The sequence below is a fragment of the Eptatretus burgeri genome, chromosome 17 (assembly GCF_056783735.1).
Source record: "Eptatretus burgeri isolate ZD-2024b chromosome 17, Ebu_testis_v1, whole genome shotgun sequence".
Classification (NCBI taxonomy): Eukaryota; Metazoa; Chordata; class Myxini; order Myxiniformes; family Myxinidae; genus Eptatretus; species Eptatretus burgeri.
In genome coordinates this window covers 18,488,922-18,633,100 of record NC_140977.1, presented here as the reverse complement: position 1 = coordinate 18,633,100, position 144,179 = coordinate 18,488,922, and the positions used below count along the sequence as shown (strand labels likewise).

Below are 144,179 nucleotides of genomic sequence, written 5' to 3'. Positions count from 1 at the left end.
TACATGCCGGGGGCGCACTCATATTTACAGTACATCTTACCTTAACTTACAAATTTTACACTAAACCATGGCCCAGGATCATTGACTCTGCAAAAAGAAAGCAGTTAGCAGGGAGCCAGGCTGCCCGCATGCAGTCTCTGGCTCAAAACAATGCAGGTGACAGGGAACGTGGCTGGCTGCTCACACGCAGTCCAAGGCCTTCCCTTTTGAACTGAACGCAGTGAACCACAACGGTGCATGGGCCGCACAACGCAGTCTCCGTGCCAGCTCAAGTGGCACACGCAATGAGCACAACGAATGGATGCATGAACACAAACACGGTGCACGGGCCGCCACTGCAGGCCCGTGTTGTAGCTGCCAACAGGGCAGTTCTTGCAGCTTGCAAACTGTTGCTTTCAGATCCTGGCGCACATGGAAACGAACAGGGGGGGGCAAGCAAAAATTGAACGGGGCTGGTGAACATGGGCAGTGGGCATGGCATGGCAAAGGCAGCAGGCAAACAAAGCCGGCAGAAGAAGGCCGCTGCAGGCAAACACAGCCGGCAGATGAACTGGCCGGCACAGGCCTTGACGCAAACACGGCCAGCCGATGGCACAGGCCTTGCAGCAAAACAACAGCTGCCGATGAAGTTGGCCGGCCTCCGCCTTGAAGCAAAACACGGCCAGCCGATGAAGTTGGCCAGCTCTTGCCGTTCAGTGGAGGTTGGTGGAGGGAGTGCGGTGGTGCTGGCCACTTGGAGGGCGGGCTCGGACCTACCTACCTGTCTCCCTCCCAACCTATCGCCTTTGCCTGTCACTGTACATACCCACTCCCTTAATTTGTCAAACCCCAATTTAGCCCCAACTTAATTTTTTTGTTGTTTTTATTTTTACTTCCCCTCTATAAATCGTCCCCTAACCCCCTTTATCGTCCTTGTTCAGCTAACCTATCCTGTCACCTAGCCTACTCCCAACCCCTACGTTCCCTTCCCGGAGGGGAATAAGGGAGAGCTAACGTCCTGTGTCGAGGCCCAACGAAGCCTCAGAATGGCCTCCCCAGAGTTCGGCGATCTTAACACCAAGTGGGTCCAGCGGCCCACAACGACAGCGAGGGGATGGATGGTGCGGAGGGGTACATCTCCTAATCTACCCTAACCATTTAACTGTTAAACTACCCCGGGGCTTTCAACAAGCGCCTCTCGCTTAAACTATTGGTTCTAACAACCCAGATTCCCGTCGCCTGTGTTGGTGTCCTCACAATTTCGGGCCTTGCCCCCCCCCATTTTCTCTCCGTGCCCTCACACGGTCTCATGGCTGGGACACGTGGCTCCCTTTGGCAGGCACGACCCTCTGCCGAATCTCCCGCTATGGCACCCCCGGGCACTACACTGCCTCCGAGCCTACCAGCTCCCTAACACCGGGGAGTGCCCCCCATGGCACCTCCCCTGAAACGCGCACACGTGGCAGGCCGGCTCTCCCGGGCCCCTTTCCGAGGGTCGCCCGTGCCCACAACACTGCGCACGCGGCTAATGGCGCGCGGGGCCCCCGCACCAAGCAGGCGCACCCGTGCCCACTACTCTATCAGGGCCCCCCCTGGGCCCGTGGCCTACCGCGGCCGACTAGCCTGGTGCCCGGGGTACCCACTCAGCGATACTCACCTTTCGCAGCCACGCTCCCAAGCCCGTCAACAGGGCTCCTGCACCCCTCCAAATGGGTCTCGAGCCTACTTTCCCACCAACAGCAAAACGACCTCCATTTTTCAATTTGACTAACCCAGCTAACTCACTTTACTCTGACCCCGGGGTCCCTTGGGCGGGAGTCACTCCTCCCCCCAATCACTCATCGCACCATGCATTCCCCATTCGCTCCACACACACAGACCCGCTGGCCACACTCACTCAACATGTACACGTACTCACCTCACAACTCACCAACACACACACCGCTGAACTCTGCCATCCTTCTAACTACATCCCCTAACTAACTCGTGCTCCCACGTCGTCCCTTAAACTATAGCACGTTCCTTTTTGACCTACGTAGCTAAGCTACGTCCCCTCTACACATTCACTGTCTGTCACTGTCTCCAAATCAATCATTTTATTTCCCAACCTAAAGCTCACTAAATCCCTCTACCTAATCCATTCCACGGACTCCATGAGGACTTACCCCTGCCCCATGAAGTCGGTCTAACTAAGCTAACCCTTCCCCCTAACTAGTTTCCATCCTGTGCCCCGGGTCAAGGGGGTCTTCCACCCCTTGCCCAGGAATCCTGTGTACCCGAAAGTGAGGCTTGCCTTTTTTTTTTTTTTTTCCATGCGCAGCACCTGCGCGGCAACTCAGAGCTCGCGCACCCTACACCCGCCCGTGACGTCATGCAGCTGCACGTGTTCCTCGTCCCTCCTTGGACGGCACCATCCGGCAGAGATACCCCTCCTGCCGGATTCCAACCACACGTGCAGCCATGACGTCACCGTGCGCAAAAAAAAAACACAAGCCCCACGTCTCGAGGGGTTCCCCACGCGAACACATGTGCTTTGCCCGTTGGAGCTTAACACACACGATCGCGTGGAGAACCCGTCCGGTCCAAATCCGTTTACCTGCCTAAACTTTGTCCGTCCGCGGGATCGGCAAATCCACCGCGTGCGTTTCCGGACTGGGACTTCACTCTCGCAAGCGAGCACGTGGCGGTCTCGTGCGTTGCACAGCACGAACCGCGTGCTCACTGCTGGGTGAACCCGGCACGGTCCACGAAATAGCTACAGCCGCTACTCGGCTTTCTCTCCTCTGTCGCCGTCTCCGTCGCCATTCAACCCACGCATACCTGCGTGTTACGACGCACACAGTCCACACCATCACATTCACACGGGGAGACGCGGCTGCGTGCTCCCGCATGCCAACCGACATCTCCCTCACATACCGCTCTCTCACACACACGGTCTCCCTGGCACACAGCGACCTTGCACACGGCCGTTCACTCACGCGTGCGGGGGCACTCACCCGCGGTGCCTCACTCGCACTCCGTGCCTCATCCACACACGCGGGGGCACTCAACCGCGGTGCCTCATCCACACACGGTGCCTCACCCACACACGCGGGGGCACCCACCCGCGGTGCCTCATCCATACACACGGCGACACTCACACACGCGGTCTCTTCCACACACGGTGCCTCACCCACACACGCGGGGGCACTAACCCGCGGTGCCTCACTCACACTCCGTGCCTCACCCACACACGCGGGGGCACTCACCCGCGGTGCCTCACTCATACAGGCCGTTTCACTCACACCCACGGCCTCTTCCACACACGGTCCCTCACCCACACACGCGGGGGCACTCACCCGCGGTGCCTCACCCACGCACGGCGTGCTGGGAAGCACGTACTCCGGCACCATCGCCACCACACCACTCACACACGGGGTCGCTTCCACACACGGGGACGCACTCACGCCTTGCACCACACACACAGGGACAACCACACTGGGGATTCGTGTCCCCACAAGGGTCTCCGGGGCCTCTATACCCCCCAAGCTCTCCGTGCACCTGTCCACAGCACTCGTCCCCTCAACCTCGCAGAACACGACCGAACTCACCTGGTCGTGACTCGCCTCAAGGGGGCATACTCCCTCCCCTCGTTCCTGGAGGAGGCCATCCAGGTGCTCGCACTGGGTCTCTACCCAGTCCGCCAGCTCACCCCCATTATCCTCCACTACCTCTGTGTGTGTGTGTGCGTCACTTACCCCGTCCAATTCACCCTCTGTCTCCCGTGTCTCTGCCAACTCTTCACCCTTTACCTCCCTTGTCTCAACTATTATTTCCTTTGTCACGGCCTTCATGCCCGCCTGCAGGCATCGGCCCATGTTCTGCGTCTCACCCCGCAGCTTTTTAGTTTCTTCCTTCATGTTTGCTTCCACTCCATTTATTTGCTTGTTCATTTCGTTTCTCATTTCATTCGTGTTTGTATCCATCTTTTCGTTCATGCCTTTCATTCCGTTTTTCATTTCATTTGTGTATGTATCCATCTTTTCGTTCATGCCTTTCATTCCGTTTTTCATTTCATTTGTGTATGTATCCATCTTTTCGTTCATTTGCTTGATCATGTTCGCTGTCATTTCCTCATACATTTTTGCAAGCATGGTGAATAGCTGGGCCATGTCGGGTGCGCTTGGGTGAGCCGTTTCGGCAGGGGTTGGGGAAGGGTTTTGGTGGAGAGGGGGGGGAGGTGTCATACACCGCGGCCGCTGCCGCACCCACCTCGGGCCCTGGGTTCAGTTGGGCGAGTCCGTGTTCCTGCACAATCAACATTTCCTGCTCGGGGACTCCATCCTGGACCATGGATTCTACATTACTACACATATACATTTCTAATACCCCCGGCTCCCGCTCGCCTTGAGACGCCATCTTGCTTCTCGTGAAGGGTTAATTTAGCTCGCTCGTAATTTGGAGGGAATCGGGGGTCGCTTCTCTCACCCCTGGACCGATTCCCGTGAATTTAGCCGGAGACAGGAGAGCCTGTTTTCCTGTTCTCCGTTACCAGTGCCGTGAGGAGGGCGATGAATTTGTATCCCACTCCTGACACCAGTGTTGCGGTTTTCGCGCCCGCCGGCGTGCTGACGGCCACGTAACTCGAATCGCGGCACGTCGCCCACCGGACGGACAATCCAGTCGTGACCCTCTCGGACTAACGCCGGAACCAGTCACGGGTGGACCTTCGGTCTCACCGCGATCGAGCCAATCAGCCCCCCGCGTGGGACAGGGTTGCTCGCCAAATTCGACCTACCTAAGTACCCACGCGGACGGGACACCGGGCGATCGCACCTCGCCGGAGGTCGACTTCGCACACGGGCCACTTAAGCGACCCGTTCCGTACTATCAGAATAACCGAGCGGTGTTATCGTCGACCTCGACGGTTCGATTAATTATCGGGCGTATTCAGCCCACTACCAACCCTTTACGTGAAGCAAGATGAGGGTTCAATGGGGGAAAAGACGAAGCGAAGCGGGAGAATAGTTCAACAATAAAGCACATTTATTCGCGGCACACGGGAAGCACACAAATACAATTCCACCAAATGCACACAAAAAAAAGAAAACACAATTCCATTTACACAAAAAGCAAATATAAAAGCGAAAACAATGCAGAGCTAATACCGACTACCGAGCACACGGCAACACTTATACAATTCTACTTCACAGACGGCGCCGACAACACATACCCAAAACCAAGGAAAGAATACCCTCAAGAATGAGGCGGGCCTGAGGCCGAGACCGGGTCGGGCCTACCCGTCTGGTGATGAGACGCGGAGCGGCGATGGCCCCGCAACCCGCGGGCCTCGTGGACGGTGTCTGGTAGGGGGTGGGAACGGGGCCCCCTTGGTCGCACTATCTCAGCGCGGGGGGAAACAGGAGGGGGTTGCTGATGCTCGGGGTATAGAGGATCTTTATTATCCCTGGTGTGCGTCTCCACCTCGGCCAGGTCGCGCTGCCGGCCTCCCTCGGGCGTGCAGCTCCTGGCACCGACGCGAGCACCCCCTCGTCCGGCTCTCTTCAGCTTCTCCAGCCACTGCAGGCTTCGGGCTCCAGACTTCCACACTCGTCCCCTCCGTTCCGACTCCTTCTCGTTCTCGTTCTCCTTCTCTCCGTTCCGACTCCTTCTCGTTCTCGTTCTCTTTTTCTCCGTTCCGACTCCTTCTCGTTCTCGTTCTCTTTTTCTGACTGACGAACACCGTCCTTTTATCCCCCCGCAATCTCGCCTTTGACCCCCTCCCTTTGACCTTTCACCTCGCTCCCCATTGGCCCGAGAAAAAGTGGGCGTGAAGGCTTTTGATCCACAAATTTGCATATATCGATCGCCCTGGGGGCGAGGCCACCCGCCCCTCGCTCACCGATTGGACGGCAAAAAGTGGGCGTGTGTCGTTTTTGATCCGTTTTTGAAGCACAAAATCCGTGATTTTGTACACGCTGTTCGACGCGCGTTCTGCATGAGTCCAACACCGGTACCCACAGCGGGGCAAGAACGGTGGCGATGCTACGGTTGCGAGGTGTGACGGGAAGGTCGTGGCGGTTGTGGTGAAGCGGCGTTGTGGTTGGTGGTTGATGTTGTGGCTGTGATCATGGCGGTTGGTCCAAAATAAAGATAGTAAAAGAAAAACGGCTATCCTGAAGAGTCGCAGCACGTATAAATGACATGTATTCCCACTAGACAACGGGTTTGGGCCTAACTACACATGCACTTACCGAGATACCTCACCTAAGGGACCTGAATGGTGGTTTGCGAATCTGGTAACCACAACAATATGTAGACAGATTCCCCATTTCACTAACTTTCAGGTAATAGATAAGGAACCCACTTTTAAGAACATCTGATGCCACTACAACATTCCTATGGAACATGTCCATGGGAATTCAGTTCAAGTTCATCAGACTGGCAAGTAGTGCTGGGTCACCTGCATTAATGATTTCAAGAAAGACCATTTGTATCATGAGATAGTTTGAACTCTGTAAGAAAGTTAATTTTCTTTTGAAATTCATCAAGTATATTTACACAGGAAAGAGGAAGACGAATCACAAATCCAAAAATTTCAAATGTTCAGCAACAGACGCATGGAAAGGATTGTGGGGTTCTAACATTTGCCTGGACACCGAAATGCTCCTCAGATCCCAAAACTTCTTTGTACACCTGCATACCCAGAAACCCTCAAATATCTTCTTGAAACAAACCAAAACATCCCTCAGGGATCTGCACATCATGGCCTATTGTGCGTCCAAGTACGTTTTCATCTGTCTATGTCACTGCTATAAATTACAAACAACAATGGCCCTTGTGATTTGTGAGGTACTCCATTCCTTATAACTTCTCAGTCTGATGTCCTCCCACGAGCAACCATCCTATTCTTACTTCCCCCAAGCCAGTTCTTGCTCCATTTAGCCACAATACTGAAGACTCTGCCAGATCAAACCCCGACTAACAGCCTATTATTTGGCAATTTATGAAATGCCTTCCGGAAGTCTAGGTATGCTACACCCACTGCTCTTGCTTCACCTACCCAATGAGCAATTGTCTTAGAGAATTCCAAGAATTATTAAAACGTGATTTTCCTTAAGCAAATCAATACCGGCTGTCTTAAATTAACTTGCAATGAGGCTCATCTGCTCCAATACCTTCCCCATGATGCAGAAATGTCAACTGTTCTCCAACGTTTCCATTGAGCCCCAACACAAGGATAAGTTATCCAAGAAACTTTGACACAGGAGACAACATGGCTCATCATGCATCTGCGATATCAACCCCACATTAATTCAATCTATTGACATCATTTCACTGAGAGGAACGGGTAGGAAAACAGCACAGAGACAAGAGTATGGTTAATAATGTGTTATATATTTCTAACATAGTGATTATGGGTTGGCAGGATCACCGAGAGTTAGGGGTCCCGATCCGGTCCGTTGCTTGGAGGCAACATAATGCCCACCAGACTCTCAGATATTTCCCAGGGCCGCTCTTGAAAATACAGTGGTACCTAACCGAACAGCTCATTCGCAACTGGAAGTACGCAATCTGCTGTACATTTTATTCTGATCTCCAGAAAAATTTGATCATGGGGAAAACAACACGAAAACTACACCGACACTCGGTAGGGGAGAGCGCATACCTCCACCAGGCCGATTCGTTTAAGTTTTTTATACCATTGATAGGCTGGATCTAGATTCGGACCTTAACCAAAAATCGAATCGGCTTGTTCTTATCACCTAACCAACTCATCCACCTAGTTTTGTCACCACAACTCATCCACAACTTTTTGAGATATCATGCCGTACATAGTTTTTGGTCCCATCTCTCAATGGTGAAGAATCACTAAAAATTCTCGTGTCCGGATCCAGATTTGAATATTCACCAAAATCTAATCAATTCTTCCTTGTCAAGCACCCAAATTCACAACCAAATTTCTCCCGAATCCATGCACAACTTTTTGAGATATCTTGCACACAAACAAACAAACAAACAAATGACAAAGATGTCATGCATGGCATGATACTTGCGAAATCCATCAAACAAATTTGACCTTAAAAATAATTGGTGGTTGAATTCAAATTTCAAGTCAATCGGATCAAAAATGATGATTTTCGAAATATGGCCTATGGTTGACCATTTGACCTTTAGTCCTCCAAAATAATTGGTGGTTGAATTCAATGACCTGAAATGTTAATCCTGTTCAGATTTCAAGTAAACTGGATAAAAATTGACAATTTTAGAAATGTGACAAAGTTGTTCACATTTGGTTGGCCTATGTTGACCTTTTGACCTCAAACCATTAGGCTTCTTGCTTATGATGAACTCTACCATGTGGTGAAGTTTCGTGAAGATCGGTTTAAATTTTTGACCTGAAGGTGATTGACATTACAAACAAACAGACAGAATAAGACCAACCAATACACTTTTTATTTACAAACACCAACTGAAAGTGCGTGTGCTTAATTTGTCATGGACATGCAAGTGTGGTGAAGAGAAGCAACACAGAACGCCATTCAAGCACAACCCACAAGAGGATTGAAAGTGAGTACCCTCCAAAAAGTAACTAGTGGAAGGTAAAAGTTAGAGAATTGAAGCCAGGCCTGATCTCCCAACAATCTCTTTTTGAGAAACATGTCAGGAAGTCGAAAGCTGCGACGATTGCTTCGTTTAAGATCATGCATACATTTGCAAAGAAGAATAATCCCTCCGAAGAGGGTGACGTAATTAAGGAAGCTCTGCTGGCAGCTTCCAAAACATTATTCCAAGATTTCAAAAAAAAGTTGGAAATTGTGTCTGCCATGAAAGATGTTCAGCTATCCAGAAACTCAGTTATAAGAACAGAAGCAAGGTTGAAAAATGTCACCTGTATACTTCAGCAGGATTTGATGCATTGTGAATTTTTTTAGCAAACGAGTTGACGAATCAAGAGATGTGTGTTGCATGGCTTGGTTGTGCATTTTTGTCACGGCTGATTTTGAGGACTGTTTTTGCTGCAAGTTGTACCACTAACTGAACTAAGATAGACATACAGACACGTGGTGACGAAAGGTATCGGGCTCATAAGCATTCCTTACAAAAGATCGGTGCCCCACTGCAAAAACCTGTGACAACTAGAGGGCTGCGATCGGAGATCGCTGATGGCTCCCGGTACAGCCAACTCGTCATATTAGCCAATTGGTAGCACTTCAAACTCTCAAAAAAAGTTGTTGTTTTTTTCTTCCAAAATGCAGGGCACCACGGACAACTACACAAAACACTTAATAATGCCTCCCTCCAGGAACCTTAATTTTTTTTTTAATGGAAAATTAAATAAACAAAAAAAAATAACAGGGAAATTAAATGTTTGAAAATGAAATTAAATAATTAAAAATTTGAAAAATAATGACAACTGAAAAACAACGAACTAAAAAAACTAAAATTTGGAGGGGGGATGGGGAATTGAAAGTTCGAAAGAATTAATTGTTTCAAAAAAAAAAAATGAAAATTAATTCTTCAAAAAGCAGGACATCACAGACAAGAAGACTTCCCTGCAGGAACCATAATTAAGCCTTCCTCTCGAGGATAGGGGAGGATTATAGCTATTGTATGGTGGGTTTGATCCTGGAATTAACACCCCCGATATTTAATGGTACCGCAAAGTTTCTTCGACCCTTAGGAGTACGAAACCACCGTTATTATTTTTAGCTTTTTGAAAAATTATTCAGGTAAGGTATTAGCATCGTGCGGTGTCCGTCAGTCATGTATGTGTCCATTTGTATGTAAACACTCGGATATTCTTCTCCAAAACTACACACACGATTTCGATGAAACTTGACCACATCCTTCATCACCTACGATGCTAAAACGAACACTCCTATTTTCACCTCACTTTAGGGAACTTCTGAGGATCAAGGCCGCCGGATGCCTTACAAATCCCTTTGAAATTGCATATCAAGTAGGTCAATTTAAAGGTCAAAGATCATTACGATTACAGGATCGATACTTTTGACTGATTCTAAAAAAAAAAATAAAAAAAAGCATTCACCCGATTTCGATGTAACCTGGTCGGAATCATCACGCATGGTGCTTTCACAAGTTCGTTCAAACCATCAGCTAATTTAAATATTTTGTGGGTCATCCACACCTACCAGTGGTTCCCTGGTTCTACAAGGTGAGCACAGAGGCATTGGCGCCATTTTGATTTTTGTTGCCCCTCCGACAAGGTCAGAGATGGGGCACATTAAAATAAGCTCCGTCCGACTAACCCATCATCTGTCCATGTACTTTTGTGTGCACGATATTTCAAAAACCATTGAACATTTCGCTTGTATATTGCAGATATATATTAACTCATGTCATTATCTCAACTTGATAAGATCATGGCTGTAATTGGCTGAATTATATTGCCATGTCAACCATCTCAGGAACATCACCGTCATGCCGAAGAAAAAAAAAAAAAAAAAAACATGGAGTCTGGAACACTGACGCTAAACATTACCTCGATGTGTTTCGACTTATGAGTAACTTACAAGTAACGTGTGTCGACGTGTGTCAACGATCGCGTAACGTTCCTACAACTTATGGCCAGCGTATGCGGAACATGCGAGTCATACGTAGAAAAATTTTGAGCATGTTAAAATTTGTCGACGAGCTCGGCGTACTACGACGTATCCCAGTGTGCTTCAGCGTGCTCTTAACGTATACAAAACTTACCCATAACATATTCGACGTGTGCCAGCTTTTTAGACAAATTTTTCATACGTCGGCATACGCTGGCTTAATCGTCAAGGTGTGGCAGCGGCTAAAGGAAGTCGAATTTACGGTGTATGTGCCAATACACCACAAAACAGTCATGTTTGGGTTGACAATATTTTCAGTTTTCAAAGCCTTACTCTGACATTTGTAAAAGCGCATATTTTTAATGGAGAAAAAAAAAATAGGGAGGCCCATGTGTGATTATTTTTCATATGCGCTTATAATCAAGCATATGCTTATTATCCAGTTTCGACTGTATGTGAGGTTGACATAAAAAATAATTTTGACCTTGACTTAATTTTTAAGATCATGAGCCAATTATATACATTTTAACATTTTTCACCAAAACTCGACTCAGGGTTGTCGGATCGGAACAGAAATACCCTCACTAGACACCACAGTAACATGTATTTATGCTTAATTTACATCATTACCCTCCGAGTTAAAAGTCAAGGTCGACTGGAGGTCTGAAAAAGAATATCATGTTACTTTTTGTCGTCATCACTTAATTTTGCCAATGCAGAATCTCAAAGGACCGCTCGTCCTTCCAATATGTTCTTCCATCGAAACAGTGTCCCTGCATTCAAGTTGTGCACCTGGTATTTCATTTGTGTCCTCGACCTACTTTGTTCGTATTGTGACCCAATGAACAAAAAACACCTTTTTATCACAACTTGAAATAATTTTTCCTCTGATTTTCATGTTGTTGAGTTTTATGGACAGATTGGAGATGGAGAAACATTTTATTAATTTAAACTCTATCCCGAAATGAACGAAGGTCGAGGTTCATATGCAGCGGAGGCGTCGGGGCCAATGCAACCCATGCAATTACACGGACCTCCGAGGAAACAAGGGTCCCCACATGATCGTGGTACAGAATCTTTCGAGATGGGCCTCAGAAGGTGGTGGTTTTGATAGTGGTTATGTTGGATCTCAATATGCTGACAGAATACATCAACTTGTGAGTGGTGTTAAACACAGCACAAGACAAACACTGCAACTCAAGGACAAAAATGTCACGTAATGAATGGGGGATGGGGGAGGGCTGGGTGGGGTGAGGGGTGGGGGTGGGGTGAGGGGTGGGGGTGAAGGTCAGGGGTGGGGGTGAAGGTCAGGGGTGGGGGTGAGGGGATGGGGTATGGAGTGGGGTGGGGTGGTAAGGGGTGGGGTGGGGTGTGGGTGAGGGGTGGGGTTGGGTGTGGGTGAGGGGTGGGGTTGGGTGTGGGTGAGGGGGTGGGTTGGGTGTGGGTGAGGGGTGGGGTTGGGTGTGGGTGAGGGGTGGGGTTGGGTGTGGGTGAGGGGTGGGGTTGGGTGTGGGTGAGGGGTGAGGTTGGGTGTGGGTGAGGGGTGGGGTTGGGTGTGGGTGAGGGTCAGGGGTGGGGTGGTGAGGGTCAGCGGGTGGGGTGGTGAGGGTCAGCGGGTGGGGTGGTGAGGGTCAGCGGGTGGGGTGAGGGTCAGGGGGTGGGGGTGAGGGTCAGGGGGTGGGGTGAGGGGTGAGGGTGACGGGGTGGGGGCAAACAAAGTGGATACAGTCCACGCTTTACCTTCTCACACGATTAAGTCCCCCGGCGAGTTAGGTTGAGATTGTTTAATTAACGACCCATTCCATCGGCCACAGACGTGCAGAAGATACACACAGCCACCAAAACGCGTATTTCAGTGAGACGACAGGGCCCCAGTGTGTCGTACGGGATCTCCAAATGACTACATCCGTTACTGGTCACGTGGTGGTCCGAAAAACATGGACGGCGCGGGTCACGTCACGTGGTACCCCTTGGTGATTGAAGACATCTCGTGAAGAAACATGTTATAATCTGTACCATTCGTTTAGTATTACTCACGAAGATGCTTAAAAATAACTAGAAACCTGCACAACATTTCCTCCACTCACAACTCGCTTTGGAAAATGTTTCTTTCGCTGTTCATGTTCCGGGAAAACGGATCCTCGCCGGACTCTTCTTCTTCTCTACTGCATTTTACAGTATATTCCATCTCTGGAATCCCTCTCGATCGTTATCTCATCCCCACTGACATGTATCACCAGAACATTTCTTCAAGCCGAGAATGTCACTGAAAATCATTCTCCACAAAAATATCCGACGGTGAAAAAAAGAATTGAGGGAAAAGGAGGTCTGACAAGCCAAGCTAGAAGATACACCCAGGTTGGGATTTTCAGGGTCAGGGTGCAGAAAGGTTGTTGTTGTTGTTTATTGTTACCCGTCTCGGGGTGTCCCCAGCTCAACGCTGTCCGTCATTCTCGGGATGTGTTCAGTCACCAAGTCATCCGATCCTCATCAACAGCTTTGAACGCACTGCTTAAGCCACTTGGCGAGCACTCGACAACCAACTTGGAAACTGAACACGTCCCTCCTGTTGAAATCCGACAAACCAAGTGATAAATGTGGGGAGAGGAAGAGTTTACAGAAATTAACTTTAATCGGGTGGGTGAGGAGAAGGAAAGTAAGAGTGTGAGGAGGAGAAGGAAAGGAAGAGTGTGAGGAGAAGAAGGGAAGGAAGAGTGTGAGGAGGAGAAGGAAAGGAAGAGTGTGAGGAGGAGAAGGAAAGGAAGAGTGTGAGGAGGAGAAGGAAAGGAAGAGTGTGAGGAGGAGAAGGAAAGGAAGAGTGTGAGGAGGAGAAGGAAAGGGAGAGTATGAGGAGAAGGAAAGGGAGAGTGTGAGGAGGAGAAGGGAAGGGAGAGTATGAGGAGGAGAAGGGAAGGGAGAGTGTGAGGAGGAGAAGGGAAGGGAGAGTATGAGGAGAAGGAAAGGGAGAGTGTGAGGAGGAGAAGGGAAGGGAGAGTATGAGGAAGAGAAGGAAAGGGAGAGTGTGAGGAGGAGAAGGGAAGGGAGAGTATGAGGAGAAGGAAAGGGAGAGTGTGAGGAGGAGAAGGGAAGGGAGAGTATGAGGAGGAGAAGGGAAGGGAGAGTATGAGGAAGAGAAGGAAAGGGAGAGTGTGAGGAGGAGAAGGGAAGCGAGAGTGTGAGGAGGAGAATGAAAGGGAGAGTGTGAGGAGAAGGAAAGGAAGAGTGTGAGGAGGAGAAGGGAAGGGAGAGTATGAGGAGAAGGAAAGGGAGAGTGTGAGGAGGAGAAGGGAAGGGAGAGTATGAGGAGGAGAAGGGAAGGGAGAGTATGAGGAAGAGAAGGAAAGGGAGAGTGTGAGGAGGAGAAGGGAAGGGAGAGTGTGAGGAGGAGAATGAAAGGGAGAGTGTGAGGAGGAGAAGGAAAGGAAGAGTGTGAGGAGGAGAAGGAAAGGAAGTGTGAGGAGGAGAAGGAAAGGAAGAGTGTGAGGAGGAGAAGGAAAGGAAGAGTGTGAGGAGGAGAAGGAAAGGAAGTGTGAGGAGGAGAAGGAAAGGAAGAGTGTGAGGAGGAGAAGGAAAGAAGAGTGTGAGGAGGAGAATGAAAGGGAGAGTGTGAGGAGGAGAAGGGAAGGAAGAGTGTGAGGAGGAGAAGGAAAGAAAGAGTGTGAGGAGGAGAAGGAAAGGAAGAGTGTGAGGAGGAGAAGGAAAGGGAGAGTATGAGGAGAAGGAAAGGGAGAGTGTGAGGAGGAGAAGGGAAGGGAGAGTATGAGGAGGAGAAGGGAAGGGAGAGTATGAGGAGGAGAAGGAAAGGGAGAGTGTGAGGAGGAGAAGGGAAGGGAGAGTATGAGGAGAAGGGAGAGTATGAGGAGGAGAAGGAAAGGGAGAGTGTGAGGAGGAGAAGGGAAGGGAGAGTGTGAGGAGGAGAATGAAAGGGAGAGTGTGAGGAGGAGAAGGGAAGGAAGAGTGTGAGGAGGAGAAGGAAAGGGAGAGTATGAGGAGGAGAAGGGAAGGGAGAGTGTGAGGAGGAGAAGGAAAGGGAGAGTATGAGGAGAAGGGAGAGGGTGAGGAGGAGAATGAAATGGAGAGGGTGAGGAGAAGGGAAGGGAGAGGGTGAGGAGGAGAATGAAAGGGAGAGGGTGAGGAGGAGAAGGAAATGGAGAGTGTGAGGAGGAGATTGGAAGGGAGAGTGTGAGGGAAAGAAGCGAATGAGATCGGGAGTGGTAGTGGGGCAACTTAGCATAACAATTGTGCATTTTGTGAGGAAAGCACCAAATTTGGCACACTAGTAGCCGATTATATTATGAACAGGTTTGGATATTGGGCCTCTCAAAAATTTTTAGGGCGGTGGAAAATGGCTGCCACAGCCATCAGCGGCTGAATTTGAGATGGCCCAATATCCAAATCTGTTCATAATATAATCGGCTACTAGTGTGCCAAATTTGGTGCTTTCCTCACAAAATGCACAATTGTTATGCTATATTTAACTAAGTTGCCCCACTATGGCAGAGAGTTGGAATGAGAGAGTTGTGGAGTGTTACAAACACGTGACTAGACCATCGAGACCAAGACATTAAATCAAAACAAAATATAAGCACAAGAAGACGCAGGTACCAATGGATAAAACAGTACAGGCACCAATGGATAAAACAGTACAGGTACCAATGGATACAACAGTACAGGTACCAATGGATAAAACAGTACAGGTACCAATGGATAAAACAGTACAGGTACCAATGGATAAAACAGTACAGGTACCAATGGATAAAACAGTGCAGGTACCAATCGATAAAACAGTACAGGTACCAATGGATAAAACAGTGCAGGTACCAATCGATAAAACAGTACAGGTACCAATGGATAAAACAGTACAGGAACCAGTGAATAAAACAGCACAGGTACCAATGGATAAAACAGCACAGGTACCAATGGATAAAACAGTACAGGTACCAATGGATAAAACAGCACAGGTACCAATGGATAAAACAGCACAGGTACCAATGGCTAAAACAGTACAGGTACCAATGGATAAAACAGCACAGGTACCAATGGCTAAAACAGTACAGGTACCAATGGATATAACAGTACAGGTACCAATGGATAAAACAGTACAGGTACCAATGGATACAACAGTACAGGTACCAATGGATAAAACAGTACAGGTACCAATGGATAAAACAGTACAGGTACCAATGGATAAAACAGTACAGGTACCAATGGATAAAACAGTGCAGGTACCAATCGATAAAACAGTACAGGTACCAATGGATAAAACAGTGCAGGTACCAATCGATAAAACAGTACAGGTACCAATGGATAAAACAGTACAGGAACCAGTGAATAAAACAGCACAGGTACCAATGGATAAAACAGCACAGGTACCAATGGATAAAACAGTACAGGGACCAATGGATAAAACAGCACAGGTACCAATGGATAAAACAGCACAGGTACCAATGGCTAAAACAGTACAGGTACCAATGGATAAAACAGCACAGGTACCAATGGCTAAAACAGTACAGGTACCAATGGATATAACAGTACAGGTATGACCATTTTTACAGCCATTTTTCCCTGCTGTGCAGGGGTTTGGCTTTTTGTGAGGCAATGTTTTATGGCCGGATACCCTTCCTGACGCCAACCCTGGTCGCCTCTTACGACACACAGGGATATGGTACACCTATTCTAACCGGGGCATACACCGGGACCAGTACACTGGAACTCATTTAGCTGACCTTGGAAGGATGACAGGCTGAGTCAACCCCCTGGTGTTAATTCAGCAGCCAACGGGGCTTGAACTCAGGACACTGGGATCCCAAGCCGCCACCCTCACCACTAAGCCAACACCAGGCTCCAACAGTACAGGTACCAATGGATAAAACAGCACAGGTACCAATGGCTAAAACAGTACAGGTATCAATGGATAAAACAGTACAGGTACCAATGGATATAACAGTACAGGTACCAATCGATAAAACAGCGCAGGAACCAACGATAAAACAGCACAGGTAACAATCGAGAAAACAGCGCAGGTACCAATGGATAAAACAGTACAGGTACCAATGGATAAAACAGTACAGGTACCAATCGAGAAAACAGTACAGGTACCAATGGATAAAACAGTACAGGTACCAATGGATAAAACAGTACAGGTACCAATGGATAAAACAGTACAGGTACCAATGGATAAAACAGTGCAGGTACCAATCGATAAAACAGTACCGGTACCAATCGATAAAACAGTACAGGTACCAATGGATAAAACAGTACAGGTACCAATGGATAAAACAGTACAGGTACCAATCGAGAAAACAGCGCAGGTACCAATGGATAAAACAGTACAGCAACCAATGGATAAAACAGTACAGGGACCAATGGATAAAACAGTACAGATACCAATCAATAAAACAGCGCAAGAACCAACGATAAAACAGCGCAGGTACCAATGGATATAACAGTACAGGTACCAATGGATAAAACAGTACAGGTACCAATGGATAAAACAGTACAGGTAGCAATGGATAAAACAGTGCAGGTACCAATCGATAAAACAGTACAGGTACCAATCGATAAAACAGTACAGGTACCAATGGATAAAACAGTACAGGTACCAATGGATAAAACAGAACAGGTACCAATGGATAAAATAGTACAGGTACCAATGGATAAAACAGCACAGATACCAATCGATAAAACAGTACAGGTACCAATCGAGAAAACAGCGCAGGTACCAATGGATAAAACAGTACAGGTACCAATGGATAAAACAGTGCAGGTACCAATGGATAAAACAGTACAGGTACCAATGGATATAACAGTACAGGTACCAATGGATAAAACAGTACAGGTACCAATCGATAAAACAGTACAGGTATCAATCGATAAAACAGTACATGTAACAATGGATAAAACAGTACAGGTACCAATGGATATAACAGTACAGGTACCAATGGATAAAACAGTACAGGTACCAATGGATATAACAGTACAGGTACCAATGGATAAAACAGTACAGGTACCAATGGATAAAACAGTACAGGTACCAATCGATAAAACAGTACAGGTACCAATCGACAAAACAGTACAGGTACCAATCGATAAAACAGTACAGGTACCAATCGATAAAACAGTTGAGGTACCAATCAATAAAACAGTACCGGTACCAATCGATAAAACAGTACAGGTACCAATGGATAAAACAGTACAGGTACCAATGGATAAAACAGTACAGGTACCAATGGATAAAACAGTACAGGTACCAATGGATAAAACAGTACAGGTACCAATGGATAAAACAGAACAGGTACCAATGGATAAAACAGTACAGGTACCAATGGATAAAACAGTACAGATACCAATCGATAAAACAGCGCAGGAACCAATGATAAAACAGCGCAGGTACTAATCGAGAAAACAGCGCAGGTACCAATGGATAAAACAGTACAGGTACCAATGGATAAAACAGTACAGGTACCAATCGAGAAAACAGTACAGGTACCAATGGATAAAACAGTACAGGTACCAATGGATAAAACAGTACAGGTACCAATGGATAAAACAGTACAGGTACCAATGGATAAAACAGTGCAGGTACCAATCGATAAAACAGTACCGGTACCAATCGATAAAACAGTACAGGTACCAATGGATAAAACAGTACAGGTACCAATGGATAAAACAGTACAGGTACCAATGGATAAAACAGTACAGGTACCAATCGAGAAAACAGCGCAGGTACCAATGGATAAAACAGTACAGCTACCAATGGATAAAACAGTACAGGTACCGATGGATAAAACAGTACAGGTACCAATGGATAAAACAGTACAGATACCAATCAATAAAACAGCGCAAGAACCAACGATAAAACAGCGCAGGTACCAATGGATATAACAGTACAGGTACCAATGGATAAAACAGTACAGGTAGCAATGGATAAAACAGTGCAGGTACCAATCGATAAAACAGTACAGGTACCAATCGATAAAACAGTACAGGTACCAATGGATAAAACAGTACAGGTACCAATGGATAAAACAGAACAGGTACCAATGGATAAAATAGTACAGGTACCAATGGATAAAACAGCACAGATACCAATCGATAAAACAGTACAGGTACCAATCGACAAAACAGTACAGGTACCAATCGAGAAAACAGCGCAGGTACCAATGGATAAAACAGTACAGGTACCAATGGATAAAACAGTACAGGTACCAATGGATAAAACAGTACAGGTACCAATGGATAAAACAGTACAGGTACCAATCGATAAAACAGTACCGGTACCAATCGATAAAACAGTACAGGTACCAATGGATATAACAGTACAGGTACCAATGGATAAAACAGTACAGGTACCAATGGATAAAACAGTACAGGTACCAATCGAGAAAACAGCGCAGGTACCAATGGATAAAACAGTACAGCTACCAATGGATAAAACAGTACAGGTACCAATGGATAAAACAGTACAGGTACCAATGGATATAACAGTACAGGTACCAATGGATAAAACAGTACAGGTACCAATGGATAAAACAGTACAGGTACCAATGGATAAAACAGTACAGATACCAATCAATAAAACAGCGCAAGAACCAACGATAAAACAGCGCAGGTACCAATGGATATAACAGTACAGGTACCAATGGATAAAACAGTACAGGTAGCAATGGATAAAACAGTGCAGGTACCAATCGATAAAACAGTACAGGTACCAATCGATAAAACAGTACAGGTACCAATGGATAAAACAGTACAGGTACCAATGGATAAAACAGAACAGGTACCAATGGATAAAATAGTACAGGTACCAATGGATAAAACAGCACAGATACCAATCGATAAAACAGTACAGGTACCAATCGACAAAACAGTACAGGTACCAATCGAGAAAACAGCGCAGGTACCAATGGATAAAACAGTACAGGTACCAATGGATAAAACAGTACAGGTACCAATGGATAAAACAGTACAGGTACCAATGGATAAAACAGTACAGGTACCAATCGAGAAAACAGCGCAGGTACCAATGGATAAAACAGTACAGGTACCAATGGATATAACAGTACAGGTACCAATGGATAAAACAGTACAGGTACCAATCGATAAAACAGTACATGTAACAATGGATAAAACAGTACAGGTACCAATGGATATAACAGTACAGGTACCAATGGATAAAACAGTACAGGTACCAATGGATATAACAGTACAGGTACCAATGGATAAAACAGTACAGGTACCAATGGATAAAACAGTACAGGTACCAATCGATAAAACAGTACAGGTACCAATCGACAAAACAGTACAGGTACCAATCGATAAAACAGTACAGGTACCAATCGATAAAACAGTTGAGGTACCAATCAATAAAACAGCGCAGGTCCCAATGGATAAAACAGTACAGGTACCAATGGATAAAACAGTGCAGGTACCAATGGATAAAACAGTACAGGTACCAGTGGATAAAACAGTACAGTTACCAATGGATAAAACAGTGCAGTTACCAATGGATAAAACAGTACAGGTACCAATGGATAAAACAGTACAGGTACCAATGGATAAAACAGTACAGGTACCAATGGATAAAACAGAACAGGTACCAATGGATAAAACAGTACAGGTACCAATGGATAAAACAGTACAGATACCAATCGATAAAACAGCGCAGGAACCAATGATAAAACAGCGCAGGTACTAATCGATAAAACAGCGCAGGTACCAATGGATATAACAGTACAGGTACCAATAGATAAAACAGTACAGGTACCAATGGATAAAACAGTACAGATACCAATCGATAAAACAGCGCAGGAACCAACGATAAAACAGCGCAGGTACCAATCGAGAAAACAGCGCAGGTACCAATGGATAAAACAGTACAGGTACCAATGGATATAACAGTACAGGTACCAATGGATAAAACAGTACAGGTACCAATGGATATAACAGTACAGGTACCAATGGATAAAACAGTACAGGTACCAATCGATAAAACAGTACAGGTACCAATGGATAAAACAGTACAGGTATCAATTGATAAAACAGTACAGGTACCAATGGATAAAACAGTACAGGTATCAATCGATAAAACAGTACAGGTAACAATGGATAAAACAGTACAGGTACCAATGGATATAACAGTACAGGTACCAGTGGATAAAACAGTACAGGTACCAATGGATAAAACAGTACAGGTACCAATCGACAAAACAGTACAGGTACCAATCGACAAAACAGTACAGGTACCAATCGATAAAACAGTACAGGTACCAATCAATAAAACAGCACAGGTACCAATGGATAAAACAGTACAGTTACCAATGGATAAAACAGTGCAGGTACCAATGGATAAAACAGTACAGGTACCAGTGGATAAAACAGAACAGGTACCAATGGATATAACAGTACAGGTACCAATGGATAAAACAGTACAGATACCAATCGATAAAACAGCGCAGGAACCAACGATAAAACAGCGCAGGTACTAATCGAGAAAACAGCGCAGGTACCAATGGATAAAACAGTACAGGTACCAATGGATATAACAGTACAGGTACCAATGGATAAAACAGTACAGGTACCAATGGATAAAACAGAACAGGTACCAATGAATAAAATAGTACAGGTACCAATGGATAAAACAGCACAGATACCAATCTATAAAACAGTACAGGTACCAATCGACAAAACAGTACAGGTACCAATCGAGAAAACAGCGCAGGTACCAATGGATAAAACAGTACAGGTACCAATGGATAAAACAGTACAGGTACCAATGGATATAACAGTACAGGTACCAATGGATAAAACAGTACAGGTACCAATGGATAAAACAGTACAGGTACCAATCGATAAAACAGTACAGGTACCAATCGATAAAACAGTACAGGTACCAATCGATAAAACAGTACAGGTACCAATGGATAAAACAGTACAGTTACCAATGGATAAAACAGTGCAGGTACCAATCAATAAAACAGCGCAGGTACCAATGGATAAAACAGTACAGTTACCAATGGATAAAACAGTGCAGCTACCAATGGATAAAACAGTACAGGTACCAGTGGATAAAACAGTACAGGTACCAATGGATAAAACAGTACAGGTACCAATGGATAAAACAGTACAGGTACCGATGGTTAAAACAGTACAGGTACCAATGGATAAAACAGAACAGGTACCAATGGATATAACAGTACAGGTACCAATGGATAAAACAGTACAGATACCAATCGATAAAACAGCGCAGGAACCAATGATAAAACAGCGCAGGTACTAATCGATAAAACAGCGCAGGTACCAATGGATATAACAGTACAGGTACCAATGGATATAACAGTACAGGTACCAATGGATAAAACAGTACAGGTACCAATGGATATAACAGTACAGGTACCAATGGATAAAACAGTACAGGTACCAATCGAGAAAACAGCGCAGGTACCAATGGATAAAACAGTACAGGTACCAATGGATATAACAGTACAGGTACCAATGGATAAAACAGTACAGGTACCAATGCATATAACAGTACAGGTACCAATGGATAAAACAGTACAGGTACCAATCATTAAAACAGTACAGGTATCAATCGATAAAACAGTACAGGTAACAATGGATAAAACAGTACAGGTACCAATAGATAAAACAGTACAGGTACCAATGGATAAAACTGTACAGATACCAATCGATAAAACAGCGCAGGAACCAACGATAAAACAGCGCAGGTACCAATCGAGAAAACAGCGCAGGTACCAATGGATAAAACAGTACAGGTACCAATGGATATAACAGTACAGGTACCAATGGATAAAACAGTACAGGTACCAATGGATAAAACAGTACAGGTACCAATCGACAAAACAGTACAGGTACCAATCGACAAAACAGTACAGGTACCAATCGATAAAACAGTACAGGTACCAATCAATAAAACAGCACAGGTACCAATGGATAAAACAGTACAGGTACCAATGGATAAAACAGTACAGGTACCAATCAATAAAACAGCACAGGTACCAATGGATAAAACAGTACAGGTACCAATGGATAAAACAGAACAGGTACCAATGGATATAACAGTACAGGTACCAATGGATAAAACAGTACAGATACCAATCGATAAAACAGCGCAGGAACCAACGATAAAACAGCGCAGGTACTAATCGAGAAAACAGCGCAGGTACCAATGGATAAAACAGTACAGGTACCAATGGATATAACAGTACAGGTACCAATGGATAAAACAGTACAGGTACCAATGGATAAAACAGTACAGGTACCAATGGATAAAACAGTGCAGGTACCAATCGATAAAACAGTACAGGTACCAATGGATAAAACAGTACAGGTACCAATGGATAAAACAGCACAGGTACCAATGGATAAAACAGCACAGGTACCAATGGCTAAAACAGTACAGGTACCAATGGATAAAACAGCACAGGTACCAATGGATATAACAGTACAGGTATGACCATTTTTACAGCCATTTTTCCCTGCTGTGCAGGGGTTTGGCTTTTTGTGAGGCAATGTTTTATGGCCGGATGCCCTTCCTGACGCCAACCCTGGTCGCCTCTTACGACACACAGGGATATGGTACACCTATTCTAACCGGGGCATACACCGGGACCAGTACACTGGAACTCATTTAGCTGACCTTGGAAGGATGACAGGCTGAGTCAACCCCCTGGTGTTAATTCAGCAGCCAACGGGGCTTGAACTCAGGACACTGGGATCCCAAGCCGCCACCCTCACCACTAAGCCAACACCAGGCTCCAACAGTACAGGTACCAATGGATAAAACAGCACAGGTACCAATGGCTAAAACAGTACAGGTATCAATGGATAAAACAGTACAGGTACCAATGGATATAACAGTACAGGTACCAATCGATAAAACAGTACAGGTACCAATGGATAAAACAGTACAGGTACCAATCGATAAAACAGTACAGGTACCAATCGACAAAACAGTACAGGTACCAATCGATAAAACAGTACAGGTACCAATCGATAAAACAGTTGAGGTACCAATCAATAAAACAGCGCAGGTCCCAATGGATAAAACAGTACAGGTACCAATGGATAAAACAGTGCAGTTACCAATGGATAAAACAGTACAGGTACCAATGGATAAAACAGTACAGGTACCAATGGATAAAACAGTACAGGTACCAATGGATAAAACAGAACAGGTACCAATGGATAAAACAGTACAGGTACCAATGGATAAAACAGTACAGATACCAATCGATAAAACAGCGCAGGAACCAATGATAAAACAGCGCAGGTACTAATCGATAAAACAGCGCAGGTACCAATGGATATAACAGTACAGGTACCAATAGATAAAACAGTACAGGTACCAATGGATAAAACAGTACAGATACCAATCGATAAAACAGCGCAGGAACCAACGATAAAACAGCGCAGGTACCAATCGAGAAAACAGCGCAGGTACCAATGGATAAAACAGTACAGGTACCAATGGATATAACAGTACAGGTACCAATGGATAAAACAGTACAGGTACCAATGGATATAACAGTACAGGTACCAATGGATAAAACAGTACAGGTACCAATCGATAAAACAGTACAGGTACCAATGGATAAAACAGTACAGGTATCAATTGATAAAACAGTACAGGTACCAATGGATAAAACAGTACAGGTATCAATCGATAAAACAGTACAGGTAACAATGGATAAAACAGTACAGGTACCAATGGATATAACAGTACAGGTACCAGTGGATAAAACAGTACAGGTACCAATGGATAAAACAGTACAGGTACCAATCGACAAAACAGTACAGGTACCAATCGACAAAACAGTACAGGTACCAATCGATAAAACAGTACAGGTACCAATCAATAAAACAGCACAGGTACCAATGGATAAAACAGTACAGTTACCAATGGATAAAACAGTGCAGGTACCAATGGATAAAACAGTACAGGTACCAGTGGATAAAACAGAACAGGTACCAATGGATATAACAGTACAGGTACCAATGGATAAAACAGTACAGATACCAATCGATAAAACAGCGCAGGAACCAACGATAAAACAGCGCAGGTACTAATCGAGAAAACAGCGCAGGTACCAATGGATAAAACAGTACAGGTACCAATGGATATAACAGTACAGGTACCAATGGATAAAACAGTACAGGTACCAATGGATAAAACAGAACAGGTACCAATGAATAAAATAGTACAGGTACCAATGGATAAAACAGCACAGATACCAATCTATAAAACAGTACAGGTACCAATCGACAAAACAGTACAGGTACCAATCGAGAAAACAGCGCAGGTACCAATGGATAAAACAGTACAGGTACCAATGGATAAAACAGTACAGGTACCAATGGATATAACAGTACAGGTACCAATGGATAAAACAGTACAGGTACCAATGGATAAAACAGTACAGGTACCAATCGATAAAACAGTACAGGTACCAATCGATAAAACAGTACAGGTACCAATCGATAAAACAGTACAGGTACCAATGGATAAAACAGTACAGTTACCAATGGATAAAACAGTGCAGGTACCAATCAATAAAACAGCGCAGGTACCAATGGATAAAACAGTACAGTTACCAATGGATAAAACAGTGCAGCTACCAATGGATAAAACAGTACAGGTACCAGTGGATAAAACAGTACAGGTACCAATGGATAAAACAGTACAGGTACCAATGGATAAAACAGTACAGGTACCGATGGTTAAAACAGTACAGGTACCAATGGATAAAACAGAACAGGTACCAATGGATATAACAGTACAGGTACCAATGGATAAAACAGTACAGATACCAATCGATAAAACAGCGCAGGAACCAATGATAAAACAGCGCAGGTACTAATCGATAAAACAGCGCAGGTACCAATGGATATAACAGTACAGGTACCAATAGATAAAACAGTACAGGTACCAATGGATAAAACAGTACAGATACCAATCGATAAAACAGCGCAGGAACCAACGATAAAACAGCGCAGGTACCAATCGAGAAAACAGCGCAGGTACCAATGGATAAAACAGTACAGGTACCAATGGATATAACAGTACAGGTACCAATGGATAAAACAGTACAGGTACCAATGGATATAACAGTACAGGTACCAATGGATAAAACAGTACAGGTACCAATCGATAAAACAGTACAGGTATCAATCGATAAAACAGTACAGGTAACAATGGATAAAACAGTACAGGTACCAATAGATAAAACAGTACAGGTACCAATGGATAAAACTGTACAGATACCAATCGATAAAACAGCGCAGGAACCAACGATAAAACAGCGCAGGTACCAATCGAGAAAACAGCGCAGGTACCAATGGATAAAACAGTACAGGTACCAATGGATATAACAGTACAGGTACCAATGGATAAAACAGTACAGGTACCAATGGATAAAACAGTACAGGTACCAATCGACAAAACAGTACAGGTACCAATCGACAAAACAGTACAGGTACCAATCGATAAAACAGTACAGGTACCAATCAATAAAACAGCACAGGTACCAATGGATAAAACAGTACAGGTACCAATGGATAAAACAGTACAGGTACCAATCAATAAAACAGCACAGGTACCAATGGATAAAACAGTACAGGTACCAATGGATAAAACAGAACAGGTACCAATGGATATAACAGTACAGGTACCAATGGATAAAACAGTACAGATACCAATCGATAAAACAGCGCAGGAACCAACGATAAAACAGCGCAGGTACTAATCGAGAAAACAGCGCAGGTACCAATGGATAAAACAGTACAGGTACCAATGGATATAACAGTACAGGTACCAATGGATAAAACAGTACAGGTACCAATCGATAAAACAGTACAGGTACCAATGGATAAAACAGTACAGGTACCAATGGATAAAACAGAACAGGTACCAATGAATAAAATAGTACAGGTAAAAATGGATAAAACAGAACAGGTACCAATGAATAAAATAGTACAGGTAAAAATGGATAAAACAGCACAGATACCAATCTATAAAACAGTACAGGTACCAATCGAGAAAACAGCGCAGGTACCAATGGATAAAACAGTACAGGTACCAATGGATAAAACAGTACAGGTACCAAAAGATATAACAGTACAGGTACCAATGGATAAAACAGTACAGGTACCAATGGATAAAACAGTACAGGTACCAATCGATAAAACAGTACAGGTACCAATCGATAAAACAGTACAGGTACCAATCGATAAAACAGTACAGGTACCAATGGATAAAACAGAACAGGTACCAATGGATAAAACAGTGCAGGTACCAATGGATAAAACAGTACAGATACCAATCGATAAAACAGCGCAGGAACCAACGATAAAACAGCGCAGGTACCAATCGAGAAAACAGCGCAGGTACCAATGGATAAAACAGTACAGGTACCAATGGATATAACAGTATAGGTACCAATGGATAAAACAGTACAGGTACCAATGGATAAAACAGTAAGGTACCAATGGATAAAACAGTGCAGGTACCAATCGATAAAACAGTACAGGTACCAATCGATAAAACAGTACAGGTACCAATGGATAAAACAGTACAGGTACCAATGGATAAAACAGAACAGGTACCAATGAATAAAATAGTACAGGTACCAATGGATAAAACAGCACAGATACCAATCGATAAAACAGTACAGGTACCAATCGACAAAACAGTACAGGTACCAATCGAGAAAACAGCGCAGGTACCAATGGATAAAACAGTACAGGTACCAATGGATAAAACAGTACAGGTACCAATGGATAAAACAGTACAGGTACCAATGGATAAAACAGTACAGGTACCAATGGATAAAACAGTGCAGGTACCAATCGATAAAACAGTACAGGTACCAATCGATAAAACAGTACAGGTACCAATGGATAAAACAGTACAGGTACCAATGGATAAAACAGAACAGGTACCAATGAATAAAATAGTACAGGTACTAATGGATAAAACAGCACAGATACCAATCGATAAAACAGTACAGGTACCAATCGACAAAACAGTACAGGTACCAATGGAGAAAACAGCGCAGGTACCAATGGATAAAACAGTACAGGTACCAATGGATAAAACAGTACAGGTACCAATGGATATAACAGTACAGGTACCAATGGATAAAACAGTACAGGTACCAATCGATAAAACAGTACAGGTACCAATCGATAAAACAGTACAGGTACCAATGGATAAAACAGTACAGGTACCAATGGATAAAACAGAACAGGTACCAATGGATAAAACAGTACAGGTACCAATGGATAAAACAGTGCAGGTACCAATGGATAAAACAGTACAGGTACCAATGGATAAAACAGAACAGGTACCAATGGATATAACAGTACAGGTACCAATGGATAAAACAGTACAGGTACCAATGGATAAAACAGTACAGGTACTAATGGATAAAACAGCGCAGGTACCAATGGATAAAACAGTACAGGTACCAATCGAGAAAACAGCGCAGGTACCAATGGATAAAACAGTACAGGTACCAATGGATAAAACAGTACAGGTACCAATGGATAAAACAGCACAGGTACCAATGGATAAAACAGTACAGGTACCAATGGATAAAACAGCACAGGTACCAATGGATAAAACAGTACAGGTACCAATGGATAAAACAGCACAGGTACCAATGGATAAAACAGCACAGGTACCAATGGATAAAACAGTACAGAATGATTGCCTTGGCTTTGGAAGTTATTCTCTTGGAGCAAAAAGGAAATCAGTACACAAAGAAAACCAGAACCAGAAGTTCAAATGAGCATATGATATCTTCCAGGACTGAATCCTTTTGAAGAGACAAGGTGACAAAGGGACAATTTATTGGATTGAAAGATTTTCTTGGGTCTGGGGCACTGTAACTTCCATTGGGATCAGCGATGAAAGGACACTCATCACCGGGTACCATGCTCCAGCTCCACATCATCGGTGCTGCCGAAGCAGTTTCTTGGTGAGGATTACATTCCTGGATGGGTCGCCACTCTACCGAGTGTGCCAGAATTTTGCCAGAACAGAACCAACGAATGCTAACAGACAGGACACCCAGCTTAACCTCCATCCGAGAGATGAGGCACATATTTATGAAATCCCCCTGCATGTGAAAAACCAGGATGACAGTTTGTAGCTGGGCTGAGATTCAAACAAAGGTCAGACAGCTCAGAGGTCAGTATGCACATATCCAGGCTCTCCTACCAGCACTAAAGGATAGTGGTTAGAGTGAAATGCTGATTACATACATAGAGAACGTTAGTGAGCCAGGAACTAATTAACGTGGCCTTGTGTGCAGACACAGACCTTGGCAGTGGAGCGGAGTACCAACAAGTGTCCAGAGAAACACCTTGGAGAAACTATTTAAATTACATGTTTATCTCAACGTCAAGTTCCTCACCATTCTTGGGATCATTGCTCACCCCAAGTATGCAATGTTACCAGACTACCAACACATGGAAGGCCAAGTTTGAAGAAAGGTATCATGGCATATTCAAAGTCCATAATCGAAATTAAAATGTGACACCATGCTCCGAAATGCATCGCTCCTTGCTGGCAGTGCATCAGAGCAACAGCTGTTATCAGATTTGTTCCTTCAGTAATCAAATTAAAGTCCTGTGCTGAATCGTGAACACGCTACCAACTGACATATCATGTGACTTGTATACATTTTCATCTTATTTAAATAAATCGGTGCGGTCATGGCTCCAACAAGTCACTTTATTCAAACAGACATTTTCATGACAATTCAATATCTTGTTGAAAACATTATTCAATTGGAGGGATCTGCGTCCCTTTTTCACTTATTGGTAAGTCAGAGTTCAAAAGCGTGTCCTCCATTAAAGAGGGTTCACCATTATTGGGAAATCTTTAGTTGATGCCAAATACGTGGCTTTCCGCACAGGATGCTGGCTCCTTGATTAGGGTCACTGATTGCACTCAGCAGGTGAAAAAAAGAGAGAGGATGTATCAGACCAGCAAAGCAGGTTTTTCGGACTTGTGAGCTGATGCCATCTGTTCCAGTAGCAGAGTCAGAGTTGAAAGAACTTTCCCCACCTTCTCAGGTGCAAAAGCAGGTGGGTGCGACACGGAAGGATGGGTACCGAGAGTGAGGGGTTGGGGACGCAAGATTTGTAAGTGTTGAAGAAATTCTCAATTCCTTCTGTACATTTGAGTCATTTATTAAAAACAAACAAAAACAAACACAAACAAACACCAACATCACGATGTAGAGAATTTGAGAGGCATTTCTTGAAGCAACACAGTCTTCCTCTCAATTCTGCAGTACGTAGAAACTTTGAATTCTTATATATTGTTAAGTTTAGATGAAGAATGTTTTTCGTTCCTAGATGCTGGCATCACAGTCGACGGGTTGAGGGTTCCCCAGGTAGAGATCGCTTTCAGCTTTTGTGCAGCAGTGGACTTAATTTTACAGGGTTAAGGTCACAATTTTCAGGAACTACATGTGTGAGTTCTGTCCCAGCACAGAATGACATCAACACTGCAGCCCTTTGGGTACGTTGATGAATTACACATAGTTCTATGGTATGGAAGAGGAGAAGGTCAGCCTGCTTTGAACAGGCTAGGGAATGATATAGAATCTGAATCTGTCAAAAGCGTAGAGAACACATCTGGATATCTCCTTAGAGCAGCATTCCAGGTGGGCTAAAATCATATCTCCAACCAGACTTGCTTACGCTTTATATTAATTGTTTCATTAAAATCCCTTAGGAAGCAGAATAAGTTGAAACAATTAGGAAATTCTATTAAGCTGAATTATAATTAAAGATTATTATACTTCAAAGGTCAATCTGCTTAAGACACCTCAACTAGATAAAGACAGATTGATCACCTTTCAATGCAGAAAGGAGTTATAAGGCCATTAAAAATGCAAATTAAAACAGATATGCGTTCAAGCACATATAATTGAAATAATCACGTCAAATGTGAGTACATTTTCCATTAAAGGTTTGCAACAATACATCAATTTTTTTTAATCAAGTCTAATTGACAACAATTTATTATTAGTTTTATCACCCTCAAACCCATGATGCTAATTTTGGAGAAATTGCATCAACAGAAGCAAACACAGAATCGAGGCACATTCAGCATTTTTAAGCACATCGTCGGCTGTTGTGCTCTTCGAAGAGAGGGAAGGAGATGGAAGGGGCGCATACACCGGAGGTTCTTGAGAAGGGAGACAAGTTTGATGGTTTGTTGTTGAGGTTGAACAGATGTGGTTTTCACACACTCCTGAGAGTGGAACCGAATGGAAAGCTTCTCACATCGTGTACATTTATACGGCTGTTTTCCATTGTGAATTTTGAAACGTCTTTTGAGGTTGCATGAATGAGTGAATGATTTCCTCAAACTGCGTAGTTGTACGATTGTTCTCCTTGGTTGTTATCTCCATTTGGATTTCAGGACATGGGAGGGAGTCTCACAGATCTCAAAATCTCCATATCCTTTTTGGTAAAGGATCACGATTCATCAACTAAACTATGAATCTTCGTTCTCATAACCTCGTTCCAAGGACTCTTTTCAAAATCTTCACTGAACCTCTGACAGCCTCCACTTGTATCTCATTTGGAGTGATATTCCCCAGAATGATATTTAAGTACTTAGTGAGGGTTTTCTTTTTCATTCCTGTAGCTCTGACTATCACCGGTAAAATTTCAGCTTTTTTCAATTTCAAACACCGCTTGACCTCATTTTTCACATCCTGGTATTTGGTCTTTTTCCTCATTTTTGTGGAGTTTCGTCCAAAGTCACTGGGAACTCAAACCTGAATGAACAATGCTGACTTTTCCTTTTTGTGTTTGAGCACCATGTCCAGACGCAATGCTTTGTTTGCAATGTCCACACTTGATGGGATCATCTAGTTATGTGTGAGCATTATCTGTTCATTATCACGGATCAGACTTGGTTTGTGTTTCCATGATTGCTCTGGGATTGGGATGTTGTAATGTTTACAGATTGTGCCAGTGGATCACTCTGCAGACTTTGTCATGTCTTTTTGTGTACAGCTTTACTGACATGAGTTTTTTTACATCCTGAAAGGAGGTGACTGGTACTTTCTGTTTCTTCCCCACAAAACCTGCATCTGTCCCATCAACTCAATCCTGCCATTTTATTAAAAGCATTGGTGTTGTGTCTTTGGTCTTGGGCATTGATGCTGACGTGTTCTCTATCCCAAATAATTTAACCTCTTCTTAGCCATTGCAATGAGCCTTCCTTATCAATCCCTATTCTGTCAAGTTATTATTTTTCAAAATCTTCCTGCTCTTTTGTCATTCTCCCCTTTCTCAGAGTATACCTGCTGATATTTATTTATTTTATAGTTTTCCTTGTTTTTTTTTCTTTGCAATCATTGGGGCTGTGTTTGTTTGTGTTTTGTTTTCCTGCGTAGTATCCATCATTTGCACCTGTTTTTGGAAGTTTCTTGCTCAATGGATTAAGGATCCCTTTTCTGGTTTGTTTTCTTGCTCGTGTAAAAAATATCATTCAATAGTCTGTTGAGATATTCACATACTCCGCAAGTCCTACACACCATATTCCGTGCACTTGGTTAAGCTCCATCAAACCGCCTCCTCCCTCTCGCCTCAGTAAGTACAACCTCAGTATGCATTGGTTTTATAGAATATCTTGTGAATAGTTAGATGTCTCCTTGTTTTTGGTGTCCAGATTGTTGATCTGCCATTGTGACTACTTTATAATTGCATAGCTACATTGGAATATCGGCACTGCACATTGGTTTATAGCTTTGGTTTTGTTTCTTGGAGAGAGGGATGACTTCAGAATTAGTCTAATTCTATGTCGGTACTCTTTGCTGATAATTATTTTACACAGCGTTTTGTATTGTACCTGGGGGCCTTCTTCTCTTCCTTAAAGCCTGTATCTCACTGGGCTGCGACAGCTCGCGACGAGTTGTAGACACCAAATTGCGATAAAACAGCGATAATTTTCACTTGGAATCACACTGAATTTATACTAAAACACATTTGCGAATGTCTCACGAACTCCCGGCGAAATTTGGGATGAACTTCGCCTGGAGTTCGCATACATGCCGCACGACATTCACGCGACGTTCAGGTGACAAAACTGAGATTTTATTTGGCACATGCAACTGTGGCGCGACGGTCACACGACGGTCATGCGACCATCGTGCAAATGTCGTGCAACAGTCGCATGACAACTGTGCGTGACAATTTAGAAATCGGGACCATATATATATATATATATATATATATATATATATATATATATATATATATATATATATATATATATATATATATATATATATATATATATCTGAGGCCTCTCCCTTCCAGCAATCATATTTGTCAGTTGGGAAACGAGTAAGAGAGTAGCTGACTGAGTACTGCAATGGTGTGGGAGCTGTGCCCTGGCAGAACAGGATGGTGGGATTACAGGAGAATGCTGACCGAGCCTGATTGTTCAAAGTGTTCTGTTACTTGTCAACGTTGCACCCACAAACATTGTGTGTGACCCAATTGTTCATCTGCCTTGATCGGGGCTTGTGGGTGTGACCTAATTTATGTAAAAATATGTGTGACGTGATTTATGAATGATGGGAAAGTGAAAAGTTTGCATTGAAGGCCATTACTCAGAACAGGAGAGAAAGAGGACAGACAATTCTGGTTTTACAATTTTTTTGTATTTTTTACAATTTTACAAAAGACAGGTTTTACAATTTGGACTATGAGGTTTCTTTTTTTTGTTTTTTTTTGTCATATCTGGATTGAAATGTTGTGGAGTTATGTCGCAATTTCTTCCGAAAATATTCTCTGTTGAATCACAGTTTTGTCGCACTCTCAGGAGTCCCAGGACAGATTATCATTTTTTTCTCTCAAATCAGTCACAATTTAGTTTCATAGGTCGCCAATCCCTCACAAAGTTGTCTCACATTTGTCGCACGTTTTGTCTCACGGAAACTAAATTGAGAAGGGTTCGAGACAACCACGACGACTCTGTTACTAGTTTGAGAGAAAATTTGTCGCACGAATTTTTTGAACATGTTCAAAATTCAAGCGACACCAGAGCGACGTCCTGCGACTCGCGCGAGGAAATTGAGAACCACCGCGAACGTTTCGAGACATTTTGGAGAATCCCGTTCACATTTTGTCGCGAGCTGTCGCAGCCCAGTGGGATACAGGCTTAAGTATTTGTAGGATGCTTCATTTTCTAGTTCCTGCATTGTTGTGCTTTGATCGATTAAGATGTTACCTGTTCCTTTTGTTTTTCTTCAGACAAATGTGCACTTGGCACATTTGTCAGGCCCAAACTCCATTTGGATGTCCTCCAAGCACTGCTTTACTAGTTTCAGTTGATCTGCCAATTTTTTTTTGTATACCTTGTCGAGGCTCGTGTGAGAGCTAACACACAACGCACATCAAGGGGGCATGAGACAAGAGGGGCGGGAGTGGGAGGGACAAAACAGTGGGGAACAGACACATCAGGAGATCTGTGGAAGGGAGAGGGATGGAACAGGGAACATCGGGAATAGAAGATGGACATCACAGGGACTTTCAGGAAGGAAAGCAGGGAATTTGAAGGAAGTGGGCTTGGGTGGATTATCGGGGGTAGAAAAGATCGAGGATTTGGATGGGGGATGATAAGAGGTGGTGGTGAACAGCTGTTTTGAAAGCCCGAAGGGAAGAATGGGAAAGAATAGAGTGAAGGAGTTTATTCCAAAGGCGGGAAAAAAAGAGGAATGAAAGAGTGAAGGTGAGCAGTGATTCGTGATTTTGGTAGTTTCACCAGAAAGGGGTTGTTGGCGGACCTTGAGCACCCTGAGGAAATGTGGTGGGGACAAATCGCAGAGAGAGCGGGGGGGGGGGGGGCAAGGCTGGAGAGGAGACGGTAGAAGACAGAAAGACCACCGACCAACCTGCGGTGATTGACTGAGATGCCCAAAGACTCAGCCTCATTGCGGGAGATGCCGATGATCTGAAATGCCCTGGTTTCTACAGCGTGAAGCCGAGAAAGGTGGGAGGCAGGAGCACCAGCCCAGAGGGGAGAGCAGTACTCCATCAGGCTACGGACAAAAGCCTTGTAAGTGGTCAGGAGCTCAGGAAGGCCGAGGACGGACTTTGCACGATGGAGGATTCCCAGTCGGCGACTGGCTTTGGAGGCGAGGTTTGAAATGTGGCTTTCCCAGGAAAGGTCATGACAGATAGTGATCAGGTTCGATCTGTGACCTGCTACAGGTACCATGTAAACCTGTACTAACCTGTTCCATGGTCGGGTTGTCGGCGACTAAACCGTCTCCCCCACCAAGTTTTCTGGTGAGGAGGGTGTTTGGATATGGACACCCAGCAAAATTAAAAACAAAACCTGTCAAAGGGCGGAGGAGCTCCTTGTGAGCCAACGGCCATCCATATCTAGTGCCCAACTGTGTCTGCGGACATCCTCCTGCAGTTGGGTTACTTTTTATTAGGAGGTTGGTGGCAGGATTTGCACTCCGGCCACCGTAAAACTCTTCATTCCGCAAAACGCAAAAACGCAAAAAAAATCTGAAAACCCACTCCGTGGGAGTACCTCCTGTGCAGCTTCCCTTCGCAGGGCAGCTCACCGGATGACGGGATTGGGGCAAAGCCTTCGGGACCCCCAATCTTTGATGATAGGAGGGAAACCATGGGGTAACATCCCTGGGTCAGATTGCGGGAGGGTGTGTCGGAGTGGTGCTGAGGTGTCGTCCACCAGACGGCGGTCTCCTTGGATTAACCTGAGGCGGTCCCTTCGGGTGGGTGCCTGGAATGTCCTATTCCTAAGAGAGGATGATCACCTGTCTCTGTTATCATCTGAGCTCAAGCGTTTGGACATCGGGATTGCAGCTCTCTCTGAGGTTCGGAGACCGGATTGCGGCGAGATAATGGTGGGTGGTTACACCTACTATTGGTTTGGTCGCTCTGATGGTTACCATACCTAAGGAGTTGCTGTAGCTGTGTCCAATAAGCTGACCCCAATGATAATTGAGCTAACACCGGTCAACGAGCGTATTATGAGATTAAGGATTCGTCACTCCTTAGGTGTCATTTCCCTGGTCTCTGTTTATGCTCTGACTGAGGCGAGTGATCTCGCCATGAAGGATGCATTCTACGCCACGCTCGAGTCTGTTGTTGATCAGTGCCCCAGACGAGATACACTTCTAGTCTTGGGGGATTTCAATGGATCGACTGGAACTGATAGGGATGGTTATGCGGTGTGTGTTGGTCCCCATGGGTCAGGAACTATGAACCAGAATGGCACTAAGTTCCTTGACTTTGCAAGAAGTCATGGACTTAGGGTGGCCGGTTCATGGTTTCAGCGCCCACAAGCTCATCGCTGGACGTGGTATTCCAACGCTGGCGGTGTGGCAAAGGAGATGGACCATGTCCTCATTGACGGTCGTTGGAGGATGATCCAGAACTGCAGGGTCTACCGGAGTGCTCAGTTCCTCAATACTGACCACAGGCTTGTTGGAGCAACTCTAAAGCTGCACCTTAAATCCTGGAGAATGGTACCATCCCAGCCGAGGCTGGATGTTGGAAAGCTCAGGGATGAGAGAGAAGCTGAGGAGTTTGCGAACAGGCTGAGTGGACACTTGGGAGGTCTGGGTGCTTTGGGGGGTCCTTTTTTTTTTTTTTGTATACCTTGGTCGAGGCTCGTATGAGAGCTAACACACAACTCACAGCAAGGAGGCATGAGACAAGAGGGGCGGGAGTGGAAGGGACAAAACATTGGGGAACAGACACAGGTGAACTGTGGAAGGGAGAGGGATGGGGATGGGACGGGGAACATGGCGAGGAGAAGATGGACATTACAGGGACTTTCAGGAAGGAAAGCAGGGAATTTGAAGGAAGTGGGCTTGGGTGGATTATCGGGGGTAGAAAAGATCGAGGATTTGGATGGGGGAAGATAAGAGGTGGTGGTGAACAGCTGTTTTGAAAGCCTGGAGGGAAGAATGGGAAAGAATAGAGTGAGGAAGTTTATTCCAAAGGCGGGAAAAAAGAGGAATGAAAGAGTGAAGATGAGCAGTGATTCGTGATTTTGGTAGTTTTACCAGAAGGGGGTTGTTGGCGGACCTTGAGCGCCCTGTGGAAATGTGGTTGGGACAAATCGCAGAGAGAGCAGGAGGGGCAAGGCTGGAGAGGAGTCGGTAGAAGACAGAAAGACCACCGACCAACCTGCGGTGATTGAGTGAGAGGCCCAAAGACTCAGCTTCATTGCGGGAGATGCCGATGATCCGAAATGCCTTGGTTTCGACAGCGTGAAGTCGAGAAAGGTGGGAGGCAGGAGCACCAGCCCAGAGGGGAGAGCAGTACTCCATCAGGCTACGGACAAAAGCTTTGTAAGTAGTCAGGAGCTCAAGAGGGCCGAGGAAGGACTTTGCACGACGGAGGATTCCCAGTCGGCGACTGGCTTTTGAGGCGAGGTTGGAAATGTGACTTTCCCAGGAAAGGTCATGGCAGATAGTGAGACCCAGAAGCTTGAAAGAAAAGACTTCTTCCAGAGGATTGTTGAGAAAGTGGATGGGGGGGTTTTGTAAACGGTCCTTTCGAAGAGACATAGTGAGAGTGTGAGATTTGTCTGGATTGAAAGACATGTTCCACGTGTTGGACCAGTTTGTGATTTTATCCAGATCTGCAGTGAGCGAAGAAGCTGCTGCTTGCCGGTCTGAGGGATGACAGATGGTACGGCAGAGGGTGGAGTCATCAGCAAAGAGAAATAGAGGATTTTCCAGAGAGTCCGAGAGATCATTGATGAAAACCAGAAAAAGAACAGGGCCCAGAACGCTACCTTGAGGAACTCCAGCCTGCACAGGAAGAGGGGATGAAAGAACTCCATTTAGGGCCACACGTTGACTGCGACAGGAGAGGAAGTCTGCGAGCCATGAGTGGAGATGGCCTTGAATACCATGGGAAGAGAGTTTGGTGAGTAGGGCAGGGTGCCAGACTGTGTCAAAAGCACGTGATATGTCCAGGGATACGGCTCGGATTTCCTGTCTGGCATTGAGAACCTCCATCCATTGATGGGAGAGCAGTAGCAGCATATCCAGGGTAGAGTGACCTGGTCTGAAACCAAATTGATGATTGGAAATCAAGCCATTGGAGAAGAGGAAGGATTTCATGTCTGAAGCGATGATGGATTCCATAACCTTGCTGATGATTGGGAGAAGGCTGATTGGTCTGTAGTTACAGGGATCTGTTTTTGCACCTTTTTATGCAGGGCAGTGATGTTAGCAGATTTCCAAGCAGATGGCAGATGACCTTGGGAAAATGAGAGGGTGAATAGAACAGAGAGAGGGTGAGCAAGAGCAGAAGAGCAGGCTTTGAGGACACGTGGGCTGATGCCGTCTGGACCGGTTGCAGAATCTGACTCGAGGTTTGAAAGCAAGCTGTCCACCTTGTCAGGAGAAAAGGATACAGAGTCCAGGGACAGTTGGGTGCGACTGGGTAAAGTGGGTAGAGATAGTGATGGGTTTAGGACACAAGATTTAGCTGCAAACACCGAGTTTAGACATTCAGCTTTATCACGTGTGGAATCAGCAGTGCGGCCATTTGAGGTAAGGGAGGGGATGGAGGGGGAACATACACCAGAAACAGATTTGATTAAACGCCACCAGGATTTTGAGGAGGGAGAGAGGTTTGAGAGTTCAGACTTGAGATGAGAAAGATGTTGTTTTCTGGCTCTCCTGAGGGGAGATACACACTTGTTCCGAGCTTTGTGGAAAGAACTGAGATTGCCCTCAGTTGGGTTTGCTTTCCATGAGGCAAAGGCAAGTTGTTTCAGGACAACTGCCTCGCCACAAGCTTCAGTAAACCAAGGGCGGGAGGAAGGGTAAGACAACTGAACACGAGAGGGGATAAATCTGTGCATGAGGGAGAGCAAGTTTCTTTGAAAGAATTCCCAGGATGAGTTGATGTTTGAGAAAGTAGTAATAGGAGACCAGTCTGTAAGTTTGATGGCTGCTCGGAGACCCTGCCAGTCGGCTTGAGTGAAATGCCAGACTCGACGGCGGTGAGGTGGTTCTCTGATAACAGCCAGAGAGATGTCCACTTTAACAAGGACGTGGTCAGAAGAACCAATTGGAGCGAAGGAAGAGCAGCAGATATTGTCAGGGAAATTTGTCAAAATCAGATCCAGAAGAGATGGAGTACCATTGGTTGAGATCCGGGTCGGGAAGTTGACCGATTGAGTCAGTCCCAATGAGTCACAGAAAGCTTTTGCTGATGTCCCATGGCAGGTGAGAGAGGTACCCACACCTAGCCAACTGGCGTGATGACAATTGAAGTCGCCACATAAGAGGAAGAGAGTCCTGAAGAGTTGTGGAGTGCTTTCAAGACCACCGTCCTTGATGTTGCCGGTGGATGTCTTGGAACTCACCGCAGGGCAAAGAAGAATTTTGTCTCTCAAGGGACACTGGATACCATTGACCAGAGTCGCAGGGCCAGGCTGAATGGCAGAGCTGAGCTGTTCAGGGAGCTGAGGCATAAAACTGTACATGCACTGAGGGTGGACAAGGAGGCCTATGTACAAGGAATCTGTGAGGGGGTAGAGCATCACCTGTGGACAGGTGATTCTCATCCCGCTTACAGGGGAATTCGCGCATTGCGTTCATCCATGCCCATCCCTCGGAGCACTGCAGTTCGAGCAGAGAGTGGTAGGCTCTTGACAGAGGAGTCTGAAGTGAAGGCCCACTGGGCCGGTTACTTTGAGCGGTTGTACCGGGCTGATCCCCCAGCTGTTGAGTTGAACATCAAGGGTGTTACAATCCCTGTTGCTGACCCACGAATCAACTGTGGTCCACCTTCGCTTGTGGAAACACGGGCTGCGGTGAACCAGTTGAAATGGGGGAAAGCTCCAGGGATCTGTGGCATCCATGCTGAACTTCTCAAGGCTGGTGGAAATGCTGCACTCGTGTCGTTGCATGCAGTTTTGTGCTCTGCCTGGAACACAGGCATCATTCCAACTGACTGGAAGAGGAGCCTTGTTGTCCCTCTCTGGAAAGGGAAAGGTGATCGCCAAGACTGCAACAACTACCGAGGGGTGACGCTGCTCTCAGTGCCGGGCAAGGTCTTTGCTCGGATAATTCTTGACAGGGTTCGCCACCATCTGCTTGAGCACCAGCGTCCAGAGCAGTCAGGCTTTACACCAAAGAGGTCAACGATTGACCGTATCCTTGCTCTTCGTGTCCTCACCGAACGCAGGCGAGAGTTTCGGCAGGGGCTGCTTCGGCAGGGGAAGCCTATGTTGATCTCTGTAAAGCGTTCGATTCAGTGAATCGGGATGTCCTCTGGAGGATTCTTGGTCTTCGTGGGGTGCCAACAAAATTGATCGATCTGATGTCTGAACTTTACTCTGGTACTGAGAGTGCTGTGAAGTGTGGTGGTACCATCTCTGACTTATTTCCAGTTGTTATTGGAGTTCATCAGGGGTGTGTACTGGCCCCCACACTTTTCAGCACTTGTATGGACTGGATTCTAGGGAGGATGTCGGAGAGATCAAGCTGCGGTGCATCGTTTGGGAATGTCAAGATCGCGGACCTTGATTTTGCAGATGATGCAGTCATCTTTGCGGAGACTTTAGACATCCTTTTGGGGGCCCTCGAGGTGCTGAATGAGGAGTCGGAGCCGCTGGGATTACGGGTTTCTTGGGTAAAAACTAAGATCCAGGCTTTCGGTGACATCTTGGATGCTGCTGTCCTGTCTAAGCCTGTTTGTGGTGAGGTTGTTGAGGTCGTGGAGAGATTCACTTACCTTGGCAGTGATATTCATGTCTCTGCTGACTGCGAGTCAGAGGTCAATAGATGTCTGGGTCGGGCCTGGGGAGTCATGGATTCACTGGATCATGGGGTGTGGCGCTGCCGGTACCTGTGCGGGAGGACGAAAGTCCGAGTCTTCAGGTCCTTGGTACTTCCACTCTTGCTCTATGGATGCGAGACTTGGACTCTGACCAAGGATCTGAGATGGAGACTTAATTCCTTTGGTACCAGGTCTCTTCGGAGAATCCTTGGCTATCGCTGGTCGGAGTTTGTGTCCAACGAGCGGTTGCTGAGAGAGACTCGGATGAGATTTGTTACCTGCATAGTCCGTGAGCGTCAGTTGCGGCTGTATGGACATGTGGCTCGTTTTCCTGACTCTGATCCTGCTCACCAGATTCTCTCAGCGAGGGAGTCTCATGAGTGGAGGAGGCCATTGGGCCGACCACGTGCCTCGTGGTTGCAGCAGGTTGACCATCATCTCAAGGAGATGGGGATGGGCCTGGCATCTGCCTGGGGGATGGCCAGACGGAGGCCCCTGGAGTACCGGCGGAAAGTGGATGCAGCGACGCGCTGTTCTGGCGCATGCTCCCATACCTGACCTGACCTGACCTGACCTGATAGTGAGACCCAGAAGCTTGAAAGAAAGGACTTCTTCCAGAGGATTGTTGAGAAAGTGGATGGGTGGGTTTTCTAAACGTTCCTTTCGAAAAGACAAAGTGAGAGTGTGAGATTTGTCCGGATTGAAAGACATGTTCCACGTGTTGGACCAGTTTGTGATTTTATCCAGATCTGCAGTGAGCGAAGCAGCTGCTGCTTGCCGGTCTGAGGGATGACCGATGGTACGGCAGAGGGTGGAGTCATCAGCAAAGAGATATAGAGGATTTTCCAGAGAGCCAGAGAGATCATTGATGAAAACCAGAAAAAGAACAGGGCCCAGAACACTACCTTGAGGAACTCCAGCCTGGACAGGAAGAGGGGATGAAAGAACTCCATTTAGGGCCATACGGTGACTGCGATAGGAGAGGAATTCTGCGAGCCATGAGTGGAGATGGTCTTGGATACCATAGGAAGAGAGTTTGGTGAGTAGGGCAGGGTGCCAGTCTGTGTCAAAAGCACGTGATATGTCCAGGGATACGGCTTGGATTTGCTGTCTGGCATTGAGGAACTCCATCCATTGTTGGGAGAGCAGAAGCAGCATATCAAGGGTCGAGTGACCTGGTCTGAAACCAAATTGATGATCGGAAATCAAGCCATTGGAGAAGAGGAAGGATTTAATGTCAGAAGCGATGATGGATTTCATAACCTTGCTGATGATTGGGAGAAGGCTGATTGGTCTATAGTTGCAGGGATCTGTTTTGCACCTTTTTATGCAGGGCAGTGATGTTTGCAGATTTCCAAGCAGATGGCAGATGGCAGATGACCTTGAGCAAATGAGAGGGTGAATAGAACAGAGAGAGGGTGAGCAAGAGCAGAATAGCAGGCTTTGAGCACACGTGGGCTGATGCCGTCTGGACCGGTTGCAGAATCTGAGTCGAGGTTTGACAGCAAGCTCTCCACCTTGACAGGAGTAAAGGACACAGAGTCCACGGACAGTTGGGTGTGACTGGGTAAGGTGGGTAGAGAAAGTGATGGGTTTTTGACACAATATTTAGCTGCAAACACCGAGTTTAGGCATTCAGCTTTTTCCCGTGCGGTATCAGCAGTGCGGCCATTTGAGGTAAGGGAGGGGATGGAGGGGGAACATACACCAGAAACAGATTTGATTAGATGCCACCAGGATTTTGAGGAAGGAGAAAAGTTTGAGAGTTCAGACTTCAGATTCGAAAGATGTTGTTTCCTGGCTCTCCTGAGGGTAGATGCACACTTGTTCCAAGCTTTATGGAAGGAACTGAGATTGCCCTCAGTTGGGTTTGCTTTCCATGAGGCAAAGGCAAGTTGTTTCAGGACAACTGCCTCGCCACAAGCTTCAGTAAACTAAGGGTGGGAGGAAGGGTAGGACAACTGAAGACGAGAGGGGATAAATCTGTGCATGAGTGAGAGCAAGTTTCTTTGAAAGAATTCCCAGGATGAGTTGATGTTGGAGAAAGTAGCGATAGGAGACCAGTCTATAAGTTTGATGGCTGCTTGGAGACCCTGCCAGCCGGCTTGAGTGAAATGCCAGACTCGACGGCGGTGAGGTGGTTCTCTGATAACAGCCAGAGAGATGTCCACTTTGACAAGGACGTGGTCAGAAGAACCGATTGGAGCGAAGGAAGAGCAACAGATATTGTCAGGGAAATTTGTCAAAATCAGATCCAGAAGAGATGGAGTTCCATTGGTTGAGATCCGGGTCGGGAAGTTGACCGATTGAGTCAGTCCCAATGAGTCGGAGAAAGCTTTTGCTGAGGTGCCATGACAGGTGAGAGAGGTACCCACACCTAGCCAACTGGCATGATGATAATTTAAGTCGCCACATAAGAGGAAGAGAGAGTTTGGATGAGAAGATAGAAGATGGTCCATGTTTTCAGATAGTGAGGTGTCGGTGGAGTCATCACTGTTGGGTGGACGGTAGAGTACACATGTAAACATGAGGTGGGAGTGGAGGGGAAGCCATAGCCAGAGCTATTCCTGGGGATGTGGGGAAGTGAGGGCAGTGCATGGAGAGTGAGGAATGGAGTCTTTGATGAAGAGAGCAACTCCTCCACCAGACGAGGCTCAGGTCTGTCATACCGGAGGAGGGAGTAACCAGGGAGAGATACTTGGGAGTCAGACATGTCTTGGGGGAGGAAAGTTTCTGTTAGGCAGATTATGTCTGGTTTGTCAGTGGCAACCTGTATGGAAAGATCTGAAAGGTTTGAGCGAGGGCCCCGGATATTTGAGGTCCACACTTTTAATGAAGAGGTAGGGCAGGAGGCTTTGGGTGCAGGGGTGGGGGGGGGGACAAGGGACGAGGAGGGGAGGTAAGGACGGTTGTTGAAAGAGTGTGGGGGATTGCAGCATAGCTTGGGGAGGGGGCCGGATGAGGAGGAGAAAAGGCTCTGCGGTGCTGGGGGAGAGGGGAGACAAGAGAGGGGCCAGAAGGCAGTTGAGGATTTGAGGAGGTGGAGTGAAGAGCTAGAGGTGAGAGGGCAGTGGAAGGAGGCAGCTTTGTGGATGAGAGGGGGGCAACTTTGAGAAGGATGAGTGAGGGGGATGAAAGGTGGGACAAAGGTGAGGGGAAAATTTTTGAGAGAGGTGAGAGGGAGGATTGGAGGGAGAAGAGTTGGATGGTTGCTTTGAGAGTGAGGGGTGAGAGGGGTGAGTTGGCACTGAAGTTGGAAAAAAAGAATGTTTGATGGAAAGTGAACATTCATAGCAAACTGGGGTTTTTTTTAAGTTTTAGGTCAGAGATGCGATTTAACACAATTCTTGATGGATGCAATAAAGGCGAATTCAGAGAATGGAGAGAAGAAACACTGTTGCAGTTGGATTTTTTAGGCAAGGAATGAAGGAGAGGTCGAAATGAGAGCAGTCTGTTAAAATAGCAGAAGAGAAGTGCATTATGAAACAGTAAAGAGTACCACATGTGTGAGAGAGGAAGATGAAGCATTATAAGAGTGTTTTTGTTGTTATTATGAATGTTTGAGAGAGTTTTCAACAGATTAGGTAATGGAAGTGTTGTGGAAAAAATCGAGGAAGAAGAAGAGGAGGAGGAGGAGGAAGAATAAGAGGAAGAAGAAGAGGCGATGAAGAAGAAAAGAAGCAAATTCAGGAGAAAGGTGGCAGGTTTTTATTTATTTATTTTTTATTTAAGATAAGAAATAGAGAGATTAGTTGGGAGAAATGGCAGACGTAAGGAAAGTGGGGAAGATAGAAATTGAAGGTGATGGGGAGAAAAAACAAATAAAACGATCGTACACCGAGGGGAACCGGTAGGCCTCAGCCTAGGCCTCAAGCCTCAAGCCTAGGCCTCAAACACCCGGTCAGACAACGTCGACAAAAACACAAAATAGCACGATTTTTGAAACAAAACCGAACTTGGAACACACAGTAACATGTAGGTGAGAAAAATAAAGTTAAAACGGGACAAATAACAACCGGAAACTTATCTTTGAGATTGTCAGCAGAGAGCTCCTAAGGATACCTCTCTACGCTCCAAACCCGGAACCAGAAGTGATCATTTTTTATCATTCGGTGCAAGGTGATTCCGATCATTCATGTGCAGTAGGTGTGTTACCTTTCTTGTTTCTTTGGTCATTTTTGTATGAAAGGAGAACACTTTGTAAGATACCACGTCGTATCTTTACTCCTGGGATTTCAATCTTCCTTCCACGTAAGGTAGTATCAGCATTGTGTTCCAGAGCATCATTGCTTTCTCAATCAGTGTGACTCTTTGGAGGTCCATTTTTTATAATTGCATGTATTTTATAATCCATGAATGTGGAACACTATCAAAGGCATTTTTGTAATCTTTCCAGGCTGTGGATAAGTTGTTTTGTCAGAGCTTGCAGTTTTTGAGGATGGTTTTGTTTAACAATAAATGGTCGATTGTACCATAGCATCCTCTCTTACATCGTTTCTGCTCTGCCTCTCAAGATCCTTGTTGAGTTAGGTGATCGTAAACTGCATCGGTGATGCAGTTATACCTGTTTAAAGTTATGTTGTTGGTAGGCATGTTATACCTGTTTAAAGTTATGTTGTTGGTCGGCTTGTTATTGGTCTATATTTGTTGGGTAGACGGGTTTCTTCAGATTTCGGGATTTGAAAGAGTGTTACCTTCTGGGAACCATTCATCCATTGGCTATTCCCCTTGGATGAGTTTGTTAAATGTTTGAGCGTAGTGAGGGTGGAGAGCATGTAGTTGCTTTAGCCAAAAGTTTGGAATCCCTTTCGGGCCTGGGCATTTGAAGTTCGGTTCTTTTTCGAGATGTTTTCTAATTTTCTCTTCATCAATGATCATTGGGTGCATTTCCTGCAGTTGTTGCTTTTTATTTTCCAAGTGTTGTATCTAATCTGCTTCCTTTTTGTTTTATTTTTCATCTTCAAATATACCTTCTCAGAACTTCTCAATGTCATATTTTTTTAGGGGGAGTTTTCACACTTTGTTTCTTTTTCCCTTGCTCTCAGTAGAACTTTTTTTAGTTGTTTTCAAGCTGTTGATTTAGATTTCGTCTATTGTTGGCTTCATCAAAGTTTTTTCCCCCCACCTGCTATCTGTTGTATTTGGAGATTATTATGGGTATCTAATGGTTCTCGTCCATTGTGACACTCGCAGAAGGAGAGGGTATTGCATTTGAGTCCATTTGTTTGTTTGTCCACACAAAACTTTAGTGTTTTTCTCCACAACCACTTATTGGATTGAGACAAAATTTTCACATTGATGTTACTACTCATGCAGAATGTTCCAAGGATCATTTAGACGTTATAGGTCACGTGGTGTGGCAGGTCAAAATTTGAACCTCTATCTCTGAAACTGCACCAAGGAAAAAAAATTGAAACTTAGCATACAGCAAGTCCTCCTCATGGGGAATGAGTGTGAATTTTTTGATGTCAGAGGTGCTTTCCTTATAACATCATAATTGCATATGTAGAATGCTACATCCGATCAGTATGAAGATTTTTGAGGGTCATCTCGGGATAAAATGGTCCACAGAAAATTTTTTTGATGATGTCATCGGTTACTTGATTTGGCAGCCATATTGTTGAAAAAAAAAACCTTCAAAAATCATATTTTTTTGAAGTGGCTGAACAGATCGAGACGAAACTTTACGCGTACGAACGCCTGTCCATGAGGAACAAGAGGTTCACACATATGATGTCAAAGGTCACATAGTTTGGTAGCCATATTGGATTTACCCTGAAACCCATAAAAATATAGCACTCAAAAGAAGTCCTGGCGAAGGTATGCAATCTCGGATTTCTCTTTTTCTTGTTTTCTATGTTGTTGTTCTTTTTTATTATCCGATTATTTTCATGAGCTTTAGACTTCTGTTTCGCGTTTTGAATTGTTCTATATCTCCCATTTCCACCCTCAGTCTTTTCTGTCGATGTTTCCATGGCAGTATTTTGTTTCTGGCCAGATTATCACATCAATATTTTTTTCTGTCGTTGTTTGCCTGATATTTTCTCTTGGACATACAGTGTTGCTGCAAAACTCACACCGTTAATTTCATTGTTCTCCATTGTGCATTCCAATGTGTATTTTCAGGGTGGATGGATGAATGAAAGACTTTCCACAAATTGTGCATTTCTACGGGCATTCTCCACTGTGAATCGTCATGTGCGTTTTAAGGTGAGGTGACTGATTAAAAGATTTCCCACAAATTGTGCATTTGTATGGGCGTTCGCCATTGTGAATTCTCATGTGAGTTTTAAGGTTGGATGACCAATTAAAACATTTTCCACAAATTGTGCATCCGTACGGGCGTTCACCACTGTGAATCGTCATGTGCGTTTTAAGATTGGATGACTGATTAAAAGATTTTCCACAAATTGTGCATTTGAATGGGTGTTCACCATTGTGAATTCTCTTGTGTGTTTTAAGGGTGGATGACTGATTAAAAGATTTCCCACACATTGTGCATTTGAATGGGCGTTCGCCATTGTGAATCGTCATATGCGTTTTAAGGTTGGATGACTGATTAAAGGATTTTCCACAAATTGTGCATTTGAAAGGGCGTTCTCCATTGTGGGTTAACATGTGTCTTTTAAGGTGAGGTGCCTGAATAAACGATTTCCCACAAATTGTGCATTTGAAGAGGCGTTCTCCATTGTGAGTTAGCATGTGCCCTTTAAGGTGAGGTGACTGATTGAAAGATTTTCCACAAATTGTGCATTTGAACGGTCGTTCACCATTGTGAATTATCATATGTTTTTTCAGGATGGACGACCAATTAAAAGATTTCCCACAAATTGTGCATTTACATGGGCGTTCACCATTGTGAATTGTCATGTGTGCTTTTAAGTAATATGACCGATTGTAAGATTTTCCACAATTTGTGCATTTGTATGGCCGTTCTCCATTGTGAATTGTCATGTGTGATTTTAGGGAATATGGCCGACTGAAAGATTTTGCGCAACTTGCGCATTTGTACGGGCGCTCAACATTGTGAATTACCATGTGCGTTTTAAGGGTGGATGACCAATTAAAATATTTTCCACAAATTGTGCATTTGTACGGGCACTCTCCATTGTGAATTGCCATGTGCGATTTAAAAGTGGATGACCGATTGAAAGATTTTCCACAACTTCTGCATTTGTATGGGCGCTCAACATTGTGACTTCTCATGTGTGATTTTAGGTGAGATGGCCGATTAAAAGATTTTCTACAACTTGTGCATTTGTATGGGCGTTCACCATTGTGAATTATCATGTGTGTTTTAAGGTTGGATGAATGACTGAAAGATTTTCCACAAATTGTGCATTTGTATGGGCGTTCACCGTTGTGAATTGTGACGTGGGTTTTAAGGTTGGTTGAACGATAAAAGGATTTTCCACAACTTGTGCATTTGTATGGTCCTTCTCCATTGTGAATTAGGTTGTGTGTTTTAAGGGTGGATGACTGATTAAAAGATTTTCCACAGCTTGCGCATTTGTACGGGCGTTCTCCATTGTGAATTGTCACGTGTGTTTTAAGGGTGGATGACCGATTAAAAGATTTTCCACAACTTGAGCATTTGTATGGGCGTTCTCCATTGTGAATTGCCATGTGTGTTTTAAGGTGGGATGAATGTCTGAAGGATTTTCCACAATTTGTGCATTTGTATGGACGCTCACCGCTGTGTATTCTCATGTGGAATTTTAGGTTACATGACTGATTGAAAGATTTTCCACAAGTTGAGCATTTGTACGGGCACTCTCCGCTGTGAATAATCACGTGTTTTCTCAGGCTCGATGACCTCGTAAAAGATTTTGCACAAACTTTGCATTTGTATGGGCATTCTCGACTGTGAACTCTCATGTGCATTTTATGGCTGTCTTGGCGATTGAAAGATTTCCCACAATTTGTACATTTGTATGGGCGCTCACCATTGTGTATTCTTTGGTGTGATTTTAGGTGAGATGACTGATTGAAAGATTTGTCACAAATTGTACATTTGTATGGGCGTTCACCATTGTGTAATCTCATGTGTGTCTTGAGGTTGGATGATTGATTACAAGGTTTTCCACAAACTGTGCATTTGTATGGACGTTCAGCTTTCTTTTCTTTATGAGTCTTGTGAAAATTATTCTGTGCAAACATTTCCTCATTCTGTTTGTCTTGTTTGTAAAAAGTCTTCTTGTTTGTTTCATTTGGCGAGTCCTGCAGGCATGTGTCTGTGCCATTCATATACGTAGGTGCAGTCTCTCTTGTAGATTCAGTGGATTCACCTGTAAATACAATACGTGACTTGTAAAAAAAAAAAACATCAGATTCACAAAATGTATATCCATATCCATTGCAGATAATATTTATTCAGCCGAGGAATTCAGTTGTCCTATCCTTCCTCCCGCACAAGGTTCACTGAAGCTTGTGGCGAGGCAGTTGTCCTGAAACAACTTGCGTTTGCCTCAAGCAAAGCAAACCCAACTGAAGGTAATCTCAGTTCCTTCCATAAGGCTCAGAACAAGTGTGTGTCTACCCACAGGAGAGCCAGAAAACAACATCTTTCTCATCTCAAGTCTGAACTCTCAAACCTCTCATGGCAAGATTGCCATGAATTGAGATTTCCAAAAACTTGTGATAGGCAAAAGCTCGTGCTCTTTGGACACACAGACTTTGCATGTTCATCACAAGAGCATTCCAAAGGCTCGCCGAGCAAGGTCAACTTGCCTGCGCGAGTGGCTGAAACCAAAACATCTATGTTGTCTATATATTTTGTTATGTGGGCTAATTCATGAATCAAGTTTAATTGGACTACAATTTTGTTTTACTGTCACACTGGTAGACCACAAAGCTGTTCAAGAAAAATTGGATAAATATGCAAATAAACTTTTCCCAAACTTTTTGCCATGTGGGCGTTTCTTTCGTGAGGAATAGGCGAGTTGTCACAGGCAAGATGTGGAAATTAATTAAACTGTATTTCTTTGTTTTGATGAGGAATGGATTTGTATTTATATGGTCAGAGTAAGTGATTAGATGGTCAGAGTAAGTGTGATGGTATACACACCATTTTGCTGTGGCAAGTGAGAGAGAAGTGGATAAGAAATAGACAGCACAGGGGTTTAAATTGTTGATGGATGGAATATTTCCGAATGGTGATGATAAAGGTTGGTTATGGATGATACAACATTAGCATTTGGTATTGTTTAAACTGTTTGGAGAAGTTTTGTATCTTTTAATCATGTTGTCAAACTTTTTTTCCCAAATGATCCTAAATGAATGCCCTGCAGCCAAAGTGGTCTGGGGGCACTGTCAAGTTTGCAGTGAGACAACTCACACTGCTGTAAAATATTGTTGTGGATCTCCGCCACTCCGGCGTGCGGGCGGCCACTTCAGCCCAATTTGCGGCCGCATGCACCCACCGAATGTGGCAATCCAGTTGCAGCTTTTCGGATCAATGCCAAAACCCAGCTGTGGGTGTTGTTAACTACAACATAGATCAGCCAACTCCTCTGTCCACGCGCTACAAGGTTGTTTGCCGAATTGTCGATGTACCTAATTATTCGCGCAGACAGAAATGCCGGGGATCTACACCTCAACGGAGCCTGCACGAAAACGAGCTGCTTTACGGGAGACCGAGCAGGCAACCTGCCACCCTCTTGATGACTCGCTGGGCGACCCTCGATGTCTCTGCCCGAACTCGTCTCGACTCCAACAACGCCTTCAATGGCGCCTCCAACGGCGATCTGGCTGGCAGCTTCTCTCCGGCTCCGACTCGTCCAACTCCGACCAACTGCTCCTGCTCCCCACACCAATACCACCGATTTCTCCAAGTCCACCGATTTCCACCAAGTCCACAGATGTCATCACCAATTATCTCACAATCGCCTTCTCGTCGTTCCAAAGCAGCCTTTTTATCGCCCCGGGGCGTTCGCCCTTCCCTTTTCGGCGCGCCGGGGGAAAATTCCAGGGGAGTTCGGCTTGGCTCTTTGTTGGTAGAGGAGGGACGTGATAACCGACATTCTATTTCTTTTCCCTGTCCTGAGGGACACGCCCTAACCGTCACCTCTGTTTACCAGTTCTGAGGGATATCGGGGCAGGAGTTGCTGAGATGCTGTTGTGGTGGTGGAGGTGGCGTGGTTGTAGCGTGTTTGGCGCTGTGGTGGGAACGGCGTGGTTGTTGAGATGCTCTTGTGGTGGTGGAGGTGGCATGGTTGTAGTGTGGTTGGCGCTGTGGTGGGAATGGCATGGTTGTTGAGATGCTGTTTGTTTGAAATAAAAGATAGAACAGAAAACGGCTAACTCAAAGATGCACAGCCCGGCACACGAATAATTCCCTTCATACATCGGTGGGGAAATCTAACCTGGAACACACACTTATCAAAATAACTGATCTCTGGGGAACCTGAATGGTGTTCTGTGAATTTCCACTACCGTAACAATATCAAGGCTGAGTGGTATGGACCCACTCACTATGGGGGAGTTCGCAGAGCTGGATGTCCCGAGAAAGACTCCGAAATGATCGCCCTGTGACTACTATGGTAGTCAAACGGGAATAAGAGGGATTGCTTGAGGCAACTTGTTAGTAAAGATCATTTGAATGCTTTATTGAATCATTGAATGTTCTTCTTCCAAATACACGAAATTAAAGACTCTTTTGTATGCATGAACCTGAGTGGAAATTGAGTTATTTTCCACCACATAGCTAAGATGGTAACTTTTTTTCTACAAACTCTTCTTTCACCCTTGAGAGTTATGCTGTTAGATGAGCAGTAAAATTACATTTAAATTGATGAATGGGTTGTGTTTGCCTTATGTCAGTTTTTGAATGATAAGCGCATTTGAGAGGTCACGTGACTCCTTCGCCAATCTTACCGATCATGGTAACGTCTGAATTAACAGTTATTTTTCACATTTGATGATCGGAGGTCACCACCTCACCAAATATAAAGGTATCCGGGTTGAAATCCAACAGAAAATAATGGGCATTTCCTGAAGCATTGTAGATGCGGATCGACCCTCAAGGAGATGGTGACAGCCAGGTGGGTCTTATCCCCCCCCCCCCAAAAAAATCAAAAGGAATGCGGATTCAAAAAATTAAATAATTCTGAATGCGAGACCATGTATCCAATCAGATTGAAATTTATAATATTGTTGTAGATTTCTGCCCGTTCGGCGTGCGGACAGCCGCTTTTAGCCGAATCGCGGCCTTACGCCCACCAGACGGGCAATCCAGTCGCAGCCTTCCGGATCAAACGCCGGAACCCAGCTACGGGTGTGTTTTTAATCACACCATAGACCTGCCAACTCTCCTGTCCACGCACTACAGGGTCAATCGCCGAATTGTCGATATACCTAATTATTTGCGCAGACAGGAATTCTGGGGATCTATACCTCGGTGGAGGACGGTACAAAACGAGTCACTTACGCACAGCTCGTTTTGTATGCGATTGCCGAGCGGTGGTTTATCGCCCGACCTCGCCGGACCCGATCACTTTATCGGCTATTAAAAAGCCCGCCAATATTCCGCACGCAGCGATGGCAACTCAAATGGTGAAAAAGACGCACGAACAGGTATATTGAGACAGGCACGTTTATTTATACACGCGACGCAAGCAATGAAGCAATATAATATACAAACAGTATGCAATGGGAGAATGGGGGTAGGGGACAGGAGGACCAAAGACCTACAGCCGTTCTCCATTATTATTATCTACAGTCACTTCAGCAGGTTTACTTAAGGACACGGTGCCACAGACACACACACACACACACACACACACACACACACACACACACACACACACACACACACACACACACACACAAAAGCCCAAAAGAAAATAAAGAAAGGAAGGAAAAATGTGACCGGGTGGTGGATCCTCGAGCTCGAGTCCTCCTCGATCCGACCCAGAGAGGAAACTCGCACACGATCCTGAGTGACTCCACCACGACCACCGACCCCCTCAAAGTGCCTTCGATCCAGAGAGCCCAGAGCGATCCAGCTAGCACGATCCAGCGAGCGAGCCTCGAGCCGTAGCCTCCGCACACACACACACACACACACACACACCCACACACACACACACACACACACACACACACACACACACACACACACACACACGCCTCAGACCTTCTCTTCAGCGCTCGCGTTTCTGCCACCTCCAGAGACTCTCCTACAACGGCGCCAAGAGCGACCACAGCCGTGACTACGGTCACGACTCTCCCACTCTTCTCCTCCGCGCTCGCGTTCCTCCGCTTTATACCCATGCCCCGCCCCTTCTCAACTCCCACCCTTCCTTCCAGAACACTCAGGAAACTTCCAGAAGGAAGCATTTTCCTGCCAAATTAGGGACGCGTGCTGCCGTGGTAGTTGTCTTTGCTCTTCTCTTTGTCCCTCGCAGGGTGAAATCCACCGCGGAGACGCCATTCGTTCGGGGGAGGGGGGAACGGGGGCCGCCTGCTTTCCCTCGACGAAGGCCAGGCCTCTGGCAACCGTGTGCCGAGGTAGAAAACGTGGTGGTGGTTGAGGTGGTGTGGTTGTTGTGGTTGGCGGTTGAGGTGATCATGGTTGTTGTAATGGTGGCGTGGTTGGCGTTGTGTGGTGGTCGTGAGGGTGGTGTGGTTGGGCGCTTGTGGTTAAGGTGGTTGTGTGAATGCGGTGGTGGAGAAGGTGTTGGTGGTGGCGGTGGTTGTTGTGAAACGGTTGATGAGAGCGATGTTGGTGGTGGAGGTGGTGGGAGTGGTGAAGCGGTTGGTCCAAAATAACGATAGCAAAAAAAAAATGGCTAACTGAAGATTCACAGCCCTGCACACAAATAATTTCCCGTTAAACAACAGTAGGGAAATCTATCTGAACACAGAGTTACCGGCATAACTGATCTAAGGACCTATATTGTGCTCTGCGAATTTCCACAGCCGTAACAATATATTGTTGCTGACCGGGGTCAGGGGCGAAGACCACAAGGGATGAGCGACCTCAGGTTCCCACCAGAATTGCAGGCCGTCACACACGAATAACTTTGGAACGTGGTGGGTTGCTAACCGACTGTGGATGCCAATAACTCAAATGCGTGACCGAGGGTCCTCCCGTCTATGGGTTCATCGGGTTACCTTATTAATTACGTGATTTAATTGCCGGGGAACATGCCCTCGGTACGCCTTGTCCAAACCGGATCACTTTACCTGATCGGATTCAGCCAAGCGACACTGCCAAGGACGTACCGGCTAAAAGGAACAGATCATTGGGAATAAAGTCCCGGCTACGCCAAGATTCGGACCATGCTGGATCAATGAAAGAAAAGATGAAAACGAGCTGGGAACATTTCTCATAATAATTTATTTACAAGCGAGGAAAGTTATGTGGTACAGTGAATAGTTTTATTGGTGTGTGCAATGCAGGGATAGAAAGAAGCGTGAGGTGCGTGCGACAATGCAACTTACAAAAGCAGACACAGAGCAGACTTAATTCGAAATAATAATAATCTTCTACAATCTTAATTTATGTGGACAGCCGCGAGGACAACAGAAACACACACACACACACACACACACACACACACACACACACACACACACACACACACACACACACACACACACACAACCAGATGAAGAGGAGTCATTGAAGCGAGAAAGGAGGGGAGGAAATGAGGCAAGCGGCCTCTGAATAAATTGCATGATTGCCCGATTGCGCCACAAATATGTTTTTGGGGGATGCTCTGCTGGGTTCCCCGACATTCCCCGACAGCTGGCATGCCGTTTCTTGCTTCGTGGCAATTCATGCAACTAGAGTCGTCCAGAGAATGTGACACGATCGTCGGGCATGAAGGGAGGGACTTGAGTGGAGAAGGCGGAGTCGAGAGTGAGTGTACAGAGTGGTAGGCGGGACCAGGTGGGTGGGTGGAGTCAGCAACGTGTGGGCGGAGAAGGGTGGAGAAGTGGAGGCAGAGTCATGGCGATGACGACAGGAGGGTGGAGTCGAAGGTGATGATCAGATCCAGCACGTGTGGGAGCAGAATAACAGAGAGTGCGAATGGCTTCGCCATCCGCCTTTTATAAACCCTGCGGGGCAGGGCGGGGGGCCACCCCAAAGCGATGCGTCATCACCCGAATCGGGTGCTGTGATTGGCCCCGGCCCCCCAGTGCAGCCCGGTCACGATGTCCAGAAGCAGCAACATTCCACTTCCTACAAGATGGCTCCAAGAGGTAAAAATGTCTCGCTCCGACCCCACGACATGATATGAATCGCCCACACCGAACTCAGCGACATCAATTGCCTTGCACGAACTCCCGGACCGTGCCTTGATGACTGGCCAAGGGAGGCGTCAGTCCCGCATTCCTGCCCGGGTATCTCCGATTATATAGCGCTGATCAATGCCTGCTCCGTGATGCGTCATGCAGCCCGAGCGATCCGGACTGTGCAGAACGCCTCTGCCTGATCACGGTTTCGCCGGGCGGAGAGGCGAGGAAATGTCTGCCATCTGTAGGGAACACTCACGGCTGCCTGCGAGGATCGACGGTAAAGTGTTAGGATAAATCCATGCATGTTTCACGCAGTACGTGCGGATCCACCATGGCCCACGTGGTCAGCACTCGCGTTCGCCTGATTCTGCAATTGTGTGCATGGGGCAAACTACGATCTGTGTCAGGATTTGAGGGGAATGATCGAATATAATAATTAGATGGAGGTTTGGAATGAAAAAGGATATAGATATGTGTCAGATGGAGAAATGGAGGGAAAAGAGAATGCCGATTATAATTAGTCCAGAAATGGATTGAAAAGTACGCGCCGCCCGTATCGTGCACAATGTGGCGTGGTTGTCGTTTTACTATTATTGGCCTCTGACGATGTAGCTATTGGCACCAAGCCACCAGCCACGCTCTTGCTGATATTGGGGCATTTGCTTCTGTGTTGTGCAAAACCACATCTGTGCAGCCTCTTTAAGAGATATTCATTCGTATCCATTTTCAATACAACCGGCAATCTCATCCCAGATCATAGGAAACGTCAGACGATCATCTCGAGCTTGCGGCAGAAGTTCGTTTGAGAATATGGCTGTTTTCTCACAGCTGCGTTGTCGATGCTCATTTGGTGTTGCGGCTTTCTATTCCCCTCACCAGGCCGCCGAACGTGCTGCACGTTTTGGCTTCTGCGAAGACGCAAATTCGGATTTACCTCAGGGATAATCAGAAAAGAAGAGTAGAAATGAAGTTTAGTGGTGTAAGCAAACCTAGCTATGAGATCCCCGCAACGCACGTCCCATTTGACCCACTAGACAAAAGGGAAGGGGCTATCTAAATGTATATTTATGGAATAACTGTCTTGGGACCACTATATGTTGGATGCCATCACCTTGGAGGCATGCAGTTCCTAGAACCGCAACAATAAATATACGAGTATACATAGTAACAGCTGCAGGTCCATTACGGTTGCCCAGTTTGAGTCCCGCAGATCATATAACAACGAATGCAACCACCAACTAAGTCCACAGCCCCAATCAAGTTTCTGTGCCTGTTTATCATGTTACATAACTCGTGAGGCAGCGGAATTAACCGAGGCCCATACCGATAGACGCCCGTAACCGATCCAATAAGGCCGAGCAAACCATTGTGTCATGAACACATTCTGATCAGTTTGAACTGCTCTGTATTAAACTACAACCACCCCAAATCACCAAACGAAGTAGCCAGGACAAGCGGAATTCACCCTGAGACCAGGTCTATTTAATAAAAGCAAATGGCTTGGCGGAAGGAAGCAGGAATAAAGAAATACACACAAAAAACAGATGCCAGCAATAATAGAATCACCCCTTAACACCTACTGATACACACCCTTGAACAAATCAAGAGAACGAACAGGAGATCTTATCAAACTAGCTTGTAAAGGCCCTCATGCACACCACAGCATATATACATAGGGTTTGTCAGGGCAATGAAGAGTGTTGGTTGGGCAAACCCAGAGGTAAAGTTCGTCCAGGAGTCCTGAAGGAAGTTCAATCCCAAAGCAGGGTAATCGTTCTGGGGCCAGATATGGAGAGTGACAGAGAGAGAGAGAGAGAGAGAGAGAGAGAGAGAGAGAGAAGAGAGAAGAGAGAAGAGAGAAGAGAGAAGAGAGAAGAGAGAAGAGAGAAGAGAGAAGAGAGAAGAGAGAAGAGAGAAGAGAGAAAGAGAGAGAGAGAGAGATAGCTCGTCTGTATGGTACGACCCAATGCCGTTTGCAGGAAACTTCTCCTCCGACCCCAGGAAGCCTCTCTCAGATTGCTCGAGTCTGCCTCTTTTATTCTTCCTCACACGCACCATCCTTCTGCTCTTTTTACCATTGGTAATGATCGGGCAGATGGGGGGGGGGGGGCTACTCGGCTATACTGCCAACGTCACAAGCTCAAACGGTCACTCCACAAGATGTCTGAGCTAAATCGAACCCTGCTTAACCTCCCACCAGACTCTCCTTGCAAGAGTGCTGTGCATTTTAAAAGCAAACATTTAAAGAAAACAAAAGAAAGGACATAAAATGGGTTGGAAGGAATGGCAGGTTTAGACAAAAGCAGGATGGCACTGAAGATGAATGTCTATCAATTACATAAGCAACGCATAACTATTGCATGAATAGTTTGTCGCGCTTACACTAAACAAACACCAAGGAATGACCTAACGTTATACTCAACAGTTTCATTCACGAGGGCTGTTTTTTTTTTCTCTCTGCCACCTTACTTTTGCATGAGCCAAGATCATCTATATATGAAAATAGCAGCAGTTTTCTCTCTGTCTGTCTGTCTGTCACCCAAAATCATTATGTCTGGGATGTCATTATGGCATGGGAGAGCTGACTCCAACATCCGCCATTTATATTTCCATGCAGTTCAGGCCTAACACATCATCATATTCACAATTGCCATGCCCTACCTTTGCGTTTTTTGTTCAGTGTGAAACACAAAAAAAGGGACTGATAAAATGATCATCAAATATCGAAAGGACAGGTGTCACGGGCCTTCCCAGTATGTGTAGGCCTTAGGCTTTGTTCCTTAGTCCGCACCTTCAGGCAGCTTCAAGTTATTAGTTTCTGGAGCGATTGATGCCGTGTTCCGGACTTCCTGTCCATGTTTCCCTCCCCTGAGAGAGTTTAAGGCTTTTACCACGGGAGTTACAAATTAGCTTCGGTTTCTTACTTTTTGTAATATCGTTTTCATAAGAATAATAATAGTAACGTGAAGAATAATCATGGTAATAACTAGAAAGACACTCGGAAGAGAGCATACCCCCACCACGCAATGCCTGATCCACGAGAACATATCGGGCCCAATACATTTTTGAAATATTATGTTAAATATCGATTTTGTCCCCATCTCTCAATGGTGAAGAATCACTGTAAAAAATAAATAATTCTCGTATCCGGATTTGGATCTTCACCAAAATCGAATCAATTAGTCCTTGTCCCACGCGCAACCGGTCCACAAAGTTTCATCCAAATCTGTGCACAACTTTATGAGATATCATGCCATATATCAGTTTAGCCCTCTCTCCCAACGGTGAAGAATCACTTAAAAAATTATCAGATCCGGATGCGGATTTGTATCCTCACCAAAATCGAATCAATTCTTCCTTGTCATACACCCAAACTGTCTACCAACTTTCATCCGAATCCATCTCCCACTCTTTGAGATATTGTGCTCTATATCGTTTTTGCCCTATCTCTCAATTGTAAAGAATCACTTAAAAAATTACAGTAGCTAGATCCGGATCTGGATCCAGATCTTCACCAAAATCTAATCAGTTTGTCGTTGTCACACACGCAAAATGTCATCCAAAATGACATCTTGTATTTGTCATGACATCAATGACAAAATGACATCCAAAATGTCATCCAAAATTACATCGTCAAAATGACAATGACGCAAAATGTCATCTTTCCACAAAATGTCATCCAAGTCCATCAACAACTTTTTGAGATATCCTGCACACAGACAAGCAGACAGAAAGGGATGAAAACATAACCTCCTTCCACCTTCGGTAGTGGAGGTCATAATAATAGTAAAACTGCAATCCCTTTGTCATGACTGCAAAGCTACTGGATTCAAACTGAGTATTATTCATGACTCAATGAGAAGTGGTGTAATGATCATAAAATTCTTTGGGTGGTCTCATGAGGGAGGCGATCAAACATTGTCAATGCCTGCATGAAAAACTCTCCATTGTGGCGATATTGCATGACGCTAACTTCAAGACCAAATCTTTGACACCTGAGAAGGCGGAAAAGATTCTGGCAACCCTAGACTCTGACTTTGCAACTAGATTGGATGGCATCAGCTCACGTGTCCTAAAAAAAATATTCTCTGCTGCTGTTGCACTTCCTCTCTCTGCCCTTTTCACCCTGTTATTTACCCCAGGTCATCTTCCATCTGCTGGGAAATCAGCCAACGTCATAGCATTACATTAAAAAGGTGCAAAAACTGATCCCTTAAGCTACAGACCAAGTAACAGCTTTAAGTGTGCAGATGACTAAAATTAATGCTGGGTTGTTAGCAGTTAACATAAACTTCCCGGAGCATGTGAGGCAGCGCTTCATTGCCCATATACCTCCCAAATAAAGGGAAGATATTCTGCAGAACACTGATCCATGAGTTCCTGCTCATATTATATAAACATGCAATATAAATCAGCAAAAAGTGTGTAATTAAAGCCAAATCAGAATTGACGATAATACAAATAAAAGATTCCAGAATACAAAAAGGTATGTTAGGCCTAAGTCACATTTGCCACGGTGGCCGTGGGGTCTCCAAAATCTACGGCCACTAGCAATTATACGGCGGCCGCAGTATTTCCACGGTCACACAATGTAGCAGTCACATGTGTTTTTATTTTTCGGGGAGCCACACGGCGTATTTAGAAATTGTGGAGACCGAAAACGTGGGGGTGCCGTACGGTCTTTGATTTGATGTCGCACGGTGACCTTAGGGGGGCCCTGCGGCGGCCATAGAATTTTCAAGGCAGACGCAAGGTAGCCTCAAGGTGCCCGCAAGGTGACCGCAGGGGGGCCCTAAGGCGAACGTGCGGCCAGACGGACGGCAACGAGTGGGTTCATGGTTTTTTTTTTTTTCTTTACCAGTTTTTTTCCCGGCTTGTCGAATTGCTACGGCGAACGTGGAAATGAAAAAAGTTATAACTCCGCGTTATAATTCCACGGCGACCCCTGCGGCCTGTAAAAGATAGCCAAACGGTGTAGGGCCACCCTGAGGCCACCGCAGAAACTCTGCGGCCGCCACACGTTTCTGTCAATTCAGAGGGCGTACGGCCGCCGTATCCTCGCCATAGAGCAAATGTGACTTAGGCCTTACTGTTGCTTAAAATATTTTACCTAATGATGAAAGAGATAATGGATGTTTGAGAAATTGATCTTCCATCGTGGTTATTTCTTAAAGCAATGAAATCAAAAGGTAGGGTTTTTGTTTCTTCTTAACACCAGAGTTCATCATCAAACTGTCCAAGTCAAAATGTCGAGGCATTGACAGAAACCTTCATGGGGATGGCTCTCGAAGAAAGAAGCTTCAGCGTCATTTGGTTCTGGTGGATCCAGGTGGACGTCGTGCTCAGTTTTTGCTTCGACTTTCACAAATAAATCTGGAAAAAGTAACTTTCATTAAATGCAGGCAGTCTTGAATTACATTCAGAGCTGGTTCCATACTCATAAAATGGCTAAATAAATATTGCATTAAAATCGTTGATTTGACGTCTTCCATGAAGAGAGAAAAATAAAACATTTCCCCCACGGGAATCAAAACGTTACGATATCAAAGCATTACGTTATGTAGAAACTTGCTCAATGTTACGAGATGCTTCCGACGTGACCACATCTCCAGTGGGAAGCTCACCATCACCCAACATGACAACCACCAAAACAGAGAAGGCAAGAAAAATGTAGAGAAGGTAAAATAAAGAAGGTTTTCTCCTCACCCTGCAGTTATTAGCAAATTACGTACAATTGCGATCCAACATGTGACCAGTTGTTGTTGTTGTTTTATTCTCTCGAAAGTCAACCCTCATGGAAAATTAAATGACATAGTGTGTCAGGTTAACAGACTGACAAATGCAGAGACTGGAATGAATAGGCCAAAGCCAAGACATGCAACCACATAATGAGGCGAGTGGAAAGAACCAAGAGTCAGCAAATGGAGAAAAGTTCAAGCATGGCTTTGGAAAAGTCATGTGTTGATGAGCTGTCGCATTGAAGGACTGGACTGGCAAGATACCTTAGATTAGAAGTATGCACACACACGTCTGAGCTATCCAGTGCGAGTTAAAATCTCGTCCCACATTTCAACCGCCATCCTGGTTTTTTCACATGCAGTGAATGCATCAATGCGTGCACCATCACTCCAGATGAATATTATAACCTAAATGTTCCTTCTGCTCAAATTAGTTAGTGGACATTTAAGATCCCAACATCGTCTTTCTCGAATAGGAGGCGAGTTCATCTCGGCACACTGAACTTTTTTTTTTCTCAATTTCTGCTACAACCTGCATCAACAGCAGAACCAGACTTCCAACAATGCTGCAAACCAAGAGCCAAATATTGCGCGCAAATCGAAAATTGAAGGACCTGAGTTCCTTCACAGAGCAGCATTCCATCTAAGCTATCGCCGACAATTCGCCAATAAGTGATGAAACCAGTCCAGTGACTGACGTGAGCTTGCAGCGTTGGGGTTTTCATACTTTTGCGACTTTGAAATGCCGGCAACTGTGCAAGAACCTGGGGAGACCTTGAAATAGCAAATGCCTTATCTTGTGTAGTTTTACTTAGTTGTTTTATTCTGTCTTCTTCAACTGGAAGGGCCAACTGTTGACTAACTATCCACTCCAAATCGCAGCTGGGGATGATTTATGAGGTAAGAGCTGCTGATGGTTTGTTTCCTCTGATGAGAGGTGAGAGACTCATCGGGCTTTTAATCGATGAAAATTGCAACAGGCTCGGACTCCAAAACAGGTGAAATGAGACCGAGACAGAGAATGTTACCTCCTGATAATAATTATCATCTCCCAAGATACGAAGTGGAGGTGAATGCGCGCACAAATAATTCACCACGATACAATGGTTTTACGAATGTCACCTCGTGGCTATTTCAGTGTGTGCAGTTGGCCAAACGGAAATGTTTCCTGACTTCCTTTACTCCAGCAGCAAGCGCACGCCTCTCAATGGAATCCTTTCATGTCTCCCTATAAAGGTTGGATTGCCACGAGGTAGTGAGCTGGGCGCATTCCTATAATTCATCATCAAGCCCTCTGACTCTGGAAAAATCCTCTTTACGTCCTTGCTGATCATTTCGCCAAATGCCTTTGTTGGTGTTGTTTCGTACGCAGCTTATGTAATGGCTGCTGGTTGAATCATTTTCTGAAAGTGCGACTTTGCCACTGATGTTATCAGTAAGCTGGGACTCATTTTGCCAATCTCGGAAGGATAACAGGTTGGGTCAACCCACATGGTGTTATTTCAACATCATGACAGGGGCTCAGAATCAAGACCCTAAGACTTTAAACCATCCGCCTTAACCAGTAAGTCAACACTAGGCTTATCCTCTGCCATAACATCACTTATTTTTCAGAGAGACAGGCAGCAGCCTCTTCCCTCTCTTCAGACCTTGATAGAATCATAATCTGGTCAAAAACTTGGAATCTGTCTTTCAATCCTGATAAATCTCACACTCTCACTATCTCTCTCCGAAAGGACCATCTGGAAAACCCTCCCATCTCCTTTCTTAACAATCCTCATGAAGAAGTTTAGTCACTTAAACGTTTGTGTCTCACTATCAGCCATGACCTTTCTTTGAAAAACCACATTTCTGAGTTGGCCTTCAAAGCCAGAGTGAGCATCCTCCATTATACAACATCCTTCCTCAGCACACCTGAACTGTTATCCACCAACAAGGCCGACATTGGCAGCTTGATGGAGTACTGCTCTCCCCTCTGGACTGGCTCCCCTGTCTCACATCTTGCTCAGCTTCGCACTGTGGAAACCAAGGAACCAAGATAATTGTAATCTACTGTGATGAAGCTGAGTCGATGGGCCTATCATGTTCACATTACAGACAGGTTGGTGGTCTCTCTTTGTTATCATGTATCCTTTCTGGTCTGCTCTTTCCATGCTTTGTTCCCCCACCCAGCAACAGGTTTCTGCAATGGAACACATCCACCAGCATCCCCTTCCAGTGAAACTCCCAAAATCAAGAACCACTGTTCAACCCCACTCTTTCATTCCTCTTTCTTCCCACCTGTGGAAAGAAGTTCCACATTCTCTTGTCTCATTCTTCCCTCTTGGTCTTGAAGACAGCTGTTCAATGCCGTGTTAGATCATCCCCTATCAAGCCATGATCTTTTCCAACTGAAATGACCCCATTTAAAAGCACTTCCTTTTAACAAGTAATAGTGATTTTCCCCCTCTCCCTCACCTCTCCACTTTCGTTAGTTGGTTGTTGGTTAGTTTGTGACTTTGTGTATTTTAATCCCCATTTCCCTCTTTCTCTTCTTCCTGTGTTTCATTCAACTTGCGTCCTTCTTCTTCCCCATGTGTCCTCCCCTTCCTTCATCTCACTCCCACGTCGACTCTGCTGTTGTCGTTTCCCCCCTTTCCATTGTATTCTCATTCATTCTGCTCTCGGTCTTCCACGAGCCTCCATCATGGATGCAAGAAATTAAAAAGTCGGAACTAAACAATCACATATCCCATTAAAAGTGATGTAGATCACACAACTCACCATTCGGCTGGTCACTTTGCTCCTCTTCCAGACCAAAGGAATTCACATCCTCTATTTTTATCTTCAGAATCTCAGAAGATCCTTCCGGCTCCTCAACCTTCATTTCACACTCGAGCACAGTCTGATGTTCCGATTCCAGCTGCACACGATAGGAATCCCTCCAACAACCAACTTGAGCGTCCATGGTGGGTGAACCTTTAGAGAGGCAATAAACATACCACTCTTCTTGATGTTTGCTCCACACTGGAGTACCTTGATCCAATACAGTACCTACATGTGAAGTACCTCTGTCTGAATCAGTTACAGTACCTTAAAAGTTCATCACACATATGCACACCCTGTGAGACCCCCAAAATTAAATTGCACATGTTGTACATTCTAAAGACAATACCGTAATTGTATTACATGTTCATGTAAATTTTGATTTGGCCACAGATAAAACATACAAAAGTTTAGATATTGCTATGAAATCTAAGCCTGTTCAGCAATTTTGGAATGAAGACATTCAATGGTGAGAAGACTTACACACAGGCACAGGGGATGTGTATGAAGGAGTATTTGTGCTCAGATGTAATCCATGAAGCACATTTGTTAATATGGGGACAAATTCCCCACATCACTAACTTTCAGGTAATAGATAAGGAACCCACTTTTCAAAAAATTAGATGACCCTACAACATTCCCCTGAAACATGTCCATGGAAATTCAGTTCAAATCCATCGGTCTGGCAAGTAGTACTGGGTTTGATCAAATTTGTTTGATCAAACCGTTGGGTCACGAATATGGTCTAAGCAGTTTGAACCGCTCTATAAGTCAACTACAATCTCCTTCAACTACCAAACGAAGCAGTCAGGAGAAGTGGAATTCTCCCCAAGACCAGGTACTTGTACTGATAAAAGAGTGTGTGTCAGTGTGTCTCCTCCATAACTGCAAAAAAAACATGAAACCTAATGGTTAGAAAGTTTGCATACATATTAAGAGAACATCAAGGGAGTGTTTGAATGAAAACTGGGTATTTGGGTAAATTTAAACACCACTTTTGAAGAAAATTTAGGGGATTCTCATCATCAAAAAAAAACAAAAAAAAAAAGTCTGAAGTCTCATAAGCCACCATTTTTGTTTCAGCCTGCTCAAACATGCCTCGACTTGGAACAGTCCGCAAAGGTTTCTGCATAGAAATATATGTACAGTAGAATGGACATGCCGGTGTTTTGCAAATAATTTCTGGGGCCATCTTGGAATAGGTATGATGACGGCACCTTCAAGCAAATCACGAAGGAGCAGCGGGGCAGAATCCATCCATCGGGAATCTGTACAGAGAATCGGTGCTGCCAAAGCAATCTCCTGGGCTCTTGGCCACAATCCTGAACAGGTCGCCACTCCGACGCAGGATACTCGAAATGCTCAAACATCCCAGCAAGCTGGTACTCATTTTGCTGGCCTCGGAAGGATGACAGGTTGCGTCAACCCCACCTGGTATTACTTCAACGGAAAGCAGGATTTGAACTCAGGACCATGGGATCCCAAGCCCACCACCCTAACCATTGAGCCAACACCAGGCATGTGGGGCAGAATGTTTTGCCATTAAATGCAAAAATTGCTGAACAGGGCAAAATAATGTGGTCTAAGCTTCCACAAGTGAGTAGGGATGATTCATAATTTCTATGATGATCAGTATTCAGCCGTTTTTGAGCTTGATTTGCATGATTTATTCAGCGATACAAATCAGCCTTGCTACGTTGGTGGCCGACAACTATGTAGGCATAACGGCTATTATTGTCTTCACGATTGATTGTATGAAGGCCAGTGTGACTGTGATTATATTTGATTGATTGGAACTGATGGTGGTGGTATCAGGGCCGATGAGGAAGGGGGGGGGTGTCAGAAGGAGTCACTGCCCCCCCCGGGTCCGTTGAGGGGCCCGAGCTTCTCACGTAATTTTTTATTTTATTTTAATGTACAGCGAAACCCCTAGTCGGCTAATCCTCACTTCCTCATCGCTACATGATTGAAGATTCATGGCCGGTGAAAGATCACGCTATGCTTCATTTGAAGTTCCAAGTTCTTGCGGGGTTTCCTGGAGAAAATTTGGTCAAGACTTTCACGAACTGGCTGGTCAGACGTGACGTTCGACTAAGGTTAGGGCAGGAATTTTGTAATTTGCTCAGGGTGCTGGCAATAGCTTGCCGACTCTTTGTGAAGGACAGCGTGGGATCTTTGATATCCACAAACTAATGTCGGTGATGGGACCCCAGTTTAGCGTCCATCCGAGGGACGGCACACACATTGATGAATCACCCAGTCTGTAAACTGAATAAACTAACTATAAACTAACTAACTATACACTATAAAGCACAGCTATAAACTAGCTCAGGCTTGAAAAGCAAAAGCAGCACCGAAACTGGCCACCGACGCACGAACAGACACAAACTTCAACTTCCACAGTATATTTGTTCAAACTGTACTTTTATTTGTTCACTTTTTGCCACTTATACACTATAAATCATGCAATAGGGCTTGATAAACTAGAAAGGAGGTGGTTACGAGGAGATATGGTAGGGATGTTTAAGATACTGAAAAGTATTGACATAGTAAGTGAAGATGAATTATTCAGCAGAGTAGACAGTGGTAGAACCAGGGGCCATAGCCTGAGAGTAAAGAAGAAGAGAGTTAAGAGGGTAGTAAGGTAGGGGACTTTTACCCAGAGAATAGTTAATGCATGGAATTGTCTCCCCGGAAAGGTAGTGGCAGCAGAAACAGTAAATAAGTTTAAATTAGAAACAGATAGGTACCTGGAAGTATTGGAGATGGAGGGGTATATAATAGGGATGTTGGTTGTACTTTTCGGGAGCTTGAGCATTGATGGGTGATTGTGTTCATGTGTACGAAGTGTTGGTGGGGATGGGGGGGGGCGTTCTCATCAAGGGGTGTTGTGTGGTTTATGTGTTTTTTTTACCCAATCCCATGCCCACTCCCCTGAAAAGAAGGAAAAAGAAAACTACAAAAACAACAAAAACTCCAAAAAACTCCCACAAAAAACATTTAATTAAAAAAAAAAATTGCATTTTCAAATTAGATCTTGTGTTGATAAATTGGTGTGATGTTGATGTGGCGCAAGCATGATGGGCTGAATGGCCTCCACCTGTGTCTGATTTCCTTGTGATTCCTTGTGACACTTACACCGTGAGCTGAAAAGACTGCTGCTGTGATTTCGCCTTGTTTATAAGCTTGTTGCTGTTCTAATATCGGAACTTCATTCAAGAAAGTTATTTGAAACAGTTACAAAGGAGTGGATCAGTGGAGTGGATCAACAGTGCAGGCTACATTTGGTGCTTGTCCCTGTGGTCTCCGCTCGGCTTGCAGGACAATGGAGTGAATCAGCGGTTTCCTTTGTGAGTCAGCCCTTCATGGCAAGGACCTGGCAGACCAAGAGTGTGAGGCTTGGCAGTTTTGAAAAACATGGATCGAGAGCGTGGGGGTCGAGGAGGTCCGAGCGTTGGAGTCGAGGAGTGTATTTGCGCGAGCATGATTAGGGTGGAACTGGGTGGCTTTTGAACTGTGATATTTCTGAAAGAATTGAGAGGTCTCATATCCTCACCTGCTTTCTTTCTCTCTGGGCTATATCTAATCTTCCTCGGGTTTATGTGTGTGTATGTGATGGCGCCTGTTCGAGTATAAATTAAGATTGTGGAAGATATAACGGGATAACTCTGCTCTGTCTGCTTTTGTAAAATTGCTTGTATTTTCCCGCACCCCACAAAATCTTTGCTATCCACCGCTGTACATAAAATAAAACCCCATTCAATGTGCCACATACTTTTCCTTGCTTGATTGTAATAACTGCTTTGTATAGAAATGTTCCCAGCTCGTTTTTGTCTTTTCTTACATTGGTCAAGCATGGTTCGCACCTTCGTTTAGCCGAGATGTTATTCCACAACGATCTGTTTCCTAGCCAGTACATGCTTGGCAATTCCACTCGGCTGCATCTGATCTGGTAAAGTGATCCGGTTTGAGCAAGTGCATACTGAGGGTGTGTCCCCCGGTAATTACATCACGTGACCTTTTGGTAAACGGTATTAGACGGAGGACTGTACAGTAAGTCACGTGGTCGAGTTATTGGTGTTCACGGTCGATTAGTGACCCGTCACATCACGAAGTTATTCGTGTGTGAGGGCCTGCAATTCTGGTGGGAACCAGAGGTAGCTCATCCCTTGTGGTCTTCGCCCCCGACACTGGGTCTGCAACAATATATTATAAATTTCAACCTGATTGGATACATGGTCTGGCATCCAAAATTATTTAATTTTTTTTGAATCCGCATTCCTTTTGATTTTTTTTTTTGCATAAGACTCACCTGGCTGCACCAGGAAGAGCTTGAGGGTAGAGGAATAGCAATGGAAACCAAAGTCCTATCCAGGTTCCCCCTGAAGACTTCATCTTTGCTTTTTGCTTGTTCGTGTTCCTTCTGATGGCTCCAATGCAAGACCTATTTTATCAAAGTATATGATCGAAATATAATTTCCGTTTTGAGGATCGCATCACATGGACTAAATAACTCTTGAAATTTGGAGTGAAATCTGAAAATGTTAAGAAATGGACGATGTTTATTTGTGTTTTTACAGGTTATGTCCCATTACCAATCGGCTTGCTATCGCTTGCCAAGGCAGCCATTCCTTATCAACCGTTTTGTTCGAGTGCTTGTTTGAGTGCATAAACCACTTGGCGAGTGCTCTCCAGTCGACAGCGGTATTACGCACACCATTTTTATCCCAATCCGGAGGTCAGTTTGCTCTAAGCATGAAGAGTTACGTAGGTGGACGTGATATAAATGGGAGGCTTTAGATTTGTAAAGGGATTCGGTGTGTGTGTGTGTGTGTGTGTGTGTGTGTGTGTGTGTGTGTGTGTGTGTGTGTGTCTGTGTGTGTGTGCGTGTGTGCGCGTGCCTGCATGCTTGGTTACGTGTGTGCAGTTCGTGGGATACGCGGACCAAACTCGCACCCAGGCACATGGTACACGGCCTTCAGTGCCTCCTCATTTGTCCTTGTGCTTGTTTCAAAAGCAATTGGTTATTAGCACCAGTTGGACTTTGTCCAAAACGGGGGCTTATGGATTTGGTCACGATTGTCGTGTCCGTGTGTGCGTGCGTGCGTGTGTATGTGTGCATCCGCAACCATATCTCGGACATGTATGCACCAATTTCATTTGCACTTAGCACAAAGACAACAAATGATCGTACGCATATGCACATCATTTATTTTCGACATCAGATCCAATATGGCCAACTGGCGGCCATTTTAGATGCAAAAAAAAAACCTAGTGTCAAAAACATCCTCAACCAATTATCGGACTTGCATTTAATGATCTTGTTCAAACTTAGCACACAGATAAAGAACTGTGGCTTGCATTTGCAAGTCTTTTTTTTTCAACAGCAGATCTAAGACAGCTGACTGATGGCCATTTTGTTACATAAACATGTCCCCAACCATTTCTCTGACATGCATGGTCCAACTTTGTTCAAACTTGGCAAAAGCATAATCTATGATGGCATACACTTGCGCCTAACTTTGTTTTGCGATCTAATCAAAGATGGCCGACTGGTGGCCATTTTAGTTCTACATAAATATGGGCTAGACCTTTGACTCCATTCAGCAAAATTACTAAAACAACGGGGGCCGTGACATTTTATGTCTTTTTTACTTGTTTTATATGAATCGGATGTGCTTTCGAAAAGTTATGTGCTTTCTCTTTGTGAGTTTCAAAGCAAAATACATTTGATAATACCCGATTTCCAAGCCATTTGCTGTATTAACATGTTTTCTAAAATATCGAACCAAATTTTTTCCAACCCATTACACGGCGATTGGCAGCCATTTATAAAGAACTTGATGACCCGTGAACCCATTGGGTTCCCGTTGTGACAGCGGTTGATGAAAAAAATCATTTCAAGAAAAGAAAAAAAGGGATAGCTCCAGCGAACTATACCGCTGAAATTGTTTGCATTGATCAAATACTCCCGGACTGAATCTTGACTGTACTTGACTGAATCGGGAATTGATTTTTTAAAATAACTTTTTCATTGCCCGATTTGAACGAAACTTAATACTGCACACCGCAGGCGAATGGTGAGTAAGGAGGCCCCAAAAATTTTGCGCTATCGTGTACCGTTTTAACTGTATTTCGGGAACATACATACAGGTGAGAGTTTTAGTAACATATATATATATATATATATATATATATATATATATATATATATATATATATATATATATATATATATATATATATATATATAGTTTATGCACATCTCTTTGAAATGTCTATAATGCAACATTGTTTTATTCATTTGTTTATTGAAATTTCCCCAAAACAAGGATGAAAGCAACTTAAGGTTTTTGGGTTGTATACAGTATGTACCGTAGTTGGTAATCACACTGATTCCAATCAGCCGATTCCTGAAAAATTGCCGATATCGGGCAGGCACTAATGTATATTGTCTGTGTTGTTCATAAAGCACAACATATTCTCTCTGCTCGAGCCTGGTGTTGGCTTAGTGGTTGGGGTGGTGGCTTGGGATCCTAGGGTCCTGAGTTCAAGCCTTGTTGGCCGCTGAATTAATACACCAGGTTGACTCAGCCTGTCATCCTTCCAAGGTTGGCGAAATGAGTACCAGTGTTTACTGCATGAGCGACACAGTCACGCTTCCAGGAAATGATAGCTACTCTGGCAGCTAAGCTTCCATACACAAGAAGATTCTCTCTGTTAACTCCGCATCTCCAACCCTCTCTCTTTGTCCCATCCTTGCTCCACTCCTCCTAATACAGTGCAGCACCCCCCCTCCCACACCTCTCTTTCTCTCCCATATATTATCTCCATATGTGTCCAGACGGTGATTATGTCTGGACAGACTCTCCCTTCACGCTGCCTTTCCTTTGCCTCCCCTCACACTTCCTTCCCCTCATGCTGCCTTTCTTTCCCCAACCTCTCCTTGATCCCCAACCCCTTAATCCTTCCTAACTCCCCACCCTCCATGCTCACCCCTCCTTACTCGCTCCCCACCCCTCCTGTTTCCCTCCCTCCTATCACTCTTCCCCACCCCTCTCTTTCTCTTCTCCTGTTTATCTCTCCTCCCCCCCCCCCCCACTTCTGGTCAGCAAAGCGACAGGTGGTATTTGCTAGTAAATAATAAAAGGATTTCATATCAACTGCAATGATGGATTCCATGACCGAGCTGATGATTGGAAGTAAGCTGATAGGTCTGGAGATGAGGGGATCAGTTTTTGCGGATTTGCAAGCACATTGAAGATGACCGAGTGAAAATGACAGGGTGGAAAGGGCAGAGAAAGGATGCACAAGATGAGCAAATCAGGTGTTTCGGACATGTGAGCTGATGCCATTCGGTCGAGTTGCAGAGTCAGAGTTGAACGAACCTTCCCCACCTTCTTCGGTGCAAAAGCAAGTGGGTACAACAGGGAAGGATAGGTCCCGAGAGAAAGGGGTTGGAGATACAAGATTTGGAAGCAAGCACAGAATTGAGGTATTCAACCTTCTCAAGCGCATAGTCGGCTGTTGTGCTCTTTAAAGCGAGGGAAGGGATGGAAAGGGAGCACCAGAGGTCTTAGAGAAAGGAGACAAGTTTGAAAGTTTATTGTTGAGGTTGGACAGATGTCGTTTTCAAACCTTCCTGAGAGTGGAACTGAATAAAAAGCTTTTCTAACAATGTGTATATATATATATATATATATATATATATATATATATATATATATATATATATATATATATATATATATATATATATATATATATATATATATATATATATATATAGATATATATATATAGGTGTTTTCCATTGTGTATTTTTAAGCGGTGAAGCCGCTTCAATATTTGGCTATGTCCTTCCTTCAATCCATCCATCTATCCATCAATAGTGAGAAGAATAACACAACGTGTTTAATTCAACTGGGTAATTGTAGAGGGTTCTAAAGGTTAATTTTAATGGGTTCTAAAGGGTGATTCTAGAGGGTTCCAAAGGGAAATTCTGAAGGGTTCCAAAGGAAAATTCTGAAAGGTTCCAAAGGGAAATTCTGAAGGGTTCCAATGGGAAATTCTAAAGGGTTCCAAAGGGAAATTCTGAAGGGTTCCAAAGGGAAGTTCTAAAGGGTTCCAAAGGGTAATTCCAGAAGGTTCTAAAGGGTAATTCTAGGGGGTTCTAAAGGGTAATTCTTGGGGGTTCTAAAGGGTAATTCTGAAGGGTTCCAAAAGCAAATTCTGAAGGGTTCCAAAGGGAAATTCTGAAGGGTTCCAAAGGGAAATTCTAAAGGGTTCCAAAGGGTGATTCTGAAGGGTTCCAAAGGGAAATTCTGAAGGGTTCCAAAGGGTAATTCTGAAGGGTTCCAAAAGGAAATTCTGAAGGGTTCCAAAAGGAAATTCTGCAGGGTTCCAAAGGGTAATTCTGAAGGGTTCCAAAGGAAAATTCTAAAGGGTTCCAAAGGGTAATTCTAGAAGGTTCTAAAGGGTAATTCTAGGGGGTTCTAAAGGGTAATTCTCGGGGGTTCTAAAGGGCAATTCTGAAGGGTTCCAAAGGCAAATTCTGAAGGGTTCCAAAGGGTAATTCTGAAGGGTTCCAAAGGGTAATTCTGAAGGGTTCCAAAGGGAAATTCTGAAGGGTTCCAAAAGGAAATTCCAAAGGGTTCCAAAAGGAAATTCTAAAGGGTTCCAAAGGGAAATTCTGAAGGGTTCCAAAGGGAAATTCTAAGGGGTTCCAAAGGGTAATTTTAGGGGATTCTAAAGGGTAATTCTCAGGGGTTCTAAAGGGTAATTCTGAAGGGTTCCAAAGGCAAATTTTGAAGGGTTCCAAAGGGAAATTCTGAAGGGTTCCAAAGGGAAATTCTGAAGGGTTCCAAAAGGAAATTCTGAAGGGTTCCAAAAGGAAATTCTGCAGAGTTCTGAAGGGTTCTAAAGGGTAATTCTAGGGCGTTCTAAAGGGTAATTCTAGAGGGTTCTAAAGGGTTATTCCAGGGAGTTATAAGGGTAATTGTTATGGGTTTCATTCATTTCCAGGCTTTGCCCATTTCATATTAAAAATGCCAAACTGAACCGTTTCCTTCGGACACAGGTGCATTGTCTTTTGAGGTTGCATAAATGAGTGAATGATTTCCTCAATCTGTGTATTTGTATGATTGTTCTCTCGTTGATTGTTATCTCCATTTGCAGCTTACAGGGCATGAGAGGAAGTTCTCCCAGAACTGAAAATCTCCACCTCCTTTTTGGTAAAGGATCATAATTCAAGAACCAAACTGTGAAACTTTGTTCTCATAGCCTCGTTCCAAGGGCTCTTTTCAAAATCTTCACTGAACCTCTGACAGCCTCCACTTGTAGCTCGTTTGGAGTGATATTCCCCGGAATGATTTTTGAATACCTCTTAAGGGTATGCTTCATCATTCCTGTCGCTCCAACTATCACTGGTACAATTTCAGCTTTCTTCAACTTCCACATCCTCTTGACCTCATTTTTCAGATCCTGATATTTGGTAATTTTCCTAATTTTTGGGGCATTTTGTCCAAAGTAATTGGGAACCGAAACCTCGATCAACAATGCCGTTTCTGTCCTTTTTGTGTTTGAGCGCCATGTTCAGACGCAAGGCCTTGTCTGCAATGTCTACACTTGATGGGATCATCTTGTCACACGTGAGAATTACTTGTTCATTTCGAGGATCGGATTTGGTTTGTGTTTCCATGATTGTTCTGGGACCGGGATGTTGAAATGTTTACAGATGTGCCAATGGGTTACTCTGCAGATGATGCCATGTCTTTCTGTGTGCAGCTGTTCTGACATGAGGTTTTTGCATCCCGAAAGGTGACTGGTACTTTGTTTTTCCCCACAAAACATGCATTTGTCTGATTGGCTCAATCCCACCATTTTCTTAAAGGCATTAGTGTAGTGTCCTTGGTCTTGGGCATTAATGATGACTTGTTCTCCATCCCAACTAATTTGACCTCTTCTTAGCCATTCCAAAGAGCCTTCCTTGTCGATTCTTGTCCTATCAAGCTCTTTTTTGATTCTTCCTGCTCTTTTGTCATTCTCCCATTTGTCAGAGAATATCTGCTGATATTTAGTACCCTCGCCAAAGGAGAGGGTATTGCATTTGGGTCTGTTTGTTTGTTTGTCCGCGACGAAATTTTCACCATTGGTGCGATTACTCACATAGAATGTTTTAATGATAATTATGACATCATAGGTCACGTGGTGTGGCAGCCATATTGGAAAAAAACTTTGGATCTCTGTCTGAAACTGCACCAATGAAAAAATTGAAACTTGGCACATAGCAAGTACTCCTCATGGGGAATGCGTGTGATATTTTTATGACATCATAGGCACCTTTGTTATGACATCATAATTGCATAGGTTAGAACGCCACATGCAATCAGCATGAAAATTTTTGATGCTCATCGAGGGATAAAATGGTTCACAGAAAAAAAAATTCATGACATCATCGTTGACATGATTCGGCAGCCATATTGTATTTTTTATTTTTTTTAAACCTTAAAAATCTTCTTGTATGAAGTGGCTGAACAAATTGATGCGAAACTTTACACGTATGACCACCTGCCCATGAGGAACAAAAGGTTTACACATTATACCATAGGTCACATGGTTTGGCAGCCATATTGGATTTACCCTAAAACCGATAAAAAATACATCACTCAAAAGAAGTGCTGACAAGAGTGTGCAATCTCTGATTGCTCTTTTTCTTGTTTTTGTCGTTTTCCTTTATTTTCATAGTAATCATTGCGGCTGTGTTTGTTTTCCTGTGTAGTATCCATAATTTGCACCTTCTTTGGAAGTTTGTTGTTAAATGTATTAAGGATCCTTTTTTTTTAGTCTGTTGTTTTCTTGCTCGTGTACAAATCTCATCCGATAGTTTATTGAGCATTTCACAAACTCCACTAGTCCTACACACGATGTTCTGTGCTCCTGGTGAAGCTCCATCAAACCACCTTCTCCTTCTCGCATCAGTAAGTACAACCTCGGTATGCATTGGTTTTTTGTAGAACATCTTGTGAATAGTTAGAAGTTTCCTTGTTTTTGTGTCTAGATTGTCGATCTCCAATTGTGGCCAGTTTACAATTGCATAGCTATATTGGAACACCAGCACTGCAGGTTGGTTTATAGCTTTGGTTTTGTTTCTTGGAGAGAGGGATGACATCAGAAATAGTCTTATCCTGCGTGGGTACTCTTTCCTGATTATTTTATGCAATTTTTGTGTTGTACCTGGGGGCCTTCTTATATTCCTAAGTATTTGTAAGATGTTCACCAATGTGAATTCTCATGTGCGTTTTAAGGTTGGATGACCGATTAAAGGATTTTCCACAAATTGTGCATTTGAATGGGTGTTCTCCATTGTGAGTTAACATGTGCCTTTTAAGGTGAGGTGACTGAATAAAAGATTTTCCACAAATTGTGCATTTGAACGAGCGTTCTCCATTGTGAGTTAGCATGTGCGTTTTTAAGTGAGACGACTGAATAAAAGATTTTCCACAAACTGTGCATTTGAATTGGCGTTCTCCATTGTGAGTTATCATGTGCCTTTTAAGGGTGGTTGATCGATAAAAAGATTTTTCACAACTTGTACACTTGTATGGGCCTTCTCCATTGTGAATTAGCATGTGTGTTTTAAGGGTAGATGACTGATTAAAAGATTTTCCACAACTTGTGCATTCGTATGGGCGTTCTCCATTGTGTATTGTCAAGTGTGTTTTAAGATGAGATGATTGATTAAAAGATTTTCCACAACTTGAGCATTTGTATGGGTGTTCACCATTGTGAATTACCATGTGTGTTTTAAGGTGGGATGAATGTCTGAAGGATTTTCCACAATTTGTGCATTTGTATGGGCGCTCACCACTGTGTATTCTCACGTGTAATTTTAAGTTAGATGACCAGGTGAAAGATTTTCCACAAGTTGAGCATTTGTATGGGCACTCACCATTGTGAATCATCAGGTGTTTTCTCAGGCTCGCCCACCCCATAAATGATTTCCCACAAACTTTGCCTTTGTATGGGCATTCTCTACTGTGAATTCTCATGTGCATTTTATGGCTGTCTGGGCGATTGAACGATTTTCCACAATTTGTGCATTTGTATGGACGCTCACCATTGTGTATTCTTCTGTGGGATTTTAGGTGAGACGACTGCTTGAAAGATTTTCCACAATTTGTACATTTGTAGGGTCGTTCACCATTGTGAATTCTCATGTGCCTTTTAAGATTGGACGACTGATTCGAAGATTTTCCACAAACTGTGCACTTGTGTGGGTGTTCAGCTTTCATCCCTTTATGAGTCTTGTGAAAATTATTCTGTGCAAACATTTCCTCATTCTGTTTGTCTGGTTTGTAAAAAGTCTTCTTGTTTGTTTCATTTGGTGAGTCCTCTCGGCTTGTGTCTGCGCCATTCATATACGTAGGTGCAGTCGCTTTTGTACATTCAGTGGATTCGCCTGTAAATACATCACATGACGTGTTAAAAAACAAACAAACATCAGATTCACATGACCTGACAAACATACTCAAACATGTACAGTCGTGGCCAAAAATATTGGCATCCTTGCACTTTTTCAAACAATGCACCATTTCTTGCAGAAAATTGTTGAAATTCAAAAATCTTTTGGGATCCACATATGTATTTCTTTGGTTTGCAGTGGAACTAAACAAACAAACAAAAAAAAGCTGAAAAATTTCTAAATCTTGGCTTATTCCACACAGAAATCCTAAAATGGCTCGGACAATATTATTAGAAGTAATTAAATTTCAAGCAGTTGATTCTCCATTACTTTGGAAATGAACTCACCCGTGGCGAATTGCACATCCCTTCAATATAAAAATCATTCATTCAACCAGTTTGAATGGAGAAAATGAGTCATTCTGTTGTTTGTCACTGTGTGTATCATGGAGCATGGAGAAAAGAAAGAACACTTCCATTTTACACTTCCATGACCTAATCTGTTGAACTCTCTCATACATTAATATTACAACAAAAACGATCTTATAATGCTTCATCTTCCTCTCTCACACATGTGGTACTCTTTACTGTTTCACAATGCACTACTCTTCTGCTATTTTAACAGACTGCTCTCATTTCGACCTCTCCTTCATTCCTTGCCTAAAAAATCCAACTATTACAGCGCTTCTTCTCTCCATGCTCTGAATTCGCCTTCATTGCATCCATCAAGAATTGTGTTAAATCGCATCTCTGACCTAAAACTTTTAAAAACCACAGTTTGCCATGGATGCTGCTTTCCATCAACCATTCTTTTTCCAACTTCAGTGCCAACTCACCCCCTCACCCTCACTCTCACTCTCAAAGCAACCATCCCCACTCTTCTCCCTCCAAGCCTCCCTCTCACCTCTTTCAAAAATTCCCCCTCACCTTTCTCCCACCTTTCATCCCCCTCACTCTTCCTTCTCTAAGTTGCCCCCCCTCTCATCCACCAACCTGCCTCCCTCCACTGCCCTCTCACCTCCATCTCTTCCTCCACCTCCTCAAATCCTCAACTGCCATCTTCCTTGTCTCTTGTCCCCCTCTCTCCCAGCACCACAGAGCCTTTTCTCCTCCTCATTCGGCCCCCTCCCCTCGCTATTCTGCAATACCCACACTCCTTCAGCAACCCTCCTTACCTCCCCCCCTCTTCCCTCGTCCTACCCTCCCCCGCCCCCTCCACCTCCTGCACCCAAAGCCTCCTCCCCTACCTCTTCATTAAAAGTGTGGACCTCAAATATCCGGGGCCTTCGCTCAAACCTTTCAGATCTTTCCATACAGGTTTCCACTGACAAACCAGACATTATCTGCCTAACAGAAACTTTCCTCTCCCAAGGCGTGTCTGACTCCCAAAGTATCTCTCCCTGGTTACTCCCTCTTACGGTATGACAGACCTGAGTCTCGTCCTGGTGGAGGAATGTTGCTCTCTTCATCAAAGACTCTATTCCTCACTCTCCCTGCACTGCTCTCACTCCCCCACACCCCAGGAATACCTCTGGCTTCGGCTTCCCTCAACTCCCACCTCATGTTTATATGTGTACTGTACCGTCCACCGAACAGTGATGACTCCATCTACACCTCACTCTCCGAAAACATGGACCATCTTCTATCTTCTCATCCAAACTCTCTCTTCCTCTTATGTGGCGACTTCAATTGTCATCACGCCAGTTGGCTAGGTGTGGGTACCTCTCTCACCTGCCATGGGACATCAGCAAAAGCTTTCTGCGACTCATTGGGACTGACTCAATCGGTCAACTTCCCGACCCGGATCTCAACCAATGGTACTCCATCTCTTCTGGATCTGATTTTGACAAATTTCCCTGACAATATCTGCTGCTCTTCCTTTGCTCCAATTGGTTCTTCTGACCACGTCCTTGTTAAAGTGGACATCTCTCTGGCTGTTATCAGAGAACCACCTCACCGCCGTCGAGTCTGGCATTTCACTCAAGCCGACTGGCAGGGTCTCGAGCAGCCATCAAAGTTACAGACTGGTCTCCTATCACTACTTTCTCAAACATCAACTCATCCTGGGAATTCTTTCAAAGAAACTTGCTCTCCCTCATGCACAGATTTATCCCCTCTCGTGTTCAGTTGTCTTACCCTTCCTCCCGCCCTTGGTTTACTGAAGCTTGTGGCGAGGCAGTTGTCCTGAAACAACTTGCCTTTGCCTCATGGAAAGCAAACCCAACTGAGGGCAATCTCAGTTCTTTCCACAAAGCTCGGAACAAGTGTGTATCTACCCTCAGGAGAGCCAGAAAACAACATCTTTCTCATCTCAAGTCTGAACTCTCAAACCTCTCTCCCTCCTCAAAATCCTGGTGGCGTTTAATCAAATCTGTTTCTGGTGTATGTTCCCCCTCCATCCCCTCCCTTACCTCAAATGGCCGCACTGCTGATTCCACACGTGATAAAGCTGAATGTCTAAACTCGGTGTTTGCAGCTAAATCTTGTGTCCTAAACCCATCACTATCTCTACCCACTTTACCCAGTCGCACCCAACTGTCCCTGGACTCTGTATCCTTTTCTCCTGACAAGGTGGAGAGCTTGCTTTCAAACCTCGAGTCAGATTCTGCAACCGGTCCAGACGGCATCAGCCCACGTGTCCTCAAAGCCTGCTCTTCTGCTCTTGCTCACCCTCTCTCTGTTCTATTCACCCTCTCATTTGCCCAAGGTCATCTGCCATCTGCTTGGAAATCTGCTAACATCACTGCCCTGCATAAAAAAGGTGCAAAAACAGATCCCTGTAACTACAGACCAATCAGCCTTCTCCCAATCATCAGCAAGGTTATGGAATCCATCATCGCTTCAGACATGAAATCCTTCCTCTTCTCCAATGGCTTGATTTCCAATCATCAATTTGGTTTCAGACCAGGTCACTCTACCCTAGATATGCTGCTACTGCTCTCCCATCAATGGATGGAGGTCCTCAATGCCAGACAGGAAATCCGAGCCGTATCCCTGGACATATCACGTGCTTTTGACACAGTCTGGCACCCTGCCCTACTCACCAAACTCTCTTCCCATGGTATTCAAGGCCATCTCCACTCATGGCTCGCAGACTTCCTCTCCTGTCGCAGTCAACGTGTGGCCCTAAATGGAGTTCTCTCATGACCTTTTCCTAGCCAGGCTGGAGTTCCTCAAGGCAGTGTTCTGGGCCCTGTTCTTTCTCTGGTTTTCATCAATAATCTTTTGGACTGTCTGGCAAATCCTCTTTATCGCTTTCCCGATGACTCCACCCTCTGCCGTACCATCTGTCATCCCTCAGATCGACAAGCAGCAGCCTCTTCACTCTTTGCAGATCTGGATAAAAATCACAAGTTGATCCAACATGTGGAACATGTCTTTCAATCCAGACAAATCTCACACTCTCACTATGTCTCTTCGAAAGGACCGTTTAGAAAACCCCCCCATCCACTTTCTCAACAATCCTCTGGAAGAAGTCTTTTCTTTCAAGCTTCTGGGTCTCACTATCTGCCATGACCTTTCCTGGGAAAGTCACATTTCCAACCTTGCCTCAAAAGCCAGTCGCCGACTGGGAATCCTCCGTCGTGCAAAGTCCTTTCTCGGCCCTCTTGAGCTCCTGACCACTTACAAAGCTTTTGTCCATAGCCTGATGGAGTACTGCTCTCCCCTCTGGGCTGGTGCTCCTGCCTCCCACCTTTCTCGACTTCACGCTGTCGAAACCAGGGCTTTTAAGATCATTGGCATCTCCCGCAATGAAGCTGAGTCTTTGGGCCTCTCACTCAATCACCGCAGGTTGGTCGGTGGTCTTTCTGTCTTCTACCGACTCCTCTCCAGCCTTGCCCCCCCTGCTCTCTCTGCGATTTGTCCCAACCACATTTCCACACGGCGCCCAAGGTCCGCCAACAACCCCCTTCTGGTAAAACTACCAAAATCACGAATCACTGCTCATCTTCACTCTTTCATTCCTCTCTTTTTTCCCGCCTTTGGAATAAACTTCCTCACTCTATTCTTTCCCATTCTTCCCTCCAGGCTTTCAAAACAGCTGTTCACCACCACCTCTTATCTTCCCCCATCCAAATCCTCGATCTTTTCTACCCCGATAATCCACCCAAGCCCACTTCCTTCAATTCTCCTGCTTTCCTTCCTGAAAGTCCCTGTAATGTCCATCTTCTCCTCGCCATGTTCCCCGTCCCATCCCCATCCCTCTCCCTTCCACAGTTCACCTGTGTCTGTTCCCCAATGATTTGTCCCTTCCACTCCTGCCCCTCTTGTCTCATGCCTCCTTGCTGTGAGTTGTGTGTTAGCTCTCATACGAGCCTCGACCAAGGTATACAAAAAAAAAAATAAAAAAAAATAAAAAAAAAACACCAGAGAATTGTCTGAGGAGGTCAGCCACAAGATTGGAGCCAAGCATGGACAATCTCAAGGCTACAAATCAATCTCCAGAGACCTTGATGTTGCTGTGTACATCGTACACAATGTTATCAGGAAGATGAAGGCCCAGGGCAATGCAGCCAAGCTCCCCAGACATGGCCGCAAGAGAAACTTGATTAAAGAATGCAGCGAAGGATTGTTTGAATGGTGGAGAAAGCACCTCAATCAACTGCCAAACAGATTCAAGCTAACCTTCAGACACAAGGTACGACAGTTTCAACTCACATCATCCATCGTCAACTCCAGGAAAGGAGGTTCTATGGTAGGAGACCCAAGAGGACCCCACTGCTGAGACACACACACACCTGACTGGAATTTGCCAAAACACACCTGACAGATGAGATCCTGTGGACTGTGGACAGATGAGATCAAATTAAAGCTTTTTGGTAAAGCACATCATCTCTATATTTACAGAAAACAAATTGAAGGCTTCAAAGAAAAGAACACCTTCCCTACCATCAAACATGGAGGAGGTTCAGTGATGTTTTGGGGTTGCTGTGCTGCCCCTGGCACTGGGTGCCTTGAATATGTGCATGACATCATGAAATCAGGAGATTACCAAGGCATTTTGGAACACAATGTTCAACCCAGTGTCAGAAAGCTGGGTCTCCGTCGAAGGTCATGGGTCTTGCAGCAGGCCAATGACCCCAAACACACTTGAAAAAGCACCCAGGAATGGTTCAAGACAAAACGCTGGAATGTTCTGAAGTGGCCAGCAATGAATCCAGATCTAAATCCCATTGAACACCTGTGGGGGAGATCTGAAAACAGTAGCTGGGAGAAGGCACCCTTCAAATCTGGGAGAACTGAAGCAGTTTGTACAAGAAGAGTGGGACAAACTGCCAGTTCAGAGGTGTAGAAAGGTCAGTCATGGCTATAGGAAGTGCTTGGCTGCAGTTATTTCGTCTAAAGGTTGTGCTACCAAATATAAAGTCGAGTGTGTCAATAACTTTGTCAATGCCATTTCTTTTTATTTTCTCATTTAAAAGGATATATTAAGTTCTGAATCAAAAACAAAATCAAAAACAAAAGTTCTGTGATATTAACAGTGAAATAAAGAATTGTGGAGACCAAATACTTTTGTCAATTTCAACTTATTTTTCAAGAAAATCGAGTTATTTGAAAAAAGTGCAAGAGTGCTAATATTTTTGGCCACGACTATACATATGTACTTGTTCCACTGCAGAAAAGTAAAATAAATATTCTTTCTGTCAATATATGAGGCGCCGTGAGGAGGATATGTAAGCGACACCGGCCATTTTGGAGTTAATGCCATATAGCACTATTTTAACTCTTCCCCTATCATCCGAGCATGTCCCTTACACCAAAACTCCACCCGAAATAGGGCTGAAAGTCTCGCGAAAAAAAAACTTTCACAAGCGCTGTCTCGCCAGCAGCGTCTGGCTGGATGCTAGTCCGTGGAGGAATGTTGTAAGCGCCCGCGGCAATCTTCCTTGGTGGGAGGCGGCGTGGTGCAGCACCCCCACCATTATTCTCGTATTAATGACAACCATAACACACAGTTACCCTTCCATGACCACTAATTATATCAGTTTTTGGTATTGTACTTCACCACAATCATGGAAAATAGTGCTTTGGTTGACATGTAAACCACCCATTTATAATGTAAAATTTCGTACCCTACTGTTTTTTTTTCCTCATTACACGATCAGCTTTGGCTTGAAACAAGGATTCTTGTGGTTTTTAAATGATGTTTCTATCTATAACGATAACGAAATTACAGCGTTTGAAGTTGCGCAAACTTTGACTTGGATTTCTGACGTTTTAAAAAAAATGTCGCTTACATCACTCCTCCTCGCGGGGCCTCATATAGTGGTGCGCAAAAGTTTGAGTTTTTCCATGATATTCATACTTTAGGGTAAATTCATTCCGTTGTTAGTGACGAGTCATATGTGTCTATTATTCTAAATTCACAGCTTTATAAATGCGGGTGAAACAAACTGCTTAAAGGTCCATATAATCAGAAAATCATGTTTGCTTTCATGTATCGATATAGCTTCACTGAATACTTTATCGTCGTTCTTTTCTTGAATAAATATCTCGAAAAGAAGATTTTAATGTTTTTTGGGTGTCTTTTTACAGTCGATTGGCCCCAACCACAATAAAGCGGCGATGTGATAATGTCAAATATCTTTTGCTGCGGGACTTATGTTTACATGCGGCCGACATACGCTCTGAACTCTGTAAAAGTACTGAGAATGCCAGCTAATGCATTATTGCTGGTTGGAGCAATACAACCAAAGATGGTGTGAGTACACATTTTCCCAAAAGATCCAGCTGCAAGAAAAATATGGACAGCCAAAGTAAAACTGACCAGAGGAAAGTGGCATGTCCCATCTGCTTTAAGCGTCATTTGCAGTCCCCATTTTAAAGATGATTCGTATGACACCGGCCTGTATTCCCAGTTTGGAATGAGTAAATTGAAGCGATTGAAAGCTGACGCGATCCCACGAAGATTATAGATAATTCTAATCTGATGTAGAAGAAGAGAAAGGGCAGAGCAGTTGCTGAAAAGCATGATAAACTGATGAAGGAGTGTGTGTGTGTGTGCGTGCGTGCACATGCTCCATAACTCCAGAACCATGGAACCTAGCACCATGAAACTTTGCATGCATACGAAGGGAACTCCAAGGGAGTGTATGAGTGAAAATTGAGTGTTTTGGTTCATTTAAACACCCCTTTTGAAGATTATTATTTAATTATCCTTTACCAAGGCTCATCCTTGGTCAGCCTGCTCCCCTTTGCTGGGATCTAAATTTGCCATTTTTTTTGGCTTGCCTAACAATGCCTTGACTTGGAAAAGGCTGCAACGGTTTCTTTACGATGAAGTGCTGATATGTTTTTTTTTTTCTCTTTATTCACTCATATCATTGAATGCCTGATCTTCATACCTATGAATCACTGCATACATCATTGTTGTAAGTGCGATAATTTTCAACTTAGGAGGTTGAAGCAATTTCATGCAGTATAAATATATGATGCGATTTTCCAAGATCTACTCTCACAGACTAATTCGCCGCGCTCGCAAAGTGAAAAGCGGGGTTCAGCGATTGGTCCCAGAGGTGCGTACGTACGTGTCTGCATTTTATTATTTCCTTTTCTCTGGAAGCACTCGTCGGATTCAAAATAAATTTTCACCATCGGTGCGACTACTCATGTAGAATGTTTTAATGATAATTATGAGATAATCGGTCACGTGGTGTGGCAACCATATTTGAAAAAAGGACAAACGGAGCTCTGCATCTCCGAAACCGCTCCATGGAAAAAAATTGAAACTTGGCATCTGTCAAGTACTCCACATGGGGAATAAATGTGATTTTTAATGTCACCGGTGGCATTGTTTTTTGGGTTGTTCATCCGTCTGTCCATCAGAACGTACATCCATGCAAATTTTCTCCGTTTTCTCGACAACCGCTTATCCGATTGACACAAAATTTTCACCATAGATGCAACTACTCATGCAAATTTTTTTGAATGATAATTATGACGTCATATGTAACGTAGGAGGTGGCACCAGTGTACTGTGTACTGTGTACTGGTAATGAGTACCAGTGTACTGGGCCGGTGTATACCCCGGTTAAAATAGGTGTACCATATCCCTGTGTCGTAAGAGGCGACCAGGGTTGTGTCAGGAAGGGCATCCGGCGTAAAACATGTGCCAAATCACTATGCGGATCATATGGATGATCCGCTGTGGCGACCCCTAACGGGAGCAGCCGAAAGAAGAAGAAGAAGAAGATGTAACGTAGGAGGTGGCAGTCATGTAAAAACAGGAAAACTTTGGATGTCTGTATCTCCTAAACTGCACAATGGAAAAAAATTGAAACTTGGAATCTGGCAACTACTCTGTGTGGGGAATAAGAAAACTAGAAGGGCACTCGGTTGAGTTTATACCTCCACCATGTAATCATTGTAATGTCTAATCCACGAAAACATATTGGGCCCAATACATTTTTGATATATCATGCTATATATCGTTTTTGGCCCTATCTCTCAATGGTGAAGAATCATTTAAAAATTAAATAAATCTCATATCCAGATCCAGATCCAGATTTTCACCAAAATTGAAACAATTTGTTGTGGTCACACACCCAACCTATCCACCAAGTTTCGTCCGAATCCATCCACAACGTGTTGAGATATCGTGCCATATAATCGGTTTAGTCCAACCTCTCAAAGTGAAGAATCACTTTAAAAAAATTATCGGATCTGGATTCGGATCCAGATCTTCACCCAGATTGAATCAATTCTTCCTTGTCACACACCCAACGTGTGCACTAAGTTTTGTCCGAATCCTTCCGCAACTTTTTGAAAAATCATGCTACATATCGTTTTAGAGCCCCATCTCTCAATGGTGAAGAATCACTTAAAAAATTCTAGTAGTCGGTTCCGGATCTTCACCAAAATCTAATCAGCTCGTCCTTGTCACACACCGAACCTGTCCACAAAATTTCATCTGGATCCGTCCACAACATTTTGAGATATCCTGCACATAGACAAACAGACAGAAAGGGGTTAAAACATAACCTCCTCCACCGTAACAAAAGCCTGGTGTTGGCTTATTGGTTAGGGTGGCTGGCTTGCGATCTTAGGGTCCTGAGTTTGAGCCCCTGTTGGCTGCTTTATTAACACCAGGTGGGGATGATTCAGCCTGTCACCCTTTTGAGGTCGGTGAAGTGAGTACCAGTGTACTGGTATAGGGGCACAGCATCAGCAGCACAGTCGCGCCCCAACAAAATGATTGCTACCCGGCAGCCAAGCTGCCATAGGCAACAAGAAGAAGAAGTCCCCTTCAGTGCACGACTCTTCAGCACCCTCACCTGCGTCCTCTTCAGAGGAGTTCACTGGATTCTGACTCATCAGAATAATCATCCATCAAAAGCAAATATAAAAAAATTAACAGCACCTAATGTTGTTTTTTTTAAATTATATTTGTGAGCATTTTTAATGAAACTGTAATTGGGTGCATTTGTGTTATTAAACTTTCAAAATTTTCCCTCATGAGTCATAAACCACCATGAATCTGACCCTGTCTTCCCATTAAAACAATGCCCCGACATTCGCAGATTCGTGGAAGTTTTCAAGAACGTATCTCCCGCGAATGTCGGGGTTCTACTGTACTATTAAACGGCAGGTTTGTTTTGGTGTTCAAAAGATACCATTCAATTAAAATGAGGTTGTTCCTCGATCATAAACTGATGTTTGTGAACAGACAAACAGACATGAATCAATGCTTAACCCCGCATTTTGCTTCGCATGCATGGGGTAATAACTATAAAGACCGATCAGATTGCAGACCCTCGTCAGGATTTACTAAATGAAAGGTCATTGATTGCAAAATAAAGGTCTAAATAGTCTAAAAGCTAAAGGTCTGAAAAGGTGCCAAATCCAAAAGGTGTAAAGATCGGAAGGTCTGAAAAGGTCTAAAGTGTAAAAAGGGTCTTTAAAGGTCTCAGGAGTCTTAAAAAGTGTCGTTTATCGGCTAAAGGGCCAATTGTCTAAAGGGTCTTAAAATGTCACAAAAGGATCTAACAGTCAAAGAGGTTTAAAGTGTAAAAATGGTATTAAAATGTCTGCAGGTCTGAAGGTCAAAGGGGTACAAAAAGGTCTAAAGGGTAGAAAAGGTCAAAAAGGGTTTGAAGGATTGAAGGCAGGGGTTCCCAAACCCAGGGTCATGACCCAAACTTGAAAAGCCCCCTCAAAATCCCGGTTTTTGAGGGGGTTTCACATTGAGCAATTTCTCCGACAATTTTTATCGTACGTTTCGGTAGCATTTGGGTCGCGAGGCGAATGGGATTTCAGCTTTTGGATCATGGACAAGAAAGGTTTGGGAACCACTGATTCCAAAGGGTGTAAATGTCGGATGGCTCTAAAAAGTTTTAAAGGTACAAAGAGGCCCAAATGGTTTTAAAGGTCTTAAAGGGTACGTTAAATCAATCGGCGTATCACATTTCAAAAGTATGTAATTAATAGACATACTCTATGCCAATCCTCTTCTTCTTTGTTCTTGCATATGGCCAATATTGAGTGTGCTAAAGTTGAATGTCTAGGTTCTGCAGCCATGTGACTACTGCAGGGTTGAGGAGGTCGAGGGCTAAAAGTCCCCCCGATAGTTTCTGCAAGGGACAGTGCGAAGTAATGTGCTCCATTGTCTGGAGTCCTCCGCCGTCGCAGAGCGCATCCGGCCTCATCCTCCATTGGTGGAGGGTGCCTTCACAACAGCCCTGTCCAGTGTGGAGCCAGTTGAGGGCTGTCCATTACCTCCGTGGGAGCGTGAAACTGGGTGGAGCAATCGTTGGATCATGTGCAATATGTTTATTAGGAGCTGTGGCAGCCTCCCAGCTGGTCCTCCATAAGTCGGCTGAGCTTTGATGGGCTACGGTAAGGAGCTCAGTGCGATTACATAGTTGTTTTCAGGACTTAAGGTGACAGCGATGATGTTCAACGAGAAGGTGCTGGGCTGGAATTTTGGCAGCCAAAATGCGGCTGAAGTATCAGGAATGACAGCACATCCCTTCAGATGGCTGTCAGAGCAATGTTGGAGAGGATACGATGGCATTCAGTCTTTGTTGACTTGAGGGTTCCAGACACTTGTCATCGCGGCATTTAGCTGAACGCCGATGCCCTTCTTATGAGCACTTGACGACCAGACTGGCACACAATACTCTGCAATCAAGTATATTGTTACTGGCCGAGGGTCAGCCGCCAACCGACCGCTCTGAACGGAGCCGGAAGTCGAGTCGGCCCGACCGATCGCCCGGAATATAGATCGCCGCCCGAATAACTCCGAGCGACGGGTCCTTGTACAAGAACCGAAATACGCCAATCGGCAGATCACGTGGGGTAGGGTCGATTGCCAATCTTCAATTTACCTAAATACCCACGTGATCCAACTACCCTCGACGGAACTCGTACGGAACAAACCGCCGAGGCGAGCTTGTCCTTGCGCGATTCCGAGCGGCGTAATCGCCGAGAACCGTCGGTCCAAATGTCCCCCTATTACGGCAAACCAACAGTTTTCTAACTCCCAACACACGAATGTTCAGTCAATGAGGGAATGGACGCAACGAGCAGGTTTACATTCACACAAGGACATTTATTATAATGAAACACGTATGCAATTAAATAAGGCAAAACACGTATCCAATTATACAAGCAACAAAAGCACGACAAAAGAACTACAACCGTCTACTTATTATGTACAGTCATTTACACGAAACAGCAGTTCCTACTCATTAGACGGGCGCACACACACACACACACACACACACACACACACACACACACACACACACACACACACACACACACACACACACACACACACACACACACACACACACACTCACACACACACGAAATGGTGGCTGAGGCCTTTAATCACGAGCTCCAGCTAAGAGGACAGGTGAGCTGAAACTCAGAGCCTAACTCGAACCTGTCCACCTCGTGTGGTCTTCAACTTGTCCGGACCCGGGCTCCAGCGAGAGCAAGCTGGATCCAAATTGCCATGAGCCGCGTTCCTTCCCGAGCTCCCACGAATCCTCCCGCACTTCTCAACACGTGCCGGTGAGACGAGGCGCCGATCCTTCCCGTCGATGCGTCGCTTCCCCGAGGATCCAACTCCAAGAAGAGGCCGACACATCGCACCAAGCCGGGAAACAAAATGGAGAACGAAAAGCTCCACAAACCAAGAGGAAGAGGAAGAAGAGGAAGAAGCCTCCACTCACAGCTCGAGCCGAACAACCGGCTCAAGTTCCTTCCAAAACAAAGCAGCAGCCGCAGCTCACTGAGCCAGCCGAAGCAAAAAGCTTCCGAAGGCCTCAAGCCAAGCAAGCCAAGCAGGACCCGATGGCTGAACGATTGCTCTCTCTCCGAAGCAAAAAAGCTTACTCCTCCCACGGGACTTAGCACACGAACTCTGCACACGGGACTCAGAACAGGACTTCTTCACGAACTCTGCCATGGGACTCCCACGAACTCAGCCCAACCACAGGACTCCCCCGAACTCAGCCCACGAACTCAGCCCTACCACGGGACTCCCACGCGAACAAAGAAAGGATGTCCTCTTTATCTTTTGCACCCGGCGTGACTCATGCCCTCATGATCCACCCCCCCCCGCTTCTCAACACGGGTGGGAGGGAGTTGTTGACGTCACCGCAGGGTTCTTCTTCCTCTTCGCAGAAGAGGGGGAGGTACGTCGCCATTGTTTGCTCCCTAACTATTAAAATCGATCCGCAGCGCATCGAATCGATTTCAAACATTTAAACAATGAAAGGTGAGCTATCTAGGGAACATGCATTTATCGAGATAGCTGACGAAGGGAACCTGTATGTTGTGTGCAATTGAATTCCAAATTCGTAACAATATAATGGCAAGAGTTGCCATGCATAAGGTGTTAGCGCCGGCTCCCCACAACATTCCAGCCAGTTTCCGGATGAGGTTTACCTATGCCTGACCTTCTGCTTGTATCTTTGCAGGTGTTCTTCATAGGTCAGGATCCAGTCAAATGAAACCCCAAGGTATTTGGGATAATGGACATTTTCAACTTTCATACCGAAAAATGTCATATCTGCCTCTGCATTTGCTGTGCGGTGATCAAGATGGTGGGTGCAGATGGCTGTTTTGTTGAGGTTTGAACAGAGCTTCCATTTGAGTAAGTACTCCTCGAGTATACCCATATTTTGTGTGAGTTGGTCCCCGACAGATTTTATGTCAGGGCCCTGTGCTCCAAGTGCGATGTCAGCATATGTGAGTTTGAAAGATGTCGTAGTCGGCAAGTCGCTGACATAGAGGTTAACCAGAGAGTTGGTGTCAAAGCCACCCAATGCTCGCCTGTTTATACATTTATCGTTTTTAAAAGACGAGTCTAATAATTAATATTTTTTATAAAGCATTGCAGTGAAGTCTGATCCAAATAATTTTAAAGCAATATGTATTTGTATATTGTAATCAGTAAAAAAAATAGTGTGGTAGATAAAAACATTAGAAACGAAATAACTTGCACCAAAAACTTTAACATTTTCACACTCACGCTGACACTGACGCTCACGCCGGGGGTATCGCTATTGCTCTCTGTTCTTCGAACAGGCGAGCTAAAAAGGGCTGGGGCTGGGATGGATCCTTGACGAAGCCATCGTTTAGTGTTTGAACACGGTTGGTTTAGCCATTAACGCTAATGCGGCTCTTTTGGTCCCCAAGGAATACGAATAGTAGTCTGATTGTCTTCTGGCAACGGAAGACTTTCGAAACTTTGAGAAGGAGTCATATGCCGACGGCCAGACCATGTCATATGCCAACAACAGGTCCACCAAGGCAGTTGCCATCTTTTGTTTTGCAAAATAAATCAATAAAAATTACCTCTGAAGCTCTGTAGATGTGGATCTCTGATCGGCTTAGAATGGCTTCGATGTCGTCTTGTTTAATTTCTATGTTGATAAGAGATAATGTTGGTGGAGATAATGTTGAAATTAGCTGATTTTTCAACTTTGGAGTGACCTTGACATTGACCTTCAATCGTGTCTGAAGTCACACCGTCGTGCATCACTCATCGACCCCTACCTACATACCAAGTTTCATCAAGATCGTGCGAATTTTTTTTTGACCGTATCACATCGACGATTTTTCCAACTTTGAAGACACGTGACTCGATAACCAGGACGAATTTCAAAAAACCGACCTGACTAAATTTAGATATTGTTACATATTATCAGAATCCGAAGAAATTTCGAAGATCAGATCATAAACGGCGGAGGAGATAGATTTTGAAAATGGCCGACTTCACAAGTTTGGAGTGACCTTGACGTTGATGTTGACCTTCAATCGGGTCAAAGGTCATACATACCTCATCGACATCTACCCACATACCAAATATCAAGAAAATCGGAAGAAAAAAATGGGAATGTACGTACGTACGGACGGACGGACATCGAGACTGGTTTTATTAGATCATCTCTAACGAGATGACCTAAAAAGTGTGTGATTGACGCTCAATCAGAATTGACGAGTACATATTTAGGACAACAGGATACAACAAGTCATATTATTGTTCGTTAAAATATTTTACTTAATGATGAAGGGGATAATGGATGTTTAAAAAATTGATCTATCATCGTGGTTATTTCTTAAAGCAATGAAATCAAAATGTAGTGGTTTTTTTTTTTCTTAACACCAAAGTTCATCATCAAACTGTCCAAATCAAAATGTCGAGGCATTGACAGAAACCTTCATGGGGATGGCTCTCGAAGAAAGAAGCTTCAGCGTCATTTGGTTCTGGTAGATCCACGTGGACATCGTGCTCAGTTTTTGCTTCCACTTTCACAAATAAATCTGGAAAAAGTAACTTTTATTAAATGCAGGCAGTCTTGAATTACATTCAGAGCTGGTTCCATACTCATAAAATGGCTAAATAAATATTGCATTAAAATCGTTGATTTGACGTCTTCCATGAAGAGAGAAAATAAAACATTTCCCCACGGGAATAACATCGTGTCAAAACGTTACGATATCAAAGCATTACGTTATGCAGAAACTTCCTCAATGTTATGAGATGCTTCCTACGTGACCACATCTCCAGTGGGAAGTTCACCACCACCAAACATCACAACCAACAAAACAGAGAAGCCAATAAAAATGTAAAGAACCCAAAATAGAGGTTTTCTCCCCAACCTGCATCGATTGGCAAATTACATACAATTGCAATCTATGTGACTAGTTTTTTTTTTTCTTCGAAAGTCAACCCTCATGGAAAACTAAATGACAGGTTGTGGCACGTTAACGGATTGACAAATGCAGAGATTGGAATGAATAGGCCAAAGCCAAGACCTGACCGTATTATAAGGAGAGTGGAAAGGATCAAAAGAGTCAGCAAATGGATAAAAGCTCAGGCATGGGTTTGAAAAAAAATCATGTGTTGATGAGCAGTTGCATTGAAGGACTGGATGGGCAAAGCACCTTCGAGGCTTAGAAATATGCACACACGTCTTTGAGCTATCAAGCTTGAGTTAAAATTCTCATCCCAAGAATAAACTGCCATTCTGGTTTTTCGCATGCAGTGAATGCATCAATGTGTGCACCGTCACTCAGATGAATATTAAACTGAGTGTCCCGTCTGCTCACATTAGTTAGTTGACATTTAGAATCCCACGTTGACTTTCACGAAGACTGGGCATGTAAATCCTGGCACATGGAACAATTTTTTGTAAAATCCTGCTACAACCTGCATCAACAGCAGAGCCGGACTTCCAACAATGCTGCAAACCAAGAGCCAAGTATTTCACAAGAAACAAAAGGTTTCAGGACCTGGGTTCCTTCACAAGCAGCATTCCATCTAAGCTATCACTGACGATTCGCAATAAGTGATGAAACCAGTCCAGCAGCCGATGTGAGCTTGTAACGTTGGGGTTCTCATACTTTTTCTACTTCAAAATGCCGGCAGCTGTGGAAGAACCTGGAGAGACCTGAAATAGCAAAGGCCTTATCTTGTGTAGCTTTTCTTGGTTGTTTTATTCAGTCTTCTTTGACTTGGAGGGCCAAGTGTAGACAAACTATCTCGTCCTAGTCACAGCTGGGGATGATTGATGAGGCAAAAGTCGCCGATTGATCGTTTCCTCTGATTACAGGTGGGAGATGTCATTGGGCTTTTAACAGCTCAGACTCCCAACCAGGCGACATGAGACCGAGCTGGAGAATACTATCTCCTGAAAATAATCATCTCCCAAGACACCAAGTGGAGGTGAATGCACACGCGTGAATAAGTCACCACGATGCTACGGTTTTACGAATTTCAACGTGTTGCCATTTCAGTGTGCGCAGTTGACCAAACAAGGGAAATTTTATTCTGATGGAGGACAGAACCATGGCTCGAAATACACAGCAACTTATTTCAAAGTTCAGATTCCGATTCAGACTTGGTTACTCGAGCATGAACTTTCTTTGATGCTCCCAACAATGGATGGAGGCATTCGATGTCGGCGCTGTCTCTCCAGACACATATCGAGCTATCAATCCAGTCTGGCACTCCACCTTCGTCTCCTCTCTGCATATGGCATCCAAAGCCACCTCCACCCGTGACTTACTGACTACCTCTACTCTCGTAGCAAACACACGCCTCTCAATGGAATCCGTTCATCTCTCCCTGTAAATGCTGGATTGCCCCGAGGAAGTGAGCTGGGCCCAGTCCTATTCTTCATCAACAATCTCTCTGAGTCTGGAAAATCCTCTTTATCTCTTAATGCCTTTGCTGATGACTTCACCTTCCACCATTGTTGTTGTTGTTGTTTCATATGCGGTCGATGGCTGCATCATTTTCTGGAAGTGTGGTTTTGCCGCTGATGCGATGCGATGCGCCTGCAGTGCCTCTGTTACCAGTAAGCTGGCACTCATTTTACCAATCTCGGAAGGATGACAGCCCAAGTCAACCCACCTGATGTTATTTCAACGGCCAGACAGAGGCTCAAACTCAAGACCCCAAGACCATAAGCCAGCCACTTTAACCATTATGCCAACAGCAGGCTTATCCTCTGCCGTAGCATCTCTCTTTTTTCACAGAGACAGGCAGCAGCCTCTTCCCTCTCTTCAGACCTTTATAGAATCAAAAGCTGGTCAAACACTTGGAATAAGTCTTTCAATCCTGACAAATCTCACTCTCACGCCATCTCTCTTCGAAAGGACCATCTGGCAAACCATCCCATCTCCTTTCTTAACAATCCTCATGAAGAAGTTCAGACTTAAACGTTTGCGTTTCACTATCAGCCATGACCTTTCTTTGAGAAACCACATTTCTGAGTTGGCCTTCAAAGCCAGAGTGAGCATCCTCCTTTGGGTGTAACTCAAACCTTTGGGTGTCACCATCAGTTCTGATCTTTCTCGGGGAAACTGGATTTCTGATTTGGGATCCAAGGCCAGTTGCCCTTCAAAGCCAGAATGGGCATCCTCCATTTCCAATATCCTTCCTGAGAACACCTCAACTGTTATACACCAAGAAGAACTTCATCGGCAGCATGATGGAGAACTGCTCTACCCCCTGGACTGTCTCTCCTGCCTCTAATGTTGTTCAGCTTTACAATGTGGAAACCAAGGCCTCAAGATAATTGGAATCTCCCATGATGAAGCTGATTCGATAGGCCTATCATGTTCACATTACAGACAGGTTGCTGGGGTCTCTTACTTATCCCGTCTCCTTTGTCCCCCACCCCCACACCCCCAGGTTTCTGCAGGAAACACGTCCATCAGCAAACCCCTTCTGGTGAAACTCCCTAAATCCAGTATCACTGGTCATCTCCACTTTTTCATTCCTCTGTTTTTACAGCCTGTGGAAACAACTTCCACATTTTCTTAAATCTCATTCTTTCTCAGTCTTCAAGACAGCTGTTCAGCACCATCTCAGCCTGGCGTTGGCTTTACGGTTAAGGTGGTGGCTTGGGATTCTAGGGTCCTGAGTACGAGCCCCATTGGCTGCTGAATTAACACCAGGGGGTTGACTCAGCCAGTCATCCTTCCAAGGTCGGCAAAATGAGCACCAATGTACTGGTAAGGGGGGCCCCCTTTCCCCCTTTCCCCCTTTCCATCAGCGGCATAGCCGTGCCCCTAACCAATGCTGCAACCAGCAGCCAAAAAGGCTGTACATGATGGGAACACCATCTCAGATCATCCTCCATCCAACCATGATCTTTTCCACCTCAAATGACCCCATTCCAAAGCACTTCCTTTTGCCAGGCAATTGTAATTGCTGTTGTTTCCCCCCTTTCCATTTTATTCTCTTCAGTTCTGCTGTAGGTCTTCCACAAGCCTCTATGACACATATATATATATATATATATATATATATATATATATATATATATATATATATATACATACATATATATATATATATATATATATATATATATATATATATATATATATATATATATATATATATATATATATATATATATATACATATATATATATATATATATATATATATATATATATATATATATATATATATATATAAAAGAATTAGGCATGAAACAAATACAGATCCACTCAGAAGTGATATGTGTCAAATAACTCACCATTCATCTTTGCACTTTGCTCCTCTTCCAGACCAAAGGAGTTCACATCCTCCATTTTTATCTGCAGAATCTCAGAAGATCCTTCCAGCTCCTCAACCTTCATTTCACACCCGGGCACGGTCGGCTGTTCCAATTTTGGCTGCACACGACAGGAATCCTTCCAACAGCCAACTTGAGTGTACATGGTAGGTGTACCTTTGGAGAGGCAGTAAACACATCACTCTTCCTGATGTTTGCTACAACCCAAGCACCTAGATCCAACACAGCTCGGTTGTGCATTGATGTCAGGGCTGTTTTTGATGACATAGTGTGACAGAAGACATGCTGGCAGTTGTACCACTGACTGGATATGCACGTGGTGAAGATATATATCAGGCTTGTACGCATTCCTTACAAGAGATCGGTGCCCTCTGCAAAAACTTGTGTCAATTGGTGGGCTGCGATCGGAGATCGCTGATGGTTTGTAGGGTGAAAGAAGGTATGTGTAGCCTTATTAACTAATTGGTAGCATTTGAAAATATTCGCCAAATGGTAGCACTTGAAATTCTCCCTCACAATGAAAAAAATAGCCCCGTGGGACTGATATTTCTCCAACAGCTTGGGTGAAAATGAAAGATTAGGGGGAAGAGGCCATGCCCCCCCCCACCTCCCTGAAATGGTATGGTCATGGGGAGCACAAATTAAGTTAACAGCATGGTCCTTCTGTTTCATGCAGAGTTTGGTCTGGCAGTCGATTTCTGAGAAGATTTCATAATAAATTACCTGAATTTGAGGCGAAATCACTCTTTTCAGCCTCCTAATGGGGGCGGACTTGGATGGCGAGCACAACCACACGAGACCTTTCTGTTCTGATGTATCTAGCAGTCGGTTTCAAAGAAGATTTTAAAATAAATTACCTGAATTTGAGGCAAAATACCCCTTTTCAGTTTCTTATCGGGGCAGATCAATATGGGGAGCACAACCTCATGAGACCTAACTGCTATGACGTATCATACCAAATTTGGTCCATAATTGGTCATGTAGTTTGTGAGGAAAATATGTTTTAGTGAATATGAGGGATTAGGAGAGGAATCTTTTCGAGGGGAGATACGACCATGGGGAGAACAACTTATGGTTAGGGCATGGTCATGATGCCGCATGACCAGTTTGGTCTGGATCCGGTTGTCCATTTCTGATAATATTTTTAATGAAATCCCAATATTTGTGGCACCCCCACTTTGATGCCCTTTAAATCCAGATGGAGAGCACAACTCCATGAGACCTTCCTGTCCTGATGCATTGTATCAAATTTGGTCTGTATTGCTCATGTAGTTGTGGAGAAGATGTTTTAGTGAAAATGATGGATTCAGGAAGGGGCCTGTCGCCCCCTTTCTGGAGGAAATATGGCCATGAGTAGCACACCCTAAGGTTAGGGCATGGTCCCGATGCCTCGAGGTGAGTTTGGTCTGGATCTGTCTGGCAGTTTCTGAGAAGAAGATTTTTGAATAAAATACCAATATTTGGGGCAAAATGCCTCTTTCACCCCCTTTATATGGGGCGCATCCGGATGGGGAGCACAACCCCATTCGACATTGATGTCTTGATGCAGCATTCCAAATTTTGACCTTATTGGTCGGCTAGATTGAGAGGAGATGTTTTAGTCAAATGTTAATGGATGGGCGTATGTACGTACACATGTACAGACCTACGGACGAACACCGGGACCGATTCTTCAAGCTTATTTCAGAAAAAGAACCGAAAAAGGTTGGGGGTTTTTTTTTCTTTCCAAAAAGCGGGACACCACAGACACCAACATGAAACACTTGATAAATAAAAAAATAAATGATTGAAAATTGATAATGTTTAAATCATTGAAAATGAAATATTTCAAAGTTGAAAAATAATTGAAAACTGAAAAACAAATACTTACCGGTTTGTGGTGTAATGTCAGAAAAAAAAACACAAGAAGAAGAGCAATCTGAGATTACAGACCCTCACCAGGACTTCTTTTGAGTGTTGTATTTTCATATGTTTTTGGGTAAATGCAATATGGCTGCCGAACCAGGTAACCTATGATATCATGTGTGAACCTTTTGTTCCTCATGGACAGGCGGTCATACGTGTAAAGTTTCACCTCCATTTGTTCAGGCATTTCAGAGATTTTTGAAGGTTTTTAATTTTTTTTTTAAAACAATATGGCTGCCGAATCACATGACCGATGATGTCATGATTTATTTTTTTTCTGTGGACCATTTTATTCCAAGATGACCCTCAAAAATTTTCATACTGAACAGATATGGCGCTCTACATATACAATTATGACATTATAACAAGGGCACCTATGATATCATTTAAAAAAAAAAAATCACACTCATTCCCCATGGGGAGTACTTGCTGTGTGCCAAGTTTAAATTTTTTCCTTGATGCGGTTTCAGAGATGACAGAGGTCCAAAGTTTTTCCGTTTTTTCCAATATGGCTGCCACAGCACGTTACCTATGACGTCATAATTATTATTACAACATTCTACATGTGTAGTCGCACCAATGGTGAAAATTGTGTCTCAATCCGACAAGCGGTTGCAGAGAAAAACATGAAAGTTCTGTGCGGACAAACAGACAGACAGACAGACAGACAGACAGATAAACAAACGGACCCAAATGCAATACCCTCTCCTCTGGCGAGTGTAAAAATTGCTACCACTCACCTGCCATGCGCAACAAATATATATATAATATATATATATATATATATATATATATATATATGTATATATATATATGTATATGTATATGTATATGTATATGTATATGTATATATATATATATATATATATATATATGTATATATATATATATATATACATATATATACATATATATATATACATATACATATACATACATATACATATATATGTATATATAAATATAATGGAGCAAGTGCATATATGTATCATCGACTCCAGGGAGAATTCAGGATTTTTTGAAAAGGGGGGTGGGGCAAAAATGAAGGGATGATTATTTTGAAACTGACAATTAGAGATGACTGTCAGACCCGCTCGGAGCTAGTATTTAATGAGCAATTTGATGGCTTTCTCATCAAAAATATACATAGAGAATGTAACTGTTGATATCCAATGGGCCATGAGTGGAGTATTCATGCGGAAGTATTTCGTGAACGATAGCAAGTGAAATGCATCACAAATGCATGAGTTACCTATCTGATATCAAGAGTGGTACACATTGCCAGTTAGGGTTTATATTTTTGTCATGATCCATCAAATTGGATGGAAAAATGGCTCAAATTTTCAATGCAAAACTTGCTCAATCGATGACGTCACAGTAGCAATTACATTTCCAAGATGGCCATCGTGAGTTCACGTGCCCGCTGTAGGAAACGTCAGGCATGTCCATTTTATTCTACTTATATTTCTTTGGGTTTGTGCACGATAAGGCGCTCAAAATTTTTTATTTTCAACTTTCCTCATGCATATCATCGAATGCCTGAACTTCATACATCACTTTTGTAAGTGCTATGGTTATAAATTAGGAGCTTGGAGCGATTTTACGCATTATATGATACGATTTTCCATGATGGACTGTCACGGACTAATTAAAGCATTTAACCAAAATCTGTCTTCAGATTTGAGAATCATATCTCGTGGACTAAATAAATGTCGAAATCTGAAAATTAAAAAAACTAGCGATTCTTATAACTAAGCGTATATGCTTCAAGGAAGCCTGTGATCCCTCCTCCGTATTTTAAACTAGTTTTTAACCCTCAGCCCGAATTGGCTAAGGGGTGTTGTCGTCATATGCGTTGTCCGGGCGGGCGTCCATCCGTCTGTCAACTTTTGGTTTCCGTCAATTTCGAGAACGCCTTGTCTGATTAAATCCTTTTTTGCAGGGTATGTTGGGGTTGAGTAGAGGAAGGTTCCTTTCGAAAATGTGCGCGCTGCGATTTTCACTAGCCGCCACGGTAGCCATCTTGAAGTCTGATTGATTTTCGATATGACGTCCAACATGCTCAAACTGACTGCATCATCGTGATATCACTGCTTCCTTTTAGAATGCCTGGGCTGAGGGGTTACGCCTGCTTTGCAGAGCTATTTTTTGTTTTTGCATTGATGAAGGTGCTGGCTGTGTTGTTCCCCATTACCAATCAGCTTGTTATCACTTGCCAAGCCAGTCATTCCTTATCAACCTTGGAGTGCTTGAGTGCTTTCTGTTTCCTTGGAGTGCTTAAGCCACTTGGCGAACACTCTACAAGCTGCTCGGTAATGGAACACACTCCTGTTTCACCATTCTCTTACCTTTACATTTGCTTCATTTGTTATTTTGCTTAAATATTTGTAATGACTGTTGCTCAACTTCGAGTGGTATTCTTCGGTGTTTGTTCATTTGCAAGCGATGGTGATACAGTCCACAGTGGTGTAATTGACATTTATCACAGTAGTTGTTGGGTTATTTGTTTTTAGAAAGGGACAAATTAACATTCAAGACAATGTTAAGGTGATAAAGTAAACAAGGTGTTCTCCATATTTATACATGAAAACACAAATATAAACATGTGTTCTGTTGTCTCTAAAGCTACCACAAAAGTTTAAAATGTAAGATACCACAAGTATCCTTCAGAGTAACAGTTTCATGACAGCGGGTACACAGGATGATAGGGCCACAGTACGAGTCTCATCCCTCAAAGGAAGTCCATGTTACAATCTCTATAAAAAAATGGTAAGTGCTGTTTGAAATCTGGATGTTTGAACCTGTTTGAACATGCCCCATTTGGTTCAATCCCATACAAATGCCTGACATACATTTTTATGTCCATCCAAGGGACGACAAACATAATGATGAATCTGCCTGCCTATGAAACTGGAGGAGGTTAACCCCCACCCACCTCACCTCTCCCCCCCCCCAAGTCCTCTTCTCATTTAAGCCTCTTTAGCCTCAATGAGCTATAAGAGTGTGAACTAACCCCTCTTCCTCAAGTCCACCTCTCCCTTATATACTTCTATGAGGTCTTATGGTATAAAGCTAGATCTAGGTAAATGGAAACCTAGAGCCCAGGTTAACCCTCCTCCCCCCTCATCCCTGCTTCCCTTCAAGTCCCCCTACCAAATGCAAGCTAACCCCCCCCCCCACTCTTCCCCTCAAGTCCAACCACCAAGCAACTTGAGAATCCCTTCCCCCTTCCACTCAAGTCCCCTGATCAAATGCAAATCGAGAACCACCCCCCCCCCCTTTTTCCCCTTCAAGTCGCCCAGCCAAGCTCAAGTTGAGAACCGCCCCGATCAAGTAGGTCCCTCTCAAATGCAAGTCAAAAACTTGCCTTCCCCTCACCCGTTTCCCTCCTCGCTCCCCCAACCTCCTCCCCTCGTCTCTTGGTATTCCCATCAGTGAAGAGACGGGTGGTGTTTTGAGACACCTGCGGTGTTGCTCCAAGGTGTTCACACACATCTTTTTACAACGCGGCAGTGCTGCGTCGGCGACATGGCAAGGTGAAGTAAATGATGAGGTATTACATACGCAGTTTAGTCACCTGCACTACCCCCACTAGTGTTAATTCATGGGCAAGTAACCGTAGGTGGCACACACTGTCACTCTGTTAAACACAATCAAAAATACATCCCATTCTCCTTTTTAATAATTGGTCGATGGATTAAATTACAAAGTTCAGGCCCCACATGCCTGCGATTCTGCCCCGTGGCACCTCGGTGCCATCCGATAGGGGCGCTGAAAATGTTGTGAAATAAAAAATAAATAATTAAAAAAAATTTAACACGACATTGTATGGTTTCACCTTTTTGTGTGATCTGATTTCATTATATTCTGACCTACTTTGGTCGGATGCGATCTCCCCCTCCAAGCTTTTCCTACCCTTCCTCACTTTTCTGATATATCTCTATCTCTATCTCTATCTCTATCTCTATCTCTATCTCTATCTCTATCTCTATCTCTATCTCTATCTCTATCTCTATCTCTATCTCTCTCTCTCTCTCCGAAGCGACGGGAGGTGTTTGCAAGTATTAAATAATAGAAAATGACTTGGGGGGGGGGGTGGTAGGAAACAGGAATTAAGCAATACACACAAAAAAAGATGCGCCCAACAATAAAATCACCCCCTAACCCCTACCGATACGTGCCCATGAACAAACCAAGTGAACAAATGAGAGATCTTATCCAACTAGTATGTAAAGGCCTTCCTGCATACCACAGAAGACAGACATAGGGTTTGACAAGACAATGAAGAAAGTTGGTTGGGCAAACCCGGAAGTAGAATTCATCCAGGAGTCCTGGAGGAAGTTAAATCCCGAAGCAGGGCAATCGTTCTGGGGCACCAGAAAGGGAGAGGGAGAAAAAGAGGGGAGAGAGAGAGAGCGAGAGAGAGAGAGAAAGAGAGCGATATATATAGAGAGAAAAAACATGGCTTGTCTGCGTGGTGTGACACGATGCCATTGGCAGGAAACCTCTTCCAGATCGCTAGAGACTGCTTCTTTTATTCTTTCGCACATGCGCCATCCATTTCACTATTGCCAGTGATTGGCCTGATGGGCGGGGCTACTCAGCGGTATTGACAACGTAACAAGCTCAAACGGCCACTCCATGGGATGTTTGAGGTAAATCAGGTGCCTTTAACAGAACTCATCTCAACCTCTCGCCAGACTCGCGCTGCAAGGTTGGTGTGCGTGACAAAAGAGAACATATAAACAAGACAAAGGAAAGGACATAAAATGGGTTAACAGAATGGTGGTTTTCAGACAAAAACAGGATGGCACTGAAGACGAACATTTATCTTCACATACACAACGCATATCCATTGCATGAACAGTTTGTGAAGCTTACACTAAACAAATACTAAGGAATACCTAACGTTACACCAAAGAGTTTCACCTACTGGGGCCATTTTTGTCTCTCAATCACCTCACTTTTCCATGAGCAGAGATCATATACGGTATAAACATTTAAAATAAATACAAAGTGTGCAATTAAAGCTCAATCAGAATTGATATTACAAATACAAAAGGTATATTACCTAATGATGAAGGAGAGGGATAATGGATGTTTGAAAAATTGATCTACTATTGTTTTATCTGCAAGCAATCAAATCATAACGTATGGTTTTTTTATCACCAGAGTTCATCATCAAAATGTGCAAATAAAAATGTATAGGCATTGACAGAAACCTTCATTGGGATGGTTCTTGAAGAAAGAAGCTTCAGAGTCATTTGCTTCTGGTTGATCCAGGTGGACATCAATGTCGTGCTCGGTTTTCACTTCCACTTCCACAAACAAATCTGGAAAAAGTAACTTTTATTAAATGCAGGCAGTCTTGTGTCACATGAATAGCTGGTTCCATACTCCTAAAATAGCTAAATAAGTGTTGCATCAAAATCATTTCGAGGATTGATTTGAGGTCTTCATTGAAGAGAGAAAATAAAACATTGCCCACAGGAATAGCATCGTGTCAAAGCATTACAATATCAAAGCACAAACGTTATGTACAAACTGCCTCAATGTTGTTAGATGCTTCCGACCCGACCACATCTCCAGTGGGAATTTCATCACCAACCAAAATCACAACCAACAAAATAGAGAAGGTAAGAGAAATGTGGAGAACCCAAAATAGAGAAGGTTTTCTCTCCAACCAGCATTTATTAGCAAATCACCTACAACTGTGATCCAACACGTGACTCGTTTTTATTAATTTGTCTCAAAAGTCAACCCTCATGAAAAACTAAATTAAAAAAAGAGTATGGCAGGTTAACAGATTGACAAATGCAGAATGAATAGGCCAAAACCAAAACATGTGACCGTATGATAAGGGAAGTGGAAAGGAACAAAAGAGTCATCAAGTGGAGAAAAGCTCAGGAGTGGGTTTGGAAAAATAAAATAAATGTGGAAAAAGTCTGGTTTAATGCAATTTAATTCCAGGTTATAAGGCAACAAAAGGTGAAAATTTTGAAAGGGGGTGTAGACTTTCTATAGGCACTGTGTGTAAATTGTAATGGACTCGGACTCCCAAATGGGCGACATGGGAGCGAGCTGGAGAATAATTACCTCCTGATAATCATCTCCTGAGACACCCGTGGCTCACTGACTACCTCTACTCTCATAGCAAACACACGCCTCTCAATGGAATCCTTTCATCTCTCCCTGTAAATGCTGGATTGCCCCGAGGAAGTGAGCTGGGCCCAGTCCTATTCTTCATCAACAATCTCTCTGAGTCTGGAAAATCCTCTTTATCCCTTAATGTCTTTGCTGATGACTTCAACTTCCGCCATTGTTGTTGTTGTTGTTGTTGTTGTTGTTGTTGTTGTTGTTGTTGTTTCATATGCAGTCTATGGCTGCATCATTTTGTGGAAGTGCGGTTTTGCCACTGATGCGATGCGCCTGCAGTGCCTCTGTTACCAGTAAGCTGGCACTCATTTTACCAATCTCGGAAGGATGACAGCCCAAGTCAACCCACCTGATGTTATTTCAACGGCCCGACAGAGGCTCAAACTCAAGACCCCAAGACCAATAGCCAGCCACTTTAACCATTATGCCAACAGCAGGCTTATCCTCTGCCGTTGCATCCCTCATTCTTCACAGAGACAGGCAGCAGCCTCTTCCCTCTCTTCAGACCTTTATAGAATCACAAGTTGGTCAAACACTTAGAATATATCTTTTCTATTCTGACAAATCTGACAATTCTTGACTCTAAATCTATATCTCTATCTTTCCCTATCTCTCTCTCTTTGTGTGAAAGCACCATTTGGCAACCCTCCCATCTCCTTTCATAACAATGCTAAATGAAGGAGGTCAGTCACTCAAACTTTTGGGTCTCACCATCAGCTATGATCTTTCTTGGGGAAACCAGATTTCTGAGTTGGCTTCCAAAGCCAGAATGGGCATCCTCCGTTTTGCAAAGCTCTTTCTTAGCACACCACATTATCCACAACACAGTCTTCATCAGCAGATTGATGGAGTCCTGCTCTCCCCTCTGGACTGGTGCCCCTGCCTCACATATTGCTCAATTTGACGCTACAGAAACCAAGGCCTCAATATAATTAGAATCCCCTGCATTGAAGCTGATTCTATGGGCTTATCACATTCACAGCACAAACAGGTTGGAAGAGTCTTTCTTATCCTGCCTCCTTTCTATGCTTTGTCCCGCAACCCCCCTCCAGGTTTCTGCATGGAACACGTCCACCAGCATCCCCCTTACAGTGAAACTCCAAAAATCCAAAATCACTGCTCAACTCCACTCTTTATTACCACCTGTGGAAACAACTTCCACATTCTCTTCAATCGCATTCTTCCCTCCAGGTCTTCAAGACAGCTGTTCACTACCATCTCAGATCATCCCCCATCCAACCATGATATTTTCCTCCCGAAATCATTTCGTTCTAAAGCGTTCCCTTTACCAGGTCATTGCTATTTTCTTTTGTTACTTTTCTGTTTTATCCCCATTTCCCCTTCCTCGTCTTCTTATGTTTCATTAAACTTGTGTGCAGCTTGTTTACCCCCACGTATCCTTTTCTCTTCCTCTTCCTCTTCATGTTAACGCTCACATCGACTCTGCTGTGATGATTACCCCTTTTCATTTTGTCCTCTTCCATTCTGTTCTCGGTCTTCCACGAGCCTCTGTCGTGCATACAATTTGTTTTTTTTTTTTTTAAACTCGGCTATTAAACAAATATCCCACCAGAAGTTATGCAGATCACACGACTCACCATTCAGCTGGTCACTTTGCTTCTCTTTCCCACCAAGGGAGTTCACATCCTCTATTTTGATCTGCAGAATCTCAGAAGATCCTTCCAGCTCCTCAACCTTCATTTCACACCCGGGCACAGTCAGCTCTCCTGATTCTGGCTGCACACAATAGGAATCCTTCAAATCCAAAAAGTGGGACACCACTGATACAGACACCAAGACTTCCATACGGGAACCATAATAAAGCCTGCTCCTATAGGATGGGTGAGGCTTATCGCTGTTGTCGGGTTTGTTTATACAATTAGCACCCCTAATATGTAATGGTACCCCAGAGTTTGTTCGAACCCGAGGAGTACCAACCCACCATTTCTATTTTTGTCCCTCGTCCCCTGACACGGTCAAAGACAGGGCACATTAAAATGAGCTTCATGCGAGTGACCGGTCATCTGTCGATTTAATTTTGTGTATGCAATATTAAAAAAAAAAAATAATTGAACATTTAGTTTTCATCTTGCATGTATCTATTACTCACGACATTATCTCAACCCGATTAGATGACGGTGGGAATTGGCTGAATTGTGTTGCCATGGCAACCGTGTCAGTAACTTGGCTTGTGTACCTGATATTAAAAAAATTGTTCAAGATTTAGCTTACAAATTATGGATCCACGCCTCACACCACCCCAAAAAGCGGGGGACCGAGATTATCTGCTCCTTGTTATTTTTTTCCCTTCTTCTTCCTGCAATCCCAATTTCCGAGCTGTATCTCGGAGGCGGCTGGTACTTTGAGAATAAAATTTTGCATCATTTATGAGAATTGAGAGAACTAGTGCGTGTCCGTACGTGCGTGGCCGTACGTGCAAAGCAAATAAAAAAAACTTTCAAACCGCGTGCCAGAAACAACAACCACACAGTCCGTTCCTTTGCTCTCGTAAACGACGACTGAATTGGGGCATTGTGTTTATCCATAAATGCGCATAAGAAATCGAGAAATTATTAGAATACAGTAAGTCATCACTATCCGGAAGTCTGTACGTTGTAACCCGTAATGGGGAACGTGCTCTAACTTGGCCATAACTTGGGAACCACTTGTCCGATTAATTTCAAACCTTTTGAAAGGCAAACAAACAGATTGCTGGAATTATAGACAGATAGAAGATAGATACTGTGGGTGAAAAACGCCAAGCAACGCGTCCTGTCATTGGTAACTAAGGCGCCCTTTCCCCGTCGGCCACGCCTACGCAGCAACGTGTCCTGTCATTAGTTTGGTAACTAAATGGCCATAACTTGGGAACCGCTTGTCCGATTAATATCAAACCTTGAAAAGGCACATACTCAGGTCCCCAGCAATATACCTGGCAAGTTTCAATTACATCGGACCAGTGGTTGTTGAGAAACAGCGGTCACAGACAGACAGACACACAGACATAGACACAGATTGCTGGAATTGTAGAAAGATGCAGAATTAATAAAAAAAATTGACTTTGATCTAATTTTTTAAGGTCATAAGCCAATTATGTACATTTTAACATTTTTCACCAAAACTCGACTATTGCTCTCTCACACTCGATGGGGGTAGTAAGGTGTACTTACACTCAATTTACACCACACCCCTCGATGGGGGTAGTAAGGTGTACTTACACTCAATTTACACCACACCCCTCGATGGGGGTAGTAAGGTGTACTTACACTCAATTTACACCACACCCCTCGATGGGGGTAGTAAGGTGTACTTACACTCAATTTACACCACACCCCTCGATGGGGGTAGTAAGGTGTACTTACACTCAATTTACACCACACCCCTCGATGGGGGTAGTAAGGTGTACTTACACTCAATTTACACCACACCCCTCGATGGGGGTAGTAAGGTGTACTTACACTCAATTTACACCACACCCCTCGATGGGGGTAGTAAGGTGTACTTACACTCAATTTACACCACACCCCTCGATGGGGGTAGTAAGGTGTACTTACACTCAATTTACACCACACCCCTCGATGGGGGTAGTAAGGTGTACTTACACTCAATTTACACCACACCCCTCGATGGGGGTAGTAAGGTGTACTTACACTCAATTTACACCACACCCCTCGATGGGGGTAGTAAGGTGTACTTACACTCAATTTACACCACACCCCTCGATGGGGGTAGTAAGGTGTACTTACACTCAATTTACACCACACCCCTCGATGGGGGTAGTAAGGTGTACTTACACTCAATTTACACCACACCCCTCGATGGGGGTAGTAAGGTGTACTTACACTCAATTTACACCACACCCCTCGATGGGGGTAGTAAGGTGTACTTACACTCAATTTACACCACACCCCTCGATGGGGGTAGTAAGGTGTACTTACACTCAATTTACACCACACCCCTCGATGGGGGTAGTAAGGTGTACTTACACTCAATTTACACCACACCCCTCGATGGGGGTAGTAAGGTGTACTTACACTCAATTTACACCACACCCCTCGATGGGGGTAGTAAGGTGTACTTACACTCAATTTACATCACACCCCTCCGAGTTAAAAGTCAAGGTTAAACGGAGGTATCAAAAACAATATCACATTTTTGTCGTCATCGCTCAATTTCGCTTGATCTCAATTTCCGAAAGATCGCTCGTCCTTCCAATAGGTTCTGCCATCGTAACAGTGTACCTGCGTTCAAGTTGTACACCTGATATTAGATTTCGTATCCTATCTACACCTACGTTTTTTTTTTTCGGATTGTTACCAAATTAACAAAAAAATTTTTTTTTTTCTCAAAACTTGAGGTAATTTCCCTCCGATTTTTCATGATGTTGAGTTTTATGGACAGATTGTACCGTGGAGACACATTTGATTAATTTACACTCCTTCCCCAAGTGTGAATGAAGGTCATTCGCACTTTCGGTGTTCTGGCTGTGCAATTACACTCCCCCCCCCTTCAACCCCTCATAGGTAACAAGGGTCACGTGACGAATTAGGGGCGGGGTGCACCATTGTGTTGCATGGGATCTCCAAATGATTAAAGCCGCCACTGGTCACGTGGTGGTCCAAAAAAAAATATGAACATCGCAGGCAAAGTCGCGTGGTTGCCATTGGTGATCGCTGATATCTAGTAAAGAAACTTGTTATAATCGGTACCGCTAGTTGAGTGCTACTCACGAAGTTGTTTTTAAAAAAAACAGAAATCTCCACAGCATTTCCTCTACTCACAAGTCGCTTTGGAGAATGTTTCTTTCGCTGTTCGTGTCCCGGGAACACGGATCCACGCTCGACTTCTTCTTCTTCTTCTTCTCATTCAAAATTATATATTACATCTTTCAAAATCCCTCTCGATCGTTATCTCATCCCCACGAACGTTTATTAGCGGAGCATTTCTACCAGATGAGAAATATTACTAAAAATCATTCCACACAAAAAAAAAATATCAAACGAGGAAAAAGAAGGTTCGACAAGTCAAGCTTGAAGATACACCCACGCTGGGATTTTTTTTTTCGAGTTCAACACCACAAAAAGGTTGTTGTTGTTTGTTGTTGTTCACGGTTGTTTGACGACCAAATCTTAAGGCTGTGCATAATTCCAGCGATGTGTTGAGTTTCCATCCCAAGCAGCAGCTCGCTCAGCGCTTACCAAGCCAGCCGTTCCTTGCATGAACATTTTCGAATGAAGTGATTCAGCTCCTTGGCGAGCGCTCGACAACAAAACATGCTAAATGAACACGTCCTCCATTTTGAAGTCCGACAAGCCAAGCCAAGCGACAAATGTGGAGAGAGAGAGAGAGAGAGAGAGAGAGAGAGAGAGAGAGAGAGAGAGAGAGAGAGAGAGAGAGAGAGAGAGAGAGAGAGAGAGAGAGAGAGAGAGAGAGAGAGAGAGAGAGAGAGAGAGAGAGAGAGAGAGAGAGAGAGAGAGAGAGATTTTACACAAATTATCTTCACTCGGGTGGGTGAGGAAGAAGAGGAGAGAGAAAGGGAGAGTGTGAGGAAAAGAGAGCGGGAAAGAAGGGAAGTTATTCTCTTGGAGTCATAATGATAATCAGCGCAGCACACAAAAGAAAACCGGAAGCTCAAGATGAGCACGTGACGTCTTCCAGGACTGAATCCTTTTGAAGAGACAAGGTGACAATTGGACAGTTTCGTGGGTTGAAAGATTTTCTTGCCTCTGAAGCACTCAAACTTCCATTGGGATCGGAGATGAAAGGGCACTCATCACCGGGTACCATGCTCCAGGTACACACATAGATAGGAAGGTGCTGGTCAAGCAGTTTCTTGGTGAGGATTACAATCCCAGGAGTGGATCGCCTCTCCATCGCAGGTTATTCCACCGAGTGTGCAGGTTTGGGAGTTGTCCAGGATGCCGGTAATGACTCGCCCGCACTTCGTTAAAGACACCATGGGATGTTTAACATTCACCGACTAATACTAACAGACAGGACACCCAGCTTAACCTACACCCAAGAGATGGTGGACGGAAGTTGACATTTCAGCATGACAGCGACCGGTAGATAAATGTCATTGAGTGGTCCGGTCAGAGCCCAGACCTAACTCCAATCAGAAAATCTGTGGCATGACTTGAAGATTGCTGTCCATCAAAACTCCCCACACAACTTGACTGAACTTGAACAGATTTGTACAGAAAAATGGGCAATACAAATGTTGCCCAATCAAGGTGTGCAAAGTTGGTAGAGACCGATCCCAACACTCACAGCTGTAGCTGTTGTCAAAGGTGCTTCCACCAAGTATTAACTCAGTGGGGGGGGGGGGGGGGCACTTATCCAACCAAGATATTGTCGCGGATTTATAAAAAAAACATTCCAAGATTGAAACGCACACAGCACATAGACTCTAAGAATAGTTATTTCTTTAATGGATGTTAAGAATAGCGCCTTCCCTCTCGGGGTTATTGTTGTAGGCTGGGGGTGGATGGCGATAAACGACCACGAGGGGGAGCAGTTGGGTCGTCTCCACTGAACACCCCAGAATTTAGGTCGTGACTCTCGGACAACTCCGAAAGGTCATGGGTCACTTAAGGACCGTGGTCGCCAATATTTTGACGGTGTAGGGTAGGGTTAATTGCCTAATTTCAATATACCTAAGTACCCACGTCATCTAACTACTGGGGAAAACCACACCCTCGATGGACCTCGTTGAACCGGGTCGCTCTAGCGACCTCGGTCCGGTATAACCGAGCGGAATTACCAAAGTCCGTTGGACCCAATGATAACTTACGGCACCGACGGCCTTACTATTTCTCAAGCCCGCACCGTGCTGGGTCAATGGAAGAAAATACGGGCAACGAACTGGGACATTTAACAAGAGGGTTTATTTATAAGGGAGGGAGACACAGAGCAGACTTAATCACGAATAAAATGCAATGTACAATGAAAAGAAAACACTTAAACAATTCTACCTAACAGACTGGCACCACACACCCAAAATAAATGCACCCCATGGGTCTTTATTCGGCCCCTCAGCCCAGAGGGAAGGCAAGCTGGGGGAACACAGCTTAGCCAGGAACCTTCCTGCCTCGTGCGGTCACACCGGACTCCAACTCACCACGGTGGAACTCGAACCCACTTCCCGAAATCCACGGGCCCACGACCCTGGCTGCTCAGCCACCACCACCACGAGGAGCCACCGCAAAGGACCGCAGAACACGACCGAGACCAAGCCACCACGACAGACCAAAAGCAATAGGCCACGATCACTGCAGTACACTGGTCCTGACAACCACTCTACTCTTTCTCTTCCCCGGCCACTCGCCTCCTGATTGGACGAGGGGTTGTCGGCCGATTAGTGGCCTCCCCTCATTGGTTGGGCCGAACACTCCATCTGGCGAAGGCGGAGTCGGCCCTGAGGAGATGAGCCTCTTGATTGGACAAGGCATCTCGGGGATGTATCGGGGCGTCTCGGAGGCCCGCCCCCGAAGAGGCTCTTTAGTAGTTCCTGGCATTCTGGCCTCCCATTGGCCGGAGCACCTCGGCCTTGCTCGCCCTTCGCCCATTGGCTGGAGGAAATGCTCCATGCCCTTCTCGGAGCGGAGCCTCGATCTGAAGCGATGGAGGCTCCACCCACGCCTTCAGCCAAAAACACGTGAGCAATGGAGTCGATGGTGCGGAGAGGTGGAGGATTGACGTTAAAAAAACTAACTATAAAGAAACTTCGCAGCGCACACATGTAATTCCCATTAGACAGAAGGACGGGACCCTAACTATAAACACATACTTATCAAAATAACTGAACTGCAGGGGCTGCAGTCTGTTTGGGTGCAAATGGCTTCCAGATTCATAACATTATGACCTCTGCCACCGAAGGTGAAGGAGGTTATGTTTTCACCCCTTTCTGTCTGTTTGTGTACAGGAAATCTCAAACAGTTGTGGACGGATTTGGATGACATTTTTTGTGGACACATTGGGTGTGTGACAAGGGAAAATTGATGCAATTTTGGTGAAGATTCGGATCCGGATCCGGATCTGATAATCTTTTAAGTGATTCTTCACCATTAAGAGATAGGGCCAAAACCAATATATAGCACGATATCTCAAAACGTTGTGGATGTATTCTGACAAAACTTGGTGGACATGTTGGGTGTGTCACAAGGACGAATTGATTCGATGTTGGTGAAGATCTGGATCCAGATATGATATAATCTTTAAAGTGATTCTTCACCATTTGAGAGATAGGGCGAAACTGAGAAGTAGCACGATATCTCAAAAAGTTAGACGGATTTGGATGAAACTTGGTGGACATGTTGAGTTTGTCACAAGGACGAATTGATTCGATTTTGGTGAAGATCCGCATCCGGATCTGGATACGAGATTTTTATTTTTTAAAAAGTGATTCTTCACCATTGAGAGGACCAAAAACGATATAGTACTGTATAGTATATTTCAAAAATGTATTTGGCCCGATGTGTTCTCGTGGATCAGGCATTATATGTGGTGGAGGTATGCGCTCTACTGAGTGCCCTTCCAGTAACCTTCGCATTCTGCGAAAGGTTGTTTTGGTCGGCGTGTATTTATTTATTTATTTATTTATTTGTAATCTTGTGATTCGTATAACTCAAAAAGTATTAAACCGAATTGCATGAAATTTGGTGGGATGATTGGTTATTAGCCAGGAAGCATTCGATTAGATTTTGGGATCGTTCGGGTCAAAGGTCAAGGTTACGAAAAGGTCAAAATCGGCTTTTAATGATAACACGGTCAATTTTTATTCAATTTGCATGCAACTAACGCCAAAATGTTCAGAATTCAACGCCTCATCTTGTGATATGCAATATGACACAATGACGCCCATACTCTTGTTACCGGTTAGGGGTCAAAGGTCAGGGGGGTCACGACCTTGAAAAATATGCGGTTTTTGTCATAACGTGGTCAATTCTTGTCCGCTTTACATGAACCCAGCACCAAAATGTTCAGAATTTAATGCCCAATCTTGTGACACAATGACGTCATAACACATGTCATCGGTTGGGGTAAAATGTCGGGGGGGGGTCACACCCTTGAAAAATATGCGGTTTTCGACATAACTCAGTCAATTCTTATTCGATTTGCATGAAACCAGCATCAAACGAGATTACCTTCTCTTGTTGAAACGTTGTATTCACCGAGCTTGCAAGTGAAGGCTCGCCAAAACGACGTGAGTTGATTGTTGTTTAGTCCGTAGCCCCCGAAAGTCGGGGGGGGGTCATGACATTATAGATATGTGGTATGTGTCATAAGACCATTCATATGAAACCAGTTCCCCACATTCATACCAAGAACAAAAAAAGTAGTGGCGGCGAAGGTATGCGCTCTATGAGTGCCCGTTCTAGTTATGTAATTAAATGCGTTGGGTTGGGTAGTTAGCACCCCCTCTCAACCCGTTGGGATAATAGAGCCATCAGCGCGTGATGATGTGTATCGTGACTGCCGTCATCACATGGAGTGTGCGTGTTTTACTGCCATGGCGTTCAATGTGTGTGACTGGTGTGTGTGTAAGTTGCTGTTGTTGCTTGCTATCTCCACATGTGGGTGGGTTTCAGGAGGTGAAACAGAGACCTGCCAGGTGTGTGTGTGTGTGTGTGTGTGTGTGTATGTCTACATTTGGGGTTTCAGAATGTGGAATGGAGTCCTCCCAGGGTGGGCTCAAAGTATCCACCTTCATTTCAGTAAAGGATCATGATTCATGGATCAAGCTGTGAATTTTTCTGTTCTCAAAGTTTTGTGTTGAGGACTCTCTTCAGGATCGTTACTGAGCCCCAGGACAGCTTCCAACTGTAGTTTGTTTGTGGTGATATTCCCAGGGATGGTTGTTCATATCTCTGTGAGGTTCTTCGTTTATATTTATTGTCCCCATCAGCGAAGCGACTGATTATATTTGCTCGTTAAAAATATACACTCAATATTAAGGAATCACCACATCTTAAATGATTATGCGAGCTCGAGTGGACGAGCATCTGGACGTCTGGGGCACTCCACTGTGAACTCTGAACAGCCATTGTTCTGTATCATTTGAATACTTGTTTAAGATAGTGTGCATCTTGTATCTCTCAACCTGATCTTTTTCTATCGTCAAGTTGTTTTCAAGCTCTCTGGATTGGTAGACCTTTGAATGACCACTGCCAAAAGGCCTTGAGTAATCACCCTCTCTTCCGTCCAAAGCTGGCCATTGCAGTTTCTTATCTCAGGTCTGTCAAACCCTTTGTGAGTAACTATCACCAGATGTTTTCCCCATCTCACCCCTTCCCCTTTTCTCTCTTGTATAAAAAGACTCTGATCCATGTATAGGATCAGAGAGAGGACCAAGTGTGTTTTTTGCTTGCTTCTTTAATTGTTCACCTTTCTCCATGCGCATTATTTGATGAAATGGTTCAAACTATGACGAGAACTGAATTCTTCGAGATTTTTTTTTGGGTCCACAGGGACCCAAAAGTCCCTGTGGACCCAAAAATCCCCAAGGACCCACAAGACCCAAAAGTCCCCGATGATCCCAAAAAACTCTGAACACACAAAATACCCCGAGGACCCAAAAGTTCCCAAGGACTCAAAAAACCCTGAAGACCACAAATACCCCGAGGACCGCAAATACCCTGAGCACCCAAAAGACCCAGATGATCCAAATGTTCCATCGGACCTAAAAGACCCAGAGGATCCAAAAGATGCCAAGGACCCAAAAAACCCAGATGACCCAAAAGTCCCCAAAAGACCCTGAGGACCAAAAATACCCTGACCCTGTAGACCCTTCAAGACTACTATAAATGGATGAGTTGTGTGTGAGAGAGAGACATGTTTTTTGTGGAGATCTACTGGAGCATTCTGATGTGGAATGTCAGACACCAAAATGATCGTCATGACCTCCTGAGTTGATTTGGTTCATTGACCCAATAGCTACAAAGAAGCAGGAAGAATTCCCACGTTTTAAATGCATGCCATGTTAAGGTGTATGGAGCAGCTCAAGAGGTCCTCCCGCAGCATGGCATTCCATTTACAAAATAAATAACAAAATAATGACAACATTGTAACAAAGCATATATTAATTAATACTAATAATATTAACAACAATAATAATAGTAGTATCGTTTGGCAAAAATAATAATGAATGTATAATCTTTGCCCTGGACCAAGCATATCTGGGCTTGGTGAAAGCAAACTCATGCTCAAGCAGTACAGGAGGCAGATATGCCACAAGGCCTTGACCTTGAAGACCAATGAAAATTTGGTCAAATAGACCGATGGGCCCAATAGTAATTCAAAGTGGTTCTCAAGGGTAATTATAAAAGACAATTCAAAGGGGTTTAAAAGGGTAATTCTAAAGGGTTAAAAGAGGTGATTCTAAAGGGTTATAAAGGGTAATTCTGAAGGGTTCTAAAGGGTAATTATAATGGCTAATTCTAAAGGGTTCTAAAAGGTAATTATAATGGCTAATTCTAAAGGGTTCTAATGGCTAATTCTAATGGGTAGTTCTGAAGGGTTCGAAAAGGTAATTGTGAAGGGTTCAAAAGGGTGATTCTGAAGGGTTCTAAAGGGTAATTCTAAAGGGTTCTGAAGGGTAATTCTAAAGGGTGATTCTGAAGGGTTCTAAAGGGTAATTATAATGGCTAATTCTAAAGGGTTCTAAAAGGTAATTCTAATGGCTAATTCTCAAGGGTTCTAATGGCTAATTCTAATGGGTTCTAAAGGGTAATTCTAATGGGTAGTTCTGAAGGGTTTGAAAAGGTAATTGTGAAGGGTTCGAAAGGGTGATTCTGAAGGGTTCTAAAGGGTAATTCTAATGGTTAGTTCTGAAGGGTTCGAAAGGGTAATTGTGAAGGGTTCGAAAGGGTGATTCTGAAGGGTTCTAAAGGGTAATTCTAAAGGGTAATTCTGAAGGGTTCTAAAGGGTAATTATAATGGCTAATTCTAAAGGGTTCTAAAAGGTAATTCTAATGGCTAATTCTAAAGGGTTCTAAAAGGTAATTCTAATGGCTAATTCTAAAGGGTTCTAAAGGGTAATTATAATGGCTAATTCTAAAGGGTTCTAAAAGGTAATTCTAATGGCTAATTCTAAAGGGTTCGAATGGCTAATTCTAATGGGTAGTTCTGAAGGGTTTGAAAAGGTAATTGTGGAGGGTTCAAAAGGGTGATTCTGAAGGGTTCTAAAGGGTAATTCTAAAGGGTTCTAAAGGGTAATTCTAATGGGTAGTTCTGAAGGGTTCGAAAGGGTAATTCTGAAGGGTTCCAAAGGATAATTCCAAAGGGTTCTAAAGGGTAATTTGAAGGGCTCAAAGGGGTGATTCTAAAGGGGTAATTTTAAAGGGTTGTTCTAAAGGGTAATTCTAAAGGGTTCCAAAAGGTAATTCTAAGGGGTTCTAAAGGGAAATTCTAATGGGTTTTTAAGGGCAAGTCTGAAGTGATCGAAAAGGTAATTCTAAAGGGTTCTCAAGGGTGATTCTAGAGGGTTCTAAAAGGTAATGAGAATGGGTTTCGTTCGTTTCTCGGCTTTGTCGACTTCAAAGTACAAATGGCAAACTAAACTGCTTCCTTCGGACAAGGGTGCAATTTTTTTAAAGTAATGCAGTCATGTTAGCGGATTTCCAAGCAGATGGAAGATGGAACCTAGCACAAATGACAGGGTGAAAAAGGCAGAGAGAAGAGGTGTAAGAGCAGCAGAGCAGGTTTTTAGGGCACATGAGCTGATGCCATCTGGTCCAATGGCAGAGTCGGAGTCGAGGGTTGAAACAACCATCCTCACCTACTTAGGTGCAAAAGCAGTTGGGTACGACAGGAAAGGATGGATTCTGAGGGTGATGGCTTGGGGACACAAGATTTGGAAACAAAGTCAAAATTGAGTAGAGTTGAACAAGAGTGGAATCGGCTGTGGTGCCATTTCAAGAGAGGGAAGGGATGGAAGGGGAGCATCCACCAGAGGATTTACAGAAGGGAGACAAGTTTGAAAGTTTAATCTTGACGTTGGACAGGTCATTTTCAGGCTCTCCTGAGAGTGGGACCAAATACAAAGCTTTTCACAGAATGTACATTTCAATGGGTGTTTTCAATTGTGAATTTTTAAGTGTCTTGTGATGTTGCACGAATGAGTAAATAATTTTCTCAAACTGTGCATTTGTATGATTGCTCTCCGTTGGTTGTTGTCTCCATTTGTGGGTTTTCGGAGGTGCGAGGAAGTTCTTCCAGAACTTAAAATCTCCACCTATTTTTTTGGTGAAGGATCATTATTCATGAACCAAACTGTGAAATTTTGTTCTCATAGCCTCATTCGAAGGAATCTTTTCAGAATCTACACTGAGCCTCTGACAGCCTCCACTTGCAGCTCATTCAGAGTGATATTCCCTGGAATGAAATTATTAAGTACTCAGTAAGAGTTTTCTTTTTCATTCCTGCAACTCCAACAATCACTGGTACAATTTCAGCTTTCTTCAATTTCCAAATCCTTGACCTCATTTTTTAGATTCTGGTATTTGGTCATTTTCCAAAAATTCTGTCGTGTTTTGTCCAGTCATTGGGAACTGAAATCTGAAATCAACAATGCTGACTTTTCCTTTTTGTGTGTTGAGTGCTATGTACAGACACAATGCTTTGTTTGCAATGTCCACACTTGATGGGATCATCTTTTCATGCGTGAGCATTACTTGTATATTTTTAAGGATCGAATTTGCGATGTGTTTCCATGATTGTTCTGGGACTGGGATGTTGAAATGTTTACAGATGTGCCAATGGATTACTCCAGACGCTGTCATGTCATTCTGTGTACAGCTGGTCCGACATGAGTTTTTTGTACATCTCGAAAGGTGGTGACTGATACTTTCTGTTTCTTCCCCACAAGACCTGCATTTGCCCGATTGACTAAATCCCCCCCCACCCCATTTTCTTAAAAGCAATGATGTAATGTCTTTGGTCTTGGGCATTGATGATGACTCGTCCTCCATCCCAATTAATTTGACCTCTTCTTAGCCATTCCAATGAGCCTTCCTTGTCGATCCCTATCCTGTCGAGCTTTTTTTTTAATCTTCCTGTTCTTTTGTCATTCTCCCATTTGTCAGAGTTTATCTGCTGATATTTATTTTTGTAGTTTTCCTTTTTTCTCTTTGCAATCATTGGGGCTGTGTTTGTTTCTGTTTCGTTTTCCTGTGTAGTATCCATCATTTGCACCTGTTTTTACAAGTTTGTTGCTCAATTACATTGATTAAGGATCCCTTTTCTGGTTTGTTTTCTTGCTCATGTACAAATATCATTCGATAGTCTGTTGAGATTTTCACATACTCCACAAGTACAACACACAATGTTCTATGCTCTTGGTTAAGCTCCATCAGATCACCTCCTCCTTCTCATCTCGTTAAGTACAACCTCAGTATGCATTGGTTTTTGTAGAACATCTTGTGAATAGTTTGAAGCTTCCTTCTTTTGGTGTCGAAATTATTGATCTCCAATTGTGGCCAGTTTATAATTGCATAGCTATATTGGAATGTTGGCACTGCAACCTGGTTTATAGCATTGGTATTGTTTCTTTGATAGAGGGATGACCTCAGAATTAGTCTTATTCTGAGTCGGTACGCTGCTGATTATTTTACGCATTTTTTGTGTTGCACCTGGGGGGCTTCTTCTATTCCTTGGTCTCTGTATGATGCTTCGTTTTCTAGTTCCTGTATTCTTGTACTTTGATCGATTGAGATGTTGTCTGTTCCCTTTGTTTTTCCATGTACATTTGTCAAGACCAAACTCCATTTGAATGTCCTCCGAGTACTGCTTTACCATTTTCAGTTGATCTGCCTTCTTCTCACTTCTTATCATTTGGTGCAAAGAGTTTTAGTTCATCCAATGTACAGTAGATGAGTCACCTTTCTTGTTTCTTTGGTTATTTTTTCTGTTGCATGTCAGATTGTATCAGTTTCCTTGTTTATTGATGAAGTTACTTCAGTGGGTCCAGAGTAAGACAAAACAGGAAAGGGGGGGGGGGAGAATGTCACCTTGTAAGATGCCAAATCATAACTTTACTCCTGAGATTTCAATCTTTCTTTCCAAGTAAGGTAGTATCATCATATTTTTCCAGAGCATCATTGCTTTCTCAACCAGTGTGACTATTTGGGGGTAAATTTTGTATATTTGCATGCATTATATAATCCATGAATGTGGGACACTATCAAAGACTATTTTGTCATCTAACCAGACTGTAGCTAAGTTGGCTTGTTGAAGCTTGCAGTTTTCGAGTATGGTTTTGTTGAACAATAAATGGTCTATTGTTCCATAGCATCCTCTCTTACTTCCTTTCTGCTCTGCCTCTAAAGCTCATTGTTGAGTGAGGTGGTCATAAATTGCATCGGTGATTATACCTATTAAAAGTTTGTTTGTTGTTGGTAGGCATGTTATTGGTCTATATTTGTTGGGTACATGGGTTTCATCAGATTTTGGGATTGGATGTGTTGCCTACTGTGAACCATTGGCTATTCCCCTGGGATGAGTTCGTCGAATGGTCGAGCGTAGTGAGGGTGGAGAGCATGTAGTTGCTTTAGCCAGAAGTTCGGAATCCCATCTGGGCCTGGGCATTTGAAGTTCGGCGCTTTTGCGAGATGTTTTTTAATTTTCTCTTCATCAATTATCATTGGGTGCATTTCCTGCAGCTGTTGTTTTTTCTTTTCCAGGGGTCATATCCAATCTGTTTCCTTGTTGTGTTCCTTTTTGTCTTCAAATGTACTTTTCCAGAATTTTTCTCGGTCTTCACTTTTAGGGGGAGTTGTCACATTTTTTTTTCCCCCTCGCTGTCGGTAAACTGTTGATTTTTATTTCTTCTGCTGTTGGCCTCATCAAAGTTTTCCCCCCCCCCTGCTGTCTGTTGTATTTGGAGTTTATTATGGGCAGCTCATGGTTGTAGTCCATTGTTTTCAATGTTTTATTTTTCCAATTATTTTCTTGAGCTTTGGACTTCTGTTTCCTCTCTTGAATTGTTCTATTTGTCCTGTTTCCACCCTCATTTCATCTCTCTGCTTCTCAAGTCTGTTTCCATGATGGTGTTTTGTTTCTGGTCAGATTATCCTCTCTATATTTTTTGTGTCGTTGTTTGCTTGTTATTTTCTCTTAGACATACACTGCTGCTGCAAAACTCACATCATTTATTCTCTCAGATTTTTTTTTTTTGTAAACCTTCTCGAGGCTCCTATGTGAGCTAGCACACAGATTAGGTGAGTTTGGGAGCATTTTAGTGACTGCTTGGTTTATTCTCCTGAGTTGTATCTTCAGATGTTTATTGTTATTTATTCGGTAGAGATGTGGTCTTTGCTTGGGCAATATTAATTTAATTAACCTCTGCCATCGAAGCTGGATGGAGGTTACTGTTTCTTTCTTTCTGTTTACCTTTCTGTTTGTTTGTTTGTTTGTTTGTTTGTGAACAGTATAACGGAAAAACTCCGACGGATTTCGACGAAACTTGGTGGGGGGTTGGGTATGGTCCAAGCATCATGCCATTAGATTTTGGACTTGGTCCAAAATCCAATATGGCCGCTATGGTGGCCAATTTGAAAAAATATTTGAATTTTTTTTTTTTTGCATTTCTACATGTTTTAAGTAATTTCCAACCCCCCCCCCCCCCAAAAAAAAAGAGAAAAAAAATTTTGAAACTTTTTTTCAACAAAATTTCGATTTCTTTTTTTGCATTTCTACATGTTTTAAGTGATTTCCAACAAAAAAAAAAACATGCCAAAATTATAATTGCAGCTGATTTTGGAACTTCAGGTGGATATACCCACGTAAAATCAATTTGTCTCAAGGAATCTAGTTATGACGAATGAATTGAGTATGTAAAAGTTAAAAGTAAAAGGGAAAGTTGCAAACTAACTCTGTGAGCACTGTTGACATCAAATTGAATGAATAGGATATCAGGTTCACTTGAGTGACCTTGCAGTATTGGCGGCGGAGGTTTTGCACTCTACTGAGTGCTCCCCCTCGAGTTTCCTCTTTTTTACTAGCCAGTTCATCTTCCAGCATATGCTGTTCATCGTTAATCTCCTCTTCCTCATTCTGTTGTTGTACATTATTCTCCTCCACCTCCTCATTGTGACCTATCCTTGTTGCTATTACTTGTTTTATTTGTAAAGGTGATATTTGATCCGAGTTAGTAAGTTTAACTTGATCGTTCTCTCCCGGTGCTGCTCTCAGTCTCCTTTTGTAATCCACTGGTCCTGTTGTGGAGTTTTCAGTTTCGTTTCTTGATTCATTTCTCCAATCGATTGCCCAATTTCTGTTTGTGTTATTGTGATTAAATTTGAAATACCATGTGTTTCTGTTTTCCTCTTTTGTTGGGTGGTCGCTCGACTACCCTTAGTCTCAGGTTTTCCATCTGTCTGTATGTCTGTCTGTTTGTTTGTATGTAATGGACAGCTCTGGAGGCCAGAGGAGTCAACCGATTTTGATGAAACTTGACTGGTAGGTTCATACCAGTATCTAGTTGTATGCTTTTGCGCACCGTTGCTATGGACGCCACCGTTGCGAAGCAACGGGACTTTGAAATTTTTGAAAAATCCGAAAAGATTTTTTTTTCCAAAATCAAAAATCGGCTTCTGCGCTCTTATGCGCGCTATAATCAACCTCTTTGTCTAAAAAATTCAGCCCGATCCGTCAAAAACTGTATGACTAGTATGCAATTATATTACTATATGCTTTCACCCGAACATTCGCGTTGGGATTCCCTAACGTAAGGTGAGGAAATCGAACACAAATGATGAATGGACAGTTGCTCGTCATGTTCCTATATGGAACAACGAATGGCAAAAATGCCATCTGATGTGTTCTCTTATCTACATATTTCAAATTCGCCTTAGTCTAGCGACCACCCATGCCGCTGACCAGCTTGTTGTTCTATTTTCTGTGTCACATCAGTAAGTTCTGTTAGTTGTTCCTTTTCTTTGGGAGTTTGTTCTCTAATGTGTATTCGCATGTGTATTTTCAGGGTGGATGGATGAATGAAAGATTTTCCACACCTTGTGCATTTGAACGGGCGTTCTCCATTGTGAATTGTCATGTGTGTTTTAAGGTGAGATGACTGAATAAAAGATTTTCCACAAACTGTGCATTTGAACGGGCGTTCTCCATTGTGAATTCTCATGTGTGTTTTCAGGGTGGATGTCCAATTAAAAGATTTTCCACAACTTGTGCATCCGTATGGGCGTTCTCCATTGTGAATTGTCATGTGTGTTTTAAGGGTGGATGACTGATGAAAAGATTTTCCACAAATTGTGCATTTGTACGGGCGTTCACCGTTGTGAATTATCATGTGCCTTTTAATGTGAGATGACTGATTAAAAGATTTTCCACAAATTGTGCATTTGAACGGGCGTTCTCCATTGTGAATTCTCATGTGCGTTTTCAGGGTGGATGACCAATTAAAACATTTTCCACAATTTGTGCATTTGAACGGGCGTTTTCCATTATGAATTGTCATGTGTATTTTAAGGTGAGACGACTGATTAAAAGATTTTCTACAGCTTGTGCATTTGTATGGGCGCTCGTCATTGTGAATTCTCACGTGATTTTTCAGGTTGGATGAATGTTTGAAGGATTTTCCACAACTTGTGCATCTGTATGGGTGCTCACCATTGTGCATTCTCAAGTGTGAGATTAGGTTAGATGACTGATTAAAAGATTTTCCACAAACTTTGCATTCGTATGGGCATTCTCTACTGTGAACTGTCAAGTGTATTTTATGGCTGTCTGGGCGAATTAAAGATTTTCCACAATTTCTGTATTTGTATGGGTACTCACCATTGTGTATTCGTTTGTGTGATTTTAGTTGAGATGACTGATTGAAAGATTTTCCACAATTTGTGCATTTGTATGGGCGTTCAGCTTTCTTTCCTTTGTGAGCCTTGTGAAAATTATTCCGTGCAAACATTTCCTCATTCTGTTTGTTTTGCTTGTAAAAAGTCCTCTTGTTTGTTTCGTTTGGCGAGTGCTGCGGGGACGTGTCTGCGCCGTTCATAAAAGTAGGTGCAGTCTCCCTTGTAGATTCAGTGGATTTACCTGTAAATACAACATCATGTGACCTGTAAAAAAATCAGATTCACATAACCTGACAAACGTACCCAAACATCTACATATGCATTTGTTCCATTGGAGAAAAGTAAAAAAGTTATTACCTCTGCCACCAAAGGTGAAGGTGGTTATGTTTTCACCCCTCTCTGTCTGTATGTGTGCAGGATATCTCAAAATGTTGTGGACGGATCCGGATTAAATTTTGTGTGACAAGGACGAACTGATTAGATTTTGGTGAAGATCCGGATCCAACTCTGAGAATTTTTAAAGTGATTCTTCACCATTACGAGACAGGGCAAACTAATATATAGCACAATATTTCAAAAGGTTGCGGACAGATTCTAAGGGTCTTTGGGGTTCTAAAATGTCTTAGAGGTCTAAGGGTTCTAAAGCAGTGCAACGGTCTTCGGGGTCCTCGTGGTCGTAAAAGGTCGATTGGGTTTTAATAGTCTGAAATGGATTTAGGGTTCTTAAGGGTCTAATGCAATTCATACACATACTCTCAATGAAAAATCATTTAAAAACTAAATAATTCTCGTATCTGGATCCGTATTCGGATCTTCACCAAAATTTAATTGATCGTCCTCATCACACACCCAACCTGTCCACCAAGTTTCGGCGGAACCCATCCATAACCTTTTGAGATATACATCGTTTTTTAACCTCTCACTGGTGAAGAATCACTCATAAAATTCTCAGATCCGGATATTCACCAAAATTAAGCGTTGCTGTCCTTGGTTGGTCACCTCCACACACAAGAAATTTCAGAACGATTGCTCGAAAACTGTGGCCAAAAATCGTTTGACAAACAAACAGACAAGCAGAGACAGTCAGACAGACAAACACTACAGACCTACATACTTGGTAAAAAAATTTTTGCCAAGAAACAAACAAACAAACAGACCAAAATGCAATACCCTCTACCCTGGCAAGGGTAACGAGGGAGTTCAGAGAACACATCCCCCCAGGCAGTGCTCAAGTGTACAACATAGTTCAATTTTAATAAATTATAAATGCAAAGTTTCAGGCCCGTAAGTTTTATGGTTTTGGAGTTATGGAGGAGACACACACTGACTAACTGACATACAGTGACATTTATTACTAGCCCCCATTGCACTTCGTCTGAAACAGGGGCTTATGGATTTGGTCTTGATTTTCGTGTCTGTGCGTCCACAACCATATCTCGGACATTTATGGACCGATTTTATCCATACTTGGCACAAAGACAACACATGATGGTACACCTATGCGCACTTTTTTTCGACATCAGTTCCAAATTGGCCGACTGGCAGCCATTTTAGTTATAAAAATATCCGGTATCGAACACGTCCTCAACAATTTCTCGGACATGCTTTTACCTATCTTGTTCAAACTTTGCACACGGATAATGAATGATGGCTTACCATAGGCACATCATTTTTTTCGAGATAAGATCCAAGATGGCATAATAGGGTGTGTCAGTGCGATGTTAGGAATGTCGTGTGTAATTGGTTGGAACCACCATGTTCAAGGATCACGTGCTGCCGTCTCTGCCCTTACACCCCTTTGGTTCATGCTCTCATTAAGTAACAGCTTGTGTCAGCAAAAGTTTGTGCAGGCAACCCCTCCCCTTGGAAAAAATGGCTCTCATCACTCACGGCGACTCGGTACAGCAAGGCAGGCAGACAATGGCTCTGGAAAGCACACAGCGACTCTTGAGAGGCAACCAAGGCAGGCAGAAGACTGCTTGATGAGGCACATCAGCTTTTTAAAATGCAACTAAGACAGGCAGACGACAGCTCGAGGAGGCACAGCAGCTCTCTGATCGCCAGCTCCTCCAGCTTTTATAGAGCTTGGTGCAAAGCATGGCCAAGGCACCGCCCCCCCCACCCCCCGTGGCCCCTCTTACCTGTTTGTGCTCTATTCCCATTGGCTGTCCCGCTCGCCAATTCATGTGTGTGTATGTGTGTGTTTCTTTCGAAAAGGTGGTCTCATCAGGCCGAATATGGTTGAATTGCACTCACCCACCAGGGCTTCAAAGTTCACCACAATCTCATGCCATCCACTTCCACACCCACATTATCAACACACATGAACCGCAACCCTCCCAACCTATAATCAGATTACTGACTCATCCTTTCTCTCTCCTATTCCTATATTGTATCCAACTGTGGCCTCACTGCCCAATTGTCAATTTGTTGCCTTTTCCTCTGTGTCATCTCACTATTCCACGAGGCAAGATAATCTATAAACATGTAAAAATAAATCAATAAAAACTCAATCAGAATTTATGACAGTACAAATTTAGGACAACAGGATATAACAACGTTTCACGGGGACAGCAACCTTCATTGGGATGGCAGTTGAAGAAAGAAGCTTCAGACTCATTTGCTTCTGGTCGATCCAGGTTGACATCAATGTCGTGCTCAGTTTTCACTTCCACTTTCACAAATAAATCTGGAAAAAATAACGTTTATTAAATGAAGGCAGTCTTTTGTCACCATGCATAACTGGTTCCATAATCTTAAAATAGCTAAATAACCATAAAAAGTGAGTCCAATATCCATTCAAGTGTTGTCACCAGCGCTCCACAAAGTGCAAAAGTCTCATTCCAGTCTTGTAATCCTTGTGTTGAAAGCATGGAAAAAGCACTTAATATTTGGATCAAGGATCACACCCAGAAGAGCGAGTGCCTTTCAGTGGACCCGTGATATAGGAGAAAGTATTAATGATTTAGCAACGTTACAACGATGGCTCCAGTTCAACCCGGCTCCCAACACCCTCCATGCCAGCAAGGGCTGGTTTGAGAAATTCAAAAAAAAAAAAAGATTCCACCTCCATCATGGAAAGTTAATCACGGAAGCAGCATCAGCCGACCACGACACTGCAAAAAAAAACTACCCTCCGCGGCTCATGCAACCAATTAAAGCGAAGAGATTCATGCCAGAGCAGGTTTTCAACGCCGACGAGGCAGGATTATTCTGGAAGAGAATGCCGTCTCGTACCTTCCTGTCCAAACAGGAAAAATCTGTTCCTGGGGTCAAGGTGGCCAAGGAACGAAGAACCCTTCTCCTTTGTGGCAATGCTGCAGGCGACCTCGTTGTAAAGCCGATGCTGCTTTTTCGATCGATGAATCCACCCACTCTCAAAGGAAAGAACAAGAACCAGCTCCCAGTATTCTGGCGTGAAAACAGGAGAGTGTGGGTGACAGCTGCAATGCTCACCGATTGGTTAAATAACTGCTTTGTCCACGAGATGGAAAACTCCATGTAGTCAAAGAATCTTGCAATCAAGGTTTTACTTACCTTGGACGATGCGCCAGAAAGTCATCCAGAAAGCCTGCAATTTGCCACCCCAATGTGGAGATGGTCTTCTTAGCTCCTAACATGACCTCTCTCTTTCATCCGATGGAAGAAAGTCTCATTGCGACATTAAAGTCCTACTACACCCACCACACACTCGAGAGGCTACTGGACCAGATGGAGAGTGACCCTCTTTTGATAGTCAGAAATTGCTGGAAAAGCTACAACATCGCTGACTGCATTAATATCATTGGGAATCTCTTAAAGAGATTAAGCCTATGATGTGGATTGTGTGCTGGAGAAAATTGTGGAGTGAGGCGGTGCACGACTTCAAAGGCATCCCCTCCCTCAGTGAACGAAGAAGCCTGGAGGATTGTGAGGGTGGCACGTGATGTTGGAGGAGAGAGTTTTGAGAACATCCAAGACGAAGAGGTGGGGTGGAACTCTTTGAATCCCACCAAGAGGAGTTAACGGAAGAGGATTTGGAAGAACTCATACGCTCGACTGAAGAGAGTAATGAGGAGGAGGTGATGGTGCCGGAACCTCGAACGACCAAGATGCTCGTCGAGGTGTTACTAATGAGCAACGCCCTGGCTGACAGGATTTTTATGATCGATCCATTCATGGAGAGGTGCGTAAAATGTAAAAGGGCACTGGAGGTTGCTGTGCTGCCTTATAAAGAAACTTACAGAGAACTGCAAGCGAAAGCAAAGCAATCGACCATAAGAACCTTTTTTTAGAAGGGTCGACAGCACTTTTGGGGGCCCTCGATGTACTGATTGAGGAGTCGGAACCGCTGGGATTTCGGGTTTCCTGGGTCAAAACGAAGATCCAGGCTTTCAATGATATCTTGGATGCTACAATCTTGTCTGTACCTGTTTGTTGTGAGCATGTTGAGGTCGTGGAGAGATTTGCTTAACTTGGCAGTGATATTCATGTCTCTGCTGGCTGTGAGCCAGAGGTCAACAGACATGTGTCTGGCCTGGGGAGTCATGGATTCACTGGATTATGGGGTGTGGCACTGTCGATACCTGTGCAGGAAGACGAAAGTCCGAGTCTTCAGGTGCTTGGTGCTTCCAGTCTTGCTCTACGGATGTGAGACTAGGACTCTGACCAGGGATCTGAGACATACTCAATTCCTTTGGTACCAGGTCTCTTCGGAGAATCTTTGGCTATCGCAGGTCGGACTGTGTGTCCAACGAGTAGTTGCTGAGAGAGACTCAAATTAGATCTGTTACCTGCATCGTCCGTGAGTGTTAGCTGCGGCTGTATGGACATGTGGCTCGTTTTCCTGACGCTGATCCTGCTCACCAGATTCTTTCAGCGAGGGAGCCTCGTGAGTGGAGGAGGCCAATGGGCTGACCACGTGCCTCGTGGTTGCAGCATGTTGATTGATTTGCTGGTACAACAGCATCCACTCTTCTAGGAAGGCTTTCCACTAGATGTTGGAACATTGCTGTGGGGATTTGCTTCCATTCACAAGAGCATTGGTGAGGTCGGGCACCGATGTTGGGCGATTATGTCTGGCTTACAGTCGGCGTTCCAATTCATCCCAAAGGTGTTTGATAGGGTTGAGGCCAGGGCCAGTGCTCTGTGCAGGCCAGTCAAGGTCTACAGCACCAATCTCGACAAATCATTTTTGTATGGACCTCGCTTTGTGCACGGGGACATTGCATGCTGAAACAGGAAAGGGCCTTCCCCAAACTGTTGCCACAAAGTTAGAAGTACAGACTCATATCGAATGTCATTGTGTGCTGCAGCGTGAAGATTTCCCTTCACTGGAACTTAGGGGCCTAGGTCAAACCATGATAAACAGCCCCAGATCATTATTTATCCTCCACCAAACTTTGAAGTTGGCTCTCTGCATTCGGGCAGGTAGCATTCTCCTGGCATGCACCAAACCTAGATGCGTCCGCCAGACTGCCAGATGGTGAAACGTGATTCATCACTCCAGAGAACACGTTTCCACTGCTCCAGAGTTCTTTGGCGGTGAGCTTTACACCACTCCAGCTGACGCTTGGCATTGCGCATGATGATCTTAGGCTTGTGTGCGGCTGCTTGGCCATGGAAACCCATTTCATGAAGCTCTCGCCGAACAGTGCTTGTGCTGACATTGCTTCCAGAATCAGTTTGGAACTCGGTAGTGAGTGTCGCAACCGATGACGGACGATTTTTCCGTGCTACGCGCTTCAGCACTCGGCACTTGAGCACTTGATTTTACAGCAATGGGAGTGAATGAAATAGCCGAATCCACTATTTAGAAGGGGTGTCCACATACTTTTGGAAATGTCATGTACACACACACACACACACACACACACACACACACACACACACACACACACACACACACACACACACACACACACACACACACACACACACACACACACACACACACACACACACACACACGTTTATTACCCTCGTTAGAGGAGAGGGTATTGCATGTGGATCCATTTGTCTGTTTGTTACTTGGCAAAAAAAAATTGTTTTTGATAAGTGTATCTCCTTGTGCCCCGTTTGTTTGTTTGTTTGTCTGTCTGTCCACTCACCTTTAATCGTCTACAGGTCACAATTTTAAACCGATATTCAGGAAACTTCACCAAATGTTGGAGTTGGTGGTCTCACAGAATCCCATTTATGTTTGAGGTCAAATTGTCTTCATGGACCAAAGGTCAACAACTTGGGTGAGATTTCTAAAATCCTCAATTTTCATCCGATTGACTCGAAAGTTGAAGAGGATTAATATTTTAGGTCAATGAATTCAACCAGCCAATTATTTGAGGTCAACATTGGCCAAAAGGTCAACTGAGGTGGTATTTCTAAAATTCTCAATTTTCATCCGATTGACTTGAAAATTGAAGAGGATTAATATTTTAGGTCACTGAATTCAACAAGCCAATTTTTTGAGGCCAGCATCGACCAAAAGGTCAAAATAGGCCAAAGGTCAACAAATTAAGGTGATATTTCTAAAATCCTCAATTTTCATCCGATTGATTTGAAATTTGAAGAGGATTAATATTTCAGGTCATTGAATTCAACCGGCCAATTATTTTTGAGGTCAGCGTCAGCCAAAAAGTCAACAACTAAGGTGGTATTTCTAAAATCCTCAATTTTCATCCCAGTGACTTGAAATTTGAAGAGGATTTGCATATCAGATCACTGAATTGAACCACCAATTATTTTTGAGGTCAGCGTGGGCCAAAAGGTCAGTATCAGCCAAATTTCTAAAATTATCAATTTTCATCTGATTGACCTGAAATTTTAAGAGTTGCATATTTGATCATTAAATTCAACCACCAATTATTTTTGAGGTCAAATTTGTTTTTTGGATTTTGCAAGTATCGTGCTCTGCACGACGTCTTTTTCTTGTTTTTTGTTTGTCTGTTTGTCCGCACAGAACACGAGTGTTTCTCTGCATCCTCGTCAGATTGAGAAGAAATTTTCACCACAGGAGCGACTACTCATGCACAATGTTATAATGACAATTATGATGTCATAAATCATGTGGTGTGATAGCTATGTTGGAAGAAAAGGAAAAACTTTGGACCTCTGTAGCTCCGAAACTGCAATAAGGAAAAAATTGAAACTTGCCATATGGTAAGTACTCTTCATGGGGAATAAGTGTGATTTTCAAAAATGATGTCATATGTGTCTTCATTACGACAAAATTGCATGCATAGAACGCTACATCCGATCAGTATGAAAAATTTTGAGGGTCGTCTGTGGATTAAATGGTCCACAGAAAAAAAAAATGATGATGTCTTCGGTTATGTGGTTTGGCAGGCATGTTAAAAAAATTTTTTTCATTTCAAAAATCTTCTCTGAAACAGCTAAACAGATTGAGGCAAAACTTTCAGGTTGAACCGCTTCATCGATCGATGCGAAACTCCAAAATTATGATCAAGCAGTGATGGGGAATAGATTTTAAATTTCAACCTGATCGGACGCTTGGTCTGGCAGCCAAAATTGTTATTTTTTTATTTTTGTTTCTTTTTTTTTGAACAAGGCTCACTTGGCTGCAACTGAATAGGTTTGAGGGTAGAGAAGTAGTTGCTAAAACCCAAATCCTATCCAGGTTCCTCCTGAAGACTTCATCTTTGCTTTTTGCTTGGTTGGGTTCCTTCTGATTTCCCCAATGAAGGACTGCACCTATTTGGTCTTCCATTCAATATGAATTGAATTTATTTTAATCCCATTCTACATGCAATTGAATAATAACAATAAGCGTTATGAATCAGGGTCAAGTGTCCAATCAAAGCGGGGTTGCATCAAAGCAGGATGTCTTGGTACCCGGTAATCACTGCCAGCAGTTATAAAGTGGCAGATATAGTTTTGTGCGTTATTAATTATGCAACACACCAGCACACAAACACCACACAAAAGCAGTCCCGTCGAGGGTCTGCAATCTCATTGCTCTTTTTCTTATTTCAATTGTAATGTGTTTATTTCTGGCTGCTGTTGATCTTCGATATTTTTTTGAAATCAAGGCACCCCTTCTCATTTGCCATCGTTTCCATGATCGCGGTTTTAACCATCGCGGCACTTTCCAGGAACCTAACCCCCGTGATATTGGAGGGTTTACTGCATTGCATTAAATCATTGATTTTTGGTCTTCCTTGAAGAGAGAAAATAAAACATTTCCCCAAGGGAATAGCATGGTGTCAAAGCATGACGATAGCAAAGCATTACGTTCTGTACAAACTGCCTCGATGCTAAAAGATGCATCCTACCCGACCACAACTTCAGAAGGAATGACACGATCCAAAATCACAACCAACAAAATAGAAGATTGGGACCACACTCTTTGCAGAGCGTTGGTGCTGCTTAAGCAGTCTCCTTGGCTATTGGGCACAGTCCTGGACAGGTCGCCACTCCGACACATTATACCAGCATGCTGGCACTCATTTTGCCAACCTCGGAAGGATGACAGGCCAAGTTAACCCCACCTGGCATTAATTCAACAGCTGAGGGGGATTTGAACTCAGGACCCTCGGATCCAAAGGCCACCACCCTAACCATTAAGCCAACACCAGGCAACAAAATAGAGGAGGCAAGAAAAATGTAAAGAATCCAAAATAGCGAAGATTTCCTCCCCAACCGACATTGATTGGCAAATTACATACAATTGCGATACAACATGTGACTCGTTTTTTGTCGCTAAAGTCAACCCTCATAGTAAACTAAATGACAAAATGTGGCACATTAACAGATTAACAAATGCAGAGAATGGAATGAATAGTCCAAAGCCAAGACATCTGACTATATGATGAGGTGAGTGGAAAGGATCAAGAGTCACCAAGTGAAGAAAAGCTCAGGAGTGAGTTTGGAAAAAAAAAAACCATCATGTGTTGATGAGCAATTGTTTTGAAGGACTGGACTGGCAAGATACCTTAAACGTATGCACACACGACTTTGGGCTACCTCGACTGAGTTCAAATCTCGACCCACTTTTAAATGCCATCTTGGCTTTTCACATGCAGTGAATTCATCAATGTGTATTCAATCCCTGCCATTAGTTACTGGACATTTAGAATCCCATGTTGTCTTTCACGAAGAGTCAAGAAGTTGATCCCATAACCATGAACAACAACAACAAAAAAATCCTGCTCAAACCTGCATCAGCAGCAAAGCTGGACTTCCAACAATACTGTAAACCAAGAGACAAGTGTTACACACGAAAAGAAGACTGAAGGACCTGCACTTATCCACAGAACAGCGTTCCGTCTGTGTTGTCACTGACGGTTCGCCAATATGTAATGAAACTAGTCCATTGGCTGATGTGAGCCTGTAGCGTTGGGGTTTTCATATTTGTGCTCCTTCAAAATGCCTGCAGATGTAGAAGAACTGGGGTAGAGCTTGAAATAGTAAAAGACTCATTTTGTGTAGCTTTTCTTGGTCACTTTATTCAGCCTTCTTTGAATAGAAGGGCCGAGTGTTACTAACTATCTTGTCCGAATCGCAGCTGGGGATGATTGATGAGGTGAGAGCCGATTGGTTGTTTCCTCCAATGATAGGTGAGAGATGTCATCTGAGCTTTTGATATGTAAATTGTAACAGACTCGGACTCCCAAACGGGAGGCATGAGACTGCTGGAGAATAATTATCTCACAAGATGCTGAGTGGAAGTGAATATGCATGCACAAGTAATCCACCACAATGCAATGCTTTGACTAATTCCACCGCAGGGGTGTTACAGTGTGCCCAGTTGGCTTCACGAAGGGAAATGTCTTATGCTGGAGGATGGACCCAGAGCTCAAAATGCACAGTAACTTGTGCAGTTGGCCCAATGAGGGGAATTTTCTTGTGCTGTGTGAAGGAACCACAGCTCAAAACACACAACTTGTTTTAAAGTTCATATTCAGACCCGGTCACACCAACATGAACAGGCGGCTTCTGCTCTCCCAACAATGGATGGAGGTCATCAATGTCACACATGACAACAGGGCCACCTCTCGAGACATATCTCGAGTTTTCTCTCCGGTCTGGCACCCCATCTTGCCCTTCAAAAACTCTTCGCCGATGACATCCAAAGTCACTGCCACAGAGGGCATACTGATTTTCTCTTCTTTCGGAGCAAATGCATGCCTTTCAACAGAATGATTTCATATCCTCTCCCTGTCATGGCTGGAGTACCCCAAGGCAGTATGTAGGGCCCAGTCATATTCCTCATCAACAACATCTCTGACTCTGGAAAATCTTCATTATCTCTTTGCTGATGACTCCACCCTCTGCAGTAGCATCCCTCAACCTTCAGATAGACAGCTGCCTCTTCCCTCTCTTCAGACCTTGATCGAATCACAAGCTGCTCAAACACTTGGAATACGTGTTTCAATTCTGAAAAAAAAAAAATCTCAATCTCAATCTCGATCTCTCTCTCTCTCTCTCTGCAAGGACCAAATGGCAAACCCTCCCATCTCCTTTCTTAACAATCTTCATGAAGAAGTTCAGTCACTGAAACTTTTGGGTCTCACCATCAGCCATGATCTTTCTTGGGGAAATCACTTTTCTGAGTTGGCCTTCAAAGCCAGAGTGTGCATCCTCCATTGTGCAAAGGCCTTCCTCAGCACACCTTAAATGTTATCCAGGAAAAAAAGGCCTTATGAACAACTTCATGGAGCACTGCCCCACCTCTGGGCTGGCACCCAAAACTCACATCTTACTCAGGTTGACGCTGTGGAAACCAAGGCCTTCAAGATTATTGAAATATCCCGCAATGAAGCTGAGTCAATGGGCCGATCATGTTGACATCACTCAAAGGTCGGTGGTGTCTATCTTGTACTGCCTCCTTTCTGGTCTTCCACCCTCTGCTCTTTCTGTGTTCCTCCCCTTCCCACCCACTAGGTTTCTGCAGGGAACACGTGGTCCACCAGTAAACCCCCTTCTGGTGGAACAACTAAAATCCAGAATCAATGCTCTCCTTCATACTTTTGTTCCCCTTTTTGCCCACCTGTGGAAACAACTTCCACAATCTCTTCAATCTCAATCTTCCCTCTATGTCTTCAAGATAGCTTTTCACAATCATAAACGACGTTTTCCACCACAAGTGACCCCATTCCCAAAGCACTCGCTTTTTCCAGGTCATTGTGATTTTCCCCCTCTCCCTCACCTCTTTACATTTGTTAGTTGTTGGTTTATTTGTTACTTTTCTGCTTCATCCCCACTTTCCCCTTCCTCTTCTTCTTGCGTTTCAATCAACTTGTGTGCAGCTTGTTCACCCCCATGTGTCCTTCTCCCCTTCATTTCATTCTCACTTCGACTCTGCTATCGACGTTTACCCTTTCCATTCCGCTCTCAAGTCTTCCACGAGCCTCCATCATAATGTCCGTCGGTATTGATATAATCGGTGGGTTCACACGGGTATATCCATGTGAACAGGTTTTTCTTCTTTTAAACAGGTTCCAAACCATTATGTATTCATTTGTGATGGATACATCATTGAAACATAGTAATTTACGGCATAAATCATGCACTCGATATTTACAAACTCTGGAAATAAATGCTACAATTAGCTATTATAACATGGATATACATCTTAACATGGACTTCACCGAAGGTGGAAAACCACCTTGGAGAGTGGGGCAAATGACATCGCCACAACCTCCATCGTGTGACCCTTAGTCCTTGTGTCAAGTTTGGTTGAGGTTGGATAAGTAATGACCGAATGCATCACGGTAAAAAAAAAACCCCGTCACACAGGCAGCAAGTGGTGTATTTTAGTACGATTACAACTAAAATGTGCCTTTATTTCATCACAATGTTATTTAATAAAGTTCTTCGACGACCGCCTCGGAGAGTTCCAATTCTACAATAGTTAGTACACAGGGTGACAGTCGCAGTGCAAGTCTCATCCCTCAAGGGAAGCTCATTTTATAACCTCTTTAAAATTGGTATGTGCTGTTTGAACCTGTGTGAACCTGTGTGAACGTCCAGTTTGAACATACTCAATGGAAGTCCTTTTACAAGTAAAGAAGTGAGAGTTATCTTTTTCTGATATTGATTTGATATCATGCATTTAAGGATTGTGTACACCCTTCTTCGATTTGTTGGTGATATCCCGATTCTTTTTGCGGATATACCAATTTACAATATTGGTGTATCAATACAGAAAATTAAACCAATTTAACTGGTATATCAATTATAATCGTGGTAGCCCACTCTGTATACAAACAAAATATCTGTGTAGACTCTGTATGTATATCATGTATACAAAAATAAAAGTCTCGACGCCAAACATACACAGATCCCATCAGACGTGATGTAGATTACACAACTTGCTCACCATTTTGATGATCGCTTTGCTCCTCTTCCAGACCAAAGGAGTTCACATCCTCTATTTTTATCTGCAGAATCTCAGAAGATCCTTCCAGCTCCTCAACCTTCATTCCACACCCGGGCACAGTGAGCTGTTTGGATTCCGGCTGCACACGACAGGAATCCTTCCAACAATCAACTTGAGCGTACATGGTGGGTGAACCTTTGAAGAGGCAAGAAACAGACCGCTCTTCCTGATGTTTGCCCCACCCTGAGTACCATGATCCCTCTCACACAGTACCTACATCTGAAGTACCTCTGCATTCGAAACATTATCCTTTGGCCAAATCGGTTACATTCCCTAAAACATTTGCCACACACACACACACCCGCACCCTTTGACACCTCCCAAAAAATAAATTGTACATGTTGCAGGTTCTTATAAAAATTCTGTAATTGTATTTTATGTATGCCTGGTGTTGGCTTAATGGTTAGGGTGGTGGGCTTTGGATCCTACGATCCTGAGTTCAAATCCCGCTTGGGTGTTGAATTAATACCAGGTGGGGTTGACTCTGCCTGATATCCTTCTGAGGTCGGCAAAATGAGTACCAGCTTGCTGGTATCCTGTGTCGGAGTGGCAACCTGTCCAGGATTGTATCCAATAGCCAAGGAGACTGCTTAGGCAGCACCAACGCTCTGCACAGAGTATGGTCCCGATGGATAGATGGATTCCATGTTGATGTGCACTACTCGGCCAAAAATAGGTGGACACCTGCTTGTCCAACATGTCCTTCCAAAATCATGGCCATTAATATGGAGTCGCCCTCCCCTCTCTTTGCTCCACTCTTCTGCAAAGGCTTTCCACTAGATTTTGGAACATTGCTACGGGGATTTGCTTCCATTCAGCCGCAAGAGCGTTTGTGAGGTCAGGCAATGATGTTGGGGGATTCAGTCTGGCTCGCAGTCGGTGTTCCAATTCATCCCAAAGGTGTTCGATGGGGTTGAGGTCAGGCTCTGTGCAGGCCTGTCACGTTCTTCCACACAGATCTCGACAAACCATTTCTGTATGGACCGCGCATTGTGCACGGGGGTATTGTCAAGCTGAAACAGGAAAGGGCCTTCCCCAAACTGTTGCCACAAAGTTGGAAGCACAGAATCGTCTAGAATGTCATTGTATGCTGTAGCATTAAGATTTCCCTTCACTGGAACTATGGGGCCGAGCCCGAACCATGAAAAACAGCCCCAGACCATTATTCCTCCTCCACCAAACTTTAGAGTTGTCACTATGCATTCGGGCAGGTAGCATTCTTCTGGTATCCGCCAAACCCATATTTGTCCGTCAGACTGCCAGATGGTGAAGCGTGATTCATCACTCCAGAGAACGCATCTCCACCACTCCAGTCCAATGGCGGTGAGCTTTACACCACTCCAGCCGACGCTTGGCATTGCGTATCGTGATCTTAGGCTTGTGTGCGGCTGCTCGGCCATGGAAACCCATTTCATGAAGCTATCGACGAAGTGTTTGTGCCGACATTGCTTCCAGAGGCAGTTTGGAACTCGGTAGTGAGTGTTGCAACCGACGACAGACGATTTTTCCATGCTCAGCGTTCCCGTTCTGTGAGCTTTTGTGGCCAACCACTTCACAGCTGAGCTGTTGTTGCTCCTCGGCGTTTTTACTTCACAATAACAGGGGCAGCTCTAGCAGGGCAGAAATTTGACGAACTGACTTGTTGGAAAGGTGGCATCCATCCTACGACTGTGCCATGTTGAAAGTCACTGAGCTCTTCAGTACGGCCCATTATACTGCCAATGTTTGTCTATGGAGATTGATTGCATGGCTGTACGCTCGACTATATACACTTGTCAGCAATGGGTGTAGCTGAAATAGCTGAACCCACTCATTAGAAGGGGTGTCCACAACCTTTTGGCCATATCATGTAAATTTTGATTTGGCCACATATAAAACATTCAAAAGTTTAGATATTGATACAAAATCTGAGCTTGTTCAGCAATTTTAGGATGAAGACATTCAATGGTGAGAAGGCCTTACACACAAGTACAGGGGATGTGAATGAAGGAGTATTTATGCTCAGATGTAATCCATGCAGCACATACAGTATGCTAATAGTTGACAGATTCCCACACATCACTAACTTTCAGGTAATAAATAAGGAACCCACTTTTAAGAAAATATGATGGCACCACAACATTCACATGGAACATGTCCATGGGAATTCACTTCAAGTTCATCAGACTGGCAGGTAGTACTGGGTCACCTGTATTAAATATTTAAATGAAAACCATTTGTTTGCATTAGGTAGTTTGAATACTGTTGGAAAGTTAAGTTTCTTTGTTAATTAAATGAGTACGTTTGCATCGGAAAGAGCAAGAAGAATCGTCAAATCCCAAAATTCTAATCACAGTCACAGACAAATGGGCAGGATTTTTATATTTATTCATATGCAGCCAGTGGCTGCTTGGCTGCATCATTTTGTAGTGGCGTGGCTGTGCTGTTGATGCATTGCCCTCTGTAATAAGAAAGCTGACGTACTCATTTTGCCGACCTTGGAAGGATGACATAATGAGTCAACCCACCTGGTGTTAACTCAACGGAGGAAAAACAGGGGCCTAAACTCAAGATCCTCGGATCTGAAGCCAAACCCAACAATTAAGCAAACACTAGGCTTGCATTGTCAGGATTGTGGGATTTTAACATTTACCTGTACACTTAAATACCCCTCAGATCCAAAAACATTTTTGATTCACCTGTATGAACAGAAGCTTGGCTCCATCAGTATCGATATTTTTCCACTATTGATATACTGGTGGGCTTATACCGGTTTCCACTGGTACAAATAAATAAATAAATAAATTTTGTACGCCGGTTCAAAAAACACGTCTTGGTCCAATGGTCCATTACGTCTTCGTATATGACGGACACATCATCGATATGATAATTTTTCAAAGTATTCCCATATGGGGCTTTTTTACCCCATGCTTCGCAAGCGAAGCTTTTTGCTAATGAGTAAGTACAATTATAGATGACGTATTTGATGCACAAATAAATTGATCGACTAATGTATATCCATAAATGATGGATAGTGCTGCCTTCCGATGGAAACCAAGTACGGTGTACGACGTACGACTGTTTTTCATGGCATATTGCTGTTTCATGGCATAATGTACGACGTGCAAGACGTGCTGTTTCATGGCATAATGCTTCTGACAGTTATTTGTGGATGATGCATGGATCGTTGAACATGAGCAAAAACTATGGCACTTAGGTGGAATTTGTTTTGAAAATCATTAATTAGACATATTGGCCAATGTATATTTCAAGTTTCAGCTCGTTTCAATGTATAGCTTTTGAGATACGAGCGCCAAAACATTTCCGGCGTATGGACGGACCGACTGACAAGACACCAACGTGATTTTCAAGAGTTTTCGTTAAAAAAAAAAAAAACTCAAGAATGCGGAAATGGACGTTGCTGAAATTTGGAAACTATTACCTCAACGTACAAAGGATTTACTTCTGAAATTTGCAGCCAATTTCGTCAAGAAACGAATTTTCAGTCCCTGTGTTAAAGCTGCATATAGAGAAACCGTCCCATTTAAAGGGAGGGCGCTTTGCACCTACCTTGATCAAAAAAAACAAACATAGGAGCAATACCCCTGGGCGCCTACCTGGTAGCGGCTGGATAAAAAAATAACAAAACAGGGAGCCATTAGTAGGCTTGGATAACCCACAAAATATTGAACGCAGAAGAAAGTAAATATTATGGATTTTTTTTTTTTTAATGTCAGTGAACAAGCTTTGGTAAATCATGGGTCATGAAGGTTGTGGTCAAGTTTCATCAAAATCGTGTGCGTGTAGTTTCTAAGGAGAGAAAAATATCTATTTTAAGGGGTAACCCTCCCTGTAAAACCACTTACACCCCGCTTTTTCTAATGCCATAAACAAACTTTGGTACATCACGGGTGATGAAGTCTGTGTTCAAGTTTCATCGAAATTGCGTGTGCAGTTTCTGAGAAGAAAGCAAAGACCCCTTCCTCCCACATCCGCCCCCCCCACCCCCGTAAACCTTCCTGGACCCTGATTTATTGAATAACGTGAACAAACTTTGGTACATCACGGGTGATGAAGGCTGTGGTCAAGTTTCATCGAAATTACGTGTGCAGTTCCAGAGAAGAAAGCAAATACATGTTTTGGGGAGCAAACCCCCCTGAGACCCCGATTTTTAGCTCACCTGTTCGAAGAACAGAGAGCTATAGCGATACCCCCGGCGTGAGCGTGAAAATGTTAACGTTTTTGGTGCAAGTTATTTTTTCCTTTCTAATGTTTTTATCTACCACACTATTTTTTATACACCCGATATATATATATATATATATATATATATATATATATATATATATATATATATATATATATATATATATATATATATATATATATATATATATATATATATATATATATATATATATATATATATATATATATATATATATATCGGGTCGGATTATGTGATACCGGTCGTACGTCCGTCCGTTCCCGTCCGCACTCTAACTCCCAAAGTTTTCAACTTTCACGTTTCATATTTGGTACATAGGTACAGACTGTGGAGACGATGTGTCGCGACATACGTTCGTCATCTAAAGTGGTTGCCATGGCAACCAGGATGCTGTTTTCCATGCAGTAGCACAATTCTGCATATACCTTCTTGTTTGGGCGTATATTGTGCTCACTTGCGCTCTTGTTACTGATTACAATATACAAATACATATATTGCTTTATAAAAAAATATTATTAGACTCGTCTTTTAAAAACGATAAATGTATAAACAGGCGAGCATTGGGTGGCTTTGACACCAACTCTCTGGTTTTGTCACGGCGTGAACAAACTTTAGAACATCACAGGTGATGAAGATTGTCACGTTTCAACAGAATTGTGCGTGTCGTTTCTGAGAAGAAAGCAAATACCTCTTTTGGGGGGAAACTCCCACGTAAACCCTCTTCGACCCAAATTTTTTTTAATGTCGTGAACAAGCTTTGGTACATCGTGGGTGATGAACGTGGTGGTAAAATTTCATCAAAATCGTATGTGTAGTTTCAGAGAAGTTGCAAATGTCTATGGACGGACGACACGCCATCCCATAAACTCTTTGGAACTCCGTTCCAATTGAGCTAATGATAAACAAATCAAAATGAGGAAGATGTGTTTTACAAGTATGAGAAACCTTATTCTCAAAGGTAATAAAGCCAACACTGTTGTGGACGTAAACACAAACTCCATGTTTACTAACATCATGTCGAAATAAATTGTATCCTGGAATAGCAACAAAAGAGTTAGGTGTTGATTCTAATAACCATGTTTCACCAATTCCCAAAATGTGGACAAAATAACAGCTCCAAAAAAAACATCCTTAACAAAATAAAAACTTGAATTAATGAAACTGGAAACAATGCACTCTCCAATATTCAGCTTCGAAAAAGGGACCGGACCAAAGGGACCCTACCAGAAGGACCCTACCGGAGGGACCCTACCGGAGGGACCCTACCGGAGGGACCCGACCGGAGGGACCCTACCGGAGGGACCCGACCGGAGGGACCCGACCGGAGGGACCCGAGGGACCCTACCGGAGGGACCCCACCAAAGGGACCCCACCGGAGGGACCCCACCAAAGGGACCCCACCGGAGGGACCCCACCAGAGGGACCCTACCAAAGGGACCCTACCGGAGGGACCCTACCGGAGGGACCCTACCGGAGGGACCCTACCGGAGGGACCCTACCGGAGGGACCCTACCAAAGGGACCCCACCAAAGGGACCCCACCAGAGGGACCCCACCAGAGGGACCCCACCAGAGGGACCCCACCAGAGGGACCCCACCAGAGGGACCCCACCAGAGGGACCCCACCAGAGGGACCCCACCAAAGGGACCCTACCAGAGGGACCCAACCAAAGGGATCCTACCAAAGGGACCCTACCAGAGGGACCCGACCAAAGAGACCCTACCGGAGGGACCCAACCAAAGGGATCCTACCAAAGGGACCCTACCAGAGGGACCCCACCAAAGGGACCCCACCAAAGGGACCCCACCAAAGGGACCCCACCAAAGGGACCCTACCAAAGGGACCCTACCAAAGGGACCCAACCAAAGGGATCCTACCAAAGGGACCCTACCAGAGGGACCCTACCAGAGGGCTCCGACCAAAGGGACCCTACCGGAGGGACCCAACCAAAGGGATCCAACCAAAGGGATCCTACCAAAGGGACCCTACCAGAGGGACCCTACCAGAGGGACCCTACCAGAGGGACCCTACCAGAGGGACCCTACAAGAGGGGGGACATCTAGAGCTAGACCGATCACGATGTCGAGGTCTGGTGGAACATTTCGACTTTGGCTGAACACCTGTGTCACCATCCCGAGTGCTCACCTGGGCCGTGGAAGACTGCTTTCTTCTCTGTCTCTCGTGAACTGTCCGTCTTTGTTTGTAAGTGACATCCACATTTATAAACACTCCCTTATACTCTGGAGAATGTGGTCGAGGTTTTTCAGCACATCATCATCATCATCATTATAATAGAAACCCTTGTCCCCGCCAATGCAGCAAAGATCATCGAATTTAATATGCGATTTAATTAATTTCCCACCTCGTGTCGAGATATTTGTGGAACCATCGACGAGACCCGCGGCAGTTAACCCTCAAATCACCAGGAGGGATTCCTTCTCTTCTCCTCAATCTCGATCATTATAATTGTCACATCATCACGAGCCCTTGTTATAATCTGTACCACGTGTTTAGTGATACTCACGAAGACGTTTAAAAACCAGAAATCTTCACACTTCCTGCACCCACAACTCGCTTTGGACGATGTTTCTCTCCCTGTGCGTTTCCCGTCAATACAGATCCACACTTGATGTACACTCACGACTCTTCTTCTTCTTCTCCATTTTATCATATATTATTACCTCTCTCGAATCGTTATCTCATCCCACCTGACGTGTATTTACAGAGCATTTCTTCCAGTCGAGAATCTGACGAAAAATCATTATACACAAAAATATTCAACGAGGAAAAAAAACAACAACAACCAGGAAAAGGAGGTCCGACAAGCCAAGCTCGTAGATGCACCCCGTTGGGATTTTGAGTTTCACGCCAGAGAAAGGTTGTTGTTGTTGTTGTTGTTGTTTATTGTTGCTTGACGACCAGATTTTTCTCTCGGGCCCAGTGACTCCCAAACGTTTTTGTCCACGAACTAAAATTTGAAATCACATTCACCACGCGATCCAAATGGTCCCGGTTACCGACGATAACAAAAAAAAAAAACAAATAGTCGGAGAAAACGCTCACAACGTGAAAAAAAATCCCCTCAAAAACCGACATTTTGAGCTTGAGGGGAGGTTTCACGTTCGACGTTTGGGAAGTCCTGCTCTCGTCTGTGCATTGTTCCAGGGATGTGTTCACTTACCGAGCAGCTAGCTGACGCTCACCAAGCCCACCGATCCTCATCAACGATTTCAGATGCACTGCTTAAGCCACTTGGCGAGCGCTCGACGACAAACTGAGCAACTGAACACGTCCCTCCTGTTGAAGTCCGCCAAACCAAGTTATAAATGTGGGGAGAGGAAGAGTTTACAGAAATTATCTTTAATCGGGTGGGTGAGGAGGAGAAGGAAAGGGAGAGTGTGAGGAGGAGAAGGGAAGGGTGAGGAGAAGGAAAGGGAGAGTGTGAGGAGGAGAAGGGAAGGGTGAGGAGGAGAAGGAAAGGGAGAGTGTGAGGAGGAGAAGGGAAGGGTGAGGAGGAGAAGGGAAGGGTGAGGAGGAGAAGGAAAGGGAGAGTGTGAGGAGGAGAAGGAACGAGAGAGTGTGAGGAGGAGAAGGAGAGAGAGTGTGAGGTGGAGAAGGATAGGGGGTGTGAGGAGGGGAAGGAAAGGGAGAGTGTGAGGAGGAGAAGGAAAGGGAGAGTATGAGAAGGAAAGGGAGAGTATGAGGAGGAGAAGGGAAGGGGGAGGAGGAGAAGGAAAGGGAGGGTGTGAGGAGGAGAAGGAACGGGAGAGTGTGAGGAGAAGGAAAGAGAGAGTGTGAGGAGGAGAAGGAAAGAGAGTGTGAGGAGGAGAAGGAAAGAGAGTGTGAGGAGGAGAAGGAAAGAGAGTGTGAGGAGGAGAAGGAAAGAGAGTGTGAGGAGGAGAAGGAAAGAGAGTGTGAGGAGGAGAAGGAAAGGGAGAGTGTGAGGAGGAGGAGAAGGAAAGAGAGTGTGAGGAGAAGGAGAAGGGAGAGGGTGAGAAGGAGAAGGAGAAGGGAGAGGAGGAGAAGGAAAGGGAGAGTGTGAGGAGGAGAAGGAAAAGGAGAGTGTGAGGAGGAGAAGGAAAAGGAGAGTTTGAGGAGGAGAAGGAAAGGGAGAGTATGAGGAGAAGGAAAGGGAGAGTGTGAGGAGGAGAAGGAAAGGGAGAGTGTGAGGAGGAGAAGGAAAGGGAGAGTGTGAGGAGGAGAAGGAAAGGGAGAGTGTGAGGAGGAGAAGGAAAGGGAGAGTATGAGGAGGAGAAGGAAAGGGAGAGTGTGAGGAGGAGAAGGAAAGGGAGAGTATGAGGAGAAGGAAAGGGAGAGTGTGAGGAGAAGGAAAGGGAGAGGGTGAGGAGGAGAAGGGAAGGGTGAGGAGGAGAAGGAAAGGGAGAGTGTGAGGAGGAGAAGGAAAGGGAGAGTATGAGTAGAAGGAAAGGGAGAGTGTGAGGAGAAGGAAAGGGAGAGTGTGAGGAGAAGGAAAGGGAGAGGGTGAGGAGGAGAAGGAAAGGGAGAGTGTAAGGAGGAGAAGGAAAGGGAGAGTATGGGTGTAATGAATGCAAGAGAAAAACCTTCAGAGTGTAGGCTTTATTCCACTTGATTGAAGCCGCTTCTCCGGGCACATCAGGGGATACAGGTGCAGCTAGGAGTACATATGTAGCAATGTATACATGTGCAGTCGATCACCGCAAAATAAATCAGCAATTAGCACGGAGTCCGGTATACTCTCAATTCTCACCATTCAACGAGCACCAAGTGGACCGCCGCCGTAAATGACAATACCCCAGGGACAATCCCCCCGACCGCGCGGAATCTTGGCTTTATCCATCCCGTGCACAAGCCGCGTGACATGTGATCGCGCGTCACGACCTTCAATTCACCACAGGAAAGGAAAGGGAGAGTGTGGGGAGAAGGAAAGGGAGAGTGTGAGGAGAAGGAAAGGGAGAGTGTGAGGAGAAGGAAAGGGAGAGTGTGAGAAGGAAAGGGAGAGTGTGAGGAGAAGGAAAGGGAGAGTGTGAGAAGGAAAGGGAGAGTGTGGGGAGAAGGAAAGGGAGAGTGTGAGGAGAAGGAAAGGGAGAGTGTGAGGAGAAGGAAAGGGAGAGTGTGAGAAGGAAAGGGAGAGTGTGAGAAGGAAAGGGATAGTGTGAGAAGGAAAGGGAGAGTGTGAGGAGGAGAAGGAAAGGGAGAGTATGAGGAGAAGGAAAGGGAGAGTATGAGTAGGACAGGGAGAGTGTGAGAAGGAAAGGGAGAGTGTGAGGAGGAGAAGGAAAGGGAGAGTGTGAGGAGGAGAAGGAAAGGGAGAGTATGAGGAGAAGGAAAGGGAGAGTGTGAGAAGGAAAGGGAGAGTGTGAGAAGGAAAGGGAGAGTGTGGGGAGAAGGAAAGGGAGAGTGTGAGAAGGAAAGGGATAGTGTGAGGGAAAGACAGTGGGAAAGAAGGGAATGAGATCGGGAGTGGCAGAGTTGGAGTGAGAGAGTGGTGGAGTGAATATTAAACATAAGAGCAAGGCTTTCTTTCAGGATATCAGTGGAAAAGAACAGGTTCGGACCAGTGTGGGCCCATTGAGGAATAGCACCGGGAGAGTGGTTAGTGGTGAAAGTAAGATGGCAGGCTTATTAAACAGGTATTTTACTTAAACTTTTGCACAAGAAGTCAGGATAATTGCCAATAGCTGAGAGTATCTATCGAGGAGGTGAGCAAGGGCTTTTACAGAAGATCCAGGTTGGAGTGCAGGAAGCAAATGAACAGGTAAGTAATCTCAGAGAAGATAAGGCTTCGGGTCCAGATAATATGCAACCGAGTATTGATGGAGGTGCTGAGCAGGTAAGTGAGATGTTAATGGACATTTTCAATCGTTCACTGAAGTCAGGACAGCTACCGGAGGATTGGAGAGGAGCAAATGTAACACTTATTTAAGAAAGGATCCAGAGAAGAATTGGGAATCTATAGACCTGTTAGTTTGACTTCAGTTGTGGGGAAGGTGTTGCAGACATTAAGGACCAGATGAGAAACCAATTAAATAAATACAAACTAATTAAAGGTAGTCAGCATGGGTTTACCAAAGGTAGTTCCAGTTTAACAAATCTTTTAGAGTTTGATGAAACTGTGTCTGATTGGGTGGATGAGGGAAAGGCAGTGGACATTGTATATCTCGACTTAAGAAGGCATTTGATAAGGTACCACATCGGAGATTGTTAGCCAAAGTGAGGGCTTGTGGAGTGGCTGGTCAGGTAGCTAATTGGATTGTAAACTGGCTTGATGAAAGGAAGCAAAGAGTGGCTGTGAGTTGGAGGATGTCTTGCTGGGAGGATGTAAGCTGTGGGGTACCTTAGGGATCAGTACTCGGACCATTACTATTCATTATTTACATCAAGGATTTGGATAATGGGGTGAAGAGTAGGCTTTCCAAATTTGCAGATGACACAAAGCTTGGAGGTAAGGTGGATATCAGAAGTGGTGATGATCAGATTCAGGAAAGTATTGATCCTTGTATAGATTGGGAAAAAGATTGGAAGATGTAATTTAACCTGACCAAGTGTAAGGTGTTGGGGATGG

The 144,179-nt window shown here is 44.0% G+C and overlaps 4 protein-coding genes across 11 annotated transcripts in view; all 4 read right to left on the bottom strand.

The window, feature by feature from the left end:
• Nucleotides 1–12,738, bottom strand: part of LOC147009464 (uncharacterized) — a 36,875-nt gene extending 24,137 nt beyond the window's left edge. For 2 of the 4 annotated variants that reach the window (XM_085862007.1, XM_085862009.1), the window contains exon 1: nucleotides 12,614–12,738. The gene's annotated coding sequence lies outside the window, so the exon portion shown is untranslated. Of the gene's footprint in view, nucleotides 1–12,266; nucleotides 12,572–12,613 lie in introns of those variants that run through there. The other 2 variants (XM_085862008.1, XM_085862006.1) reach the window with 2 other exon arrangements.
• Nucleotides 12,739–42,564: 29,826 nt separating this feature from the next.
• LOC147009463 (uncharacterized) lies at nucleotides 42,565–107,573 on the bottom strand. Its single transcript, XM_085861748.1, has 6 exons — nucleotides 107,439–107,573; nucleotides 103,839–103,977; nucleotides 101,307–101,417; nucleotides 63,122–63,316; nucleotides 59,889–59,993; nucleotides 42,565–48,661 (listed from the first exon to the last, which is right to left on the bottom strand). The coding sequence occupies exons 1-6, from the start codon at nucleotides 107,463–107,465 to the stop codon at nucleotides 46,542–46,544; spliced, it is 2,697 nt and encodes an 898-aa protein (XP_085717874.1). The 5' UTR covers nucleotides 107,466–107,573; the 3' UTR covers nucleotides 42,565–46,541.
• Nucleotides 107,574–113,860: 6,287 nt separating this feature from the next.
• LOC147009461 (uncharacterized) lies at nucleotides 113,861–142,370 on the bottom strand. Of its 5 annotated transcripts, XM_085862164.1 has the most exons (6): nucleotides 142,198–142,370; nucleotides 140,817–140,932; nucleotides 133,369–133,563; nucleotides 123,628–123,738; nucleotides 121,033–121,290; nucleotides 113,861–115,077 (listed from the first exon to the last, which is right to left on the bottom strand). In XM_085862164.1, the coding sequence occupies exons 3-6, from the start codon at nucleotides 133,550–133,552 to the stop codon at nucleotides 115,019–115,021; spliced, it is 612 nt and encodes a 203-aa protein (XP_085718290.1). In that variant the 5' UTR covers nucleotides 133,553–133,563; nucleotides 140,817–140,932; nucleotides 142,198–142,370; the 3' UTR covers nucleotides 113,861–115,018. The 5 variants fall into 5 exon arrangements, with proteins under 5 accessions (XP_085718290.1, XP_085718288.1, XP_085718289.1 ...); XM_085862162.1 differs by lacking the exons at nucleotides 140,817–140,932; nucleotides 142,198–142,370 and adding an exon at nucleotides 139,998–140,392; XM_085862163.1 differs by lacking the exons at nucleotides 140,817–140,932; nucleotides 142,198–142,370 and adding an exon at nucleotides 140,160–140,385.
• Nucleotides 118,096–121,024, bottom strand: LOC147009462 (uncharacterized). Its single transcript, XM_085862182.1, has one exon. The coding sequence runs from the start codon at nucleotides 120,872–120,874 to the stop codon at nucleotides 120,089–120,091; it is 786 nt and encodes a 261-aa protein (XP_085718308.1). The 5' UTR covers nucleotides 120,875–121,024; the 3' UTR covers nucleotides 118,096–120,088.
• Nucleotides 142,371–144,179: the final 1,809 nt, after the last annotated feature.

What these genes read in the sequence shown, in the direction of transcription:
- LOC147009463 (XM_085861748.1), bottom strand. Translation starts at nt 107,465, where the DNA reads ATGTTCATGCAAGGAACGGCTGGCTTG. An exon ending in GCAAAGTGACCAGCTGAATG is followed by an intron (nt 101,418 to 103,838) that starts GTGAGTCGTGTG and finishes TACTTTTTCCAG; the next exon opens with ATTTGTTTGTGGAAGTGGAA. An exon ending in GCAAAGTGACCAGCCGAATG is followed by an intron (nt 59,994 to 63,121) that starts GTGAGTTGTGTG and finishes TACTTTTTCCAG; the next exon opens with ATTTATTTGTGAAAGTCGAA.
- LOC147009462 (XM_085862182.1), bottom strand. Translation starts at nt 120,874, where the DNA reads ATGCACAATGGTGAGCACCCATACAGATGCACAAGTTGTGGAAAATCC.
- LOC147009461 (XM_085862164.1), bottom strand. Translation starts at nt 133,552, where the DNA reads ATGTACGCTCAAGTTGATTGTTGGAAGGATTCCTGTCGTGTGCAGCCG. An exon ending in GCAAAGCGATCATCAAAATG is followed by an intron (nt 123,739 to 133,368) that starts GTGAGCAAGTTG and finishes TATTTTTTCCAG; the next exon opens with ATTTATTTGTGAAAGTGGAA. An exon ending in CAACTGCCATCCCAATGAAG is followed by an intron (nt 121,291 to 123,627) that starts GTTGCTGTCCCC and finishes TTGTATTTACAG; the next exon opens with GTAAATCCACTGAATCTACA.